General features: G+C 42.0%; 3 protein-coding genes and 1 non-coding gene across 11 annotated transcripts; all 4 read left to right on the plus strand.

Moving 5' to 3' along the window:
- Positions 1-4,358: 4,358 nt before the first annotated feature.
- On the plus strand, positions 4,359-4,477 carry LOC114115033 (5S ribosomal RNA). The gene has a single exon (XR_003589537.1). It is a non-coding gene; the product is annotated as a 5S ribosomal RNA (ribosomal RNA).
- A 10,715-nt stretch (positions 4,478-15,192) lies between these two features.
- Positions 15,193-29,845, plus strand: TXNDC15 (thioredoxin domain containing 15). Its single transcript, NM_001163056.1, is given in 5 exon segments — positions 15,193-15,259; positions 20,794-21,281; positions 23,698-23,861; positions 27,996-28,126; positions 29,649-29,845. Coding segments are annotated over 5 exon segments (1,047 nt in total).
- A 5,098-nt stretch (positions 29,846-34,943) lies between these two features.
- PCBD2 (pterin-4 alpha-carbinolamine dehydratase 2) lies at positions 34,944-78,295 on the plus strand. 7 transcript variants are annotated; one of them, XM_012178520.5, is made up of 5 exons: positions 34,944-35,126; positions 36,274-36,330; positions 38,397-38,528; positions 76,561-76,641; positions 78,046-78,295. In XM_012178520.5, exons 2-5 carry the CDS (start codon positions 36,319-36,321, stop codon positions 78,139-78,141), a joined length of 321 nt encoding a protein of 106 aa, XP_012033910.1. In that variant the 5' UTR covers positions 34,944-35,126; positions 36,274-36,318; the 3' UTR covers positions 78,142-78,295. The 7 variants fall into 7 exon arrangements, with proteins under 7 accessions (XP_012033910.1, XP_027826057.1, XP_027826058.1 ...); XM_027970257.3 differs by lacking the exon at positions 34,944-35,126 and adding an exon at positions 35,558-35,612; XM_027970256.2 differs by lacking the exons at positions 34,944-35,126; positions 36,274-36,330 and adding an exon at positions 35,390-35,612.
- Positions 78,296-78,403: 108 nt separating this feature from the next.
- On the plus strand, positions 78,404-113,160 carry CATSPER3 (cation channel sperm associated 3). 2 transcript variants are annotated; one of them, XM_042250533.1, is made up of 9 exons: positions 78,404-78,737; positions 81,262-81,376; positions 85,515-85,668; positions 107,424-107,631; positions 109,411-109,593; positions 110,314-110,454; positions 110,809-110,928; positions 111,982-112,139; positions 112,964-113,160. In XM_042250533.1, exons 3-9 carry the CDS (start codon positions 85,604-85,606, stop codon positions 113,067-113,069), a joined length of 981 nt encoding a protein of 326 aa, XP_042106467.1. In that variant the 5' UTR covers positions 78,404-78,737; positions 81,262-81,376; positions 85,515-85,603; the 3' UTR covers positions 113,070-113,160. The 2 variants fall into 2 exon arrangements, with proteins under 2 accessions (XP_042106467.1, XP_042106468.1); XM_042250534.2 differs by lacking the exons at positions 78,404-78,737; positions 81,262-81,376 and adding an exon at positions 81,399-83,569 and having other exon boundaries at positions 107,392-107,631.
- The last annotated feature ends 620 nt before the right edge of the window (positions 113,161-113,780 follow it).

Here is a 113,780-nt window from a genome sequence, read left to right on the forward strand (position 1 = left end):
TGGCAGGTGGGTTCTTTGCCACTGAGCCACCAGTACAGTAGTTAGACTATAGCCAAGCCAAGAACATGTGACAAATTAAGATGGCCTCTGCCTATGTCAGGCTGTTATATAGCTCAAGATCTATCCCTCTGTAGATGATAGAAAATACTGTTTTTATTGTTGGTGGAAGGTGTGGGGCCCAAAGGAACTGCTCTTTTTTTAAATTAAAGGATAGTTGATATATTAGTTTCAGGTATACAACATGATTTGATATTTGTATATATTGTGAAATGGTCATTATACTAAGTCTAGCTAACATCTGTCACCATACATAGCTGCAGAATTCATTTTTGATGCAGAATTCTCTTGTGATGAGAGCTTTTAAGATCTAGCAGCTTTCAAATACGCAATTGTTGTTTAGTCACTATGTTGCGTCCCACTCTGCCCACCTGGCTCCTCTGTCTGTGGGATTTTCCAGACAAGAATACTAGAGTGGGTTGCCATTTCCTTCTGCAGGGGATCTTCCTGACCCAGGGACTGAACCTGTGTCTCCTGCGTTGGCAGGCATATTCTTTACCATTGAGCCGCCAGTACAGTAATAATAGCTATAGTTGCCATGTTGCACATTGCATCTCCACGAATCACTTATTTTATAACCTGAAGTTTGTACCTTTTGACTGCACTTATCTATTTAGCGGACACCCTACCCCCTACCAATCTGCTGCATACCAATCTATTCTCTGTAAGCTTGGTTTTGGTTTTATAGATTCCACTTAAAGCTGAGATCATACAGTATTTGTCTGATGTATTTCACTTAGCATAATACCCCAGGGATCCATCCATGTTGTTGCAGATGGAAAGATATTCTTTTTTATGATTGAATATTTCTGTATATAGATAAACATATAGATATCTATTTCAGTATATCGTGTTTTCTGTATCTGTTCTGCTGATGAACTCTTAGCTTGTTTCCATATCTTGGCCATTGTAAATAATGCTACAAAGAACATGGGAGTGCTAGTGTTTTCATTTTCTTGGATAAATACCCAGCATGGATTTGTGAGATCACATGGTAGTTTCTATTTTTAATTTTTTTGAGGAACCTCTGCACTATTTTCCATAGTGGCTGCACCAATTTACATTCCTGCTGACAGTCTCCAAAGGTTCCCTTTTCTCCACATCCTCTCCAATGCTTATTTCTTGTCTTTTTGATAATAGCCATTCTAACAGGTGTGAGGACCACTTTTGAACATAAAGAATTTACTATATTTTAGGTTAAAATAAGCCATTTTAATTAGTCCTTTCCCCAGCTTTCAACTGGCCTAATAAATTCAACAACCTTAGTAACTTGAGCATCTCCCCTGCAGTGTATTAAGAGCAGCTCACATACTGAACAAGACACAAGTCCCTTTCCTCTAGGAACCCATACTAGAAAACAGATGCTTTAATATGTAGAACATAAACCATGTAATGCGATTTTTTTTTGTCCTGAATTGATATTTTAACATGCTTTATCTCTCAAATTAGCTACTTAATTTTAGCACAGAGCCAGTGAAACTCCAACCCATCTGCTTAGTCCTAAGCTCTTTAGGCTTGTTTTTAGAGGAATTTCAACAGAAAAATTGGTTATTGTGCTTATTCTCTATAAGCTCAGAAGTCTCAGATAATCCTGTAATAAGCCATAGTGGAAAAAAAAATATGAAAAAGTAGGTGTGTATAACTAAATCACTTTGTTGTACCCCAGCTATCAGCACAACATTGTTAATCTATTCTTCAATAGAAAGTAAATTAATAAAAAGAAGTATCAGATAAGAGGTCATTCATAAGTTGTGATGACTCTGGTTTTTAAGTCATGTTCAGGGCTACTTATATGGCTGTTGTGCTTCCTGTGTCACAATAAGAAACAAATGATAACTACGAAGTGTTATGCATCTTCAGTATGCCAGGTGCAGAATGGCTGATAGCTGAAACTGATGGTGGTTTTTTTTTTTTGGACTAGCTGTGGACCTATAACAAAAACAGTACACACACAAGAAGAGTGTGTAAAACTTCTGTTCATCTATTTATTTTTTAAAGTTTGTTGGGACTTGCCTGGTGGATCAGTGGTTAAGAATCCAGCTTCCCATGAAGAGGCTGTGGGCTTGATTCTTGGTTGGAGAAGTAAGATCCCATATGCCATAGGGCAGCTAAGCGCACCCGCCGCAACTACTGAGCCTGAGAATCACACCTGGCAAGCCTACACACCACAGTTAGAGAGAAGTCCTCGCTGCAGTGAAGTAGCCTATGTGCCACACCCAAGACCTAACGCAGCCGTAAATAATAATAATAATTTAAAAATTTTTTTTAAATTCGAACTTAGACAAAATTTAGTAAAAATAAGAGTATAATCACTGTCCATGTGGCTGTCAACAGGCTTTAGTAATTAAAAATTCGAGACCTTTTTTTTAAAAAATCTGTATCCCTACCACTCTCTTTCCCCCTCAATTATATTGAAGCAAGTTCTCCAAATCATGTCTTCCTGAAATATTTCAATACATTTATCTAAAACTGATATAAAACACATGATAGCATTATTATACTTTAATAATTCCTAGATATCACTAAATATCCAGTGTTAAAACTGTACTAATTTGGGAATTCTCTGTTGGTTCAGTGGGTGGGACTCTGCTTCCACTGCCTAGGGCCCAGGTTCAGTTCCTGGTTGGGAAACTAAGATCCAGCAAGCTGCATAGCACAGCCAAAAAAAAAATTTGTCCTAATTTCCCAGTAATTTTAAAAATTATTTAATTGCTCTCTTTACTGAAGTATAATTTACATATCAAAACATTTCACCCATTTTAAGTACACAGTTCACCCATTTTAAGTATACTTACAGAGAAATAAAGAGTGATTTTGATGCTATCTTTGAAGTTTTGCGCTGGATTTTTTAAAAGTTTTTATCTTATATTGGAGGGTAGCCAATTAACAATACTGTTATAGTTTCAGGTGGACAGCAAAGAGACTCAGCTGTACATATACATGTATCCATTGTCCCATCCAGGCTGCCACATGACATTGAGCAGAGTTCCTGTGCTATACAGAAGACCTTGTTGGTTATCCATTTTAAATATAGCAGTGTGTACATGTCAATCCCAAACTCCCTAACTATCGCTTCCCCTGATCCTTCCCCCACTGGCAACCGTAAGTTCATTATCTAAGTCTGTGAATCTGTTTCTATTCTGTAAAGAAATTGATTTGTACAATTTTTTTTTAGATTCTGCATATAAGCGATGTCATGATATTTTTCCTTCTCTCTCTGACTGACTTTATTCAGTATGACAATCTCTAAGTCCCTCCATGTTGCTGCAAATGGCATTATTTTGTTCTTTTTAATGGCTGAGTAATATTCTATTGTGTATAAGTACCACATCTTCATCCATTCCTCTGTTCATGGACATTTAGGTTGCTTCCATGTCTTGGGTGTTATAAACAGTGCTTCAGTGTACACTGGGACGCATGTATCCTTTCAGACCATGTTTTTCTCTGGATATATGCCCAGGAGTGGGCTTGCAGGGTTATATAGTAGCTCTATTTTTAGTTTTTATAGGGACTTCTATACTGTTCTCCATGGTGGCTATACCAATGTACATTCCCATCAATAGTGTAGGAGGGTTCCCTTTTCTCCACACCGTCTCCAGCATTTATTATTTGTAGATTTTTGGATGAGGACTATTCTAACCTGTGCGGTGCAGTACCTCATAGTTTTGATTTGCATTTCTCCAATATAATTAGTAATGTTGAGCATCTTTTCATGTGCTTCTTGGCTATCTATCTTCTTTGGAGAAATGTCTCTTTAGATCTTCTGCCCAGTTTTATATTGGGTTGTTTGTTTTCTGATATTGAACTGCATGAACTGTTTATATATTTTGGAGATTAATCCGTTTTTGGTCACTTTGCAGATATTTTCTCCCATTCTGTGGGTTGTCTTTCTGTTTTGTTTATGATTTCCTTTGCTGTGCAAAACCTTTTCAGTTTAATTAGGTCTCATTTGTTTATTTTTGGTTTTATTTTCATTACTCTAGGAGGTGGAGCAAGATATTGCTGTGGTTTATATCAAAGAGTGTTCTGCTTTTGTTTGTAATAACTTTGTTCTTAATTTAACTTAATGTTATTTAAATTTTTTGGCTGTGCCATGCAGCATGTGGGATCTTAGTTCCCTCACCAGGAATGAAACATGTGCCCCCTGCAGTGGAACCCCAGAGTCCTAACCACTGGACCTCCAGGCAAGTCCTGGAATAACTTTAAATGGACTAAAATCTGTGAAATATTGAATCACTATGTCGTGCACCTGAAACGAAGATAATGTTATAAATCAACTACACTTCAATTAAAAACAAGCAGTCTATGGTCATACCACCCTGAACGTGCCAGATCTCATCTGATCTCGGAAGCTAAGTAGGGTCGGGCCTGGTTAGTACTTGGATGGGAGACCGCTTGGGAATACCAGATACTGTAGACTAATAAAAAGAAAAACAAAGGAAACAAAGAAGCCATACTTATTTGCAGATCAGTACTGAAGTATGAACTCTTTAAAGGAGTCTATTAAAAGTTCCTAAAAGTCCCTTTATTCCATTTTAGCAACAGAGGGTGAGCACGCACTCTTCGTGGTCACTTGCTGAGGATTCTGGAGACTTCCGAGCCCTGCCTTCTCAGTATTGGTTGGCTGCTTTGACCTAAATGAGCCTCACTGTAGAGACAGCAGGACCTAACCTGGTTGATAGCATAGTAAGAACACCTAGTTCATGAAATGATAGGGAAACTAGTCAGTCATGATTTCTCTACTTCCAAATAGAAACAGAATCGTTGACATAATTTTGATCCATTAAAAGTTTAAAAAGCTTTTTTTAAAAACCAGTATGAATTCATGGATTCTAACGTGTATCATGCATCTCCTTCTATTGAAATTACTCATTTTTATGCTCAAATTGTTCCATCTTTGACTGGTAGGAGCTAATTTGACTCCTCAATCATTTTGGCATAACCCTAGTATTCTTCATCTATTTTCTTGCATTTTGATGTGACAAGATGTCCCAGACTCACAAAAAGAGATCTTTTGACTTAGCAAGGCAATTTAGGGAAGTGGTGTGTTGTACCTTGAATTTTACGAGGTATGGGTTTTGAAAATTTTTTCTTCACTTTCCAGAATTGCTATGTTACAAAATATTTAAATTGGAAGAATCCTTACAATGATACTATTACTTTAAAAAAATTTTTTTTATAAACAAAGGATATTTAAAGAAAGCTAGGTGGGATGAGCAAGGAAAACAAAACAGGACATTAGCTTGAAGTACAACATCTGGCTTGAGATCTGTTCCCAGCAAATTTTAGATTCTAGGGTATCCCTTTGAGCAGACTTCAGAAGTGTGAATGAAATATAGCTAAGCATATTACTCTTGTTTTCAAATTATAGTCCTCTGCACACAGATGTCTTACCGTACAATTGCCAGTTTCCTGTTCTTCCAAAGCATCCTCTAAATGTTTTTCTCTCTCCGCTTCACCTCTGCCACAGCACCCCACATCAGCTTCTTAGTGAGAAGTATTTGGATGCAGATTTGTTCTCTTCATGGCATTTGACAAAGTAATATTTTTAGTTGCAGTTTGCTTATATGAAGCTAGATATTGTTGATCTAGCCTTTGTGAAAAGTTTGAACCTTGATTTGGAATAGATATATTGACTACTGGTAAAGTGTTGTTCCAAGGCCCTCACTGCCTATTTCAGTAACTTATTTATTTCATCTTCCTAGTTTGGGATTTGTAATATGTTACTTTTCTCTTCCTTGCTATGTTTGTAGTAAAACACATTGGATTTAGAGATAGACCTGGGTTTGAGTCCCTGAACAGCCACTCATTAGTTTATGACCTTTCCCAAGTTGTGTCTTATTCTTTCTAAGCCTCAGAAATGGGTTTATAGTGAGAATTAAATGAGAATAATGCATTTGTGTAATTGGCATACTGACAGTTTAATTTGGGGTTCAAATTCAACCTCCGTCATTTACTCTGGGAACTTAGGCTATTTACTTACTCTTTTATTTTCGTTTAAAAAATGTATATCATGTCTATGTCAGGGATATTGCAAGAATAATATGGGATATATGACCAAACTAAAATATTTAACCCACCACCTGACACATTTTAGTATGAGAATTTTAACTTTTGTTACACATTCTGAAAGGCCTTTTAACATGAAAGTATCTTAATAAAATGAGAGGAGATGCTGGATATTTTAATTTTTAAAACATGCCCATTGATTTGGGTATTTTATTATTTGAATCAGCAGAACATCAGGCAATATCCTAAGACAGTCCTTTAACTTCCGCGTTATCTGAAGGTTATCTGGAGTGGTGAATGGATCAGAGAAAGAAAAAGAACATCAATTGATGCACAGTTGGTTTTTTTTTGTTGTTGTTGTTGTTTGTTTGTTTTGCCACACAGCTTTAGGGATCTTATTTTCCCTACCAGGGATCAAACCTGCAACCTCAGCCATGAAAGCACGGAGTCCTAACCACTGGACCACCAGGGAATTCCCTGCACAGTTATTCTTGCTTGGAGACTTGTCTGGATAGTCAAGGATACTTTCAAAACTTGAATGATTTTACCTTCCTTCTTAAGAATTGCATGTACTGTTTTTTTTGTTTGTTTTCTTTTAAAAAGATTGAAATATAGTAATTGATGTACAATACTACATAAGGTTCAAGTGTACAACATAGTAATTTACAATTTTTAAAGGTTATACACCATTTATAGTTATTATAAAATATTGGCTATCTTCCCTGTTTTGTACAGTAGGTCCCGTAGCTTATTTTATACTAGTTTGTACCTCATAAGCCCCTACCCCTCTGTGCCCTTCTCTCCTCCCCTCCCCACTGATAACCAGTAGTTTGTACTATTTGTGGCTCTCTTTCCATTTTGTTATATTCACCGGGTTTATTTTTTAGATTCCACATATAAGTGACAGCATATATTTGTTTTTCTTTGTCTGACATATTTCACTAAGCACAATACCCTTCAGATCCATCTATCTTGTTGCAAATGGCAGAATTTCATTCTTTTTGTGGCTTTTTTTTTTTAGTATTCCATTGTATACATATACACTGCATTTTCTTTATCCATTTGTATACTGATGGACACAGGTTGCTTCTTTATCTTGGCAACTCTAAATAATACTGCTAGGAACTTTGAGGGGCATGTGTCTTTTCAAATCAGTGTTTTTGTTTTTTTCAGATATATATCCAGGAGTGGAACTGCAGTGTCCTATGGTAGTTCTATTTCTGTTTTTTGAAAAACTTTCACACTGTTTTCCACAGTGGCTGCTCCACTTTACATTCCCATCAATGGTGTATGAGCATTCTCTCTTCTCCACATCCTTGCTAACATTTGTGGTCTTTGATGATAGCCATCCTGTCAGGTGTGAGGTGATATCTCATTGTGATTTCAATTTGCATTTCTCTGATGATTAAAGATGTTGAATATCTTTTCATGTGCCTGTTGGTCATCAGTATGTCTTTGGAGAAATATCTGTTCATGTCTTCTGTCCACTTTTTAATTGGGTTGTTTCTTGATGTTTTCTATGAACTGTTTTTATATTTGGGATATTAATCTCTTACCAGGCATATTATAAGCAAATATTTTCTCCCATTCAGTAGATTCTGATGTTTCCTTTATTGTGCAAAAGCTTTTAAGTCTAATTAGGTCCCATTTGTTTATTTTTTTTTTCTTTAAGAGACAGATCCAAAAAAAATTGGTATGATTTATGTCACAGAGTTTTTTGGCGTGTGCTATTTTTAAAACTTAGGACTTCCCTCGTGACTCAGACGGTAAAGCGTCTGCCTACAATGCAGAAGACCTGGGTTCGATCCCTGGGTCAGGAAGGTCCTCTGGAGAAGGAAATGGCAATCCACTCTAGTACTCTTGCCTGGAAAATCCCATGGATGGAGGAGCGTGGTAGGCTACAGTCCATGGGGTCACAAACAGCTGGACATGCCTGAGCGACTTCACTTCACTTAATTTTTTTTTTAAATTTTAAAATCTTTAATTCTTACATGCGTTCCCAAACATGAACCCCCCTCCCACCTCCCTCCCCATAACATCTCTCTGGGTCATCCCCATGCACCAGCCCCAAGCGTGCTGTATCCTGCGTCAGACATAGACTGGCGATTCGATTCTTACATGATAGTATACATGTTAGAATGCCATTCTCCCAAATCATCCCACCCTCTCCCTCTCCCTCTGAGTCCAAAAGTCCATTATACACATCTGTGTCTTTTTTGCTGTCTTGCATACAGGGTCGTCATTGCCATCTTTCTAAATTCCATATATATGCGTTAGTATACTGTATTGGTGTTTTTCTTTCTGGCTTACTTCACTCTTTATAATCGGCTCCAGTTTCATCCATCTCATCAGAACTGATTCAAATCAATTCTTTTTAACGGCTGAGTGATACTCCATTGTGTATATGTACCACAGCTTTCTTATCCATTCATCTGCTGATGGACATCTAGGTTGTTTCCATGTCCTGGCTATTATAAACAGTGCTGCGATGAACATTGGGGTACATGTGTCTCTTTCAATTCTGGTTTCCTCTGTGTGTATGCCCAGCAGTGGGATTGCTGGGTCATAAGGTAGTTCTATTTGCAATTTTTTAAGGAATCTCCACACTGTTCTCCATAGTGGCTGTACTAGTTTGCATTCCCACCAACAGTGTAGGAGGGTTCCCTTTTCTCCACACCCTCTCCAGCATTTATTGCTTGCAGATTTTTGGATCACAGCCATTCTGACTGGTGTACTTCACTTAATTTTTAAAACGAAAGATATATAACCTGTTGCTTTTTTTTTTTTTTTTTTTTAGTTGTGCCATGTGGCTTGTAGGATCTTAATTCCCAGGGATTGAACCAAGGCCACGGTACTAAAAACCCTGAGTCTTAACCCTTGGACTGCCAGGAAACTCCCTGTCCTTTTTTATAGTCACCATTTTGATGTCAGTTAATTTTGAAGATAGTATTAGTGAATCAGTATCTCCAAATGGTACATCGGGTATAGTATCAAACGCAGTAAGTTGAATCATAATTTATGGATTTCTTTTTTGCTTGAAGATTTGGCATTTCCTAAACAGAACTTCTCAAATGTGTTGTAAGCTTAAGTACATCTGAAAAAAATCAGATTCAATGAGTTGAAAGGGGAATGAAGAACATATTAGGTAAGTAGGTAATTGACCATTAGGTAATGGCTTAGATAGGTGTTTTGTATGTTATTTTATTATTATTTATAACATCATCAAGTATTAATATTATAGGAATTCACACCTTATTAGTTGTGATAAGCAAGCTTCCAAAATGGCTCCTAGTGATCCTTACCTTCTGGCATTTATGTCCTTGTGTAGTCCCATCCTACACGTACATGGTTAGATGTATAGCCAACAGGAATTACAGAAATGATGTGTGATTTCAGAGTCTAGGGCATAAAGGACTGCAGCTTTATAACTGTTCTTTTGGATCACTTGGTCTGGGGGAAGCCATCTGTCAAGTCATTAGAACATAGAAACTGTCCTATGGAGAGATCCACATGATTAAGAACTGAGCCTTCCTCCCAACAGTCATTGTCAAGTTGCCATCTTGGAAGCAGATCTTCCAGCCCCAGTCAAGCCCACAAATAACCGTAGCCCAAGTCATCATCCTGACTGCAACTGTATGACAGATCCTGAACCAGAATGGCCCAGCTAAGCCCCTTCTCAATTCCCGACCCACATAAATGGTATGATATGATAAATGGTTATTACTATGTTAAGACAAAGTTTTAGGGAATTTATTATGCAACATTAGATAATCAATACACTGATTATAAATGATTGTTAGATTATACTAAGTGATCATGTACATAAGGAATAGCCAACTCAAGATTTCCCTTTCCAATTAATATTAGGACTCAACTATACTGATAAGGCGGAGAAGGCAATGGCACCCCACTCCAGTACTCTTACCTGGAAAATCCCATGGATGGAGGAGCCTGGAAGGCTGCAGTCCATGGGGTCGCTGAGGGTCGGACACGACTGATGGACTTCACTTTCACTTTTCACTTTCATGCATTGGAGAAGGAAATGGCAACCCATTCCAGTGTTCTTGCCTGGAGAATCCCAGGGACAGAGGAGCCTGGTGGGCTGCCGTCTAAGGGGTCGCACAGAGTCGGACATGACTGAAGTGACTCAGCAGCAGCAGCATACTGATAAGGACATTAGCAACTATCATCATCTTCAACTAACTCTCCCCCACCCCCATCTTTCCATCACATAAGCCTGGCAAAACACTAACTCCAACCTAACTTTGGCTCCCTTTTACCTCAGGGCTGCTAAATGTTATTGGGAAAAAATACGCAACTGTGCCAGTTGCCATTATAAATTCCTGCTTTGCAACTGCAGCTGGATCCCCAACACTGTCCTGGTAGTATCCTTAGTCAGCTGTCATGGCATTTTATTTAGGTTATTTCAGATTTCCACTCTCCATTCTCCTTAGGTACTTAGGTATTACCACAGGCTCGCTCTCTCTCAGCAGATCACCTTTCTTCTTACTGAGAAAATAGCTTATCTGCATTCATCCTCTCCTCCAATTACAATAAAGGAGGTATTCCTCTTACTGTCTCTAGTTTATCCTTTGGATCCCACCTTACTTTCTTCTCAAAAATTACCCTCCTATACCTTAAACCTCTCTCAATAGGATCCTTCTTGTTAGCTTTGAAACAGTCAATTTAGTTAAATCTAATATTTATGTATATGAGCTCTTATGAAGTATTGGTTAACAGTGTAATAACATTTGAAATGGGTTCCTGATTATATAGCAATGTAAAAAGTTTTGAATTCCGATTAATATTCTGGCCTCAGCTCTGTGAGAAACTCCCTATATGACACCGAGCAGCTTTCTCTGTGCTTTAGTTTCCTAATGAGTCAAATAAGAATGATCTCTGGGAGAAAGCCTTCTGAGTAAAATCATAAATGCCAAGGGCTTAGTAGCCAGGTCAGAAATGTGAGGTCTTCTAGTTTTATAGTTGAGTTTATACTTGTGATCCTGCAGGCAGCATTTCATGTACAATAAAGTAAAGCATGATTTTGATTAGGAATGAAACTTAGGGTATGTGCCCTGAGTAGATAAATGGGGAAAAAGAAACTGTGATTAAAACAAATATATATATATATACACACACACACATACATATATATGTATGTATATAAATATATATTAAATAAATAAATATATATTGGACTGTGTTGGGTCTTTGTTCCTGCAAGAGGGATCTTTCAGTCACTGTATGAGGGATCTTTAGTTTTGAACTCTTAGTTGCAGCATGTAGGATCTATTTTCCTGACCAGGGATGGAACCTGGGTCTTCTGCCTTGGGACTGGGGAGTGTTAGCCACTGGAGCACCAGGCAAGTTCTTTTTTTCCCCCTCTTTTTAAAGAGTTTCCTTAACTAATATACATTGCCTAATCTAACCTGTGCTTCAGGACATAACTCTGGTATATCTTGGGAGGCTACTTAATTATTGAAGGAGCTCAGTTTAATCTCCTTTTGTTATAACTGCAAAGAATATCCAGTATTGATGAAATAATAATGAGTACATTGGGTCATCTTAAGTCCATCAAAATACAACATCAAAATGATAAAGTAGGAAAGGAGCTTGGAAGAATAACTATGTGAATACATGCCCAAAGTACTGATTTATTAATTAATTATTCTCATCAGATGAAAGGTATTACATTATAAAATAACATCCAATTATCTATCCTATTTTAAAAAATCACCCAGGAAATTCCCTGGTGGTTCCATGATTAGGGTTACCTGCTTCCATTGCAGGGGGTGCAGATTCCATGCCCAGTTAGGGAACTAAGATCCTGTATGCTGCACAGTGCGGCCAAAAAAAAAAAAAAATCACCAAAACTTAGTGACTTTGGCCAAAGCTGGAACAGAGTAGGGCTGGGATCAGCTGGTGGTGGTGGGCATCTCTCTTCATGAAGTGTCACGGCTTCTGTATGCAAGCTACCTTGAACTTCCTTAGAGCACAGCAGCCTCAGGACAGTCCGTCTACTTACTCAGTGGCTCAGGTTTGCCTGTGAAACCTTCCAGCTAAAAAGGATAAAGTTGTGTAGCCTCAGAAGTCATACAGGATCATTTCATAAACTGCCACATTCTCTTGGTTATATGTGAATCACAAGCCCACACAGATTCAAGGGGAGGGGAATTAGGTTCTACCTGTTGATGAGGTGGGTTTCCCTGGTGGCTTAGTGGTAAAGAACCCACCTACCAATACAGGAGATGTGGGTCCAATCTCTGGATCAGGAAGATCTCCTGCAGAAGGAAATGGCAAGCCACTCCAGTATTCTTGTCTGGGAAATCCCATGGACAGAGGATCCTGGTGGGCTTCAGTCTGTGAGGTTGCAAAAGAGTCAGACATGACTTAGCAACTAAACAACAGCAAAAATTGATGGGCAGTGACAAAATTGCTTTGCACAACAGCATGTGGGATGGGGAATATTTTTGTGGCAATCTTTAGAAAATTCATTTTGCCACAGTGATCTTGTTCAGTTGCTAACTCGTGTCCAACTCTTTGTGACCCCATGGACTGCAGCACACCAGGCTTTCCTGTCCTTCACTATCTGCTGGAGTTTGCTCAAACTCACGTCCATTGAATTGATGATGCCTTCCAACTGTCTGTCTGTCGCCCCTTCTCCTTCTGCCCTCAATCATTCCCAGCATCAGGGTCTTTTCCAGTAAGTTGGCTCTTCACATCAGATGGCCAAAATACTGGAGCTTCAACTTAAGCATCAGTCCTTTCCTTTAGGATTGACTGGTTTGATCTTGCAGTACAAGGGATTCTCAAGAGTCTTCTCCAGCACGACAGTTCGAAAGCATCAATTCTTTGGGGCTCAGTCTTCTTCCTGGTAATCTAAATGAAAGCAAATACTTGTCTGCTGATGAAAGAGGGGGTGGGGGTGGAGAGAGAAAGAGGTCCTCATGACTCACCAGACTAAAATGAGTTAGACAAACTCATCAAGGAGGACGGGCTTCCCTGGTGACTCAGATGGTAAAGAATCCGCCTGCAATGTGGGAGACCTGGGTTCAATCCCTGAGTTGTGAAGATCCCCTGGAGGTGGGCATGGCAATCCACTCCCGTATTCTTGCCTGGAGTACCCCCATGGACAGAGGAGCCTGGCGGGCTATCATCCAGGGGGTCGCAATGAGTTGGAAATGACTGAGTGACTAAGCACATATAAAGGGGTACAAAGTGAAGGAAAGTTACATGGCTCATAATAGCCTGGAGTTAAAACTCCACTCTAGGTCCTCCCCACCATTCTATGCAAAACAAAGAACTCTCTCACCCAAAGAAAAAAAATGGACATTAAGGTAGATTATACCCAGCTTCCAGCCCGTCCAGCCTCTGGCCATCTCCAGAATTCCTTGCCCTAGCTGTTTAAGAGATAACTACTCTGAACAACCTTGGAGACAAACAGGCCCCCTTAAGACAGTAGATTTCCACATATATGCCTATATATACTTACTCTTTTCTTGGGTTAGTGCAGCAGCTCACTAATCTGACTACTGCCCCTTCTCCCCTTATTAAAGGTGATCGGATCTGTTCCTGTAAAGTGCCGGTCTCGTTTTTTCCGAACCTCGCCTTCTCTAACTCCCTTACCCTACACAAAACACTGTGAGTGCAGGTGTGTAGCTGTGAGTAACAATTTCTCCTTTCTTTTAAAAATATTTATTTGGCTGCATCGGGTCTTAGTTGTGGCATGTAGGATGTAGTTCCCTGATGAGGGATTGAACCTGGGCTCCCTGCATCAGGAGCCTGGAGTTTTAGCCGGTGGACCACAAGGGAAGTCCCAACAATTCCAAATATTATCAGCCTCTTGTGTAAACAATCCCCAGGATGTATGGTGTTGGTGCATAGAGTTCAGCCAAAGAGGATGATGTCAACTTTTTTACCTCGTAGGAAATGAAAGTAAAACCTGTCTTAAACCTGAATGTTTTAAACTCTCACTAAGTGCATGTGCCACCTGGTGGAGAGACAGTCAAATATACATTCTGTTCTGTTGGCTGTATATATTGAGTTGTCATCAGAGATAGCATTTACTGTAAAACAAGTCTAACATCTGGAAGTGCATGTGTCCAAACAAACAGCCAAAACACAAACAAAGAGAGGGGAATAGGACATAATAAAGAGGAAAGAGTGTGTGGATGAGCCAAGTCAGCCTCCTTTTCATTAATCCTAAATTCTTTTAATCCTCTGTCCCAGTGGCTTGTCACGCCCCTTCAGATCCAGTAAGGACGGTATGTTGTTGTTAGTTGCTAAGTCTATCCTACTCTTTGCCACCCCATGACTATAGCCCTCCTGGCTCCTCTGTTTCATAGGCATTCGCAGTCAAGAATACTGGAGTGGGCTGCCATGCCTTTCTCCAGGGGATCTCCCTGAAGTGGGGATGGAACTGGAGTCTCCTGCATTGGCAGGTGGATTCTTTACCCCTGAGCCACCAGGGAAGCCCAAGGTTACGGGAGACAAGAAATTAAAGAAAATCTTTGCGACTACACTGTTGGGGGTAAGGTTGTTATTCCAAATGATGACTGTAGTGATCTAGTTTACAAATGTGGGCTCTTCCACCCATGGTGTCCATTGTCCCAGATCCTTCTGGTCCCACTAGAAAATGTACTATAGCAAAACTAGGGCAGCCTAGCATTGGTCGGTCTCTTACAGTGAGAAAAATCATTCGTTGTTTATGTGAAATTTTTAAATAGACATCCTGTGTTTTATCTGGCAACCTGGGAAGGATAGCTGGAGATCTGAAGCCCCATAAACGCTCCAACAGGAGGCTTCTGGGCCTTTCTGGCCCGAGAAGGAAGTGCTGGGCAGGGGCGCAGGGTGTGCCGCCAGCCGCCAGGCCGCACCAGGGTCAGGCAATTTGGAAAACAGCCGGGAGCCCCACGGCGCAAGCAAGAGCCCAGGAGCCAGAGCCGGCCGCCCGACTCCAAGATGGCGCCCTCGGTGGCTGCCAGCTGCCAAGATGGCGGCGCGGGATCGCGCCCGCGCTCCCGGCCTCTCCTCCCCCAGCCTTCCTCCGCCGGGGAGCGCGACTCGCGCCGCTGTGCGCCTGTTGCCCTTCGGCCTGGGTGTACGGGCCGGGGCCCGCCCCGCACCATGCGGCTCCTAGGCTGGTGGCAGGTTCTGCTGTGGGTGCTGGGGTCTCCTGCCCGCGCCGAGGAGAGTGAGTACAGGCTGGGGCCGTGAGCGGCGGCGCGGGAGGCTGTGCGTGAAATGACCGGCAAGGCGGTCTACCTGGGCGACGCTCTTTCATCTGCGCGAAGGCCCCGATCTGCGCGCCTCGCCTCTTCCTGGCGCCCTCTAGAGCGCCCCTCTCCGCGTTGTCCCGGCCTCTTTCCTCCGGTGGTCCCGGCTCGCGGTCCGGGGTGGGAGGCGCTGGGGCGGGATGCCCCGACCGTGTATTAGCGCTTACTGAGGCGTACCCGCATGTGCTGAGCACTTTATTATTAATGATAATCATAACGAGTAGCCGACCTGTACCGTGTCGCAAAGAGTCGGACACGACTTAGAGAGACTGATCAAGAACCGTGCCCTTAGTAGGAGCCAGGAACTGTGCATAGTACCTTCTATCATTTTCTCCTTTTGTCTTCCCACCAAGATATGTTCTGAGTATCCCTGTTTTACTGGTGAAGATGCTGAGCTCAGAGAGGCTAAATAATCTGCCTACATTTGTGCTTCTGGTAATTGGCAGAGCCTGTATCTCTCACTGCAAAGCCCACGATTCACTTTGCACCCTGCTGGACCACTTTCTTAAGAAGGTCATTCTTGCTCAGGTGCCTGTGTGAGGGATAGATGGGAACAACACAGCAGACACCCCGGGTAACCCGCTGCTTGCCAGATCATGCTCTTAGGCCCTCCTCTGTGGAGGAAGGCAGCCACCTGGAGGCGTGGCTGGGACTTACTCTCATTGTTCTTTCTCCCCACTCCTCACAGCTCTGTTAAAGTCCAGACCCTTTGACCTTGCTTGTTATTCAGAACTTAACCAGGAATACGCGGGCTTCCCAGGTAATGCTAGTGCTAAAGAACCCGCCTGCCGGTGCAGGAGACAGAAGAGATGCAGGTTCGATCCCTGGGTGGGGAAGATCCCCTGGAGGAGGGCATGGCAATCTACCCCAGTATTTTTGCCTGGAGAATCCCATGGACAGAGGAGCCTGGTGGGCTACAGTCCATGGGGTCGCAAAGAGTAGGCCACAACTGAAGCGACTTAGCGCTCATGGATCAGAAGTATGCAGGTCTTTCCTTTTGCAACAATGTCCTGGAAAGAGGCAAGGCAGCCGGCTTGCTGAGTTATGAAAAGTAATGAAAACACTCATTAAATGCCAGGCAGTATCCTTAGCGCTTTTTGAGCATCATTGGTTATTTTTATTCAAAAGAACTTGTTTTCCTATCACAAAAATTGTATAACCATACTGCCAGCAGCAGCAGAGTCTGTACAGTTACATCGATGGTAGAGAGTTCACTGGGTATTTCCAGTGTCCTGAAGGTCATAAAGGAGAAAAAAAGGAAAAGAAAAAGTATTCAAAACAAATCCAAAGTCCATGATGACTTTGGGGAGAGACATCGCACGACAGTTTCTGTCTTCTCTTATTCTGACTCAAAATTCTAACTCTTTGCATCACTCAGACTTCCTTTTGATGTTCTGTAAGGGAAATCTATCTAGTTGTACATGAAGGCGATCAGGAGCACCAGATTCTATTTTGTGCCCTGATTTTTTTCTCTGGAGATTCTTTCAGGATGTTGGCATTCTCCATTTGCTTTAGGGGACCTGGAATGTTGGTTAGGGTCAGAGAGCAGATCTCTACAGAGCTGGTGCATTTGAGAGTGGGGTTGGCTCCCCAGTCTGCCACCTTTTGTTCTCCAGACTTTTAGCCTCTCTGGCTTCATCTCCTGCTCTCATCTTAAGAACAATCCAGTAATCACGTTGAGTTTGACTTCTGATTATGCATGTAGTACACATTTATCAACCCAGGGCTACAGAAAGACTGCCATCCCCACCATCTTGGCAGAACTCCCTGTCCAGGCACCCAACCCCTTCCCTAGGTCATAGTCAAAATAGTGCTTGACCCACTTCTGTCAGGACCTGCCTTGCTTCCCAAACCCTGTACTCTGCTGTATCTAACCTGTCATCTCTCCCTGCTTACCTGTTTTCCCATCAGTTTTATGTCCTTGTGAAGTTGCACAGTCATGTCCGGCTCTCTGCAACCCCATGGACAGTAGCCTACCAGGCTCTGCTGTTCATGGGATTCTCCAGGCAAGAATACTGGAGTGGGCTGCCATTTCCTTCTCCAGGGGATCTTCCCAACCCAGGGATCGAACCTGGGTCTCCTGCATTGCAGACAGACGCTTTACCTTATGTCCTAACAACCAAATCCTGTCCCTTAGCCCCCTACCTGCCCGTAACAACTACCTGCTCTTTCTTTTCCTTTTCAGAGCTAGATTTTCAGAAACAATTGTGTATGTTTATACATTGATAGATTCCACATATAAGAAAGATCATACAGTATTTGTTTTTCTCTGGTTTATTTTACTTAGCATAATGCCCTCAAGGAGGTCCATCCATGTTATTGCAAATGGCAAGATTTCCTTTTTTTTAATGGCTGAACAATGTGATATATATACACACATATAATATCACATTAATATATTATTGATGTGATATTAACATATTCATGTTAGTATGTATGATGTATATATCACATTTTCTTTATCCATTGGTCCATTGATTGCTTTCCTGTCTTGGCTTTTGTAAATAACGCTGCAGTGAACATAGGGGTGGATGTATCTTCTTGAGTGTTTCTGTTTTCTTTGGATCAATACCCAGAAATGGAATTGCTGAATCACATGGTAGCTCTATGTTTTATTTTTTGAGGAAGCTCCATACTGTTTTCCATAGAGGCTGCACCAATTTACATTCCTATTGATAGTGCATAAGGGCTCCCCTTTGCCCACACCCTTGTCAACATTTGTCATTTCTTGTCTTTTTGATAATAGCCAGTCTAATATGTATGAGGTGATATTTCGTTGTGGTTTTGACTTACATTTTGATCTCTCTCTTTTTTTTTTTATATCTTGTGTTCTCTGCATCTACTTTTTAAACATGTAATGCAGTTGTTGCTGTTTTAATAGCCTTGTCTAATAATTCTGACAACCGTGCAAGTTCTTGGTCAGGTTTGATTATTCTCATTATGGATAATGAGGAGAATTTCCCTGCTTCTTTGCATGCCTGGTAATTTTCGACTGGATGCCAGATGTAAATTTTTAGTTTGTTGAGTGCTAGGTATTTTAGTATTCTTATAAATACTCTTGAGCTTTGTTCAGATATCCAGTTATTTGAACACAGTTTGATTCTTACTTTTCAGGTTTGCTAGATGAGAGCAGAGCTGTCTTTACTTTAGGGTTAATTGGACCCTGCTAATCCGCCTGCCAATGCAGGAGATGTGGGTTCGATCCCTGGGTCAGGAAGATCCCCTGAAGGAGGAAATGGCAACCACTCCAGTATGCTTGCCTGGAAAATTCCATGGATAGAGGAACCTGGTAGACTGCAGTCCGTGAAGTTGAAAAGAGTTGGCCACAACTTGACAACTCAGCATGCACGCACCAAAGCAAGTCCCTTTTGTGCACTCTTCGCAGGGCTCTGTGGCTTATGAGGTTTTCCAGTGTAGTGGTGGGGACAGGTCCTATTCCCAGCTCTCTGTGGATATTGGGTAATTGTTGTCTCTAATCCTTTTGAGTGGTTCTTTCCCTGGTTTTGGGTAGTTTACTTACATGCATATGCTGACCAGTACACTCTGGAGGCCCCTCCACAGATGACCGGAGTGCTCTTTCTGCAGCTCTCCCATCTCCAGGGTTCTGTTGTGCAGACTCTGGCTTTCTTAGTCTTTCTGGACCCTCCATCTCAACTGAGTCAAGGCAGGAACTCCCTCAGGCAGTAAGCTGCTGCTGTTTGTTGTAGGGCTCTTCTCGTCTGTTTGCTGTGTTTTCAGTGATCACTGTCCTTCCCTGTCTCAGTCTCCTGAAGCTGTTGTTAAACATATTTGGCTGTTTTGGGGGTTGTTTCAGGAGGGAGAGTAAATCTGGGTTCTGTTTTTCCACTTAGCCTGAAACGAATTCCCGGAGAGTGTTTTTGAATTGCCGAATGAGTCTGCAGACATCTGTGGAAATGTTCTTTGAGACATTATACAAGCGTGCATGCCTTAGGAAGCTCCCAGACCCCTCCCCAGCTTTGAAGCCAGTTGGTCACTCACACTCTGGTAGACAGAGTGTGTGCTCCTTTGCATGCAGGACTCCTTCCACAGCTGCTGGCTCCCCAGCCATATGGTGGACTCGTCCGGGTGCAGCTGCACTCCTTCCTTACCCAGAGTCTGGCGGCTGTTGTTGAGGTCATGAGAGGTGGAGGGCAGGAGCTATTATTACAGAGGTGAGTGGAGCCCCCTGTATGGATGTGTGAGACTGCCTCGGACTCCTCCCTTACCCAGACCTTTGGCTCAAGCCCCATCTCGTGGCTCTAGAGCGAGCGGAAAGCCTCCTCTCCTGGCTGTGCCAGCTCTGCTGGGTGCCTCCTTAAGCACTCCTGTGGGCTGCAGCCCAAGGGCAGCAGGCGGGAAAGCAGAGGCCAGTGGTGGAGGCCCCCCCAGGAGGAGCTGCTGCTAGAGGTAGCGGTGTTCCTCAGGTAGTGTGGCCTGGCAGCCCTCTGAGGTATCTTGCAGGGAGGTAAGGCCCGCTCTGGAGCAGTAGCCGCAAGACTCCGCTCCTGTTGCTTACTGCTTTGTGCCATTGCGCGTCACGCTGAACCTCTTGTACTGCAGGTCAGTCATCTATTAAGCTGACTTGGTAACCTTCATCCCATCCGTGTCTCAGAGCTGATGTAATGGGTGCAAAGATGCTTTGCCACAGTAGAATCTTCTGTATTCATTGCCCAGCTGTGTCTGACTCTTTGCGACCCCATGGACTGAAGCACATGAGGCCTCCCTGTCCCTCACTACCTCCTGGAGTTTGCTGAAGTTCACGTCCATTGCATCTGTGATGCTGTCCAGCCATCTCATCCTCTGACACCCTCTTCTCCTTATGCCCTCAATCTTGCCCAGCATCAGGGACTTTTCCAATGAGTCATCTGTGTGCATCAGATGACCAGAATACTGGAGCTTCAGCTTTAGCATCAGTCCTTCCAGTGAATATTCAGGGTTGATCTCTCTTAAGACTGACTGGTTTGATCTCCTTCCTGTCCAAGGGACTTTCAGGAGTCTTCTCCAGCACCACAATTCAAAGGCATCAATTCTTGGCATTCTGCCTTCTTACGGTCCAACTCTCACACCTGTACATGACCACTGCAGAATCTTCCCATAAAGCCATCATTATTTTCTGGGATAGTCTCATCAAACCAATTAAATTGTTAAAGTGTTTGTACTGTACTTTCCTAATTGGATGTCTGGAGCGGAATGTTTTTGCTTGTGATCCACATGGCAGGCTGCAGGTTTCATGGGAAGCTGTGCGTTTGTCCACTTCTGGGCATTCATTGATCTGGTACCCCCTTGTGATCTTCTTCATGACCTAGAGAATGATGGGTGGCTCTCTGATAGTTTAATGGGAATGTAACTTTTTACTCTGGAGGGGAAATTTTTCATATTTGAGGACTGTGATTCTTTGGAATTCACTTATTTTGAAGTCAGATATGACTGTGAACGTGCTGGCATGTTTTAGTTGCAGAGAAAAGAAGTCACTTATGGTCAGAGGAGCAGCCTGCTTACCCATTCCAGGTGGGGGCTGTGTACATGAGTGAGGAGGTGCCTTCCCCTGACCCAGTGGGCCAGGACCTGTCTGCAGAAGAGACGGAGGCAGTGCTGGGGCTGGATGCTGACGGCAACCACATGGTGATGTTGTCGGTGATTCCTGGGGAAGCCGAGGACAAGCTGAGCCCAGAGTCCAGCAGCGGCACCTGCGGGGCCAGAGGGGAGGAGGACTCGAGGTGCAACCTCCGGGAGAGCCTCTTCTCCCTGGACAGAGCTGGAGTAAGTTTCTCGGAGAGAGAAGAGGAATACTACACTGAGCCCGACGTGGCGGAATCCGACCCCGCCCCAACTGAGGATGCCAATGCCACCGAAAGTCTGAAATCCCCGAAGGTCAACTGTGAGGAGAGAAATGTGACAGGATTAGAAAATTTCACTCTGAAAATTTTGAATATGTCACAGGTAAGAAAAAATTATTCAGTACTTTCCTCCTTTTCTGCACATTGCTTTTATGATTTAATACTCTGTCATCTTTCACACGCAGAGTCATAATCTTCATCATATTGTAAGTGGGGTAGCATTTAGTGGCTGCATTGGTGAAAATTCACTTGACTTTTTGTGATATATGTAGGGAAAGGAGGAGATATAACTAGTGTTGACTATGCTTTTTAGGTGGCCTAAACCTAGTCATCCTTGGGGTAATCTCACCACCAAGACCCATGATAAAAATCCCAGTGGACAGGGAGGTGCTTGGTATCAGAATCATAGCACTTTTCTTCTCAGTGAGGTATTTGTTATGGAGACATAAAAATGAGATATCTGAATTACTAAAATTGTAATGTACCATTGCTTGGACCAGTCATGTCCCTGAGAAGTTTGTTATATTGCTGGAAAGTTTTTTTTTTCCCTCCAGAGAGTATGAACCTAGTGTTTACTCTGGACTGAGAGCCGACACACTTGTCTAGGCCAGCCGTGCTTTCCAGCTAGTTGGATAAATGGTGATTCTAAAGAGAATACCAGGATTCTGACTAATGTTTTCTGTCAGATTGTTAAAGCCAGAGAGCAGACTGAATTCAGGCTGCTTATATAAGAAAAGAATCCTAGCTGTGAGAACTGTGGTTGCTTATTTTATCATTATTTAAGAAATAGTTGCTTATTTGGCTGCGCTGGGCATTGGCTGTGGCACGAGGGGCCTTCAGACTTGGCTGTAGGGTTGTTCGTTGCAGCATATGAAGTCTTAGTTGTGGCATGTGGGATCTAGTTCCCTGACCTGGGACCGAACCTGTGCCCCCTGCACTGGGACTTCAGGGTCTTAGCCCCTGGACCACCAGGGAAGTTCCATGTGATTGCTGATTTTAAATTAGGGTACATACAGTACGTTGAGCTCCCTTCCAAGGCAGGTGTCACACCCTGCCCTCGGTGCCTGGTGAATGCTGGGGCTCAGCTGTGTGAACTGTCGTGTGGCTGTTCCATGTGTACACAGGAGAAAGCACTTTGAGTGGTCAGAGTTAGCGTGGTGGCGGGGATGATCCACCCTCAGACTGAAGTAACGTTTGGCCAAATACATGGAGCTGACTGCTTAGTATAGACTTGGATCTGCTGAGATTATAGTTTGGGCCTGAGACCACAGTGCTTTAATGATTCTGTTTGATTGTGTGAGATGCACAGTTCTAAGGTTGGGACATTAGCTTGTACCCTGTGAGTACTTAGTGTATGAATTGAAGAATTATGAAAAATATTAAAATTGCTCTATAGTAATATTAAGAAAGCTTAGAGGAAGAACCCTCCTCCACTGTTAGTGGGAATGTAAGTTGGTGCAGCCACTCTAGAAAACAGTATGGAGGTTCCTCATCAGATTAAAATTAGCGTTGCCATATGATCCAGCAACCCCACTCCTGGGCATATATTCAGACAGAACCACAACTCAAATAGACATATGCTGGGGCTTCCCTGGCGGTCCACTGGTTAAGACTCTGCTTCCACAGCAGGGGGTGGGTATTTGATCCCTGGTTGGGGAACTAAGGTCCCACTTGCCACACTGCGTGACCAAAAACAAAAGGGGACACGCACCTTTGTGTTTATAGCAGCACTGTTTACAATAGCCAGGATGTGGAAACAACCTAAATGTCCATTGACAGAGGAGCGGATGAAGAAGATGTGGCGTGCGCGCGCGCACACACACACACGAATATTAATCAGTCGTAAAAAGGAGAAAAATAGTGTCATTCGCAGCAACGTGGATGGGACTAGAGATTATCATACTAAGTGAAGGACAAAGACAAATACCATATGATATCACTTAAAAATGGACTCTAAAATGCAACACAAATGAACCTATCTACAAAACAGAAACAGACGCACAGACAGAGAACACACCTGTGGTTGCCAAGGGGAGGCGGTGGGGAGGGAGTGGATTGGGAGTGTGGGATTAATAGATATAGGATGGACAAGCCATTACATATAGGAGGGATAAACAACAAGGTCCTACTGTATAGCACAGGGAGTTATATTCAATATCCTGTGATAAACCATAACGGAAAAGAATATGGAAAAGAATATGTGTATATTTAACTGAATCACTTTGCTGTACAGCAGAAATTAACACAACATTCTAGATGAACTATCCTTTATTAATATGTATATTGAAAAAGGAAAACCTTGGAGGAAAGCTGGTGATGTGGCATTTGATGCTGCTTTTCTGCTGGTCCGTGGATCCATATGGGTCTACCCCAGAAGGTTCTTCGGGTGCTACACTACTGTCCCCGCCCCCACCTCCTCACCCTGGCATCAGTGGTGCTTCCTGCCCTTGAGTATCCTTCCAGCAGAAGTACCCATCCTTTACTGCTGACTTTAACACTTTCTGTTTCTTTTGCCACAGGACCTTATGGATTTTCTCAACCCAAACGGTAGTGACTGCACTCTAGTCCTGTTTTACACCCCTTGGTGCCGATTTTCTGCCAGTCTGGCCCCTCATTTTAATTCTCTGCCCCGCGCGTTTCCAGCTCTTCACTTTCTGGCACTGGATGCATCTCAGCACAGCAGGTATCTTCCCTCAGTGGGGTTTATGTCTCATCCCATTGGACGATGGTTACAGTTACTTGGGGGTCGTAATCAGTTAAGTTAGGAGCAGAGGAGGCCGTCTTGAGCCTGAGCTTTGAGATGGAATTGAGGGAAGGAGAGACAGTGTGAACAGTGAGGATTGGCACATTCCTGAGGGAGACTTTCTGGAGGCTCCTTAAGAACAAAGACAGTTCTTCCTCTGGTGGAATTTAAAGATGACTCTGCCTGATGGCAAGGGAGGGGGCAGAGGATATGTTAGGGTCCTGGCCAGATTGAATTAGCAAAATTAGCATCCTAAGTACGTTCTTCCTGTGTGACTTTCACCTGCAGCGTAGGTCCCCAACCTAACAGCCTAACTCTTGGCACCCCTGTTTTATGTCTGCTAAGGATTTCTTTCTTTTTTATTCTTTCTATTTGTTTTGGTTGCACTGAGTTTTTGTTGCTATGCATGGGCTTTCTCTAGCTGTGGTGAGCCTTCTCTAGCGGTGGTGAGCCTTGTCTAGTTGTGGTGAGCCTGGACTACTTTTCGTTGCCATGTGTGGGCTTCTCATTGCAGTGGTTTCCCTTATTTCAGAGCATTGCCTCAAGGCGCGCGGCTTTAGTAGTTGTGGTACTTGGCTCAGTAGTTGTGGCGCATGGGCTTTATTGCTTCAGTTCAGTTCAGTCGCTCAGTCGTGTCCGACTCTTGTGACCCCATGAATCGCAGCACGCCAGGCCTCCCTGTCCATCACCATCTCCTGGAGTTCACTCAGACTCACGTCCATCGAGTCCGTGATGCCAGCCAGCCATCTCATCCTCTGTCGTCCCCTTCTTCTCCTGCCCCCAATCCCTCCCAGCATCAGAGTCTTTTCCAATGAGTCAACTCTTCGCATGAGGTGGCCAAAGTACTGGAGTTTCAGCTTTAGCATCATTCCTTCCAAAGAAATCCCAGGGCTGATCTCCTTCAGAATGGACTGGTTGGATCTCCTTGCAGTCCAAGGGACTCTCAAGAGTCTTCTCCAACACCACAGTTCAAAAGCATCAATTCTTTGGCACTCAGCCTTCTTCACAGTCCAACTCTCACATCCATACATGACCACAGGAAAAACCATAGCCTTGACTAGACGGACCTTAGTCGGCAAAGTAATGTCTCTGCTTTTGAATATACTATCTAGGTTGGTCATAACTTTTCTTCCAAGGAGTAAGCGTCTTTTAATTTCATGACTGCAGTCACCATCTGCAGTGATTTTGGAGCCCCAAAAAATAAAGTCTGACACTGTTTCCACTGTTTCCCCATCTATTTCCCATGAAGTGATGGGACCGGATGCCATGATCTTCGTTTTCTGAACGTTGAACTTTAAACCAACTTTTTCACTCTCCACTTTCACTCTCATCAAGAGGCTTTGTAGTTCCTCTTCACTTTCTGCCATAAGGGTGGTGTCATCTGCATATCTGAGGTTATTGATATTTCTCCCAGCACTCTTGATTCCGGCTTGTGTTTCTTCCAGTCCAGCGTTTCTCATGATGTACTCTGCACGTAAGTTAAATAAGCAAGGTGACAGTATACAGCCTTGACGTACTCCTTTTCCTATTTGGAACCAGTCTGTTGTCCCATGTCCAGTTCTAACTGTTCCTTCCTGGCCTGCATACAGATTTCTCAAGAGGCAGGTTAGGTGGTCTGGTATTCCCATCTCTTTCAGAATTTTCCACAGTTTATTGTGATCCACACAGTCAAAGGCTTTGGCATAGTCAATAAAGCAGAAATAGATTTTCTGGAACTCTCTTGCTTTTTCCACAATCCAGCAGATGTTGGCAATTTGACTGGCTGTGATATCCTCCTGGACCAGGGATCGAACCTGTGTCCCCTGCATTGGCAGACAGATTCTAATCCTCTGTACCACCAGAGAAGTCCTTTTTTCAAAAAAAAATTCTTTTCTTTCCTTTTCTTTCCTTTTTGCCCTCATTCTTCTTGCTTATATTTATTCTTGAATGCATGTTCTTGGTAGACATTCAATAAATTTGATGAATTGTTTTAGGACTTTGATATACACTTACCTTTGTTTTGTAGTCTTTCACAGTGTTCAGTGGGGTTTTGTTTTTTCTGAATGTTCAGTAAGATAAGCTACAAATAACTTAGTGCAGATGTTAAATATTTTCCCTGTGATTCTGTCTGAGGTAATAAACCATGTCCTCCTCTCCTGCTGTAAGTCAGTTGCTACTTCTTAGGTCACATAGCGGTTGTGTATGAATAAATTTGTGGAGTTTGGAACATAGTCAAGTTGGTGATGAAAATGAGGCCCTGATTTCCAGTGTGGATAATGTTTACCTGAAATTGTTTATGAAGAAAGAAGCTGCCCCACAAATTAGTATTTCCCACAAAGGCTTCAGGGAAAGATCTCAGTGGCCTGGACCAAGGTTACAGACTGATTGGAAGAACATTTGAAGTCACTGTCCAGCTTTGACCGGGCCCTGCACTGGCCCCCTAGTCAGCAGGGCTAGCTCCTAGCACATGCTCAGCACTCTTTGCTTATGGATCTGACACCAGCCTCCACGCTATTCTCAATTCCCTGCAGGCTTTTATCATCCCTTTTGTTGCTTCTTCATCAGAAGGCAATGGCACCCCACTCCAGTATTCTCGCTTGGAAAATCCCATGGACGGAGGAGCCTGGTGGGCTGCAGTCCATGGGGTCACTAAGAGTCAGACACTACTGAGCGACTTCACTTTCTCTTTTCACCTTCATGCATTGGAGAAGGAAATCGCAGCCCACTCCAGTGTTCTTGCCTGGAGAATCCCAGGGACGGGGGAGCCTGGTGGGCTGCCGTCTAAGGGGTCGCACAGAGTCAGACACGACTGAAGCGACTTAGCAGCAGCAGCATCTCTGTGCATCCTTCTCAGTGCCTGGTATGGAGCCTCAGTTATGGAGAATAGGGGATACTCTGTCTTATTGTATTGTGGGACATGTATTTGCCTCATACGTTAATGTTCGGTAAAAGACGACCAGGTACACCAAAAGAATATCTAGCAGGCTTTAATGGCGAAGCGCTACCCGGTGGGGTTCCCGGACCCGAACGGGGCAGGTCGAGGAAGTCCGCGCGCGGCCCGTGTTAGAAGTTTGTGTATGTATGCACCCTGCGAGGGATGGCAGGGTTTGGTGGATGGGGGTTTGGATAGGTTGCCGGCTCGTCGCCGGCTGATAGGTCTTTCTGTGCGACTGGGGCGGGGTGGCTTTAGTGGTGAAGTGTGCTGTCATTGGTCCCTGGGATCTCTCCGTTAGGGACTTCCGCCGGCGGGGGAGAGGAGTGGCGGCTCGTCATGGCAACCTGCGAAGTGTGCTGTCATTGGTCCCCGGGATCTGGGAGGATCCTTCCGTTAGGGACCTTCTCGCCGGCGGGAGGGAGAGGAGGGGCGGCCCATCATGGCCCGCGGGGTCCGACCTTACAGTTAATATTTATGTTACAGCATGTTTGCAAAAGAAAAAAATCCTGATTATCCAGTATTACCATTTTATTAGTGGGGGTAACTGAGGCTTAGAAATGTTAAATAATTTGCCCTAAGGTCACACAGCTGATTCAGTGGCGGAACTGAGGCTTGAACCCAGAGCATTTTGACTTACACCACTGCTCGCTATTGAAACAGCACCGCTCAGGCCATGTTACTTCTGAACTGTCCCGCCTTAATTGTGAGCTTCCTGGTGTGTTTGTTAGATTGTAGATTCCTTTGCACCGACTCACCAACCTAACTGCTTATCCATAAGTTGAATCTTTTATGAGGGATGGAAATGGGCATTCTGGAGATTTGAAGTTTCTTCTGTCAAGTAAATTGACACAGTGTAATTTGTCCATGCATTAGAATTTCCTGGTCTGATCTGTTTTGGCTGTTAAAAACAAAAGTAGTGGAATAATTGTGTCAGGGGCAGCTCCACGTTGTAATAGAAAGCAAGTCAGAGAGCAGAACGGGAATGCCCCCAACCATGATCCATGAGGAAGGCAGTCAGAGACAACCACAGCCTATTTATTTCATTGTCAGAAGCCTCCACAGGTCACGGGAAACTGATCCTTTCTGATGTATTTCCATCCATTCTGAAATCGTAATTGTGTGAGGAAGCCCACTGTTAATTCAGGTTTTCTCTCTTGTAGCCTTTCTACAAGGTTTGGCACCGTGGCTGTTCCGAACATTTTGTTATTTCAAGGGGCTAAACCGATGGCTAGATTTAATCATACAGACCGAACACTGGAAACACTGAAAATCTTCATTTTTAACCAGACAGGTATGTGGAAATAATATGCTGTAGAAGACAACATTTTATTGCTGGAGGAATATGTCTTCTGTGACTTTTGATCAGCTATTACCCTTAAGTGAGGGATTCAAGATTGGCTTTGGAATGTAAAACTTCTTTTCTGATGAAATGTCGTGGTCCTGTTAAATGTGTGTCAATCAGTGGCAAGCTTAAGGTGATTAGGTAATAGTAATATGACTATAGATAGCTTTGAAAAATGTAACAGCTTTATTGAGATAACATTCACATGCCATACACCTATAGATACCTTTTTGTATACATTATTCATTTAAGTGTAATATTTACACAGAAATATGCATCAGTCACTAATGCCTGTGACTAGTGATGAATTTTCACAAAGCGAACACCTTGAGTAACCAGTACTCAGATTCAGAAAGAGAACCTTACCAGCCCCCTTTCTGCACTATCACTCCTGTTCTCCCCAAGGATAAGCACCATCTTCCCGCCTACTATCATAGTATAGCATTCCTTGTTTTTGAGCTTTGTATTAATGCAGACATGCAGTATGGATTCGTACGTGTCTGACTGGTTTTACTCACCATTATGTCTGTGGGAGTCATCTGCATTATTGTGTATGGTTGTGCTTTTTTCATTTTTGTTGTTGTACGGAGTTCTATTTATTAATTCATGTGTAGATGCTATTTTAATTCCTTAATATTTGCTGAAACACAGGCCCTTATTTTTATCCTGTACAAGTCTGAGTACTGAATACTGATAAAATTTCCTTCATTGGAAAAGTTCATTCCTCAAAAGCTTTAAGGCCTCAGTTATGAGCACCCACTTTTTCCTGAAATATATTCATTGGAAGTAAATAAAAATTATAGCATACCTTCCATGTATTCTTAGCTGTATGTAGTTACTTAGATCTAACACAGAAGAACAGAGAGCTGAATTACCTTATGGGAGTAACTACCTACCAGGTATTGAGTTATTCCAAGTCTTGTAAAGGATCCCTACTTGTCGTTTAGATTGATATGGAGAAGGGGAGCCAATTTGTTCAGGGCTCTCACGAAACTTAGAACACAAGTGGAATCTATGTAATCACTTTGGTAATCACTGCTCCCAGTGTTGGTTAGTTGCTCTAACAATTCTTTCAGTAAATTATTTTAAAACATTTTGAATTTAGCATTACTTACCCTGTGACAGCTTTCTGTAGACTGCTGAGAATAGCTTTACTAAGCTGTTGAACTTTGGTCTTAAAAGAGGACAAAAGACACCTCCGACAGTGCACTGACACAGACCCTCCTGGTGAGTTCACTGAAAGTCTAGGGTTTTAGCTTTGAACCACCGAATGGATTCCTGCTCCTTTGATGTGGTGGAGAGAAGGGCAAGTTACAAATTACACTGACAGGCAAGTGAAGCCCATCCCAGGTATGCTAGCTGTGCCGTTTAAGACTACATATCATTTTGCATGCCATGCAGAATACTTAAGAAAAATCTGTAGTGGGAATGTTTTCTATCTCATTTGAAACAAAACTGATTTCTCTTTCAGGTATAGAAGCCAAGAAAAATGTGGTGGTAACTCAAGCTGACCAAATAGGCCCTCTTCCCAGCACTCTGATAAAAAGTGTGGACTGGTTGCTTGTATTTTCCCTATTCTTTTTAATCAGTTTTATTATGTACGCTACCATTCGAACTGAGAGTATTCGGTGGCTGATTCCGGGACAAGAGCAGGAACATGCGGAGTAGTGATAGACTCAAAGGAGAGTTGGGAAGAATTTCAGTCCTTCAGTTCAAAGACTAATGCTGCAGTTTCGTGTATTTTCTCCAGTGAAGTGTTGGCTTACAACTTTAGTCAGATTGAAGGAATCATGTGTTTGCTAAACTGTTGAATGTGTAAAAAAAACTATAAACTGATGTTTTAACTAGTCCTATAATAAGCAAATGCAAACATATTCAGTAGAATTCACCATTCTTGTTTTTACTGCTTGAACATTTTAAGGGACTAATCCAGTTTGACATGTGAAGATGTATTCTGGTGGAGTAATCAACAGAGTGACAGTATGCTTGCTTAGGCAGAAAAAAAGACTTTCAGATTGTAGATATAGAAAACTGTTGATTTCTTGTATACATCTAAGAAAGTTGATTTTCTGTTCATTTGTCTTTTCTCTCCCAGAATCAGTCAGCAGGAAAATGTTCTTCTATGGGAAGAATAATTAGGATCAATAGCTGTGACCTTATAAGTAGCAGCTGATGGGAAAATAAAGAGTTGGATACTATGGTGTTTGTGACCTCTGATTTCACTGAAAGGATCTGAAAAGTGGTTTAAGAAGTTGTTTCTGGGTAAGGCAGATGTTAATAGCATGCATTAACTGACCTAAAATGTTCTTGGCCTTCTGCTAGGTTTAATGAAAGCTGAAAGAAATACAAAGTACTGTTGTTGCCCACAGTTGATTATGGTCTAGTTTAGGACACATGTAGAAAAGAGACAACATGTAATTTACATGAACTTTTCAAAAGGCTGTTTCTGAAAGATCCCTTAAATTCAGACATGACAGCTGACTACATAATAATAAACTACTATTATACTAATCATTTCCAGAGTTTAGATAGAACCTTAGATGAGCCTCCTTCCCATAGTGTAACATTTGATAGGGGTTTACAATGTATGTGTCACGCTATGGACAGCTGTGGCTGGGGTAGTCCCTGGCAGGAGGGGACCGTAGCTCAGAAAAGTACCATTATTATTTCCATTTCACACAGGAGCCTAAACTGCCATATTGAGGTTGAATAACTTAACTAGGTTATATACATAGTATGCTGATGAATCTAGGATTTGAACCTTCATATGTGTATCTGTATTAACAATATTTAAGGAAAAAAAGCCCTCTAATTATTCCATCTCTTATAATACTGTTTGAATATTACTATGTATGCCATGTATTGCTTTAAGTGCTTGACATACACCATTTCCTTTATCCTGTACAGTGGCCCTCTGAGGTTGACTCCACTGGAAAATGAGTAAGTGAGGCCCTAAATAACTTGCTGTTCGTTATATACTTCCAGTGGTGGAACCCAGCTTCGAACTTAAGCATTCTCCAGAGCCTCTATGTGGGCTGGAGCCCTGTCCTGCCTTGATTCTGTGGCCCAGGCAACCATCATATGCATAACACTCCAGTCTTTCTCTTACGTTTCCCATACTTGTAGCCATGATATTGCTTCTTTTTCTCTCTTCTTTTGCTTAACAAAGATAAATATTTCACTGTTTGTAATAGTGTCCCTAACCATGGCTATAATATAGGCCTTTGAATAGATTCAGCATTACTTACCTAACCTGTCCTCTTGATGGATTTATGGTTGTGTATATAATCTTCATTCCTGGAATGTGAAGTCAAGTGGGCCTTAGAAAGCATCACTACAAACAAAGCTAGTGGAGGTGATGGAATTCTAGTTGAGCTATTTCAAATCCTGAAAGGTGATGCTCTGAAAGTGCTGCACTCAATATACCAGCAAATTTGGAAAACTCAGCAGTGGCCACAGGACTGGAAAAGGTCAGTTTTCATTCCAATCCCAAAGAAAGGCAATGCCAAAGAATGCTCAAACTACCGCACAATTGCACTCATTTCACACACTAGTAAAGTAATACTCAAAATTCTCCAAGCCAGACTTAAGCAATACATGAACCATGAACTTCCTGATGTTCAAGCTGGTTTTAGGAAAGGCAGAAGAACCAGAGATCAAATTGCCAACATCCGCTGGATCATCAAAAAAGAAAGAAAAGAGTTCCAGAAAAACATCTTTCTGCTTTATTGACTATGCCAAAGCCTTTGACTGTGTGGATCACAATAAACTGTGGAAAATTCTTCAAGAGATGGGAGTACCAGACCACCTAACCTGCCTTTTGAGAAACCTACATGCAGGTCAGGAAGCAACAGTTAGAACTGGACATGGAACAACAGACTGGTTCCAAATAGGAAAAGGAGTACGTCAAGGCTGTATATTGTCACCCTGCTTATTTAACTTATATGCAGAGTACATCATGAGAAACGCTGGGCTGGAAGAGGCACAAGCTGGAATCAGGATTGCCGGGAGAAATATCAATCACCTCAGATATGCAGATGACACCACCCTTATGGCAGAAAGTGAAGAGGAAATAAAAGCCTCTTGATGAAAGAGGAGAGCGAAAAAGTTGGCTTAAAGCTCAACATTCAGAAAATGAAGATCATGGCATGCAGTCCCATTACTTCATGGGAAATAGATGGGGAAACAGTGGAAACAGTGTCAGATTTAATTTTTTTGGGCTCCAAAATCACTGCAGATGGTGACTGCAGCCATGAAATTAAAAGACACTTACTCCTTGGAAGGAAAGTTATGACTAACCTAGATAGCATATTAAAAAGCAGAGATATTACATTGCCAACAAAGGTCCATCTAGTCAAGACTATGGTTTTTCCAGTGGTCATGTATGGATGTGAGAGTTGGACTGTGAAGAAAGCTGAGTGCCGAAGAATTGATGCTTTTTAACTGTGGTGTTGGAGGAGACTCTTGAGAGTCCTTTGGACTGCAAGGAGATCCAACCAGTCCATCTTAAAGGAGACCAGTCCTGGGTGTTCATTGGAAGGACTGATGCTGAGGCTGTAACTCCAATACTTTGGCCACCTCATGTGAAGAGTTGACTCATTGGAAAGGACTCTGATGCTGGGAGGGATTGAGGGCAGGAGGAGAAGGGGACGACCAAGAATGAGATGGCTGAATGGCATCGCTGACTCGATGGACATGAGTTTGAGTGAACTCCGGGAGCTGGTGACGGACAGGGAGGCCTGGTGTGCTGCGATTCATGGGGTCGCAAAGAGTCAGAGACGACTGAGCGACTGAACTGTACTGAACTGATATAATCTCTTGGTTGCAGATTCCCAGAGTGGGAGTTATCCTATCAAAGGGACAGGAGTTTTCCTATGGTTTCATATATAGTGGGGCCCAATACTAGTCTGGAGGGTGAGGAAAGGCTCCCAGGATGACCAGCAGATCCACGGCTTTGCTTCTGACACTTAGCTGAGGCAGGCTACAGAGGTTCCCCTGGAGGGAAACATGGAACAGAGGTGGTTCCTGGAAGGACAAGTGTAGAGGGTCAGCTGGGAAGCACTGGTGTTGAGGGAAAGAGAACTAGAGGGGAAGGAAGTGGTCCAAGACCAGTCAAACTTGTCTGTTGAGAACACTGTATACCAGGAACCCCTACCAGGAGGGGGCTGCAGCTCCATGGAGGAGAGCAAGAATCATCACAATGCCAGCTGCCAGGGATGTAAGCCCAACTCTTTTGTCCCTGACTTCTTGGTATTAGAGTTACCTAGGAAAACAACATGGTCAAGCACTGGATAGAACAGCGTTTTTATTCTCATGAGAAAAGACAGCAAGGTCAGTCCCAGTAGTGTGCATAGGTCCCTCATGGCTCAAGGATGTCCCTCACCCCCAGCCTATGGCCAAAGAGCACCCATCTAGTGCCACCCTCTCCCCCACCGAATGTGACATTCTGAAATGGTGTGTGCCCCAGGGTCACTGACATCCATACTTCAGCAGAATAAAGGAGCACACATTCAGTCTGAAACAAGGAAGGGTACTCTCACAGGCCGATCAGCCTGGCACAGGCTGTGTGGGCTCTTTTTTGGTAAGGAAGCATTCCAGGCCCAAGGCCTAGTCCATTTGGCCAAGCAGGACATGAAAGACTGTGAGCAGGAGGCTGTTTTTCTCAACAGTGTCCATTACAGAGGACGTGCCCAGTAAATCTTTGCTAAGGGACTTAGATCCTAGTAAGAGAGCTCTCTGTTGGGGCAGGGCATTCACAGCCCCTGTCAGTGGACATCACTCTCCCTGGACCATAACCAGCTAACTGCTGCTAGTGCTTTCACGACAAGAGCTGACGTGTCACAGTCACGTCCAGCGGCATTAGGGAAGGAAAGCGATGAGTGGTCTCCAACTTGTTACTTCACAACTACCAGTTAATTTCTGTTCTCACTTCAATGAGCAAGACAGTAGAACATTTTTCATGATCCCAAATGCCCAAAGTAAATTTTGGAAATACAATCTACAGTTCCAGCTCTTGTATATATCCATGTTATGGCATCAGGCAAAGGAAACCAGGATATCTCAGATAAATGCCTTGAGACCAGAGATGTTTGATGAAGGTCTACAGCAGGATTCCTCTGCTGAGTTTTCATCAGGTGGGCAAGAGTGAAGAAGATGGGTTGGGCCATAAGTCTGAATTTTAGACTATTCTAGGTGAAAAGGCTTTATTTTTTTCCAAGTCCACATGGGAAATAAAACCAAATGCTAGCAGCTGCTAAGCTGAACTTAAATGGACTCTCATAGTTTCAGAAGTATATTCCTGAGTGTATTGTTATGTTCTCTGCAAAACATTATTAATTTGCTTGAACTATTTAGTAAAAAAAAAAAAAAGAATATACTGAAACCCACTAAATTGTACCCTTTAAAGGGATGAATTTTATGGTATGTGAATTATATCTCAAAAAAAAAAGCGATAATAAAATACTAAAACAAATATATATAAGAAAGACTACCCCTTTTGTCCACATATCTATATCTATATATATATCTATATCTATATATAAAATTTATCTAAATCTGTCCACATGTTATATCCGGGATGCCTACTATATATTGAGTGCTACCTTTTAGAAAGCACTGTGAGCTAGGTTTTCCAAATTATTTATCTAGACAGAGAGAGATGAGTTAGTCTGCCCAGGACACTGGCAGCTAAGTAATAACAAAGCAGAGCTTAGACTCTACCGGTGGCTCCCCTACTTAGAAGGCCCTGTTTGCATCGCTGTAGTTCACTGTCCCACAACCGCTAGTAGAGCGCAGTGGTCTCTAGTCACCCCCGACCCCCTGCAGCTCATCTCTTCCTGTCGCCGTCCGCGACATCCTCCAGCCCGCAGGTGCTGTTTGCCCCAGCGAGGTCAGACAGTGGGCGAGGCAGCGACAACCCGAGCGTCGGACACCGAAAAGCGAACTGCAGGTCCATCCTCAGAGCCGCGCCAGCCCCGCTACCCGCTCCGCACCAGGCGGGAAACCTGGCACCCGAGCGGCGATGACGCCGAAGGCCCTTCAAGCCGGGGCTGACAGCGCCCGGGCCTGCGGGGGCCTGCGGGGGCCTGCGGGGGCCTGCGGGGGCCTGCGGGGGCCTGCGGGGGCCTGCGGGGGCCTGCGGGGGCCTGCGGGGGCCTGCGGGGGCGCCCGCCATCGAAGCTCTTGGAGACCTTCCGGGGCCGGTCCGCGTCTGGGCCTGCGCGGCCTGCGCGGCGGGGCAGGGCGTTGCGGGACGGTCTGGGCTGCAGCTGGGAGCTTCCCGCACGGCCCCTGGCTCCGGGGCGGCGGGCGGCGGGCAGGCAGCGCTCCGGGCAGCCCTGGGCGCGAGGCTATGGCGGCGGCGCTGGGGACGCGGGGGGCGACGCGGCGCTGGTTCGCGGCGCTGAGAGGCAGGAGCCAGAGCCTCGCGGCCATGGTGAGTGCCGAGGGCCCGCGGTGCGGGAGGACGGCGAGGCCCAGCCATGCCGGCCGAGGGGTGAAGGGACCGCGGCAGGCCCCGAAGTGGGCCCGGACTTCGGGTAGCCACGTTTGGGCACCCGGCACCTGCCGACGCGCTGGTCTGAGACAGGGGTGGCCGTAGCATCTTCCAGTTTTTTCTTGGCTTAGAATTTCGTCGTAGTCTCCGAAATTGCCAACCGGAAAACAAACCACCACGACTGAGGTGTAAAAAAAAAAAGTATGCAAAGCAGTTGTGAAAACTCTTCACTCGTGATGTGACTAAAGCTGCTTGTCGGGTCGTTTAGATTGTCCGGTCGGTGAGAGCAGGCACCGTCTCTCCCTCTCTGTAAACGGGGCCCTGAGTGTTGAATTAACTCCTTTGTCTTGGTGTTAATTTTTTGGAGTATTTGCTAAATAATTATCTTTCGAGTTGCACACTGATTTTTTTTTTTTTTTTAATACCTAGAGGCGCCGGGTGCGTTTCCCCGTTTTATAGATTAACATATTGGGGGTAAATTGACTTGAAAGTTTTAACATGCAGCACCACCTAGTGGGAATATGTTGTATTCAACTCACCGTTTCATTTTCTTAAATTGCTTGTTAGAGCCCATTTGGCAGTTTGAATTTTTTTTTAATAGAAAAAAAATGTGACTCGATGATGGAGAAGATAAGCATTCTGCTTCATGGCCTTTAAGGTGAGAACACAAGTTGAGTGCTTACTGTCACCTAGGCGTGTCCTAAGGCATACTTCTATCTGGGGCGCTGGTGATCGAGTACAGTTGTGGCATTGGGGAGGAGTGAATAAACAGGTGCCTTTGGAGTGGCTGCCACGTGCCAGGCTCTATGCTGGGTGCCTCCACACTTAAGACCTCTTTAAGCCTTGTAAAAATCTTGGCAGGTGTATGTTGTAACATCCGCACTCTAAAACATTGCAATTCAGAGAGGCTAAGATTTACTCAGCATCCACAGCTGAAAGTAACAAAGCTAGGCTTGGATTGAAGATTGCTCTCCAAATCCTGTGCTTTCCCTGTCTCTCTGCATAGCTCTCACAGAAAGAAAATTAAGTCCACCACAAAGGGTTCTGTGGAGTGTGTGTCCTTAAGGGGACTGTTTATGTTATACGGGTGAAGTGACTCCATTTTACAGTTCTGAACTTGGTTCCTGTTCCTAGGTAGGCACCAGTAGTGAGCACAGTTCATGGACCTCACTGGAGATGTGGAGGTTTAGGGAGGAGGGAAACAGCTCAGAGTGCGCTCCGCAGACTCCCAGTGACTGCTGCATAACCTACAGCATAGTTAATAGTTTTCTTTGCAGCTATTCAATGATAATTCTGTTTCCTTGGGAAAATAGCCTTAGTTGAATTAAAATATTTAAATGTTTAAAAATTTTAGGTAATTTCCTGTAATAGGTCTTCTGTGAACTTTTTCATAGCTGTCATTAAAAAGCTAATGAAAGTATGTGGTTTTTGATAACAAGCCTTTAAACATTTTTATTTAATTAAGAGGCATTCTCATTATCTCCTGTTAATTGTAGGGAAGGGTAGCTGACTAAGCAAGGAAGAGAAACTAGAAGGTTGGCTCCTTAGCATCCTTTTTCCCTTTTGGCAAATTTTCTATAAGTTTACTTACTTTGCCTTCTTCATTACACTGATAAAGGGTTTTAGGATTTCTGAAGTGGGAATGAGTTGAAGTTTCACGGCAGCATATCCAGCTCAGCCTCTGCTTGCCCTTTGATAAAGAACCCTTAAGTTAGTTCATTCTTTCTGGGGCCAGTCCCTCCCTCACCTGAGAAGGTAGTAGCCCAGCGTACAGGTAAGACAGGAGGTACTGGTGGGCAGTTATGCCAGAATGAGAACATACCTCTTCTGACTTCTCCTAGGGTGCTCTTTTCTTCTGTCTGTCATGCTGCTTGGAGTTCTTTCAGTTAAAAAACTATCAGCACGGCAGGTGTGGGCTTGTCAGCTAAGAGAACTCTGGGTTTGGGAGTGTCCTCAGCAGGATGAATAGGAACAGGGTGGACAGCTGTGCACAAGTGCTTCCAAGTGGGCAGTGCTGTGACCAGATGGTTGAGGGCGTTTGTCTTACTGACGCTTCTGAGAAAACTCACTCCATTGAAGCAAGGGCTTTTTAACCTATAGCCCAGAGGGTGTGTGAGCGCCCAGAAGTTATTTTACAAAATCCCCTGTAAATGTGCATTTGTTTTTTCCTCTCTGAGGATTGATCGGTCTTAATTAGAATTGAAAGGGGATGATGAGCTCAGATAGTTGAGACCCTTGTGAGTAAGGACTGAAGGCTGCTGAGGTGATATGGGGCCATCCAAAGAGAGTGGCCCAGGAGTTGAGAGTCCTGAGTTCTAATCCTGGTTCTGCTGCTGGACTTGCAGTGTTTCCTTGGGTGAGTGTGTTACCTCAGTTTCCTAAGTCCTGGAATGTTGGCCATTGGTTATGATCTTTGGTAAGATGTCCAAATGGTCAATCTCAACTTTATCTGTAAGAAACCAGGAAAGCTGAATTGTAAAGTTAGAGGCGTTTGTAAGGGGTGATAAGCCCACATACCGTGGAGGCAACTTATTTTGTACAGAGCTAGTCTTGTTTTTATCTCTTTTGAGAACTTTGTATTTTGAGAACAAAAGAATGGGAAATGATTAGAAATCGTTGTCCTTAACGCTTTTTTCTGTATCTCTACATAAGTAAAGAGCTGTACATGTATTTGAATTTAACCAAACCTCTATATTTCAGGTATTAAATATGTTCTTTTCATAGTCAGCAGGTACCCACCAGTTGACTGCAGAGGAGAGGAGCCAGGTGATACTTGACCTTAAAGCAGCAGGATGGTTGGAATTAAGTGAGAGAGATGCCATCTACAAAGAGTTCTCTTTCAAAAATTTTAATCAGGTAATTAGTACATATTTTTGCTTGTGCCATTTTTTTTTTTTTTTTGTCACCTTAGGCTGTAACTCTATTTAGTACTGGTGTCTGGTGCCCTGTGGATCCAGGATCTAAATCTTTTCTTCCTAAATAATTCATTGATAATTACTCTTTCCTTGTTGACAGTTACTGCCACCCAACTCGGTGATTCTCAGCTTTAGGGGAAGGGGATGATTTATGTGATTTGGAAAAGTCAAATTCTGAAACCACTGTTGCTCTGATTTGGTGTTGGTTAGGATATTTAATTCCTTTTCAAATTTTCAATAACATTAATGGGGTGTCAGCTTTTAATATTTATCACAAGGGGGCATGAGGAAAATGGTTGAGAAACATACCCCTGCTTGACTGATTTCCCCGAGTTTTCTTGTTTGGTTGTCAGGTTTTCTTTCTCCTGATAGTTGCATTTCTGTCTCTAAATCATTCCCCAGGCTGCACCCTCTTCTCTGATTGGTTCATTTTCTCCAAGTCCAATAGCCAGCCCTTGTAACTTTTCTTGAAAGCTGGCCCCCACCTTGAAGATTGAGCCTTAACAGGGGAACTGTTCCGTAGGGCCCCACCCTGTTTAGAGAGTCGTCTCCCATGACTTACCCTTCAGCTCTCACTCCACTGCATTTATATAAGGTCCATGCTTTAGACTGCTCCGTGTTTGTTCGGTTAGTTTGGTAAGCCTCTGGACAGATTTATTGTTTTTATTTATATTAGGTGTCAGCATCTAGAAGGCAGAGACCATGTTTGCTCAAATAACTGTCTATTGTACCTAACACAGTTCTGGGTACAAACAAGCATTGGATAAATGCAGACATTGATTACAGTGTTTGCTAGTTTCTGGAAGGGTGTGTGAGGACCAGATTTCCACCAAAGAAACTTTCGACATGTTTTCCTAGCAAATGCCGTTGGCTCCACTGTGCTGCACGCCCATTCTGCTCTCCATCCATCTGGCTGCCAGCCTTCTGCTGTGTCTCCCACTCCTGAGGAAGCCTGGACCAAGCTGGCTCCTTGTCCCTGCTGCCCCACGTGCTCGACGGCTCTTGTCAGGGGCTTAGCACTCTGTGGCTGGTGGCAGGGAATCCCATTGGTACAGTAAGCTTGTGCATAAGCTCTAGGTAGCATTTTCCAAGCTTATTAAAATTCTTACATGTGTACAGCCTGACTTCTTTAAGCCTGGGCTAATTTATTGGGCTTGAACATGTGGCTTAAAGTACTTGAGTAGTGTTGCCTAAGGCTCTGCCCATGAGTCAGTCATCCAGCCCCACTCTTAACCTTGTGCTCAGGGTACCTTTGGAAGCTGTGCAGGGCATCCTTGATTAACAGTAATATTATTCACCAGGACATTTAATTAACTTGACTCTCTTTTTTACCCTACCTCACTCACCTTTCAGGAGAAAGAGGCAGGTGTTAAGAAGATCAGCTGATATCAGGGCACATACTCAGAGAACCAGCCCTGAGATTATGTCCTGGGGTCAGTTTTCCAGCCAGACTTCTGTGACTTCAGCAGTAAGGCCTGTAATGGCAACCGATGTCATGACAAGTGCCAGCGCCCACCACCCAGAGCCCACCGGGAACATGGCTGTAGCTGAACGAGTTGCGCTGTTGCTTGTTGCGGTGAGGGAGAGCACTTACCCTCTACGGGGTGCTGTGGGGCATCTCAGGAGGATGGTGTAGGGAAAAATTTATCACAGAGTTTGGGCTGGTGCTAGTGATCTTGGAGTCTTTAAGGATCAGGGCTCAGATCTGGGTTGGATGCTGTCAGAAAATGGGTTCTTCTATGACTCACTATTTTAATAAGTGTTATCTGTAGGGAGAATGGCCTATAGTGGGGCCAAAGCTGAAACTGGTAAAGAAGCAGCAGCCTCTCATTAGCCTGGGGGGCGGGCGGGTGTGTGGTATTTTGTGATTTGGACAGTGTTTATGTTTTGTCTGTGTTGAGATACTGTGGCGTGGTGTCCGTGATTCTCTGTATTACACTCTGTTATTGTCACGATTACAGTCACTGTTACAGGAATGGTTTTATTTTTGTTCTCATCTTTCATGGTCACAGGGCAACCCTGTCTGGATGTTGATTTTCAACACCATGGCCTAGATGTGAGTGCCAGGAAGGCTTCTAGCAACTTAGAGGCTTAGGCGATCGTAGTCCAGGCAGCTGCCAGGCTGATTTTGTCTTTTTCACAACTAACGTTTAGGGTGGTGACCCTCTGGCCCTGTTAGATCCTCACTTATCTTTCACTTATTTTTCAATACAGAAAAGGTACATTTTAAACTATAAAGCAATGCTATAAAACATTAAAATAGGGTTGTACAAATAAAAAAAAATTTTCCCATTGCAACTATTTCCATCTTTTTTTCTATCCTCTTGTAGTCTTTCTCCACATGTGTAGTTGACTCATACTGTGACAATTGTACACGCATTTAAATTCTAAAAAGTAGTTTAATTTTTATTGTAAAGGTAATACTCATTAACGGATATTTATTAAGCACCTCCCCTGTGCCAGACACTATTCTAAGTGCATGTAGCTCCCATTCTAGTGGACAAGTTAGGCAATAAACAAATGAATAGATAGTGTGATTTTAGGTAGTGATAAGTCAAGAGGGAGAGTAAAGCAGGATATTGGGATGGAGAGGGGTGAAGAGGTGAGCTCACTGTTTATGATGGAGGGGCCTGGGAGGGGACTCTGAGGCCTGAGTAATACAAGGGAGTTCAGCACGTGAGGAGCTGGAGAACTGCGGGTAAAGAGACAGCAGGGACCAGATTCCTAGAGCAGCAGGGATCTTGGCATGATTGTGGAAGAGCCAGGAGGCCAGCGTTCTGGAGGGGACAGAAGGGAGAAGGGGTTAAAGAGAGGGAGGGGCCAAGCACAGGAACTTTGTGATCTTGACAAGGAGTTTGAGTTTAACCCTGTGAAAGACAGCTCCTGGAGAATTGCAGGCAGAGAAGTGCCATGGTTTGGGTTATGTTCTAAAGAGCTCACCCTGGCTGTTCCGCTGTGAGCAGATGGTGGAAGGGCAAGAGGGCAGCAGGCACAGTGTGGGAGTTGCTATGTAATAGGCTAGGCGAGAGAAGGTGGGAGACCGTGGCAGTGGCAGTGGAATGTGGAGAGAAATGAAGGATTTCTCATTTATTTTGAAGGTAGGACAATCCAGACTATCAGATTGGATGTGGGGAGAGGGAGAGGGTCAAGGATGATCCCAAGGCTCTGGCTCTAGCTGTAGGGTAAAGGGTGGTGTCATTTTCTTGGCTGAGGAAAGTGGGGCAGAGATCAGGATAGGGAATTAAGAATCCCTGTGTTGGACATGTCAGGTTTGAGATACTAGTCACCTAAGTGTCGATGTCAGTCAGCAGCTGGAGATACGAGGTCAGAGTTCAGGCTGGAGATAACAGGGAGCCTCCAGAAAGGGTAATTGTGAGCGCACCATCATGGCTGGGATGGGCTGGCGCGAGCAGGTGGAGGTGCAGGCGCGCGTGTCCCTTGTGATAGGAAGGGATGCTGAGTGCACGTGCGCAGGTGCAGGTAGGTTGCTGCGCTTGTCCTGGGAAGAGGAGGTGGTGTTCTCTCTTGATGGCTTCTGTTTTTTTAAAGTGAAGTCATCAACTGAGAATGAGTCAGGGTGGGAGGGAGGGGTGTTGGAGATCTGGGGAAATAGGGAAATAGGCAAGAAACAGTCCTCTTAGAGACTAAGACAGTGAAGGAACTAGTGAAATGTGGTTGGTTGCTGAGCAGTCTCAGTGTCTCTGGAGATTTATGGGCAAACATTTAAGGTGAAGATCCTGTGTGTTTTTTCACAGGCTTGGAGAAGGTGCTGGGTTGGGCTTAATGAAGGCTGAAGTTTTTTTTTTTTTAATTAATTTCTTTTATTGAAGTACAGTTGATTTACAATGTTGTATTAATTATTACTGTTCAGTGATTCAGTTTTATTTATCTATATACACATTATTTTTCATATTCTTTTCTACTATGGTTTATCATGGTATAATTTCTTGTGCTGTATAGTAGGACCTTGTTGTTTATCCAGCCTCTATATAATAGTTCGTGCCTACTAATTTCAAACTCCTAGTCCATCCCTACCCGTGAGCAAATCTGTTCTTTATGTCTGTGAGTCTGTTTCTGTTTTGTGGGTAGATTTGTGTCGTATTTTAGATCCCACATATAAGTGACAGCATATGATATTTCTCTCTCTCTTCCTGATGTACTTCACTTAGTATGATCTCTAGGTCCACCCATGTTGCTGCACAGGTGTTATTCCGTCCTTTCTATGGCTGAGCAGTATTCCGTTTTTATATACACTGCGTCTTCCTATTCCTGCGTCTGTTGATGGGCATTTAGGTCATGCCCGTGTCTTGGCTATTGTGAATAGTGCTGCGATGAAAGTAGGGTGCGTGTATCTTTTTGTCCAGATAGATGCTTAAGGAGGGGGATTGTTGGATCGTATGGCAACTCTGTTTTTAGTTTTTTTAAGGGACCTCCAAACTGTTTTTCACAGTGGCTTTGCCAGTTTACATCCCCCCGCAGGGCTCCCGTTTCTGCACACCCTCTTCTGCATTTCTTTGTGGCTGTTCTCGAGGCAGCCATGCTGGCTGCTGTGAGGCGGCACCTCATCGTAGTTTACGTTCGCATTTCTCCAGTGATCAGTGACGCTGTGCATCTTTTCCTGTACCTCTTGGCCATCTCTTTGTCTTTTTTGGAGAAATGTCTATTTGGATCTTCTGCCCATTTTTTGAATAGGTTGTTTGTTTTTTGTCGTTGGGTTGCATGAACTTCTAAGAAGCGCTGAACTTTTGCTAGAAGAGTGCACTGGCGGAATAGGGGGCAAGGAAACTAAGGACATGTGCAGATAAGGGGTCAAAATATTGGACCTTGGAGTCTAAGCTGGTGAGGAGGGAAGTGCAGCTGTGATGTGAGAGATGGAGAGTGAAGAGATCAGAGTGTCAACTAATGCATCCTCTTTGCAGGGCAGTTAAGTGATGTTTATCAACTTTTAAAATACACTTACCCGTTGTCTGAGTCTACACATTTATTTTCTAGGTACAGCTCCCTGTGTATGCCAGATGGATATGACAAGATGTCCACTCTAGCCCCTTGGGCTTGTAATTTCTTTATTGTGAGCAGGCATTTCCACACGCATGTGTACCCCTTGCTAAGCCCATGTCTCCCTCACTGCAGCCCTGCCCTTGGCAGAGTTATGGGAGGCCCGCTGTGCCCCATGTGACAGCACCTCTCCAGGCCTTGACTTTATACCCTGCAGGGACTTGTGGGCAGAGCTGACGACCTGCGTCTCCCTTAAAAGGCTTCACTCCACACTGGGTATTAGCATATATATATATTTGGCCTTTGCTGAATATATAGGTAAAAAATGTTCTGTTTTGTTCGCTAAGTAGGGTGTGAACATTTTTCAGTTCTTTACATAGTCTTGTCATTTTACTTATAATAAATCTTTCAGAAGTGAGATTACCTTTGTTGGGTGTTACAGTTTTTAAATGCTTTGTTTATGTGGTGGGTATACATGAGACGGTATCCTAAGTTTGCTTTAGAATTCATTTATTTTATTCCTGTAGAATTTGAACCACACATTTTAGAAAGATTTTCATTTACCCTGGATGAAAAACTACTTCTCAATGCTTTGGGTTATACTAGGTTTTACTATAAAGAAGATTTTTTTTTTCTTTTCAGACATTTTATTCCAAGATATGGTTAGTTCCAAATACTTCACGTGCATTTGGTAGCTCAGATCAGTGGAGATACTTAGTGTGATTATACGTGTGAAAATTCCCAAGGGATCCTCATGGCATAGGTGGAGGAAGTGGCTGTGGGTTTCAGTTGCCATCAGCCCACTGTCTTTCCTCAGTGGCGATGCAAAGGCAATGGTGAGACTCCATGAGTTTTCTGAGCACAGCAGTGCCAAGGCTGAGGCAGGAAGTTTCGACATTCGGAGTGCTTAGACTCAGGGTGGGGTCAGCATTTGTAAAGGAGTTTTGCTTTTCTTTCTCTTCGTGTAGACATAAGGAGGGAGAGGTCTCTAAGTGGCATGTAAAGGTATTCTGAGGTGTTTGGCAACTGCAGGGTGACTGCATTGAAAGAACAAAATGTCAGTTAGAAATGTGGGTGTGAGCCTTCCATAAAGATACATTTTATTAGGCACTGTCATGTGGGGACAAGTGGGAAGCTTACAAAATCAGAGGAGGAAATTTAATGCTTTGGAAGCAGGTGCTGAAGGTGAAGCTTTGGAACCCAGGCACTGGCTACCCAAGATGCCAGCAGGTGGAGCCCTCCAGGGCAGGAGCCAGGTGGTTCCGGCAGCATCAGAGGCCTCCCCCGCCATGGGGGAAGGCTATCCGATTTCTCACTCTTGGATACTGGACCTCTGTTGTTCAGCGCAGAAACAAACTTGTATCAGGAATAGATAAAGAGTGGGGGTGGGGCAGCTGACCTAGTTTGGTACCTTTTGAGTGAATGAAGAGTTCTGGGTGCAGGAGATACAGAGTTTCCACTTGGTGATGGAGCGCACTTTTGATTCATGAGCTTTGTGAGAAAAACCTATAGTTCTCTGCATTCCTGGAGGAGCTTCTATACCTTGTCCAGGCTTTATTAGGTGGGCCTGCCTGCAGGGCATTCGATTTTGTTAGAGGGACTCTTAGGAACTGGCTGATGCTCAGCCAGGTTTAACCTATAAAAATGGCTCTTTTGTTAGTACATGGTTCAGTCCAATAGCTGGTCCAAGTAGAGTATCTCTTGCAGGGCAGGGTCCAAGCTCTATTCGTGCTGTTATCTTGTCCATCACATTTTGGTTAATGTAACTGTTGCCATTAAAAGATTTCAGGCACTGGGGTGGTGAGAGGCCTTCAGAATGGCCGCGGCTGTGGCAGCTGTGCCAGTGGGGGGAGGTTTCCGTGTGTCTAGCTGCAGTAGCACCATATGTGAGTTTGGGGTTTGTAAAATGGTTTCTATTCCTGTGCCCGGAGCTCCTGCTGTAAAACAGTTGAAAGTTACTGTCGCTGACTTACTTTGTAAAGATGTTTTATTGAGGAATTTGATAATAGGCTTGTGGTTAACATTTTGAAACAGTTAGTGAAGTCAAAGGCTTGTTGATACCAGAAGGCAGACGACTGTTAATGAAAATCTTAACGGTCCTCAAAGGACGTGGGTGGAGGTCTCAGGGCTGTCCTTGTGAAGTAATTAGTTCAGGTCTTATTGTTCATTGTTGTGTGCTACATCTTGGTGCGCGTCAAAGCTATGAGTCAATAATGCTGTAATATAAACGTCACATCTGAGCACTCTGGAAAGTGGTTGTTCACTGCCTGGAGAAGGCAGAGAAACACTCCAGTGAGAACGTTCCTGAGGCTTCAGCACCATGGAGGTTAGAAGGTATCATTTTGCTTTTAAAGTTTAGGCTAGTATCTGTGTGTCCAGGAGCCAGGTAAAGTGAAAACTTGTCTGAGTATCACACCAGTAGCTTGCTCATAACATGTGCCCACAGGTGGGCTTTGTTAGCCAGCTAGAACCCTGAGAAAGTGTTCATAGTTATCACTGGAGTAGAGAGTAGAGATGCACACATTTATGTAACCTTTTTTGGTAAGCATTTTTGTAAACTTACCTAAAATTTAAGAAGCTCATAAGAATGTCTGTATGGTGCATTCATGTTGGTTTTCACTTTGAAGTTGTTCCTGGAGCCCTGGGGAGTCCTGGGAAGGACATGCTGATGTTGTCGGGTGGTGGCTGGGATGTTGGTTTGATGTCCATCGAGATAGGGAAATTAGAGCCTAAAATGTCATTCAGAGTCTTGCTTCTGCTGTTTATGTCATAGAATAGGTTCAGGCCTGATGTATATCTGTAAAAACACATGTGATAGTTAGACGAGGGGAAATGTAAAACAGGTGTAAAAAATGCAAATATGACACCACACTGCAATGTGAAAATGCTGTGGTCATTACACCGTCCTTTAATAAAAAGGGACTTTTAACTGCATCGTTTTTTCTTAGTCGTATAGTAAATCTTCTGTTTACACAACTTTGCCTGAGTATTTTGTAGAAGTCAAACAGCCAAGAAATATAATTTCCTCAAAAGTCTTTGTCTTGCCCTTTTACAGATGGTGTAAAATCAGGTGTGTAAAAAATAAAAAGCAGTCTGAGCTGACGTGAAAGGCATTTCAGATTTATGCTTTGCAGATGATATTGGTATGATTAATGCATTCATTGCTTTTTTATTGCTTTTCACAGATAATGTACATGATGCATGGAGAATGTTGTGGGTTTAAATCTTTGCCAGGTTTAGACTGTGAATATCAACAGATGTTATCATATAAGTACTATAATTATTATAAAATAAAAAATTTGTCATGAAATGCATTGACATAAATTTCATTTATGTAAATTGCTTTCATTAGTATAAAACCTTAGTGTAGCTGTTAGGGTTTGAGAAGCACTTTAGATGAGATTAACTTGGTATAATGTGGTCACAAATGGGCTGCTTTAAATTTAACTGACAAGAAAATAACACTCGAAAGTTAGGAAATTACCGAGGCATTTGATTTCAGCCTGCGTTGCTGGTACCGCTTAAATAGGCTGTATATGAATTAATAACAATGGACTGCTGGCTCGATAATTACGGAAAATAATTTAAAGGAGACCTTAAGTAATCACTTAAAAATATTTTGGTCTTATTCTTTTCTGTTTTTCTTTGGTATGCCAGCCCATTGCTTCAGTGCAGCCATTATCAATAGTGTTTAGGTTTGTACAGCAAGAGTTTGGTCGGTAGAGTTTTGGTGCATTAGAGCCATGGCACAGAAACGTGCCTCCAGCTGTTCTGAAATACGGACCTTGGGTGCCTGATGCAGTTCCGCACTCAGGTTTCTGTGGCCAGGTGCTGTCCAGCGCTGCTCCGGCCTCAGGAGGCACGTGGCTCCCCTGAGCTCACCCTGGCTCTGAGCTCTCTGTGTTGTGCTCTTTTCTGTTTAACTTTTATAAAACAAAGTAATACACCCTCTCCCCTGTCTCGAAGGTAATTTATTGCTATCACACTGCCCTTCTGATCCAGGCTGGATTGAGCTATTCTGACTAACTCACTAGAATTAGTCTCCTGAATTTTACAGGACACTGACCCAGACTGAGATCGTGGCCTGGCCATGGTCACTTAGGGTTGCGTCACAGTTACCAGGGACTCATCTCTGGTTCCCTTAGCAATGTTTTTAGATCCTACTCTGGTACAGAAAGGTGTTTTGTTTTTATTTTTTTATTTCTTCTGTGTTTTCCTTGTTTTCCAAGGATTGCCTGTTGGATTACTTTTCTGCCTAAAATGGGTTTGACAATACTTCCCTGAGAAAGGGACTGTTCACCAGCTAGAACAAACAAAGCTGTACTTGTGTGGGAGCAACCCAGATATCACTGTTGAGCAATCGGAGGTTATGGAAAATGATTTAAAGGAGACCTTTACATTTATTTGCATAGTTTAATTGTATTGTTAAAATCAGTTTTATCAAAATAGCAAATGCTACTAATGAATCACTTTGCTCCTGTGCTCTCAGCTAGTAGGGCAGGATTGTGGCCTTCTGCTATATCATTCATCAAACTGGCTTGAAATGCCTTGTCTTTGCCTCTGCAACCCTGGCCATGGATGTGCACCATGTGCCTGGAGCAGGCCCAGTCGGGGCTGGACACCATGTGGTCTCCCCACTGGGAGCCAGAGGGCCTGTCTATGGCAGGATCAGTGAGTGTAGCGAGATCTCTGGGACTCACTACAGCCAGACCACTGAAGGACTGGCACTGCCTAGGTCCAAGGCCGGGAAGGAGGAAGATGCAGAATAGCTGATTTCGTCCCTGCCCAGGAGAGTTGCCAGTTTTGTTGCGGAGGTGGAACATCTGACTTGTATAAGATATGGATAGTTGATCTTTTAAATTGCCATGCTAACCAGGCACTAAAATATGAAATACTAAGATGCTGAAAGAGGTGTAATCCAGGAAGCCCGCCTGGAGTGGGGGCAGGGGTTTGATAAATCTGAGAGGTTTTATAGAGGGCGGGAGTTATGGGGGAGGGGTCAGCAGGTGGCATAGGTCAGGGACGAGGAGCAAGAGGGCACATCTTACTGTGACATGTGGGGCGGTGAGAGCCCTAAGATTGGTTCAGTGAGCTGGGCTGAAGGCTGGTGAGGAGGGTCCTTGTGGCACTCTCTCCTTCTTTGAGCATTGCCTCAGGTTTAGTGTCTCTGTAAGCAAACTCTTATCTTTCTGTCTTTCCTACAAGGAAATTTCCTACAAGAAACCTGTTTGTTTGTCTCAGCTGGACCACCATTCTCTCAAGCCCCCAGGCGTGAAACTGAAGAGTTGCCTTGGCAATCAGTCACCAGGGACGGACCTGACTGTGCTTCCCGTCTGGGTGCACCTCCCCTCCACCTTACTCTCCTGGAGGCCATGGCTTTTTGTTTCTAGGCCCTCTGCGTTCATTGGCTTTCGTGCTGCTTCATTGTAGCCAAGTTGGTCTCTGCTCAGAAAATGCCAGTTCCTTCCTGTTATGTTTTCTAGGACATCGTCTTCTCAGAGGACTTCAAAGCCGCCTGCCGTCTCTAGCCTTACCTCTTGAGTCTGTTAGAGATTAGAATGTCGAGGTGCTTGAGTCGTGCTGTTCATCCCCTTCACTGAAGAAGTGGGGAAAGCAGGGATGGGGGAGTAGGGGCAGCAGTGGAGGAACATGGTAGCAGGAACACAGTGGAGGTAGAGCTCCCTCTCCGAGTGCTTCGGTTCATTTCTTTCCTGCAGTTTCAAGCTGTTCTTCCCCCTCCGACACTACGTCTCACCTACGCCTATCCTGTCCCCAGCTCATCACATGCTACACGTTTTGAGAAAGGTTTTTTTTTTTTTGTTTTAATCTTATGCGTTCAACACTAATAAACAGTTACTGTGGCCTTACTGTAGGCCAGGCACTGTACTAGACACAGATGTTTGGTGAGCAAAGCAGGTCTTTCCCCCATTTCCATGGTGCTTACAGTATAGTAGGGGAGAGAGAGCATAATCAAAGAAACTAGTGCATGTAGAATTGCCCATTGTGATAAGTGCCATGAAGGAACATCCTAATAGTTAATGCTTAATGAACACTCAAACTCTGGGCCAGGCACTATGTGCTGAGGACTTCACGTGTATTCATTTAATCCTCACAAATCCCTGTCTTCGCAGAGAATATTTGACTCATTTTACAGAGAAGGATATGAAAGTTTAGATTAAGGAACTAATGGAGTTGGGGTTTGAGCTCGGCAATCCCTGAATCAGTTTGTTGGTGTGGATACCACCTCTCCTGCAGAAAAGAGAGAGAAAAATGTGGGAGAGAAAAATGGGAAACCCGAATTCAGCTGGAGGAGAGCTGTCAGAGAAGACCTCTTTAAGGAACCAATAAGATGATGCATTTTCTTTTTTTAATTCCTTTGTCCATTTGGTATTTTATTTGCACATGTATATTGCATCCCTAGGAAAAGAATGTCAGAACTTTCTTTCCTTTGTTTTTGTTTTGCTTCTTATGATGCCAGCTGAGGTTGTCAGCGTAAGGAAACCAGATGGGCAGTCTGCCATATTTTTAGGTCTTTGAGCTTCACATCAAATCTGGGACTGATGACTCTACACTTGTTTAAACTGTCCATGAGGTTAACAACGATTTCCCCAGCTCTGTGATCATCAGTGATTCCAAATTCGCCAGTGTAACCATTCTTCCTTACTACTGTTAGGAACGGGGTGATGACTTTGGAGCACAGTCTGGTAAGAACCTGGTGTTTGCATCTCTTTGGCATCATCAACGTTCTTAGAGCGTCAGCCAAGCATTCATGTACATAGGACACCATGGCCACACAGAAAGGTGACAGGAAGAAGACAGGAAGGGTGCAGCGTAATGGAAAGTGGGCAGACTGTGTGAGGATGAAGTGGAGGCAGAAGGTGGCAAGAGTCACACCAGGGGAACAGTAAGGAGGCTGTTGCATTCGTCCAGGTGGGACATCGTCACTAGGTGGACACAGCAGGAGATTGTGGACTGGGAGTGATGGAGGGAAGCAGAAAGGTTTGGAGGCTGGAGCTGCTTTCAGTTCTTTACATGAACAGGGACCAGTGATGCCACACATAACTCTTGCAGGGCATAAAAATATCAGGAGAAAACCCAAGTTTCCCTGAGTAGGGAGGAATGGTGATGGGTGGTGAGGAAGAAGAGCAGGGGATGTTAAGAACGACTTTCAGGTTCAGGACCTCAGGAAGTGAGTGGTCAGAAGTGACATATACTGAGTTGGGTAGGTGTGGCAAAGGAACAGGATTTGGGTGCGGCGATCAAGGGTTCTGGTTTGGATATTGTTGAGTGTGAGTTGCTGTGAGACACTCCTCCATCACCTCCAACAAGGTAGCGTTATGTCTGCGTTGTAGGTAACCGGGGAGACATAGATGTGTGTGGAGCCAAGCGAATGTAATAGATGAGGTCGCCCAGGCAGAAGCTGCAGTGTGAGGAGCTCAGTCCATTAAGGGGCTAGATAGAAGAGGAGGTGCGGGCAGACCACCGAGAAAGACTTTACAGTGAGACAGGAAGACAGGCCAGTGTTGTGCACAGAATCCAAAGGAAGACGGTGTTTTATTTTTTATTTATTTATTTTATTTTATTTGTTTTTGGAAGACGGTGTTTTAAAAGGGAGAGTGGAATCAGCTCTGCCAACACTCCAGGTAAGGTGAGTTCTAAAAGATGATCACAGATGAAGCAGCCTGGAGTCATCCATGGCCATCGGAAGGATGATTCAGGTAGGGTGGGGGGTGCAGGCCAGCCTGGAGAGGAAGTGGAGCTCACGTGCCTTAGATAAGTCTTTGTAGCCACAAAAGTTAGTCTCTTCTCTGTTCTTTCTGTTTGTAATTCAGCCCTTGCATGATCTTATTTGTTTGTGGTTCTCTTTCAGCCTTGTTTTATAGTCAGCCTGTGAACATTAGCGCTGGAAGGGATGAAGCAAATGAGGCCTAGGGGTGCAGCTGCCAGAGAACCAGTGGCAGAATTAGGATGTAAGTGCAGCTTAGATCATGTAACAGAGGACTGCGACGACTTAGCTTTGTCTCTGTGCGTCTAACGTGTGAGTACCTTGAGGGCCAAGGCTTGGGTTGGGCTTGTGAACCCCTCCCACAGTGCCCTCCCCGTATCGTCTAGGTATTTTGAATCCACAAAGCCCCTTGATTGGGCTCATATAGGTGACCCTGGTCAGTGCCCTTAGCCTCAGGGGAACATAGTGTTTTTTATCTTTTTGTCTCCTGCAGGTTATTACCTAAAACTCTCACCAGGGACTTCTCCTTCTCATTCCTTACTCCTAGACGCAGATGTTTCTGAACGGTGACCAACTTACCGGCCCCAAAGTTGCTGTGTATGATGGGATGCGCTTTAGGGCCATGGCGCCCTTCCCAGCAGAATAGCGCTGATTTGTGCCTTTGTTCTGCAGGCAGTTTAAAAGTGTTGGAGAAAGAAACAGGCCGCTTGTGGCATCTCTAGTAAATCACCTCCAATAAGGAATGGCTGGGGTTGGCACTTACTTGATATTTTGGCTCCACAGTTCAGCCACGCACACCCAGACTTTTATAAATCTTGGTGCCCTGAGGGACCATGGCAGGTTCTTCCAAGACTCTACAGATGTCATACTGCTGCAGGCCTTTTGCCTGTTATCAATTAGGCACTCATTTCTGTTTCCAGACAGTTCTTTTAATCTCAGATCCCTTTCCTTTTCTATAGCCACTGGTTCAGCCCTCTTGGCCGATTTTCTTTTCTTTCTTTCTTTTTTTTTATTTTAAATCATAACTTGGTGGTCTTCCAGATAGAAAAGTTTTAAAAATTTGATACATTTTTAATGTAAACATTTTTTGATATAAAAATGTTACTTTGAGGTCATTCTTAATATTGATAGGTAATTCTAAAAGCATTATTTACCTGAAATGCAGCCAAGTCAGTTTACTTTCTGACAGTTTGGAGAGTCACAAAGTATTTTACAAACCAGTGAGTGTTTTCTAGGCATTAGTAGCTCATTGTTGGGTGACCTGGGAAATAATGTAGGTGGTTTCATTGAAGCTTCCCAGCAGTCTTGTGAGTTTGGGTGTTAGGAAGCCCAGTTTAGGAGTGGTAGGAAGGAAGCTGCTCAGACTCACAGAGGAAGCAGCAATGAGCCATGCTTCCAAGGCCCGGCTTCCTACTTACTCTAAGGCCACGGCTCTTTTCTAACCCAAGTCTGTGTTTTGAAGGATTGTGGAATAATTCAAGATACGGATGCTGTTCTATTTAGGAACATCCTAGACCTTCGAATGAACAACTCAGCTGTTCAAAATGGAGTCTGTTTCTTTGCTGTATTTAAGAAATGGTGTTAATTTTGGAGGGCTTCAAAGAGGCGATATGTTCCATGCATATTTTAAAGGAAAGGGTAAGCAGCTACTGATAGGAATTTGACCTGTAAATTGCCACATGGTTCTGCATGCCCTGTCCTGAAAGCATTAGTTGATTGACCAGTTATTTGTCCTAAGTCAGTTGTAGATTGGGGGTCATCTTCTACCTGGAGGAGAAAGTCACGTCCAGATAGAAGGTCTGCAGAGAGCCTCTAAAAACTTAACTTTGCAAATTAGAACTCTGCATGGATAAGATACACTTGTGCATTGAGAGATGCCAGCTTTCTGACCATTCAGCTATGGATACAGATGTGTAGAAGAGAGGGCCACTGTAATTCTAAATGTCTTCATCTATGATTCTGTTATGTAAGCTTGAAAATGAGTCTCTTCCATCTTATTTGTTTAAAACTGTAAGCTTTAAATAGAAAGGTTTAACATTTATGGATTACTCATACCCCACAGAGATTAACCAGGCCACTCTCTCTTACGGGAATGATAGCACCCTGTTAGGTTTGTGTGGTCTGTTTAGCTTGTTAATAAATACATTTTTTTTTTCCTGATTGCATAGTATGTTTTGTAGCTTTGAAAACACAGTAAAGTATCAAGAAGAAAAATGTATCTTTCGCCCACTTACGAAGCAATATGTGTGGATGCGTATTCTGTGAGTACATATGTATGTACGCGGTGGTGGTGTAGTCACTAAGTTGTGGCCGACTCTTATGACCACATGGACTGTAGCCCACCAGGCTCCTCTGTCCATGGGATTCTCCAGGAGTGGGTTGCCATTTCCTTCTCCAGGGGATCTTTCCTACCCAGGAATTGAACCTGGGTCTCCTGTATTGCAGACAGATTCTTTACCAACTGAGCTACGAGGGAATTTCCTATGTATATACATATGGTTATATATATGTATTTTGAGTCATATTGAGGACGCTCTTCTCAGTCACATTTTTTCTACTTCATACATGATGAACATTTTTCCTGTCAGTAAAATATTTTGCTTCATGATTTTTAATGGTGGGATATATAGAGTATTCCATTGAACAGGAAGGCCCTGTTTAATTTAACCAGTGCCTTTCTATCATAACTAACCTCATAGCACCGATGAGGCTTGGTGAGCCTACCTTTTCTAAATGCTCCGTATATTAATAAATGCTGTCCATTTATCACAAGAGCATCAGGGTGTCATACCAGGTTCTTCTTGCTGATGATACGCAGGATCTTCATGCCCACTGAAATCAGGCATAGATCCATTTATTTGTTTAATGGAAGTCATCATCTAGATTGCATTGATCTGTTGAAGCTAAAAAATCAAGCCCTTCAAGTTACTTGAGAAGGTCAGAAGGAAAATGTTTTGTTACAGGGCTTTATAGCTAAGATTCTCACAGCTTAGGGCAATGGGGTAGGGAATATTTTCATAGAAATGTTTCTCTTTTAGAGATTTTTTTTTTTTCAGATAAAGAAGGCTTGTTTAATTCGGGAAGAGTTATTTCATAGGAAATTAAATCTTTGTAAATCCTCTATCACATTTCCACACTTGCCAGTTCTCTGGCAAATGATGGCTTTTGAGTGGTTCAGAAAGGGTTTCTTAAAAGGGAACAATTGTATATTTTATACATATTCTTTCTATTTTTGAATTGGGTAGGTAAGAGAAATTTATGTTTTCTCTTTGTATTTGTCTGTAGTGATATTGCTGGTTCTCAGACTTGAAATAGTGATTACTTGTAATGATTTTTTAAAAATCTCACCTGATGAGAATGTTTTCTTGGACATTATGAATGGCTCCAAAGAACTTTAAAAACCCAGCCAATGATGTTGGCCAGGCGCTTAGGGATCAGTAGTTGTTGCCTCTTGGTTTGGTGTGCCTAGTGGTGTCTAGTCGAGTTGTGTGCTTGGGAACCATGGAAGAGTCTTCTTTTCAAGTCTTCGTGCATCATTTTTCCCAACATTGATCAAAGGATGGAACACTAGTATTGTATACGTAGCCAGGGCATTCATAACTGTCTTACATTCTTAATCTTTTGGCTATTTGGTTGAAATATATCTACGCCTCTTAAATATTGAAAGCATAATATCTTTTAACCTACAACTGCAGAGTTAAAATGAATTTTATGTGAAATATTTAGTTGTGGACCACATCTTCAGCTTTTTATATGCCACAGTGGTCTTGTTTTTTTCCCTTCCATTGTCTGATAGTGAGGTCATTTTCAGTCCTCTGAGAAATTCTATTCCCAGCCAGATGCGGCTCATATATTAAAAGTAGCACCTGTGGCTAATATCACAGCAGCTTACCATAAATTTACATGGTAACTAGGATTATATCTGTCAAGACTGTTAAAAAACATCTAGATTTAATTTGATTTCCAGTATTGTAGAAGCTATCCAACATTTTGCTTCATAACTATATTTTAAAAGTTAAAAATCACTCCATTGTTAAGTTTTATAGCACTCCTAGTGCCCATTAAGTTGATTTGTTCAATGGAGGTCAGAGTAAAGCAACTCGGCTACATTAAGATCGGAAACCAACCCATTTGTGACAAATTTAGTCCTTTCGTGTGAATCTTCTCAGCGTCTCTGCACTGATTGGATTCAGGTGTAGCTTATGTCAGTAGCATTTAACCTCAAAAGAATGAGCAATGTGATTGGGTTGTTGTAAATTATGGAGCATTTTGCCTTTGCTTGTTTAAGTGTAACTGTTGACTCTCCTGCCCGTGCAGACTCTGCTCCACTGCATCTGCCTCTAAACGGGTAGTTGGGTCTTGAAGACATCTTGGAAAATTGCGGTACATGTCCTCGCTTCTTTCCCTTCTTTATGTGACCCTTCCTAAACTGTTTTATTCCCCATTATCCTTTGAGTCATCTCCCACGTTATGATTTGCACACCTGCAGTTATAAAATTATTTTGGGGTGTCATTATATCATGTTGTTCACCAACTTTCCAGCATTTATAAATACAGTAATGATTCACTGTAAATCAAAATAATTTACAGGTTACAGAGAATCTGCTCCTACAAATAAGAATTGAATGATGAATTTCTTTAGTATCCTCCCGTTTGAACATGGGTCCTTAAAAAGAAACTGGTAACAACATATTTCTTTGTATTTGTGAAAACTGAGCTCACAGAGCAAAACTGAATTAAAGTGTAAGTTCAACTTTCTGGACATTTGTTTTTAAGACATGTAAACAAACATAAGCCAATTAAGAAATAAGCAACATCTCTTTCGGAATCAGTAGTTGTAATTGCCTTAGTACTAATCTTGCTCCTGAGTGAGAGAATCCTAAGCATGGACTGCAGGTGCAGTGAATGCACCTGGGCACACGGTCCCTGAGTGGGCGTGTCCGTTTTAAGTTGAAGCTCAGAGCAGGGGCAGTTTCTGCTCTGTTGGTAACCTTTCTGGAGGGAAGTCCATGAGCTTCTTTGAGCCTGAGCCTCACCAAGGAAGTAGAATGGTGGCCAAGAATTATTATGCTGAAAAGGTTGTGGTGATGGAAGAAATGATTAGGAGTGAAGATAAAATTATATATATTTAGTGTGTTACCAGGTGTAGTCAATCACATAACAGTATAAGAAAATACCTTAATGAACAATTCGGAAATATTTTTTTATGTGTGAATTACACATCTCTCTTTAAAGTTTTGCACTTGGGGTAAATTTAGCTCCTGTGGTAACTTAGGAGCTCTTCGTATGAATCCGGATTGCTGTTCTGTCTGTGGAGAAAAGGGGTAAAAGTGTAAGATGAATATGTTCAGCACCGCCCACTCACACAGCCTCTCTTGATTGCTTCCTCCCTACCTCCTTTACTTCCTGCCAGGTCTTTACGGTTGACTATCTGCCCTCTTCCACCAAACTGTAAGGTCCTTGAAGGGCTAGAATCTAGGAAGGTGGTTGGTAAATGTGCACAGTCCATACTTTCAGAAACACAGTATTAGGGAGATTCTGAATCTTCTAAATATGTTGAAGGTTTTGTTTTCAGATCCAGTATGGAAAGCAGAAACATAAGAATTTGGTAACTTGTTTTGCTGACCATGTTCTCAGCCTTCCATTGCAGTTAGTAGCACAGGTATGATTTTGTTTCTGAAGGTGTCTGTGGACATTCTCAAGGGGATAGGAATGGTGAGATTGCTGGCAATGAGGCTACCCTTGCCATGTAGCCATCTTCAAGATTTCTGTATTTAGTCTGCAGAGGGTCCAGGAGCTGCATCTGTCCAAAGGCCAGAGATGTAGCTTTAGAAGGCTGATTTTGAGAATAGAAATAAAACTTATTGTAGAAGACCTACTTTTTTTCATTGAGAAGTGTTGTTTCTCCTCAACTCAGAAATGTATTAAATCCTAAAATAATCAAGGAAGTGCACAGTGTCGACTTTTCTCACTCATTAATGCCATATTACCTTTAAGTGGTTTATATATGAGAGAAATGGCTAATTTAAAGCCAAATGAACCAATTTTATAGCATTAAATATATATAAAGTACTTTCATATGCATTGGTTTATAAGGCAGTATTTAGCTTGGTTCTTTCATATGTAACAGCTCATTGGAAAATGAAAACTTTTATTAACTGCTTTTTTATTCAGAATTTTTTTAAGCCATGCAAAATAGTATCATGTAATTGGTTTTTCAGATTATAATATGTGAGTAAATTATCCATTTCTTATAATGAAATCCTCATTTGGCAAATTTTGGCTTTTATAATATAGTTGCTATTGGTGAACAGATATATTCATTTTACATGAAAAAAGTTTTCATTCATCAAACATTAAAAAAATGCATGTAACTTTTCCTTCACTAAATTATTAAAAATAAGTTTCATTTCACAAACAAGGACTTTGTTATAATGAGACCATGCTATAAATCTAATTTTGTAATATTCTGAGTCTGTAATTAAGAGTGAGTTCTGCTGGTAAATGTTGGGAAGGGCAAAGAAGAAAGTTATAATACATTGCCTATTTACAAATTAACCATTACCTGCCAAAAGCACATCAGACCCACATAGCGGACATCCGCTAATCCAGTGGTTAGCCGTTCCGGGCTCTAATGCACACTGTTTTACACGTTAACGGTTTTGAAGTTCCAGGCCCAAGCTGACCTTTCACATGTGCTCCGTTCACAGTAGGAATCTCCACTCACTGCTTCCTGTCAGAATGGATTATGGTGACACAGCGCAGGGCTAACTTTGGCTGCAATTAAGTTTTTGATCAGAATTATTTCGTTCACAAACAATCACATTTGTTAAAATGTTACATCTGCCCTGAAAACCACTGGCAGCCTCTCAGTTTATCAGTGTGATGTGAGTGTAATTCTTCATTTGTTTTTCATAAAATGGCAAGCCATCTTATGTATTTTTTTTTCCTTTTGCTGGTTTCTGCCTTTCATTTCATTGGGTTTGGAAGGAAACTGTGTCTTGAAATTAGTATGAATCTGCTCGTAGACTTTGGGAATTTGAACGGTTTTGGTGCGGAACAAAATTATCCAGTTGAGCCAAGACTCAAATATTATTTCCAAAGATTGTTAGTGGTGGTTCTCTCCCTCACATGAGGAAACGTTTTAGCTCTGTGAGTGTAGGGTTCGAGGTTTTGATTCTGGTCTGCAGTTCCTGGAGTGCTCGTGCCTATGATGTCGCTGCCTTTTAGTGCTGATCGCCATAAATGTCTCGAGGTCCATCACTACTGCCGTAGCTGCTGGGTGCCAGAGTGAAGTCAGCGGTGGCTGTCAGCCTTGCCGCTCATGGTTCTTTGACTAGCTTTCAAAAGTCATTTTCTCACTAAGAAATGGCAGTAGAGAGATACAGAAGTAGGTTTTCCCCTGAACTGACCATTTTATGTCTAGTAGGGTGTGGGTATCAGTGGGATTTTTGAGTTTTATAGCTGATTTTCACTCTTTGTCAAGTGTTTGTCACCCTGTCGTGAACCTCCTACTTTGGAGAAGACTGTTTGCATGGTAGTTTTGTGTGTTGGGTGGGGTACTTTGGGAACACATTGGATTAGAATTTGACTTAGAATGGAAATTAACCTTTGACTCACTTCTGTGTGAGGGTAGAGGCAGAAAAGTGCTGATCGGAGGTACTGTGGGGCGGAGGGGGAAGAAATAGGGTTAGGAGGCTGTGAACTCAAGGATATTTAAATGCTGTCTGAAATTCAAACATTTTGTTTGGAAGTTTTAATTACTTTAATATGTATATACATACACACACACATATATTTAGAGTGCTTTTAAAGGAACCTATTACCAACTTTTAAAAATTGCAAACCCAAACTATTTCCCATTTGTTTTGATGTAAACAAAGCCATTTCTTACTAACTCATAAAGTTACAAGTGGCCAAAGAAGAAAGGTGTTGCAATAAAAAGAAAAAAATATCTTTATTTAGTTTTAATTTTTAAAATTTTAAAAATAGAGCCTACCTATACTTCTTATAATAATTTGACCTTTATTTTCTCTCTTATCAGATTTGTGAGCAGATTTTTCTTAAATTCATTATTATGTTTTTAGTCTTTCTAAAAAGTCTTATTTGGATTATACCTGATCATATTTTCTGCTTAAAGGAAATATAGTGGAAGAAAATACTCAATAGTATTGAATTTTGAGAGAAAACACCAACCTTGAACCTTCTAAAAAAGGCACGTATGTGTCTTTTCATTGTCATTAATCAGTATGGCCCTGCCTTCTTAGACACTGGTACACAGTAAGAAGCTGGCCAGATGATTTTCTTATATTCAGGTTTTGCTTTTTGTTTCTTCTTCTTTTTTGAGATTCTGAAATTTTTAGAACCTTGTATCCATAACTTGTAATGCCTAAATATGTGAGGGTCATCTTCTGGGTCACAGGAACCTTTATCATTTTTGAAAAGAGTTTTACCCACATCTGAGGCAGTCAGGAGAAAGAGTGATGCAGAGTGCCCCAGTCTGCCAAAACACAGAGACGACTTAAATCCTGTGCAGCATCTACCATGCGTCAGCACAGCCTCTAGGCCTAAAACTTTCGATGCATCTAAGGAAGGAAACAGAAACTCATAAGAAAAACAAACACACAAGAAGGTTCAAAATTCTCTGTGAAAGGCTGAGACAGGTTTTTGTAACTTGGTGTCTGCTCTCACAATGTATGAAACTGAAAGATAAATTGAACACTTAACTACCTTAAAGTTTTACTGGAGCTTGTAAAAACACTTCTGCCTTCCCAAATAGGTCGTTTATGCCACACAGAGAACTCTAGGTTCTTTCCTGACTACCATGAAGAAACAAACTCTCACTTCCTAAACAATATGGTTGCTGGCCTAGGAAAACCCCAGTCTGTGCAATGAGAAGAATCTTTTCTATGTTTTGTTAATCATCAGGGAACATAGCACTTACCTCCTTATGCTGGTTGTCAAGTCACAAAGTGGGAGGAGCCCTGCCGTCACCGGTCCACCCTCTTCCTCCTGCAAGAGGAATCCAAGGCTGAGAGGGAGGAGGAGTGTACATTTTCCTTTCTGGGTCTTTCTGTATCACAGGACTTTTCAGGCTCTTTTCCATAACATACTGTGTGAGTCCAGATAAGATTTGAAGTTAAAGCAGCACACCTTTTTTTCGTAAAGAAAATGAATTCAGGCTAAAAATTGTAAGGCATGCTTTTCTGCACCTTGGGGATTCAGGTCCTAGCAACTCTGACCCTGTTGGTCTCATGGAGGATGGCTGTTGCCATTGCTCATTTCTCTCAGAACCACCCCTAGTTTATTTCTGGTCTCATTCCCACCCCCCAAATTTACAGATCAGTGTATTTTTTTTTTGTTTTACTGTAACTCTGGATTTGCAACTGGCCATAATTCTCAAGATTTCCATGAAGAATACAACTCAGACCACCAGGGTAGGCATGGCCCCAGGTTTTCACTGGGTACTTGAAGGAGATTAGGCAAACCAAGAGGGTAATGGAGACTTTAACTTCATTATGAAACTCTACCAATATTAAGATGCAGATCATTTCAGAGCAGTACTCTGTTTTTTAAGCACTAAAAACAAAAACAGAGAGAGCTCTTTTGTATCCTGACTCCTGGGCCTTCTCTCTACCCCTCAGTGAGCCCTCTCCTGGGCAGATTGGGAGCTATGTGAAAGTTGGGTAGTGGGAATTTTCCTGGTGGCCCAGTGGTTTGTGCTCTCACTGCCAAGGGGCTTTGGGAAACTAAGATCTCACAAGTCATACGGTGTGGCCAAAAAAAGAAGAAGGTTGGGTGCTGTGCCCACAGTCACGTGTGTGGCTGGGAGAAATATTTGAGGGTAAGACCTCAGGTCCCAGAGAAGTCTGCTCTGGGGATTGATCCTTCCACAGGGCACACTGCCTGCATGTGGGAAGATTTGATGACAGTGCCCCTGACATTTCCAGTTCGGTGGGTGGAGTGTCTGTTCTAACACGTGCAGTTGTCACGGTTTTAACACTGCAGGTGGTGAATACCAGAACTAATCAGTAGCTTTAACAAATACTCAGCTAAAGAAAAATCGGTTATACAAGCTAATGTTTTCACTGGACTTTGGGGGGAAAAGGGGTTCAAAAAAAAAGACTTCTCATTTGTTGCATAAACCTCCAATTATACAGTTCCTCAATTTTGCCTCCTCTGAAACTTCACAATGTGTATTGGTAAAGCATTCAAAGAATCTTTTCAATATCTTGTGATAACCTATAATGGAAAAGAATTATGTGTGGACACACACACACATATATATATACACAACTGAATCACTTTGTGTGCAACTGAAACAAATTTACTTCAGTAAAAAAAGAATATGTTCAGAAGGCTTTGGTTAGAAAGATATATTTTTATACGTGTCTCTGATTGAACCATTTACATGAAATAGTTTTATAAGAGGAAATTATCCATTCTATTTGGAATTATCCATTCTATACAGCTTCTAACAATAAGAAGACCATGGAGCCACATGGGAAATGAGTAGGATGCTTCAGTGTTATAAGATGGTTCAGGATCCACAATAAAAGAATACTATCATGACAGTTGTGGGGAAGAGGGCATGAGGGAAAAAATGAAAACAAAATATAGTGATTTCTTCTTTTTCTAAACCTTCTATAATGCTTTAGTTTTCTCTTATAGTTAAGTTTTTAGAATAAAAATTACAGGAAACTTGGTTTTGCTATCATTAGTTTTTAGGTAAAAGCAAGAAATGGAATATAATCTGACACTAGAGATTGGTCCTCAATACACATGGAGCGCTCGGAGCTGGGCATCCTCGTGTCTGAGGCCCAGCCTCACTTTTTGTTAGGTGCCTGCCTCCTCCTGGGGCCTCAGTTCTCTTCTCTGTGAAATAGGAAGGGTCAGTCTGTTTGTGGAGTTGTGTAAATGTCTGGCCTGGAGTGGTGGTTTTTTTAAGTGCCCTTTGGGTTTTCCCCTTTCCTTCTTTATGCAGATTGAAACAGTGAGAATCAGTGGTATCTCAGCCCCTGAGATACACTGGGATTCCTAGACAGTGAGAAGTAATTATGTTCAGAGGGTGCTGCTTAATCAGAAAGGAGTATATTCAGATGTATTCAAGTAACTGATAAAGCAATTTATGGTTAATGCTGAAATCATCAGAAAGTAATCAGAGATAAACTGTTTCTCGTGTCTATTAAGTGCTGCGGCTGTTATTATTATTTTAAAATCTATTTTTTGGTTGTGTAATTGTTTATAGTGTTGTGTCTGTTTTTCCTGTATAGCACAGGGACTCAGTTATACATATGTACGCTTTCTTTTCCATAAAGATTCCCTTATCGTTTGTCACAGGATAGTGAATGCAGTTCCCTAGGCTATACAGGAGGGCCTTGTTGTTTATCCATTCTCCATGTAATAGTTTCCATCTATTTAGTTTGCATAATCCCAAACTCCCAATCCATCCCTCCCCCACCCTCTTCTTCCTTGGCAAGCACAGGTCTGTTCTCTATGACTGTGACTCTTTTTCTGCTCTGTAGATAAGTTCTCATTTTATTTTTTTCATGGAAAAACTTTATTTTAAATATGGCAGCACTTGTGTCATATTTTAGAGATCACATTTAAGTGATACTATATTTATCTTTCTCTTTCGTACTTCACTTGGTGTGATAATCTCTAGGTCTGTCCATACTGCTGCAAAAGGCATTATTTAATTCTTTCTATGGCTGAGTAGTATTCCATCGCATGCTGCTATTATAATTAGCTAGTAGTCTTTTTTGTTGAACTTCACTTTGTGTGTGAGGGCACTGTGCTGTGTGATTGGTACATCATCTCCCTGTATCCAGATGGGGGAATCTCAGCCTAGGCAGGGCATGTAGCTTGCTCCAGGTCTGGGTCTAGAACACAGGTTTTGAATTCTCGGATTGATATTCTTTCCATCTCATTGTATGCTTCTGTTACAGTAGATGTGTTTTTAAAATGTTCATTTCCTCTGCAAAACAATTTTAAAATGTAAATAAGTTAACCACACTTGATGTGTTTCCCTGTTGATGGACATTTGTTTTTTCTGATGTTCATTACTACAGTGAGTTTTGTTAACAGGCATCCTTTTATTTCCCTGTGGACAGGTGTGAGAGTGTCCTTAAGGTATAGATCTAAAAATGAAATTGCTGGGACAACCTTCTGGTATACAGATTAATAAAAAATTAAGGTTCAGGATTGCGTGAAGGACAGGACTTGGAGACATTCGCACAGAAGCCCGATGACAAGGCTGTTTGTCATTAAGAACCCCACCCATACATGAAGCCAGTGAAATCTGTGGTGACCTAAGCCCTTAAGACTTCAGAGCAGTCGGAGCTGATTGTGAAGTGGCTCTGGAAATCTGGGGACGGTGTGCGTAAGGTGCCAAGATAGAGCACAAGTGGGGCCTCAGCCCACATGCTGAGTACTTCGGGGCGGAAGAGATCCACTTTTAACCGAAAGTCACTGTTGAGATCGCTGACTTGGAATGTCATCCATGATACTGCAGATTTGTAACTTGCTACCTTACATGTTTATAAATGTGCAAAGGTTAGGTTTAAACTCGTTATTTTATAAATGTCTATTGCCTGAAAAACGATATTCCAAAAGGATATTTTCCCTTTAATTTCTCAAATCAAAAAGCTCCAGATTGTGACAGAAATGTAACTACTTGCTGTCTCCTTTCCTCTACAGATATGTGTAGGTGAGACTGAAAAGTGGTGCTAGTCAGGTCGGTTAGCTTCTGCACATTCGGTTACGGAAGGACTTGAACTGGGATGTAGTGTGGACTTGAACTGGGATGTAGTGGAGCTGGGGTTGGGCTACAGATGCTGAGTGTCTGCTAGTGCTGTCTTACCCAGCTGTGTTTAAGTAATCTCATTGCTTTCAGTGGAAGAATCCTATTTTACTCTGGTCTTCATGGGCAAAGATAATTATATATATTTGCCTGGGTAAGCAAATCGATCAACTTGTAATAAAGTGTATCAGACCATTTCTTTGGCAGGACCAACCAGAACAGTTTGTGAAGCAGAGCTGTTTCCAATGGAGCATGGAAAGCTTTGAAAATTCTCAGTAATAGCAGAAAGCAATATTGGAAACCACCCTTAAACAATTGTTTGTTTTCTTCTTTCCTAACCAAGTTTATAAAAATTTGGTCAGACAGGCGTTTTGTTTTGATTTAAAATATTTTCAGTGAATTGTTATCTGCCGAATGCACATGTGTTCCTGCACTTTTTCTTTCATGACTGAAATTTAAACCCTTCCCTGAAATCCCCCTGAAAACCTTCCTCTGCCCAGTAAGGTTTGCGTATGGGAGGAGGGTGAAGGGATTGGGACCCTGGAGAAAGCTTGCCATTTGAAACCTGCCCGTGCAGCTGTGTACTAGAAGTGCCTGTGGCCCGTGCTGTAAGGGCTCTGCGTCCTTCTCCTCTACCAAGACTCCTCACCCCCGAAAGACGTTGGTTAATGTGGGCATCTTACTTTGGTTAATCAGATCATGAGTGCCTGTGAAGCATTCGTAAAAAGTTGGCTCATAGTAAGCCACATAACTTGTTTTAAAGAATTACCTCTTCAGTGACATTATATATATTAAAAAAAAAAAAAGCCCAAAGATTGTGGTTTATAACACCACACCTGGTCCACATTGTACTGGATGAATCCATATTTGCTTCGCTGTAAATGATTTTGAGGGTGGAATTCTTGGATTGTTTTGTGTCTTGTAAGCCCTTGACATTGTACTGGTACCTGTGTGCACACAAACCTCCTGACATGGGAAAGGCCAGCTCAGCCTTCCACTGAAATGCAGGTTGGCTGCATTTATTCTGCATGTTCCTAGAATGAGGAAATGATATGACAATAAACAGAAATGCCCTTGCTGAAGAGAGAAGGGAAGCTGGTGTTTATCTGGTCAGGTGGTTTAGATTAGCCATGATGCGGCTCTGTATTATGTTACTTTAAATCATTGTGTCCCAACAGGACATAAATTATGAAGATTGTTACAGTATGTTTCATCCTATGTAAGATCAACAAATTGGAATAATTTTTTTATAGGAAAATCACAGTGCTTTTTGGCAAGGCTATTGAAGCCTTTAATTTGACTTGAGTATTTCTGAAATATTATTGCCTAATATATAAAGTATGATTTGCATAAGGTATGAAATAATAAACTTTTAAAAACAAAAGGGAAGAAATTCTCTTTAGCAGTTGCATCAAATGGCAAAGTGCTCTCACTCTGTCAGGATCCGTATGCTTTCTTTGTGCTTGTCTTAAAGCCACTTCGTGGTCCTTTCCTCTGATGCGATTGTGAGTGGGATCGTGAGTGCAGGTCTTGGTGCAGAGATGAAGCTTTGCTGTGTGCTGTCTGCCCGTCAGCCTTCACCTACACAGAGAAGGCAACTGCTCTGGGGTGGAACTGTATGGGAGCCTGCTCTAAGGTGGAGAAAAACTTTCCCGTTTACATACGTCCAGGAAAACAAACCTTTTTTTTTTTTTCTCCTTTCAGGACTTTGTGAATTAGTAAAAAAAAAAAAAAAAGGCAAAAAAACAACCTAAACCCTAAAACTGTACTTGATCAACAACTAAAGTTAAGATAATTTATGTAAGAATATTACAAAAAGAGTTGATTTAAGTAAGCATTTATTCTTTTAAATAATTCTTCTCTTCATTACTGGTTTTCTGAGTTAGTTGCCTTATTATGAATTTTAAACACAGAGACGATTTTTCATTTGTATTTAGGATGCATCTAAATTTATTTGGCTACACAGAACAAATTTTCTAGACTAAAAAAAAGGCATGAAATTACTTGGTGTGGGATTTAAGCAAATTGGAGCTTTTTCAGTGTCCCACAGTAGCACATTTTCTACGTGTTCTTATCAGACCTCCTTACACTTAGAGTGAGCTTAAGAAGTAGTAGAGCCTCTGGTTTTCCGAGATGGGGAGAGGTGAGACAGATTCAGGATTTGCTCAAGGCCATAGAATGAGACAGGGCTGGGGTTAGAACTTTTTGGAATATGATGACACCTGCCCCCTCCCATCCGCCCGCTGATGCCCGGCTCCCCAACAGACCTTGTGATCTTTTGATAGCAAAAATAGGGTAAGTGCTAAGTTTTTTCTACTCTTGTACCTTAGACCTTGATATTTTTCTTTTAATTCTTTAGTAATACTGTTTAGAACATAAAACCAAAAAAGTCCCTAGTTTCATCAGTAAGGGTAGGAATAGAGCTCTCCTTAAGCCTCATCATAACAGATTGAGGATAATAAACTCGGAATATACTTGTGGTTTGCTTCAGCTCAGTGTCTGAAGACTGACAAGTTCATGGACCTTTCCAAGTTCATAACCTGTGTGTGCACTTTGAAACAAATAAATACAGACGACTTATGGAATGGTCTCTATCTGCACCGGGCTTCTTCAGGATTGGCATCGTTTTCTGAGATGTGGGTCTGGCAGACTGTTTTCTCCCAGTGATTCATTGCAGCCGTCTATCACTGGATGTCCTCTGTGGAATGATCAGGATGTCTGATGGGGCTTGAATAGTTGGGTGATATATTTTTCCTACAGAAAATATTGGCAAGTGTTGCTGAAACTGTACTTAAAAACTCTCACAAGGAGACTTGATTCTGTTTAAAAATAGTGAAAGAAAGGATAAGTATGAATTCACTGATGCTGTACAGACCTTTTTATACCATCGGATATTTTATGATGTGAAGTGGAATGAGACTGTTTTACAAAATGTATACTTCTTGTAGAAAATGTATTTACTGTACCATTAAGCCAAATTAGATACTACTTTGTTTCTTTAAAACACTTTTTGAGTGCCCCCACCCCCAGATGGTGGGGGATCGGTGTTCTTTTTGCCCTGAGCCCTTATTTTCTTCCTCTACCCTTTTGGTTATTGTTACTGGATCTTGACTTTCAGATTAATTTAACACATCCAGTTTGGGCAGAAAGAAACCTTTTTGCCTTTTCTCCTTTTAAAATTAAGTGCATATATATAAAAAATAAGGCAAGGCAGTTTCCCATCAGATATAAACTGGAATTATATCGTGTAAATACTAGTTGCATCTATTAAGAGGAAACAGTTGATTATAAAGAAGAAAACATAGGGAATAAACTGCTATTTTGCATATTATTCCATTAAAAAATGTATTTGGCCAGATAATCCCCATATATGGTTTGGATGCACGACATTGAAGCCTAGGGATATTTTTTCTATATAAATTTGAATTTTTATAAATTTTATGATGATCACAGTATAAAGGAGTGTAAATTGTAATTCTTAAAGGGTTGCTAAAACAAAACAAAAAACTTTGGTAGTTCTTGCCATACTCGCCCTTTGTAAGACTCCTGAAAGCCAACAAATATGGATTATCAGCAGATTAGGGAAGAAAACCTCCAAAAGAACTTTTCTGAGGCAACTGATTGGCAATAATGAATAGCAGCAGTGAACAGCAAGGCATCAGAAGTTATTTTGACGTTGGTGAACTTAGTGTAAATGACTTTTACCGTTGTTTCTGTCTGCTTTAGGGGGAAAGGATGGATAGAAAACTGGTGAAAAGTGCTGATTCCAGGAGAGCAAAACTAACGGATTGTAAGAAATTCTAGAGGGGACTAATCAGACTGAGCTGTTCGTCTGCCCAGTAGTAGCTACTGATGACATGGGGACATATAATTTAAATATACGTGCAGAGGAATTCGGAAATGAATGGTGTCTTTTCAGGGAAAAGGTATTCTCAGTGAGTGATCGTCTTGGTCAGAATGTCTTTCTGGCACAGAGAGCTGTGTGAGGCCTAACTACTGTAGTTAGAGAACGTTCACTGAAAATAGAACAGAAATGGAGGGCTCTTGGATAAAATTGTGTGTACAGGTGTTTATGTTGCTTGTCTCCGCTGCCTTGAGAAGAGTGGATTCATGCTAGTGGACCTCTGTCAAACAGTCATCTCCCTAGCCTGGGAATTCAGGAGGTGTTTACTAATGTAATTATAAATCCTAATTCTGCAAAGAAAACTGTTTTGCACCTTGTGTTTTCATTTAACAGTATGTATTGAAGGTAGTACTGTGTAATTAGCTAAAAGCTGCCTATTTTTTCCAAATGGCTGTTTAAGATATTATGATTATTGCAAAAAAAAAAGGTGACTGAGGAACTTATTTTTAAGGCTCTAAAAATATTATGGTTCTGTGAGTACAGCTTTCGAAGGTAGTATTTAGAAGTATGTGCTATCTCACAGGTGGTGTACTTATTGCCAACAGCTGAAAGGGCACTGATTCAGCCAAGGGCACTAATTCAGGCTAGGGCACAGCAGAGCGTCTGCTCATTCAGTAGCTCGTGGACGTTGTCTTAAGAGCCTGGGGAAGCCAGTTTAATTTTGGAGTTGGATACTCTTGGCCTGGGTTATTGGAAATATTGGGCTCTGCAGTGGCTCATGTAAAAGACAAGTAGACTAGAGGCCCTGTGTTGGTGGGGGTTGTCTGCCCCAGACACACACATGCTGGACTGCCTAGGGCATGGTCCTCAGGTAAGGCCTTTCGTTTGGCTTCTCAGGGAGATGTGAGTCACCTGCTTGGCTAAGATGCTTACTGACAGATTGTCAGTTCCACTGGAAATCTTCTTTTGAGGGTACCCACATAGAGAAACAGTTTTAAATATGTTGCTGGTTTTCTCAGCCTTGCAAAGGTGAATTTCTTTGGTCTTTCTGTTGTTCTTGTACTGAGTTTTAAAAGAAATTCTTCCCTTCCAGAGTGTAGGCACTATAATGTTGAAGTGTTGGTGGTGATGATAATTAATAGTAGCATTAACTGAGCACCTAGTAGAATGCCCGTCTTACTGTAAAGTGTGCCACATGAGTTATTGCCTTTTTACATATGGGGAAACTAAGGCTCATTTCACATGTTAAGTAATTTCTCTGAGGTCAAATAACTAGTGAACAAAAGAGCTAGACTTGAACCTAGGTCTCTGACCCTGAAGTCTCTGCAGTTGACCACTGTGTCAACATACCAGTGACAGTTTGGAGAAAAAAAACATGATCAAATACATCTTTGGTTGGATCTGCTCTGCACATTTCTTGTGTTGTTAATTGAGAATATTCTTCTGTTGCCTGCAGATTAAGATCTGATGTTCTCTTTGCAGCAACTACAATAGTTGCCCGTGGTTTTCAGAGAAAGTCATTATGAGACATGAAGTCATATTCTAGGGCAAAGAATGCCTTTCCAAGCAATGTTTATGTGATTGATCAGTCATCAACACCAAGAGAAGGTCCTGTCCTGTGACATGTGCGTGCTTGGCAATGATCTTGCTCTGCATTTTGCTTAATAATTTTCATTATTTTTAATTAAAGTTGAAGAAGTGCAGACTCTAGCTGAAATTAAGGTAGGTTGTGTTGCCGGAATCTGGTAATTACTTTAATTGATCACAAGATAGTTTCCTTGATCACCAATTAGACTAAATTGCCGATCATGTTTCAAGACGTGAAGAAATGCCCGAACTGATTTATGTAATAGTGTTTTCATTTCTAATCAGACATAAATATCATTTCCTTCCATAGCAATTGTATTTTATAAAAAAAAAGGGGGGGTTATAGGCCTACAAACATGAAGGTGATTCATAAACAATAGAGTTCTAATTCATTGAATTAGTAAAGGAAGTATTTAGAGGCTTAATGGAGATTGTACTGGGGAAATTACTTTGGAGTTGCTGGTGCTCATTTTCTTAGTGGGAGATGTGTTCTTTTTTAGTGTGTAATTAAAATAGTCTATAATCAAAATATAAAAGGCAGCTGACTTAAAGAACATATCAAAGAGAATTGCTCTGAGTAATGACAGATTCATATTGTAAATATGTGCTAGAAGTTAAGTCTTAGAATTTTAATAAATCATACATGTTATCTGGACTGAAGCTGTGTTCTAAATTCAGGGTGCTGGTAAACATTTCACAGATCAGTACAGGGTTCTGTTTCAGTTTTGTGCATCTGACAGTCTTTCATATTTTCGTGAGTAAACTGAAACAAAAGGACATTTAAGAAAAATTAAGGTTCTCAAAGAATACTTGATTTGGGGGTTCATGGAAAAATCTTTTAATTGCTGATGGTTTGGAGATTTCCAAATGACAAACTTCATTGGCCCGATTTACTGTGATTGTAATGCTTACATTCCTTAAAATGGCAGAGTGACTTAAAAAGTCATACTTCATCATGCATTCATGGACTTGTTCATAAAATGTTTGTAATTTGCAATAGAGGAAAGGCTGAAACCATTATCAGCCATTATATGCTATTTGTTGGACATATGTTTGTTTGAAATGGCCGTGGCTCAACAGAATATGGCTCATAGACAAACTATGCTGTAAATTGGCACTAAAAACCCACCTAAACAGGTAGGCATATGTTAAGAAGTTAATGTGAGCCAAAATATTTTAATATGAACCAGGTTACATACATTGCAGGATCCCAGTTCCCTTCACAGTGAGACCTTCATTTGCATGGTTTCCTCATTTTTTCCCTAGCCAGCTTTAAAAATAGGTCATGTATATATTGGTTCAAAAATTAAAAGGTACCAAAGAGTATAGTAAGCCTCTTCCTCTTTCTGATTCTTAACCATCCAATTCTCCCTCTCCCCAACTCCCATCACTCACTGTTACCAGATCCTTATGTGTATCATTCCAGAGATATTAATTCACGTGGTTTCTTTTCTTTGCTTTTTATGCAACTTACAGACTCTTGCTATCCATTTTTTTCTTATTTAGTAATATATCTTGGAGGTATTTCTAGTCAGAGGATAAATAGTTTTCTCCTTCTTAATGGCCACATAGTATTCCAGTGAATAAATATACCATAAAATATAGTTTAATCAGTTCTTTATTGATGGACATTTGGCTCCTTCAAGCCTGTCACTGTTAAAGGCTGTGCTGCAGTGACCGTTCTTGTAATTTGTGTATGGGTATGTCTGCAGGAAAAATTCCTAGAAGTAGAATTGCTTGGCTGAAAGGCGTAATCATATTTTCCTAAGGGCATAGGCATTTTTAATTTTGATCTTGTCATGTTCTCTTCCATAGTGATTATTATATTATTTTCACCAAAAATATATGGAAGTGCCTTTTCTTCTGTACCTTCACTAGCAGAATATTATCAAAGTTTTTGATCTTTGCCAAACAATAGATTTAACTTAGTTCCCCAAACCCTGACTTGTTGAGATAAAATTGACAAATAACTTAGTTTTAATTTGTGTTTCCATATATGAGATTAGGCAATTTTTATGTTTAAAAACTATTTGATTTCTTTTCTGTTAGCTATTATGTCCTTACCCATTAAAAAAAAATTGCATGTTTGGTCTTTTTCTTATTCATCAGATCTCTTTACATGCTGAGGAAATGTGTACTGCAAATAAAGTTTGTTGTTTGTCTTTTAATTTGTTTGTTGATTTTTATTGTCATACAGAAAAAGGTTTAATGTAGTAATCTTTTTTTAAGTAGTGGTTTAAAAGTTTTCTGCATGTAGAATTTATACATTTCTTGTTAAGCTTTACTCCTAGATAATTTTTGGTGCCATTTTAGGTGGGAACTTTTCTTACAGTATATTTTCTAATTCATTGTTTTTATAAAAAGACTATTGACTTTTGTGGGGGTGGGAGCTTGTTTATTTTCTACTTCAATGGGAATTCTTCCAGTGTTTCCCTGTTAAGAAAGATGTTGCCTTTTGAACTGAGAATATATTCTCTCATTTAACGAGGAGCCCATATGTTTTTGTTTCATTAAGAGTTTTCATGCATAAAAAGTATTGAATGTATCAAATAGCTTTTTAGAATTTATAGAAGTCATATATAATTTTTCTCTTGATTTATTAGTATGGTAAATTATATTAACAAGTCCCCAATATTGAACTATCCTTGCATTCTTGGAAAAAATCCTGTTTGCTCATGGTGTTTTGTTCCAGTATACTCAAAGGTTTATTTATTAGGATTTCAATTAATATGAAATCTATAGTTTCATTATTATATACTATCTATGTGAGAATTTGGAGACAATGTTGTTATAGTTTAAGGAAGTAATTTGGAAATACCCTTCTTTTCTTCGCTCTGAAATAGTTTAATCAGTATTAGAGCTAACTGTTCCATATAGGGTTGGTAGAATTCCTCTGTGAAACGATTGGGAAGTGTTACTTTCGCGTGTCACTCTTAAACACATTTCTCTTTTACAGTTTTTTAACTATTTAATTTTTTTCTCTTCTAAAGTCACTTTTGATCATTTTTATCTCTCAGAGAACTATCTTGTTTATGTTTTAAAGTTTATTTGTATCAACTTTGTTCAAAAATCGTTTTGTATGTTTTAAAATTTTTCTCGTAATTGTAGTTACTTCCCCATTCTCATCCCTTTACTGTACAGTTTTAGTACATATTGTTTTTTAGCTCTAGTGCTTAGGTTTTACACCTTTAAATATACATGTATCTTTAACATTTGATATTTCAGCTTTTAACGATTTTTTAAACTTTCATTTACCTTCCCTAGTTCTGTTTCTTTCGGCTCTTTTAAATATTTATTTGCTTATTTGGCTATGCGGGGTCTTAGCTGTGGCTTGCGGGGTCTTAGCTGTGGTGCATGTTCTCTCTGGTTGTGGTGCATGGGCTCCAGCGTGTGTGGGCTTAGTTGCTCCATGACATGTGGGGTCTTAGTTCCCAGACCAGGGGTTGAATCAGTGTCCCCTACATTGCAAGGCAGATTCTTAACCACTGGACCGCCAGGGAAGTCCTTTTACTCTTTTAATAGTTTATAACATTTATATTTTATTCTGTAAGTATAAACTCCCACAATTGTTTTAAATGTTATTTCTAGAGCTGAGTGAATTTATTACTCATTGCCAATACTTTTGGTATAGTTTCTCCATTAAACTCTTAGTTACATATATTTCATCCTTTAATAAAAATTTCCTTAAGAAGGGTGAATGGAAATTATTCCCTGAGTTACTGCATTTAAAAAATACATGTCCTCTGCATTAATTTCAAGCAACGGTTTAGCTGGGTATAAAATTCTTCACACTTTGGTTTCCTAAAGTCGTTATAGGCATTGCTCCTCTGGCTTGTATGTTGAATGTTGATATGTGGGAGTTTAAAGTCAGTAAGATTCTTTTCATCATTATAGGTGAATTGATCTTTTTGACTAGATGCCAAAAGGATTTTTTAAATCTTCATAGTTCATTAACTTTACTAGAATGTGTGGAAATGGATGAATTCTTAGTCTATAGATTTAAATTTTTTTCTTTCTGGAAGTTTTTCTTGAATTAAATCTGCAGGGTTTTTTTCCTTTCTTTCTTCCCCTTTTTTTTTTAAGTTGTTCTTTTATTGACAACAATTATCTATAAGTTAAATATACTTCATTTTCTGTACTTACTTACTATTTTCTAGTTCTTATAGACTTTTGTTGATTTCTACTTCATTTGTCCATTTTCTCAGTCCTGTTCGCTAAACTTCTTATTAGTTGCTGGTGTCTGTTCTGCCTTGGGCTGTTAGCAACTTTCTTTGATGGAATGGTTTTAGAAAGCCTGTGCATTTAGCTAGCTCAAGGCCTTTAGATTCCAAGTGGCATCCTGGTAACAAGTAGCTAGGGCTATAAAAATAAATCTTTGAAAGAAGGGACAGATGCTTTTCACGATTTGCCAAGTTTGCTGTTTAGTCATATTCCTTCTTAATTATATTCCAGATAATCAGAATTCCCCTTTGAAGTTTTGCTTTTTCCCTCTCCTTGCATACTCATCTAACTTCCTTGCAGAAATTATTTTTCTTTAATTTGAATGTGTACTGATATAGATGTTTTTAATTTATAGATTTAAAAATAAATATTTGGAGGATTATTTGGTTCTGTTATAAGGAAGAAAGATTGTGGAATTATCTTTTTGCTCCCAGAGCAGATTGAATATTCTTTTCCTAAGGAAGAATTAGGAGCAAATCCTGTGTAAATAGTTTATTAGGCTTTGTGATGTTTTATTGAATATAAATATTAGGTGACAGTTGAAGGGAAATATGTAAAAGCAAGGAAAATACAAATTTGGAGAATCTTTGGATGTGCTTTTTTTCTGTTAAGCATTGTATGTAGATAGGGTAGATGCTTTTTCTTTGATCAGTGTACCTCTAATGATATGGCTGTTCTCTTGTAAGTCCTATTTTTGATGGAATAGATTTTGCTACTATGCTGATAGCATGCTGGTTGGTCAAAGATTTGAGGATCACTTCTGACCATGTTCAGATCAGACACTCATTCAGTCCATTTGGCTCTTGGGCAATGTTAAAGTATTCTAAGCATCACTTTGGACCTTTCTGGATTCAAAGAAATTGAGGCCATAGGGCTTAAAAACTTGGACAGGGACCCACTGTGCCCACCTGATTTCTTGTTATTCACTTGTTTTCCCCAGTCAGTGTGCCTCAGAATGTTATCCCACAGTGTATTATTCATCTGATATATGTGTGTCCGTTTCTGCTTAAGGCCCATGGGAAAATGAGAGGGCCATTCTTCCTAGAGACAGCAACTAGAATCTTAGATTCTCAAGACCGTAGGAGGGCTTTTCACTTTTCGTTATGTCTTGTAAGGTTTGTGGTATGCAGTTTGGCCAGAAGCTGTAGTAGTAGCATTGAGTCCATTAGTAATCTTTCACTCTGTGCCAGGTGCTGTGCTGAGTGCTTTATATCCCCATCTCTTTTTTAAAAACTAAAATAAGTATGTGAGCTTTTTATTATTATTCCCATTTTACTGAAGAAAATTGAGTCTCAGGGTTAAATCACATGACAGTTGAGTAATAGAATTGGGATTTGAATCCCTGGCTCCCTGGCTCAAAAATCCATGTCCCTAATGTCTGTATTACTGTCTCTCGGGGGTGGTGATATGATTGTAAATCTTCTAAAGCTAAATGAGAATAAGGCATTAGAAGCAAGCAGAGTAAAAATTCTCATAATAATTTAGTACAGGTTTACTCTGTTTTAATAGTTAAAACAAACTTTCTCATTCGACTTGCCCCTTCCCCCTCACATAATATGGAGAATCAGATTGAAATAAGAAGGGGTGGGAGAGTGAATATTGTTTGCCCACTGATAAGTCCATGCATGGTTAAGTGGATTTTTCTTGAACTTCCTTCCTTTTCTTAGTAGGGAAAACCTTCAGGCATTTAGTGTCAAAATGGAAATCTTCATCCTGAATGAAGTCTGTTGTGAGATAAGAACCGTCATGAGTGACAGAACTGTTTGAAATGACATCTTCCATATTTCTGTTAACTTGGAAATGTGCTCCTATGTCCTTTAGTGATTCAAAACCATAGCCCAGCTAACATCAGATTGGTTTTTCTGGCAGGGGCAAAGAAGTTAAATACTTATATGGCTGTAATGGGTACTGCCCTGTGAATTCCACTGTAACTTTATAATTAATGTGCCATTACCTTAGAGTCTTACCAAGTATTTCTGCCTTCTGGACACGAAAGAGACAAATTCTTCTATTGTTTGCAATTACCCTCATAAAAATTTGAAAGCAAGCAAAGCAAGCAAAAAAGAAAATGTTTTTCTTTCCTCTCAGGACAAGTTTGCCTTCTGCTTAACAAAATTAGGTTTGCACTTTCCCAGTGGTATGAAGTCAGGTCCCCACTCAGGCCTGTGGCTGACTCTGCAGCCCCAAGCGGAGTGTTTTCTCTTTGAAATGGCAGTGCTAGGCAGTAGCGAGAAGATCCCAAGCCCTTCTTTTCTGTTCCACTCTGGGTGTCAGTGAAAATAGTCTCTCATCCCCTTCTGTCCTGCCTGGGGGGTGGGATGGTGGTTCACTTCTACCAGAGCTTTTGCTTAGGACACACACTCACATTTTCCCATAGTCTTTGTGGTCAATACCTTAGCAACTCAGTCACTAAAAACAAAAGGAGCAGTGCTGCAGGAAAAGAGACTGCTAAGATTTGGGGCCAGGTACACTGGCCCCATTTGAGAGCCAGGACACTGAGTTGAAGGGAAATTATTCCCTGTTTTATAGTCTCATCCCGAGGACAATTAAACAGTCCAGACAGGTCACTGGGTGAGACCAATTTCCCGGTTTGTTTATTTGAGCCTGAGTGGTTTTCACCATACAGCAGCAGGTCACAGTCCTGCTACACTGCTATCCCACCTCTGTGGAGAGCACTCCCTTTTATTATTGATTCTCCAGGCTTTCCTAACCATGCCTTTATCGGGTCGCTCTGGGGTCCCTCTCAGGTCCAGGGCACGGGCAGTGTCAGTCATCACTTTTGACTTCGTCTTATGCAGGCCTTTGGCTTTATGTCCCGAGTTGCCCTACAAGCAGAGAAGATGAATCATCACCCGGAATGGTTCAATGTGTACAACAAGGTAACTGAATTGCCTTATTTTGGGATCACTTTAATTTTGGAGTTAAGAAACTTCTTTCTTCCTCGCTTGTCATCCTGTGCAGCTAAGTGTCATTGTGCTTAGGAAAATACTTTCTTATTCTTTCTCTCAGAATCCCTGTGTTTTATTGCAACTTAGTAACAAATTCAGATCTACTCAAAATAACAATGATTAAGTTCCTTATTTTCATGCTTGTCTCCTGCTGAAACTATGAAAGTGAAAGTGAAGTTGCTCAGTCATGTCCGACTCTTTGTGACCCCGTGGACTGTAGCCCACCAGGCTCCTCTGTCCATGGGATTCTCCAGGCAAGAATACTGGAGTGGGTTGCCATTTCCTTCTCCAGGGGATCTTCCTGACCCAGGGATCGAACCCAGGTCTCCTGCATTGCAGGCAGACACTTTAACCTCTGAGCCACCAGGAAAGCCCTGAAACTATGAAAAACAGGCCAAATTAGACTCCTGAATTAAGCTTGAATATCAGTCATGTAGATAACATTTTTTAAACCCTCTTAAGATAAATTATTGAAAGAAATGGTAGCAAATCAGAAAGATATGGGTTTTTTAAATCTCATTGAAATCAATTTGTTCAAGTAAATTCTCTATTCTCAATGGGAACTGACCTTCTTAACAGCAGGGGGCACAGTGAGAAGAATCAGGCTTGCCCCCAAAGTGTCCTTACCAAAAAACAAACAAACAAACAAAAAAAACCCCACAAAGTGTCCTTACCTTCATGGTCATGCCATGTGGAATTTTCTTATCTACTTTCTGTGAGGTTCTATTGTCTCTTGAAAGTCCTCTTTGAAAACATAAAATTTCATATTTTTGTGATTTATTGCAATAATACAGAGGATGCAGGTACCAGCATAAGCTTTTATTTCCTAGTTGCCTCTCTTTACCCATAATTTTGCTTTTGCTTATTAATTGGTTTGTCAAGAGGCAACAGTCTGTTCCTCCACTGCCCTCCCCAACTTTTCTAATTTGGAAATGGACTTTTTTAAACATGGTTGCTAAGGTATTACATTTGATAGCTTAGTTTTTCTCAGTGGCCTGAAAAGAGTGTAATTAAAGTAATGGGAGTTAAAATGGAACTTCAATCTCCCTCTCTCTCTCTTTTTTTTCTCCCAAGAGTCAAGATTTAAGATTCTGGCAGCTCATTTGCCCTTCTTATGAGAGAACCTTTTTATCCCTGGGTGGCTGCTGAGCTCAGCCTGGAGTTTACTGGGTTTTGGAAATGCATTGCTTATTCATAATGTAGTATTTTCTAAATCATTTAATCTCCCCAATTCTCAAAGATAAATATTGAGTAATAGATTGATTTCTGAACCATCAAAGGAGAGTACCATGAATTGCAGCTCAGGGTTTTAAAAACTGTTTCTCTTTTTCTTAGGTCCAGATAACACTCACATCGCATGACTCTGGCGGAGTGACCAAAAGAGATGTGAAACTGGCCAAGTTCATTGAAAAAGCAGCTGCTTCTGTGTGACTCCTAAAATGCATGTAGAATCTTACGTACACATCTGGCTGCAATGGACATTGAAGGCAATTTACATGAATAAATTAAGTTATAAATTTAGTTCACCTTTTGAACTATCGCATTTTGTAAAATCAGTGCTTAAATAAAAATGATTTAAACTTGAGGCTGAGGTATTTTTCATTATATCTAATCACATATATAAGGTAAATCAACCCAGGTAATTCTATTAATATTTAAAAAGACAAATAGCATTCTTAGAGATTAGAAATGGATATGCAGGAGCATTCTCATATCTGGAGGATTCTCATATGGGTGAGCATTTTATATCCCAGAAATTCAAGTGATTATGGTGACTTTTCAAATGCATTGTATTGGAAAGCAGTGGTAAGGTAGAAAAAGAACGATGAACTCGGTAGGTAAAGGGTTTAACTGTATGTGAGGATTCGCATGACACTAAAGTTGATTAGGAGTTTACCTGTTGTTGCTTCGTAAGTAGTTAATTAAGTTATAGAGATTACATAAATTGGTTGAGCTGTCTGTGTTTTATCCTTCCTTTTCAGACAGGGAGAAAGAAGACAAGTGTCTTGTTCATAGCTTCCAGCAAGGTGAGGCAATAAAAGGATTCACTGTCATAGTGACCAGCTTGCCACGTCATTAGCTGACATACTAAGGGAAGAGGAACCAAGGGTCATTTTTTTCCCATCATTTGCGTGTTGTGACCCCTGACCTGAGAGTCTGTAGCCACTGAGCTTGAAGCTACTGGGGTATTATCCAGTTTCAAGCTCTATTTATTCCATGTGTCACTGATGGGAGTAAAATGGAATATAAAGTAAGCGATTGCTTAAAAATTGCGGTAACTATTCTTTGAAGGAACTCAGGAATGTAGTTATTGATGAGATTAAAATGTAGATTAAAAGAGTGTGTACATATCCATCCAAGGAACATGCCTTATAGTAGTAGGATTTAACAAGGATCATCTTTATACTCTGCCTCACATCAGAGGCCAGAAAAAAATCACTTTATGTTACAAGCAAAGCTTCACCCCTGACCCCCGACAGCCCTCACCCCTAGTCTGAGAAGCCATTTGGGAACATGACAAAGAGGCTGAGCTCTCTGAAGTCAATTTTTGGCTGATTCTGTTGGCCTAGGAGAGGCAGGTATGTTCATTTTGCTCTGTAGGTATGGAGTGTACATGGGCGAGGGGCGTGGAAGTGGAAGAGCCACTCAGGCTCTGTGGCTGCTGGGAGATCCAGAGCCTGGATCTTGTGCTTATTTGAAAATTTTAAGAGTAAAAGGCAAAGTCTCATGTTTTTATAAACTATTCCCGGCACTGTAGATTTGGGAGCTCTTGTACATTACCAAAGATTTCTAGATCAGTGCGTCAAATTTCTTTACATAAATTTTTATACATGAAAAACTTTAAATGTATTTTAAAATAAATAGTCCATTCAAACCTTATGTACTGATCACCCTGATTTAACAATTACCAAGATCTTGCCAGTTACTTCATATAGTCTCCCATTTCTTTTTTCTTTGCCTAAGTATTTAAAAGCAAATCCCAGATAGCATGTCATTTTATCTCTACATCCTCTAGTAAACATCCCTAGAAAATATGGTCATTTTAAAAATAAAAACCAAATTGCACTTGTCACACCTGAAAAAATTAACCGTAATTTCTTAGTATCCCCTAATAGCTGGGCAAAATCAAATTGTCTTGAAGGTCAAGAATGTCTTTGGACAGTAATTTTGTCCTGATCAAGATCTACATGATGTCTGCCTATCACATCTGGTTGTTGAGTCTCTTTAAGCTTTCAGTCTAGAGCTAGGAAGCCCCCTGCCCTTAGTTCCCTCTTTCTGTGTCATTGACCTACTGTGAAACCTGGGTCCTGTAGAATATTCAACCTTCTGGATTTGTTTCTTTGCTCCTTTGTGGTGTCACTTCACTTGTTTCACCATTCCTTGAATGGAAACCTTTCACCATATTTTGAATGTAAGTCTGAGAGGCTAAACTATTAACCTATACAGTGCATATGGCACAGTGGAGAGAGCTGCTGCTAAGCTACTAAGTCACTGCAGTCGTGTCTGACTCTGTGTGACCCCATAGACGGCAGCCCACCAGGCTCCCCCACCCCTGGGATTCTCCAGGCAAGAACACTGGAGTGGGTTGCCATTTCCTTCTCCAATGCATGAAAGTGAAAAGTGAAAGTGAAGTCACTCAGTCGTGTCTGACTCTTAGCAACCCCATGGACCACAGCCTACCAGGCTCCTCCATCCATGGGATTTTCCAGGCAAGAGTACGGGAGTGGGGTGCCATCGCCTTTTCCAGTGGAGAGGGCAGGTATAGCTAATAACCGCTATGGTCAGGACCTGAGAATGTAGCTAGTAATTGGCATCTACGTGAGGGTTTGACATCGGGTCCATGTTAAGGGATGTCACATCTGCTGGAACTCATGAACTTTAGAGAATCAAAGATCTCATATCACAAGTCTATGAGAATACTCCCTGGGGTAAATTTCAACAGAACAAATCCCCAGATTTTCTCAAAGTACTGACATTTTAACTTAAAGGAGACATTGTCAAAGTTGGAGGCCCCCAAGTTTTCTGTTCCAAATCTTTGTGATAACAGTGGTTTCTCTGATATGTCAAGCTTTGGTTTCCCTCATTTTTTTTTTTTTAAATGATCACTGGAGTAAAGGGTGGGGGTGGGGGTTAAGTAGACATGACCTATGACCCTTTGTGTGACTTCCATAGATAATAAATCAGGGCTGGGACGTTTGACAGTATTCTTTTCTAAAATGAAGTTAGTGAAAGTTTTGAAAATTGTGATTACTGATATTGATAGGATTTAGGAAATCTTTAGATAAATAGGATAAGCATGATTCTTTTATGTTTTTGCTTGAGCCAAAAAAGCAGTAGCATGTATGTTGTATATGGACACATTCCTAACTTCCATCAGTGTACTGAAGTACTGGACTACTAATGTGGAGCAGTCTGTATAATTTCTAATCCAGTGTTCAAAAATATGCTAGTTGGACTCTCTAACTTTCAGTTTTGTAAAGTTTCCTGTAAAACAGCAGAAACTGTAATAGGGTTTGGATATAATATGTGAGTTTTGTGCTTCAATTCCAGTTACGTGGAATTAGGAATGACTTGGCTAGAAGACTTTGAGTCAACAAGCTGCTGTGCCTTCTGACCGTCCCTGGCTGTGTGCAGCTGAGGTGGTGCTGCGCAAGTCAGGCAGAGGGTGAGTTGCTGCTAACGGCAGAACAGATGGCCCTTTAGCTTCTCATCCCAAGATATTTATCCTGCCCGCCTATCCATGAAGGTGATTTCAGTAGGCCTAGAGAAGCGGGTCACCTTTGGCTCCACTCATCAGCTGGAGTTCCAGTCCCAGACCAGTCTTCATCATCAGTGACTCCAGAAACCACATTGCTGGCTGCACTGATGTCATATACCAAGATCTACTGGTCTCTTCTTGAATGCTCCCAGCCTGCCATCTTTCCTTACCCCTCTAAGCATCATGGAAGAATTTTTTATATTCTTTTTAAAAAAATATTATTTGGGGGGGGCAGTGTCATGTTGTTGGGTCACACGGGCTCTTTCATTGTGGCACATAGAATCTCTAGTAGTGTCCGCTCAGTAGCTGCAGCCAGCAGGCCTAGCTCCCCCATGACGTGGGATCTTAGTTCCCCGACCAAGGATCAAACTCACATTCCCTGTATTGCAAGATGGATTCTTAACCACTGGACCACCAGGCAAGTCCCAAGAATCTTTTACATTCTTAGTCTCCTCTTCATTTCTCCCTAAAGTGTGCTTTGGTGCTTAAAGAGGGGACACATAGGAGTATATTCTCAGGGTTCCTGAAAATAAAATTCCTCTATGCTCAGCTACTTGAGTGAGCATAAGACTCCCTGAGGACACTCATGCATTCACATAGCATACATTACCGAGGGCCTCCTGTATGCCTGGACAGAATTAGACACACTGATGTATTGAGGCACGTGGAAACAGACGGAGAACTGATGGAGCAGCTCTTCCAGGAGACCACTGTGGGTGTAGGCAGAAGCCCGGAAGGTCTTGGGGGCATATGATCAAAGGAGGCAGTAGGAGGCATCAGAGAAACTTGACTCCTGAGGAAGAGAATGTAGAATAAGAAGGTGAGGCCAAAGTGTGAATCCTGAGAACATAAATCAGTGTTGCTTAAAGCTTTGCTGTTGCTGATTTTAAGTGGAGAGACTGAGTAGATAAGATGTTATTTCCCAGTCCAGTATTCTGCTTGCCTGCAAGAGTATTTTTCTACGAGAAATAGTTGAAAACACTTGTTCCAGAATACTTAGGATGTTGGAGGTGGTGAGGTGTTTACCTCCTATTATGGTCCAAGAAATAAAAGTTTCCAGGAATTTGACCAATTTGGCTAACTAACCATTTAATTCAACACAGGACTACCCAGAAGCCTACATATTGATTTGCCTTGGAAGTCAAAGGAGCTAGGAGTAGGAGAATAAGAATATATTCATCCCAAGAATTGAACAGAGGAATAGTGCCTGTTGCTCTTGAACCTAAAACATTTCTACCCTAAGACTCGTCTCTTACACTCTTTAGGTGGTTCATATGTGTACATTCTGGGTCCCCAGTTAGCCCGTGTGGGGCATGGATAACCTCTGTACCTCCTGTCTCTTGTGTTCTAGCCCCAAACCCATCAGAATCTTTCCTTGTGTCTTTCCTGGTGTCTCCAGTGCTGTGCCCTGGCTGTGCACTCTTGCTCTTAGAAGCCCAGAGGGTTTTGCTTTCCCCTCTTCTATGACCCTTGACCTATTCTAACACATTATTAAGGGCAGATGAGGGTACTTCCTGAAGAAGGAAGGCTCTTGTCTGGCCTGTTTCTGCTGTCTTCTAGTTTTATCCCAGAGCTTCCCAATTGCAGGGTGCTCTTGACTCTATTCCCTGGAGAAGGGAATGGCAGCCTGCTCCAGTATTCTTGCCTGGAGAATCCCATGGACGGGAGAGCCTGGTGGGCTGCAGTCCATGAGGTCACAAAGAATCAGACACGACTGAGCGAGTTTCACTCACTCATTCACTCATGACTCTTCTGCTGAGCAGAGGTGCTTGGTCTCCTTGGGAAGAGAGGATCTGTGGTTAAAACAGTGGGGAGTTCTTCCCTACAGGGGCCTGCTGGCTGGTAACATACTGGGCTGTGAAGAGTGACCTCATAAAGCAAGGATTCCCTCTGTGGACCCTTCTCCGTGGCCTTGTGGAATATAGATGCGAGGAGATTCCTAAGCAGAGATTTTCTGTTGGATGGTTAAAGCAAGGAATAAAGATTGAAAATTTGGAAAATGTCTCAGCACTTTTATCACCAGGACCACGCAAGAGTCCTTTCTGACTCACTGTTCGAGAATGCGTCACATATGTTCTATGAGAAATTATGGAAATTTCAGTAAATATTCTTTATTTCTCTTGCTTAACAAGTATGCAGATGGCAGTGTTGGGGGCTCATAGCCTCTTTTCATAGGCACTCTTCCACTTCCCAAACTGAGGGATTCATCCTGGATAATCTGATTTCTCTGACTGGTGAGGTTGTTGAAGTCTCAGCCAAACAATTTTCTGAGCTTTACTGTCACAGTTGGCTGGTTAATCAGATATTCAGTCACACTCTTATTTGACCTGTAGACCAAATGACTACTTTGTTCCATCTTTTCATTTTTTGTTCAATACTGTGTTGGATAATTTGAAGGCTTTTTTTTGGTAATAGACATGATCTCAAATCAGATAATGGAAATTATATATTTTATTTTTATAGGTTATAGAAGTATATACACTCTATATTTTTTTTTACTGTGTGAAACTGTTCATTTCTTACATGAAAAAAATTGGAACAACACAATATAAACAGGAAAAAAGAATTACCTATAACTTTACCATCAATAGGCAGATACTGGCAACATTTTGGCATATTTCATGTTGAATTTTTTTCTACCTGCTTTGCACAGTTGAGATAATTTTAAGTAGAGAATTTTTATATTGTGTTGTTTCTATGTTTTGCTATCCAGTGGGTCATAAGCATTTTTCTTAAATCATGAAAAATACGTAGACATGTTGTGATATCTATGCAATATTCCATTAGCTGGATGTGCCATAGTTTACTCAACCTGTCTTCTTTTGGTTAGACTTCTAAATTGTATCCAAGTTCTTATTACAGCAAATAATGGTGAGATAATCACATTAGGCTAAAGTCACTGTTTGCATTTCCAATTGTATTCTCTTGGGGTAGATTCCTTAGGTCTGAGGATATGAACACAACTAATGTTTTCAGAAAAATTGGTCAGTTTACATTCCCCTGGAAGTTTATGAGAATGTTCCATCATTTTGTGCTCTTGCCAGCATTAAATATTACCAAGTTTAAGTCTTCACTAATTTCATAAGCAAAATTAATGGTTTTACTTAATTTGCACCTCCTCGATTAGTAGTGCCACTGAACATTCTAGGGAGGGGGACTTCATTACCATTGTTTTTCGTTCATGAATTGATTATGTGTTTGCCCCTTTTTTCTTAGAGTGGTCAGTTTTTTAAATCATTGATTTGTAAGTGCTTGTATGGTTGATTATTTGATAAGCAGTTTTCCCTACTAGACTGACTGTATATAGTTTTACTTCACCTTATATCTCAAGGGCCTACTGTATTGCCTGGCATATAGTAATCATTCAGTAAAAACTTGTTGAGTGAATAAATGAGTGAGTTGAATAGTAGTTACTGAAAATTTTGAGCCACCATAGCTCAGTTGGTAAAGAATCCACCTGCAATGCAGGAGACCCCAGTTCAATTCCTGGGTCAGGAAAATCCCCTGGAGAAGGGATAGGCTATCCACTCCAGTATTTTTGGGCTTCCCTGGTGGCTCAGCTGGTAAAGAATCCACCTGCAATGCAGGAGACCTGGGTTCAATCCCTGGGTTGGGAAGATCCCCTGGAGAAGGGAAAGGCTACCCACTCCAGTATTCTGGCCTGGAGAATTCCATGGACTCTATAGTCCATGGGGTTGCAAAGAGTCGGACACAACTGAGCAACTTTCGCTTTCACTGAAAATTTGTTGCATGAGTAAAGGAAGATTATGCTTTGTTTGAGAAGGAGTGGTAATCATTTTTTTCCCATAAGTCTAGAGAGAATGAACTGAGTTAACTGAGTGGGGGCAGACCCTCCCATTGATTGTCATACATATTTCAGTGGTCATCTAGTCAGTATTTCATTGCAAATCTGAAGTATAGATATAGTTTAGATTTATAGTCACAGAAGGGGGAAAGCAGACCCTAGTTCCTAAAAACGTGAGCATCATTTGGGGATCTAGCTCTGTTGCGAGATAATCACACCTCTTATTCAACTTTTTGACAGGAGGAAAGATACTCAGTTTCAGGCATTTGTGAAGAAAGTCATAATGAGTCATCTCTTTAAGATAATTATGATTAGCGCCATCTCAATGAATGCCTTTTTTATGGTCTTGTGGACTGATTATAAAACAAGATACAACTTGTTCAGACTTTTTGAGGTAAGCAGACAAAATGGGTCCATTTCCTTCTGTTTTCTTTCTGAAACTATTCTAAGATTCTTTTTTTTTTATTCTAAGATTCTTAAGACATTTTGTTCAAAAATTTTCTATAGAAAAATTCTAAGGACTATTAAAATATACCTTAAAATCTGAGAGGATGGTGGCAGCAGTAGTAGCAGCATTTACATCAAAACTAGTTAACAAGAGGGACCTCCCTCACTGTCCAGTGTTTAAGACTGCACACTTCCTGTGCAAGGAATGTGGGTTTGATCCCTGGTCAAGGAACTAAGATCTCACATGGTACGCAATGTGACCAAAAAAACAAAACAAAAACAACAGCAGCAACAAAACCTAGTTGCAAGAGATCCTTACCAAGAACTGCACTGCACAGTATTAGCATCTGTAGCAGAGGAAGCAGAGGGAAGTCAATAAGTATTGAATAGAGGTTGATATCAGAGAGTGTGTTGCCTAATCTATTACTTGTGGGGTAACACAAGAGGTTCCTGCTATTTATATGAAGGGGCTAGAATGGTTCAGACCCTGTAGCTTTTAAAACTGACCATCCAAGGCTACTTTCAAGGTTAGAGTTCCATACTTATGGGAAATATTGGAAGTGGAGTGAAAATTGAGTAGGTAAAAGACCCAGAGAAAGGAAGAGAGGTTCAGATAAAATTGGAAAAGGGAAACAGAACCAGGAAACCTCAAAAATCAAGCTATCATGTGTTAAATCAAGAATAGATATTTTAAGTTAGAATCACACTTTCTCCTTAAAGTTCAGGAAAATTAATTTCATATAAAAAAGTATAACAGAAAAATATTGTGGTAAAATCCCATACAAAATTATAAGAACAAAAGAACAAAGTGGAGAATAATATCACTACAGATAATGAAAGCCCACAACAAAAGCATGTTCACAAAACAGATAAAACCTGTACTGTTTCAGAACAAGGTAAATTTTTACAAAAGTGATATTAGGAAAGAAAAGAGTGAAGTGATAGAACTCAGAAAAGAATTAGAAATAAAATCATTTAAAAAATAGAGACCAAATTAGACTAAGAGCAATTAAATACAGCAGATAAGGACTTAGACATACAGGATTAAGTGGGAGAAATAAAATTTTTATTTTATTTTTTAAATAAAATCAGTAATTTTAAATTAAAAGTAATAAATGAAGAGATTAAAAAGAATTCAAGAGAAAATGATGAACATTGAAGATTGGGGGAAAACGATCCCACTTAAGGATAATAGGAATCTCTGAATGTGAAATAGAAACAGAAGCAAAGTAATGAAACAGAATAAACACTCAAATGTAAAAATCTAAGAAAAGTTATCTGAAATAAAAGAATTGAAACTATATATTGAAAGAGTACTCATTGTATATTGATAATATAGACTTAACAAACACCAGAACATATTCTAGTAAAAGAATATGAAGGAATCCCTTTGGCTTCCCTGGTAGCTCAGCTAGTAAAGAATATGCCTGCAAATGCTGGAGACTCCAGTTCAATTCCTCGGTTGGGAAGATTCCCTGGAAGAGGGATAGGCTATCCACTCCAGTATTCTTGGGCTTCCCTGGTGGCTCAGCTGGTGAAGACTCTGTCTGCAATGTAAGAGACCTGGGTTGGATCCCTGGGTTGGGAAGATCCCCTGGAGAAAGGAACAGCTACCCACTCCAGTATTCTGGCCTGGAGAATTCCATGGACTCTATAGTCCATGGGGTCACAAAGAGTCGGACACGACTGAGCAGCTTTCACTTTTGCTTTGAAGGAAAGAGGTGTGGGGGAAATTGTTAGCATGTTAGCTAAGAGGCTTATAAAGAAAAGAAAATTATTATTAAACTCTGCTGTGGTAATGCTTTATGCTGAACGAAAATGGGGCTTCCCCAGTGGCTCAGTGGTAAAGAATCTGCATGGCAATGCAGGAGACATGGATCTGACCCCTGGTATGAGAACATCCTGCATGCTGTGGGGTAACTAAGCCCGTGCACGTGTTCTAGAGCCCAGGAATCACAATTACTGAGCCCATGCTCCTCAACTACTGAAGCCCTCCTGTGGCTCCACAACAAGAGAGGCCACCGCAATGAGAAAACTGTGCACTGTAATGAAGAATAGTGCCTGCTCTCCACTACCAGAGAAAGGCCTGCACAGCAGTGAACACCCCGCACAGCCAAAAATAAAGAAAAGAAAAAGGAGCAAAACATTTAAGATATCTTAGGGAAGAAAATGTGAGCCAAGAATCCTAGCTCCAGCAGAACTGACTTTCACGTTTAAAGGGCATAGACAAACTATCATCAACATGAAAAAATCTTGACTAATACTGCTCCCATGAGCCCTTTCTTAGGAACCTATTTAATAAGGAATAAGTTTCAGCCAACTAAAATTATTAAAGAAGTATCAACATTGGAAAGGCAATGAATAGTAAAATATGTTTTTATTTATAGAACTAATCATAATTATGGGTTAACAAGGAGAGAATATATTACAAATGAATATATACTCTGACAAGATATAGTATTGATTAAAATGGGGAAGAATGGGAGAGTCAATGCAAAATTTTAAACCATTTGTCAGAGATCAACTTTCTGGTGATGCTCTTAGTATTACTCTGAGACTGTTGTGTGTGTAACACAGGATAAAGCAGATGAGTAATTGTTGGACAGTTTAATTCTGTTATCCTCAGTATTCTTGAGAACCAGTTACTCATGGAAGAAAGGAAATATGATTATAATATAGACAATGTAAAACCCTGTAGTTTTGCATTTAAATTCTAAGTATCAATATAAATTCCTAAGATATTTTATAATTATCCATTGAGAAACCTAGAACACTGACCAACTTAACAATTATGCATCCTTAGTGCCCATAATGTGGTGTTGAAATACTGTTTATCACTAGAAGGAGCTAGGGATTCTTTGAGACATGGTTGATTGCAGGTTTAGGCCTGAAACTATACCAAATGAGCTCAGAATATCTTGTACACATAGCAAGGAAGCTATCAAAGATTACTGTGAGTAAAGGTCACTCAGTTGTGTCTGACTCTGCAACCCCATAGACTGTACAGTTCATGGAATTCTCCAGGCCAGAATACTGGAGTGGGTAGCCTTTCCCTTCTCCAGGGAATCTTCCCAACCCAGGGATAGAACCCAGGTCTCCTGCATTGCAGGCAGATTCTTTACCAGCTGAGCCACAAGGTAAGCCCAAGAATGCTGGAGTGGATAGCCTATCCCTTCTCCAAGAGATCTTTCTGACCCAGGAATCAAACTGGGGTCTCCTGCATTGCAGGTGGATTCTTTACCAACTGAGCTATCAGGGAAGCCCAAAGATTACTGGGGTCATGTCAAAAGGATTCAGGAGACAACTTGATGAGACTCCTGCTAGCTAAAGATGGGACTCTTTGAGCTTCAATAAGGATAATAATTACAGTGGATTTTTAAACTCACCAAATAATCTGTAAGTTTACAATGATACCAGAAAAGCTGATGGGTCACTTTTGGAAGGTGATACCTGGTGGCTCAGCAGTAAAGGATTCGCCTGCAGTACAGGAGACATAAGAGATGCAGGTTCGATCCATGGGTCAGGAAGATCCCTGAGGGCATGGCAACCTACTCCAGTATTATTGCCTGGGAAATCCCATGGACAGAGGAGCCTTTCCATGGGGTTGCAAGGAGTTGGACATAACTGAAGTGACTGAGAACAGCAGCACAGGGAACTAATACTTTATGTCAGAAACTGTTAAATTAGGGGAAGGAATCAAGCTTTCCTGACCTTATATGAGTTGTATTATTGCATAACAACATAGTAGATAAGGGAAACATCTCTTTATAGAAATGTCCCAGTTAATAAAAATAAATGATAGAATTAAAATATCAGTTTTTCAACCGTGAGTGAATTACAGGATTTAGGCATTTTGAGCATTAGTGATCGCTTCCCTCATAAAAAAGACAGCCAGACATTTTTTTGCCTCCTATAAAAGAACAGAACCTGTCATCTTACCAAAAAGATCAAACCTGGGACTTCTTTGGTGGCCCAGTGGCTAAGTCTCTGCACTCCCAGTGCAAGAGACATGGGATTGATCCCTGGTCAGGGAACTAAATCCCACCTGCTGTAACTAAAGACCCTGCATGCCACAACGAGGATCAAAGATCCCACATGCTGCAACTAAGACTTGGCACAGCCAGATAAATAAATAATAAAAATAAACGTTAAAAGATGAGATCTGAATCTGATCAAGTCGTTTCAGCTAGCATCCTATTTCTGGGAAATAGAGGACAGAAGAATATAAGTGTGCAGTCAGCACAATTCCAGATGATGAAATTCTACAAGTCAAGTTGCCTGGTTTCTTCAACAAATAAATTTAAGGAAAGGAAGAAAAAAATGAATAGGAGACTTAAAAGGCATATCAAATTTTGAGAAAGCTTTTAATAAAAAAAGTATTCTAGGAATGCACACGTGAGTTTCTATCTATGGAGACATGCAGGAAAGCGATCTCTATAAATACATGGACAATGGTTGATTTGGGGGAAAGGGAGGGAGTTGTGGTTGGGATGGAGCATGTGGAGAGGCTTCTGGGATAGCTGGCAAGGTTCTAACTCTGGACTTAGGTGGTAGTTACAGGCGTGTTAGCTTTGGAACAATCCATTAGGCTATGTATTTGTATGGTCCTATATGTGTATTTTATTCTACAATAAAAAAAGATTGAAGAGGTACTTTCATCTTCATTTATGGTCAATAGCAAATTTCATTCTAGGTGATGAAAAGGTTTAACATCAACAGAATGTGGTGTCAGAGGTGGTGGAGGTGATGGAATATCCTAATCAGTGTCTTAAGTGTGCAGTGTCCACTTGGCACAACTTCTGTGAATGTGTTGGTATGGCAGTACATTCCACACCAGCATCCCACAGAGTTTGGTCACAGATTGTAGAGCATCATGTCAAGTATAGGGCTCGGGTAAGGATCGGGGAAGAGATGAGTTGAGGGATCTGAATCCTCTGATTGTTCTCCAGAAGCCACAATGATTATTAAACATGCTTCGGTAGTGATCTTTGTTTGTAAGCCTAAGGGAGTTCTGTGCTGTGGAAAGGATGCAGACTTACACAGATTTGGGTTCAAGCCCTAGCTTTACTACTGTCTCACTAGATGTGAGAATTTGGGCAAGTTGGTTAACCTCTATGTGGTTCAGCTACATTTGTAAAATAGTATTAACACACACCTTCCAGGGTGGCTACTGAGATCACTGGAAATAATATGTATGAAAGCCCCTGGTTATCTATAAAACTGAGAAATTATTAACAGTCTTAGGGATCCCAGTGAAGATATGAGGAAAGCACGGAGAAGGCCCTGATCTGTTACCTCGAACTAATCTTGAGATTCTGTGCAAGCAGCAAATAAATGTTAAGGCAGGGTTGTAAACTTCTGAGGCATTAAATACATGCCCCAACATACAGAGCCCCTTGGCAAGGCTGGGAGACTTAGGGATTTCAGGAATTTAAGGAATACTCTGTTCATTTATTAGCAGACCATTAAGATAACTGAGCAGAGAATTTGGTGGCCACACATGACAAAGTCATGTAGAATTAGCGCAGGAAAGTCTCTTAAAAAAAAAAAAAAAAAACAGCAACAACAGCAAAGCCCTAGGAAGAGGGGGAATACCTGATTTCCACAGTTTCCAATATTATATGGTTAAGAATGTTCAATTTCCAACCAAAAAAAGAAACAAAATTGTGATACATGCAGAGAACAAGAAAGTATGGTCCCTACACAAGAAAAAAAGTAAACAATAGAAACTCACCCCAAGGAAGCCCATCTGTTGGACTTACTAGACAAAGATTTTAATTGGCTGCTATGTTCAAAGAGCTAGGGAAAAAACCCACATCTAAAGAACTAAATGAAAGTATGAGCAATGTCTCACCAAAAAGAGAATATGAGTAAAGAGAAATTATTTAAAAGAGCCAAATAGAAATCCTGTAGTTGAAAAGTACAATAATCGAAATGAAAATTCCCTGGAGGAATTCAACAGCAAGTCTGAGGTAGTGAAAGAAAGAACTAAAGAGCAGAAAAACAGGTCAATTGAGATTTCCAGTATGAGGAACAGAAAGGAAAATGAATGCATAAAAATGAGCAGAAACCCATGATACACCATCAGACATGCAAACATGCATGCAATTGGTGTCACAGAAGGAGAGGAGAGAAAGGATAGAATATGTGAAGACGTAATGGCCCCAAACTCCCCAGATTTCATGAAAAACAATCTGAACATCAAAGACAACCAACAAACTCCAATGGGATAAACTCAGAGATCCACCTAGACACATTGTAAACAAATTATTGAAAGACAAGGACAAAGGGAGAATTTGAGACCATCATGGAGGAGTGATTCATTGCATACAAAGTATCCTCAATAAAAGGAGTAGTTGACTTTTCATCCACAACTACAGTTGCCAGAACGCAAAGGATGTCATATTCAGAGTGCTTTAAAAAAGACAATCAAACTAGAATTCAAAATCTAGCAAAAACTGTTCTTCAAAAATGTAGATGCGTGATGCCAGCGAAAAGGCGGAGTAGGTAGCTTCAAAAATCCATCTGTTCACAGAAACCATTAAGAAGGAGACAAAACTGTCAGGACTCTGGAAAATAGCTAAAAGTTTACAGAAACTGAGTGAACATTGAGTCAAGAAGAGGTGAAGTGAAGTGAAGTCACTCAGTCGTGTCTGACTCTTTGCGACCCTGTGGACTGTAGCCCGCCAGGCTCCTCTGTCCATGAGATTCTCCAGGCAAGAATACTGGACTGGGTTGCCATTTCCTTCTCCAGGGAATCTTCCCAACCAAGGGATTGAACCTGGGTCTCCCACATTGCAGGCAGACGCTTTATCCTCTGAGCCAAAAGGGAAGCTAAATAGAAAGAAAGTCAAGAAAGGGGAACTCTAAAAAGATAGTAGGAAAACTTTGCAGCATTTTTACTTGCCTTTGGCCCTATCCCTCTTCATCAAGGTGATGGTCCTGAAGATGGCAGCCGGTGTTCCCAGAGTGGGACCTTGGCCCCCCTGGGTCTAGAAAGAACAGAGAAGATTTTTGTTCATTAAGAATTGTGTTTGTCTATTTTGGCCTATCAGAGGGCTCTCTGAAGGACTGGTCCGAAGCTATGTTCTTTGTTTTGCTTAACCTGGAATTTTTTTAGGGCAGAAAGTGGCTATGCATTGGGCATTTCTCAAAACCATTGAAAAGCAAGTGACTGATCCACTGCTCCCTGGAGCTAAAATATAGCACCTGAAGCAAACAATAGGCATGTTGAAAGCCTGAGAGGAAAATCCAGGGAGAGAGATGCTTTGGAATAAGAGAGCATTGTCTGCCATACATGTCCAGGGCAGGACACATGCTTAGGAAAGACCTGAGAAGATACCAGGCTTGCACTGTAACTGAGCTTTGGGCTCAGCACAAACTCAAAATTAACACTCAGTTTCAGTTGTAAGTGGGCTGGCTCAACATGGAAGGAGCTTCTCAACAAAGAGGCCATTTGCAAAGACGAGCAGAGTTTTTCTTCTCCCTCTTTCTCTTAGTCCTTTTCTCTTCCTTCTTTCATTCCTTCCTTTCTCTTTCTTTCCTTCTCTCTTTTTTTGTCCCTTTCCCCCTCTTTTTTTCCCTGAGTCATCTAAGAAAACCTCTGTTTAAATACTAATTGACCAGAAACTAAAGAAGAAGAGACTTCAGAAGTCATGCATTACAAAGAATATGGTCTTTACAAAAGTCACTAAACAGACAACTACTATCCATGGAAAGCAACAAACCCAACAATAAGGAGAAGAAAGAATTTGATTTCCAGAGTTACCACATTGTAAATTTTTAAACGTCCAGTTTTCAAAAAGATATCCTGTTACACAGGAGAAGTAAACAGAAGCTGTCCCTGAGGACACACCAGACAAAGATTTTAAGTCAACTTTGTAAATTATGCTCAGAGAGCTAAAGGAATTCACAGGCAAAAAGCTGAATGTAATTAGGAGGACAATGTTTCAGCAAATAGAATATGTCAATAAAGAGAAATTATAAAAAGAAATGAAACACAAATTTTGGAACTGTAAAGTATAATAATAAAAAAATTCACTAGGAAGATCAAGGGCAGATTTGAGCAGCCAAAAGAAATAATCAGTGAACTTGAAGTCAAATCAGCTGGACTTAGCCAGCCTAGGGAACAGAAAGAGAAAAGAATGATGAAAAATGAACAGTCTTAAGAGACATGTGGGACACCATAAAGCATATTAGCATTCACACAGTAGGAGTTCCAGAAGGAGAGGAGAGAAAGAGGAAGAAGTAATAGTTTATGAAATAGTGGCCCCAACGTTTACAAATTTGATAAAGAGTATGTCAAGAATCTTAGTGAACTCTGAGGAGAAACAAAGAGATCCACACTGAGACACACTGTAATCAACTATCAAAAGTCAAAGACAAAGAGAAATCTGAAAGCAGCAAGACAGAAGCACCTTGTTGCATACAAAGAGTCCTCAATAAGATTAGCAGCTGATCTCTCCTCAGAAACTGTGAGGAGAGAAGGCAGTGAAATGACATGTTTAAAGTACTGAAAGAAGAATATTGTCAACCAATAATTCTATATCCAGCAAAACTATCCTCCAAAAAAAATGAAGAAGAAATTAAGATTTTTCCAGGTAAACAAAACCTGAGAGAATTTGCTTCTGGTAGACCTGCTCTACAAGAATTGCTAAAGATAGTCCTTTAGGTGAAAATGAAATTAGACAGTAACAACACATTATTGACCAGGGGATTTCTGCAGAAACATAAGGTTCGTCTAGTCAAGGCTATGGTTTTTCCAGTGGTCATGTATGGATGTGAGAGTTGGACTGTGAAGAAGGGTGAGCGCCGAAGAATTGATGCTTTTGAACTGTGGTGTTGGAGAAGACTCTTGAGAGTCCCTTGGACTGCAAGGAGATCCAACCAGTCCATTCTGAAGATCAACCCTGGGATTTCTTTGGAGGGAATGATGCTAAAGCTGAAACTCCAGTACTTTGGCCACCTCATGTGAAGAGTTGACTCATTGGAAAATACTTTGATGCTGGGAGGGATTGGGGGCAGGAGAAGAAGGTGACGACCGAGGATGAGATGGCTGGATGGCATCACTGACTCGATGGACGCGAGTCTGAGCAAACTCCAGGAGATGGTGATGGACAAGGAGGCCTGGCGTGCTGCGATTCATGGGGTCACAAAGAGTCAGACACGACTGAGCTACTGAACTGAACTGAACTGAATGCCTACGGTGTTAATATGTCTCTGGTCAATGTGTTAAGCCATATGATGAAATAAAGGGCAGTGATAAATGTAACTGCATAGGTAAATATGAAAGCCAGTATTGTATTTTGGGTTTGAAAACAAACTCCTCCCTTTTTCTATATGGTTCAAAATAATTATAGATAGATAATGGGCATGCACTATATTTAGGTGTGTTTTGTCATGAAGTGGAGGAGGGATGGAATTTATAGGAACAAAATGGTTAATGTACTATTGAAGCTAAGGTTGTATTAATTCAAGATGGATTGTTGGGACTTCCCTGGTGGTCCAGTGGCTAAGACTCCATGCTCCCAGTGCAGACGACCTGGGTTCTATTCCTGCTTAGAAAACTAGATCCTACATGCTGCAACTAAGAGCTGGCATGTGAAAAGTAAAAAATCCTGCATGCTGCAGCAAAGATAGAAGATTAAGACCTGGTGCAGCCAAGTGAATGAATGAATAAATAAATGGATTGTTTTAAGTTTAAGAGGTCAGTTGTAATCTCGAGGGTAACCACCAAAAAACTAACTTTTAAAATGCAGAGAAAGAAGTGAGAAAAGAACCAAAATTACATACTACACAAAAATCAAACACCAGAGAGAGCAGTAGTGGAGGAACTGAAGGACAAAAAAGATGTGACTTATGTAAAACAAATAGCAAAATGGAGAAATATTTTCTTTCTTATCAGTACTTTAAATAAGTGAAGCTCTCCAATTAAGATAGAATTGATTCTAGAAAAAAAAATCCAAATATATGCTGTCACTTGAGATTCAAAGATACAAATAGATCGAAAATGAAAAATGAAAGAAGTTACTCCATGCAAATAGAAACCAAAGGAGAGTTAGGTTGGATATACTCATATCACACAAAAAAAGACATTAAAGAAAGCTGTTACAAGAGACAAAGGGGGGTATTATATATTGACAATAGAGTCAGTTCGTCAAGAAGATATAATAGTTTTCTCAAGTACACATGAAACATTTACCAGGATAGACCACATATTAGGCAACAAAACAAGTCTCAATAAATTAAAAAATATTGAAATCATATACATTATCTTTCCTGACAGTTATGGAATGAAACTAAAAATCAACAAAAGCAGGAAAACTGAAAATCTCCAAATATATGAAAATTAAACCACAAACTATTAAATAATAGTCAAAGAAGAAATTACAAAGCCATTTAGAAAATACTTTAAGACAAATGAACATGAAAATAAAGCATAGTGAAACTTATAGGTTGCAACAGAAGCAGTACTCAGAACAATATTTATACCTGTAAATGTCTGCATTATAACAAAAGAAAGATCTCAAATTACTAACCTAATTTTACATCCTAAGGAACTGGAAAAAGAACAAACTAAACTCAAAGCTATCTGAAGAAAAGAAGTGAAAAAGGTTAGAATGGACTTCCCTGGTGGCTCAGTGGTAAACAGTTCACCTGCCAGTGCAGGAGACATGGGTCTCCTGATCTGGGAAGATCCCACATGCCACAGGACAACTAAGCCCACTGAGCCTGTGCTTGGGAGCTGCAGCTAGTGAGCCCATGCTCCGCAGCTTCTGAAGCCTGCATGCCTTAGAGCCTGTGCTTTGCAACAAGAGAAGCCAGTGCAGTGAGCAACTCACCCTGCAGCTACAGAGTAGCCCCCACAACTGGAGAAAAGCCCACACAGCAACAAAGACCCAGTGCAGCCACACACACACAAGAAAAGACTGGCAAGACTCAAGTCCAGGGAGGCCGCATGCATTCTTTAATAATAATAAGATTACAGTGTGAAACAAAATAGAGAATAGAGAGATAACAGAGAAAAGTCAATAACATAAAAGATTAAAGTTCAGTTCTCTGAAGAGATCCACAAAACTGATAAGCTTTTAGCTAGACTGACTAAAAATAAGAAGACTCAAATTAATAATGAGAGAAATGAAAAGCTGGGACATTACTACTGACGTTATAGAAATAAAACGTTTAATATGAGAATACTGTGAACACTTTGTACACCAATGAATTAGATAATCTAGATGAAATGGAAAAAATCCTAGAAACATATCACCTACCAAACTGATTTAAGAAGAAATAGAAAACAGACATACTGAAACAGACCTATAAATAAAGAGGTTGGATCACTAATCAAAAGCCTCGCAGCAAAGAAATGCCCAGAACTGGATGGCTTTGGTGGTTAATTTTACTCTGCATTTAAAAAACAACAAGCACCAATCCTTCTCAGACTCTTCCAAAAGTAAGAGAAGAGGGAATATTTCTGAATTCATTCCATGAGGCCAGCATTACCCTGAGACCAAAGCCAAAAACATCACAAGAAATAAAGAGACCAACATCCCTACAAATATAGATGCATTAATCCTCAAGATATATCTGAGCCCAGAAGTGTACTTAAAAAGGTTATATGCCACGACTAAGTGGAATTTATCCCAGGAGTGGAACGGTGGTTCAGCTCGGGAAAAGCAATGCATGTAATACATCAGTAGAGTGAAGGAAACAAAATTCCCTCAGTAGATAACTGAAGAAGCATTTGACAAAATTCAACACCCTTTCATGGTTAAAAAAACAAACAAACTAGAAATGGAAAGGAAATTTCTTAATTTGATAATGGGTAATTATGAAGAAATCCCACAGCTAACATAATACTCAATGGTAAAAGACTGAAAATCTTTCCTTTGAGATTAAGAACAAGACAAATGCCTGTTTTCACCGTTATTCAACATTGCACTGAAAGTTCTAGCCAGAGCAGTTAGGCAAGAAAAAGAACTGAAAGTTATCCAGATTGGAAAGGAAGAACCAAAATTACCTAAATTTGACTTGATCTTATATATAGAAAATTCTAAAGAATACATCCATACACAAACTCAACTATTAGAGCTATTAAATGAATTCAGTAAAGTTGCAGGATACAAGATTAACAACCAAAATTTGTTGTATTTCTGTACACTAATAGGAACATTATGAAAAGGAAATTAAGAAAATTCCATTTACAATAGCATTCAAAATAATAAAATACCTAGGAGTAAATTTAGCCAAGGAGATGAGAGATGTATAAATTGAAAATTATAAAACATTGCTAAAAGAAATTAAAACCTAAATAAAAAATGTAACGGCATCCTATATTCATGGATTAAAAAACTTATTAAGAGGACTATCCAAAGTGAACTACAAATTCAGTTCAATTCCTATCAAAATTTCAATGGCCTTTTAAAAAAAGAGATTTAAAACCAGATTCTTAAATCCATATGCCTGTGAATAGCCAAGAAAACATTGAAAATCAAGAACAAAAGTTGGAGAACTTGCATTTTCTGACTTCAGAAACTTTCTGTGTTGGCCTATTTTCTAAGTTGTGTCTGACTCTTGCAACCCCATGGACTGTAGCCCACCACGCTCCTATATCCATGGGATTTTCCAAGCAGGAATACTGGAGTAGGTTGCCATTTCCCTCTCTAGGAGATCTTCCGGACCCAATAATAGAACTGAGTCTCCTGCATTGCAGGAGGATTCTTTACTGAATGAGCTATGAGGGAAGCCCCTAAAAAACTTACAGAGATATAATAATGAAAAGAGTATGGTACTCACAGGACAGATACAGACCTATAGAATAGAGTTGACATTCTAGAAATAAATCCAAATACCTATGGCCAATTGACTCTTGACAAGGGTGCCACAACCTTTCAGGGGGAGAAAAATAATCTCTTCATCAAATGATGGGGGGGACAACTTGCTATCTACATGCAAAAGCTGTGAGCTGTCATTCACGGTGCTGGTCGTCGGGTTGGAAATAAGCAGCACAATGATGTAGGTAATGTAACTGTCCCCAGACTGCTCTGGGCGTCATTTACCAGATAAAGAATCCTTCTGAATACATTTTCTGGAAAGATAAGCTGCTGGTTCTATTGCTGAAACAGAAATGCCATTCCCATATTTTCTGTCATGTTGAAAGCAATGAAACATTTTTATCATGATTAGCATCAAATTTATGAAATAAAATGATATGGAAATAGAAAGCATCTATTTAAGAAGAAGCTATGAGCCATGCCGTGTAGGGCCACTCAAGACGGATGGGTCATGGTAGACAGTTCTGACAAGGTCTGCTGGAGAAGGGAATGGCAAACTACTGCAGTATTCTTGCCTTGAGAACCCCAAACAGTATGGAAAGGCAAAAGATAGGACACTGAAAGATGAACTCCCCAGATCGGTAAGTGCCCTATATGCTACTGGAGATCAGTGGAGAGATAACAGAAAGAATGAAGAGACGGAGCCAAAGTGAAAACAACGCCTAGTTATGGATGTGCTGGTGATGGAAGTAAAGTCCAATGCTGTAAAGAACAATATTGCCTAGGAACCTGGAATGTTAGGTCCATAAATCAAGGTAAATTGGAGGTGGTGAAACAGGAGGTGGCAAGAGTGAACATCGACATTTTAGGAATCAACAAACTATAATGGACTGGAATGGGCGAATTTAACTCAGATGACCATTATATCTACTACCGTGGGCAAGAATCCCTTAGAAGAAATGGAGTCGCCATCATAGTCAACAAAAGAGTCCAAAATGCAGTACTTGGGTGCAATCTCAAAAATGACAGAATGATCTCTGTTCATTTCTAAGGAAAACCATTCAATATCATGGTAATGCAAGTCTATGCCCCAACTGGTAATGCTGAAGAAGCTGAAGTTGAATGGTTCTGTGAAGACCTATAAGACCTTCTAGAACTAACACCCCCAAAATGATGTCCTTTTCATTATGGGGGACTGGAATGCAAAAGTAGGAAGTCAAGAGAGACCTGGAGTAACAGGCAAATTTGGCCTTGGAGTACAAAAATGAAGCAGGGCAAAGGGTAACAGAATTTTGCCAAGAATACCAAAATCAGATTGATTATATACTTTGCAGCCAAAGATGGAGAAGCTCTGTATAGTCAGCAAAAACAAGGCTGGGAGCTGACTGTAGCTCAGATCACGAACTTCTTGTTGCCAAATTCAGACTTAAATTGACGAAAGAAGGGAAGACCATTAGACCATTCAGGTATGACCTAAATCAAATCCCTTAAGATTATACAGTGGAAGTGACAAATAGATTCAAGGAATTAGATCTGATAGACAGTGCCTGAAGGACTATGGATGGGAGGTTTGTGACATTGTACAGGAGGCAGTGATCAAGACTATCCCCAAGAAAAAGAAATGCAAAAAGGCAAAATGGTTGTCTGAGGAGGCCTTACAAACAGGTGAGAAAAGAAGAGAATCAAAAGGGAAAGGAGAAAAGGAAAGATACCCATCTGAATGCAACTGTATAGGCCATGGGGTCACAAAGAGTCAGACACGACTGAGCAAACTTCACTTCAAAGAATAGCAAGGAGACATAGGAAAGCCTTCCTCAGTGATCAATGCAAAGAAATAGAGGAAAACAATAGAGTGGGAAAGATTAAAGATCTCTTCAAGAAAATTAGTGATACCAAGGGACCATTTCATGCAAAGATGGGCACAAAAAAGGATAGAAATGGATGGTATGGACCTAACAGAAGCAGAAGAGGTGGCAAGAATACACAGAAGAACTATAAGAAAAAAATTTTAACGATCCAGATAACTACAGTGGTGTGATCACTCACCTAGAGCCAGACATCCTGGAATGTGAAGTCAAGTGGGCCTTAGGAAGCATCACTACAAACACAGCTAGTGGAGGTGATGGAATTCCAGTTGAGCTATTTCAAATCCTAAAAGATGATGCTGTTAAAATGCTTCACTCAATATGAAAGCAAATTTGCAAAACTCAGCTGTGGCCACAGGACTGGAAAAGATCAGTTTTCATTCCAGTCCCAAAGAAAAGCAATGCCAAAGAGTGCTCAAACTACCGCACAATTGTACACCTCTTCAGTTCAGTTCAGTTCAGTTGCTCAGTTGTGTCTGACTCTTTGCGACCCCATGAATCACAGCATGCCAGGCCTCCTTGTCCATCACCATCTCCCAAAGTGTACCCAAACTCATGTCCATCAAGTCGGTGATGCCATCCAGCCATCTCATCCTCTGTCGTCCCCTTCTCCTCCTGCCCACAATCCCTCCCAGCATCAGGGTCTTTTCCAATGAATCAACTCTTCACATGAGGTGGCCAAAGTACTGGAGTTTCAGCTTCAGCTTCAGTCCTTCTACTGAACACCCAGGACTCATCTCTTTTAGGATGGACTGGTTGGATCTCCTTGCAGTCCAAGGGACTCTCAAGAGTCTTCTCCAACACCATAGTTCAAAAGCATCAATTCTTTGGCACTCAGCTTTCTTCACAGTCCAACTCTCACATCCATATATGACCACTGGAAAAACCATAGATCAGTGGAGAAATAACTCCAGAAAGAATAAAGGGATGGAGCCAAAGCAAAAACAATACCCAGATGTGGATGTGACTGGTGATAGAAGCAAGGTCCAATGCTATAAAGAGCAATATTGCATAGGAACCTGGAATGTCAGGTCCATGAATCAAGGCAAACTGGAAGTGGTCAAACAGGAGATGGCAAGAGTGAACATCGACATTCTAGGAATCAGAGAACTAAAATGGACTGGAATGGGTGAATTTAACTCAGATGACCATTATATCTACTACTGTGTACTCCTCTTTCACGCTAGCAAAGTAATGGTCAAAATTCTCTAAGCCAGACTTCAGCAGTATATGAACTGTGAACTTCCAGATGTTCAAGCTGGATTTAGAAAAGGCAGAGGAACCAGAGATCAAATTGCCAACATCCACTGGATCATGGAAAAAGCAAGAGAGTTCCAGAAAAACATCTATTTCTGCTTTATTGACATCAGAGCTTTGACTGTGTGTATCACAACAAACTGTGGAAAATTCTTCAAGAAAAGAAAATGCAAAACCACCTGACCTGCCTCCTGAGAAATCTGTATGCAGGTCAAGAAGCAACAGTTAGAACTGGACATGGAACAACAGACTGGTTTTTCCAAATTGGGAAAGGAGTACATCAAAGCTGTATATTGTCACCCTGCTTATTTAACTTATATGCAGAATACATCATGGCAAATGCCAGGCTGGATGATGCACGAACTGGAATTAAGATTGCCTGGAAAAATATCAATAACCTCAGATACACAGATGACACCACCCTTATGGCAGAAAGCGAAGAACTAAAGAGTCTCTTGATGAAAGTGAAAAAGGAGAGTGAACAAGTTGGCTTAAAACTCAACATTCAAAACTAAGATCATGACATCTGGTCATATCACTTCATGGCAAATAGATGGGGAGACAATGGAAGCAGTGAGAGACTTTATGTTGGGGGGTTCCAAAATCACTGCAGATGGTGGCTGCAGCCATAAAATTATGACACTTGTTCCTTGGAAGAAAAGCTATGACCAACCTAGACAGCATATTAAAAAGCAGAGACATTACTTTGCCAACAAAGGTCCATCTCATCAAAGTTATGGTTTTTCCAGTAGTCGGGTATGGATGTGAGAGTTGGACTATAAAGAAAGGTGAGTGCCAAAAAATTGATGCTTTTGAACTGTGGTGTTGGAGAAGACTCTTGAGAGTCCCTTGGACTGCAAGGAGATCTAACCAGTCTATCCTAAAGAAAATCAGTCCTGAATATTCATTGGAAGGACTGATGCTGAAGCTGAAGCTCCAATATTTTGGCCACTTGGTATGAAGAACTGACTCATTGGAAAAGACCCTGATGCTGGGAAAGATTGAAGGCAAGAGGAGAAGGGGATGACAGGGGATGAAATGGTTGGATGGCATCATTGACTTGATGGACATGTGTTTGAGCAAGCTCCGGGAGTTGGTGATGGACAGGGAAGCTTGGTGTGCTGCAGTCCATGGCGTTGCAAAGAGTCAGACACGACTGAGCCACTGAACTGTACTGTTCCTTGGAAGGAAAGCTATGACAAACCTAGACAATGTATTCAAAAGCAGAGATAGCATTTTGCTGACAAAATTCCAGGTATGGTTTTTCCAGTAGTCACGTACAGATGTGAGAGTTGGAACATAATGAAGGCTGAGTGCCGAAGAATTGTTGCTTTTGAACTGTGGTGCTGGAGAAGACTCTTGAGAGACCCTTGGACTGCAGAAAGATCAAACCAGTTAATCCCTAGTCAACCCTGAATATTCAGTGGAAGGACTGATGCTGAAGCTGAAGCTCTAATACTTTTGCCACCTGCTGGGAAGAGCCGACTCACTTGAAAAGACTCTGATGCCGGGAAATATTGCAGGCAAAAGGAGAAGGGGCAACAGAGGATGAGATGGTTGGATAGGATCACTGACTTAATGGACATGAGTTTGAGCAGACTCTGAAAAGTGAAGGACAGGGAAGCCTGGAGTGCTGCAGTCCATAGGGTAGCAGAGTCAGACACAACGTAGTGACTGAACAACATTGTAAGTAATCTAAAAATGTTTTAAAGTATGTGGGGAGAATATGTGTAGCTTGTATGCAGATACCATGCCATACTTTATAAGGGACTTGAGCATCCTTGGATTTTTTTATCCGTGGGATAGTCCTGGAACCAGTCCCCTGGGATTACTAAGGGACGACTTAGTATAACCTTCATGCCAAAACTACACAATGACAAAATGAAAAAGGAAAATTATGCCCAATATCATGAACTTGGACATTATAATCCCAAACAGAATATTAGGAAACTGAAGTTTTAAAAATATATGAAGAAGGTAATATATAACATTGCCAAGTTGGGCTTTTCCAGGAATGCAAGTATTAGAAAAATCTAGGTATTTTATTAACTAGCTTAAAATACTAAAGGAGAAAAAAGTCCAATAAAATCACTTTAAGAGATGCATAAAACAGTTTATCTTGAGTATCTTTCATGATAAAAATTTATCAAACTAGGGATAGAAAGGATTTGTTTTAAAGTAATTAAGAGTACCTATGAAAAACCTATATCAAAGTTCACACTCAATGGTGAAATTATAACAGCATTTTTTTAAAAGCTGTAGTCCAATTATTCTTGACAAGATTTGTATCAGTGTCTTAGCCAATGTATAATACAAGGAAAAGGAATTAAAAAAATTAAGAATTAGAAAGAAAGTTTTAAAAGACTAATTATTCACAGGTGTTACGATTTCTGCATAGAAATCCCCAAAGAATCTGGAATAAATATAAAGTTAATACAATTAATAAGTTAATAAAAAATAAAGCCCAGAAAATTTGGTAGATATATGATTAAGAAATAAAATATATTTAATATATCAGCAACAAAAGACTTAGCACTTCTTATAAGATACAGAAAGTGTTAGAGGCAAATCTAATAAAAGTATTGTGAGGTTTTTAAAGAGAAAGAAATGTATAAAGGTTATTAAAGAAGATGTAGGGAAATGGAAGGATATATTAGATCATGCATAGAAAGACTCAGTTTCTTCAAGATGCAGTCTCCCCCGGTTAAACTATATAATATCAGTGCAATTCCAATAAGAAATCTGGCAGGATTTTTTATGGGTTTCCAAAAGCCAATGCTAAAATTGAGATGGAAGAATGAAAGAAAGGAAAACCAAGATGGTTTTTAAAGTGAAAAGGGGAGAAGTCTTTCTGTAAGGCTTTCTATAAGTCTTTCTGTAAGGCCTGTTAGTAACTAAGCAGGATGAAATGCATGAATAGACAGCACAGATAGACAAACAGACCAGTGGAACAGGACAGAGTACTCAGAGTCAGACCTGGCTTGGATGAAAACCTGGCCCCTGACAGATGGCCCTGCAGATGACTGGTGGAAGACAGTTTCTTCATTAAACAGTACCTATGGAGGAAAACACTCCAGTTGAATCTCTACCTTCCAGCATACCCAGCTAAAGACCTAACTTGAAAAGTGAAACTTCAAAATGTTTAGAAGAAAATGTAGAAGATTTATATGATCTCAGGAGGGAAAGGAATTTTAAGGTATGAAATATATAAGCAATGAAGGAAAAGTTTGGTTAATTTGATTCCCTTAAAACTTTAAACTTGTGTTCATCAGAAGATCATTGAAGAGGTGAAAAGATAAGTCAGTGTAGGAGAAGCTATTTGAAACACATGTAGCAGGTCCAGCAAAAAATCTGGGGACAAATTAGGAACAACGGGTGATCAGGCAGAGGGTGACTACTATGAGGGTCTGGGAGAAATCACTCCAAGGCCAGTTGGTAATCTACATCTCGATGTACAGGTGATACACATAGATGGTAAATAAGATAGTAGTAAACATCATTTGATCACCGAGGCAGATCAGAATCACCAGGCACAGCAGAATCTTAGCAAACAGGAGAATTCCCTTTTGGGTGCTCCAGCAGCTGGGAGCCCGGGGGGTGCTCAGAACTGGTGTGCTCTGGGCAGGAGTCCCTGGGGACACGGAGGATCTATTCATAGGTTCAAGGACACTGTACTCCCAACCATCTTGCCTATGCACTGGCTGAGAGGAGGGCCCAGGGGCATAGGACCTCAAGTCTGCTTTTTAAGTGGCCCTGTATTTTTGCTCAAACTTTTTGTGCTTTTATAGGTAAAAAATTACAAAGAAGCTGAATATCACCCAATGGGTAACTAGATTAAAAAAATTATAATATTTTCATAAGTGGAATTGCTAAATAGTGGGTAGACTCTAAACTAGGTTTACATATGTCAACATGGATGAATCTTATAATTTTAAATAAAAAAATTTCCCAAAGGATACTTTAGTATATATGCAATTTATGTAGTATATGAAAGATGCAGAACCATACCATACACTTTTAGGGATACATATGTGGTAAAAGTATAAAATATATGAGCAAGGCATACTCCAAATTTGAAATAGGCTTGCTTTTGTGGAAAGGGAAGGGGATTTGATCAATGTTCTGCCTGTAGTGGTAATATTTTATTTCTTAAGCTAAATGGTAGTATATGGTTGTTCATTATATTATTCTTTTACATCTTTTTGTATATCTAAATGTTTCATTGTAGTTAACAAACATAAAAGTGTATGTAAATGGTTGCCATGTGGAGACCACAAATATAAGTGTACAGGACAAATAACACCACCAGAGGCCCTAATGTAATCCAAATGGATAGTTGTGGCTTGAGCTATAATTTCCAGTGATAGCATCTGACATATTTAAAAGGTGGTGTATCTCAAAACCTTTTCTATTTCCCCCTAGAAACTCTTTCTAGCCCCCCCCTTCAACCCACCCCAAACTCATCTCAGTTAAAGGCATCAGCATTTACCCTGTTGCTCTGTGTGAGGAATCTTCCGTGCCTTCTGTACATCCCTGAGTCCATCAGAAAGCCCTGTCCTCACTGCTTACAGAACCCATCTGGAATCTGTCCTCTTCTCTTCAGCCCCACACTGTCCCCCAGTCCAGTGCAATCTAACCCAGTCTCTTGCCTGAGTGATGCTAGAATTCTTCTACTGTCCATCATCTCCATCCTAACTTGCCTCCCAGTCGCTATTCCCACCAGCTTCCCCACACTGTCATTTCCATGGAGATCTCTTAAAACTGTAAATCAGTTCCCATCACTTCCTTGCTCAAGCTCCAAGGCTGAGGTTGAAGTTCACAGCCTTCCCCAGGCCTGCCAGGCCCTCCGTACACAGTTGGCCTCTCCACCTTCATCTCCTGCTCTGCTTGCCCCTTTCTGTTCCAGCCACTCTGGCGCTGCCGTTCCTTTCTCACTTTAGGACGCTTGTGCACACCCCTGGGAAGTATTCTAGATTTTGTTATGGCTGCATTCCTGGCTTTAGCAAGGCCTCCACTCTGCACCTTTTCTGAGTAGCTGTCATGACCGCCCCTCCCCACCTGACCAGTCCCTTTCTCCCTTGTGGCCATTTCACTTTCCTTCCTGTGTGATGGTGTATATATGTATTTGTCTAAACCTTCATTTCTGTCTCTCCTACTAGACTGTCAGTTTCATAGGGGCTGGACATTTTCTGTCTCATTCATTGTTGTGTTTCTTTACGATAAGAAAAAGATGCCTCAAAAAGTGCGTTTTGGTAAAATAAAATCCCCTGGAATTGTTCATACATAAGAAGAATTTGAATAAGGTTGTTTCATAAGGTGTAACAGTTGAAAATAAGCAGAATATTCTTCAGAAGCAGATTAGTTAACTGATTTTAAGTAGGTGTGATAATAGAGTAAATATAAGTAGATGTGTGAGTAGTTCATCTCTGTTCATCTGGGTATTAAAGTTGGCCAGAAGGCTGTTGGAATCTTCTCTTTGGGAGCCTTCCTTCCGTGTTGCCTGATGTATACTTCCCACTGGGCCTCGATAGTCATTCTGACTGTCAATCATTCCCAAGCTCTCTGGGTTGAGGCCACAGGGTAGGGAAGACTCAGAAGGAGAAGGGAATCAGGCACGCTGTGTCCACTGTGTGTCCGGGACTCTGCCTGGGTTTCTCTGTCCTGTGGCTGACTTAGGAGCATCCTGCCCCTGCCAACACGTGCCCCTCGTTGGGTGGCCCAGGCGGGGGAAGGTGTGCAGCTTGGTCTGACCCTGCCACCCTTGCCACCCTGCAGGTCTCAGAGCTCATCTTTGTGTCCATCTATAGCTCTGAGTTCTGCATGAAACTCTACGTGGACCCCGTCAACTACTGGAAGGATGGCTACAACCTGCTCGATGTGGTCATTATCATCATCATCTTCATCCCCTACAGTCTCCGCAAGATCAAGGGCAAGCACTACCCCTACCTCAACATCGCCGACGGTGTGCAGTCCCTGCGCATCCTCAAGCTTATCACCTACAGCCGCGGCATCCGGGTGAGTGGCCTGGAGTGCTACGGCTCTGCGAGTGCGGGCGATAGGGCCCCGATGAAATGGTACTTCCGTTTCTCTCCTACGGTGGTTGAGTCCTCTTGTGTGGGAGGTTGATCTTTACCTGTTTTATCTCATTTCCCCCTCAGACGATTCTAGGAAAGGTGTTAGCCATGTTTTACAGAGGAGGAAACTGAGACCCACAGTCACTCAGCAGTTAGACACTGGAGCTGAGCTTTGAAAGCTCTTCTGACTCGAGCCCATCTCCTCTTTCCCTCTCTCCCATGCTGCAGAGTGACTGCTTTTCTTATGGTCCAGACCCTTTGGAGTATGTGCCCAGGAGCCTCCAGCTCTTTGATGGCTCTGGCCGCTCACGTCTTCCCCCAGAAAACTAAAAGTCTGCAGCTTCTCTTGAGGGGAGGGTCTCATGACTTGTTCAGGAAGCTCTGGAAGTCCTGCTCCTGCTGGTGGCTGGTCTTTACTTGGCTCAGTGGTGTCAGAGCGCACTTCAGAGGTGGCCCAAGCACGCCCTCAGGCGCTCGTCCTGGGCCCAGTGTGTTTGCCCAGGCTCTGCTCAGGCCCACGCTTCTCCGGGAAGGGGCTTTTTTGGACCTATTGACTGTGCAGACCTCACCTACACGCTGCATACCATTGGCGCGTTCTTTGTGACTTCTTACCTCTTTAATCTTGGCAATCTTGGGAAAGAAGTTCTTTTTCTCTTGCAGGAGTGGAGGCAGCATTTTTTTTTTAAACATCTCATTTTTTAAACATCTCAGTTCTTTTGGAATGAATCCCCAAACACTGGTTTTCTTTCTCCGAGGAGAGGAGGGAGGTGTGGGGTGGGCATTTATTCCTGCAGGCAGCTGCCAGACTGGTCTGCATGCAGGGCAGCCCTGGTGCTCCTTGGCTGTCTCTCTGCTTCACACTTCACCTCGAACTGTCAGAACTTCACTGTCTTGGGTCCCAGCTCTACCAGTGCCTCCTGTTCTATGTTAATAGTTTATTGGCTTAGAAAAAAAGAATTTTTGCAGTTGACAATGGTGGCACAATGCAAGGGGCTGGAGAGTGGGTTCCAGCCCTGCCGGTGTATCACAATGTGACTGTGGATGAGACGTTTTGTTTCTCTGAGCTTCTGATCCTGCATCTTGAAATAGGAACATCTCCCTACCTTGACAAGGTATCAGGGACAGATCTAGGTAGCTGAACATGTATAGGCAAGACTCCAGGGCAGGGAGAACGAACGATGAGGCGTGGGAGATAAGACCAACACCCATGTCATGGACGAAGACTGAGATCACAAGATGAAGACCTGCCTGTGAGATGGGGCCCAGAAAACCTGGGAAGCCCCACTCCTCTGAGCCCTCTTCATTCCTGTTTCCAAGGTGGCTCCCCTGCTCCTCCTGGACCTGGAAGAGCATTCAGGGCTGGCCCTCAGCTGAGGAGCAGGAGCAGGACACCCTGGGATGAACAGAGGCAGGCTGGGTTCCAGTAGAGTGCTCAGGGGTGCTGATGGGGCGACTACCCGGGCCCTGGGGCAACACAGGCGATCCCCCCATGGGTGACTGAGCGTGGAGGCCGTGCCCTGGTGAACCACTGTTAGATTGCTCCCGCCCTCAATCTGGACACTGTTCCCACTCGTTCATTCAACCATTAATGGAGCATCTACCATGTGCTAGGCAAGGCATCAGGTACTGGGGCAGCTATGGTTGGGACAGGCTGAACCGCTGTCCTCTGAGCCCAGCCCGGCCGGCAGCCTGACCTAGCCCTTGTGTCTCTGCCTTGTAGACGCTCATCACTGCCATGGGGCAGACAGCCTACACCGTGGCCTCTGTGCTCATCCTGTTCTTCATCCTAATGTACATCTTCGCCATCCTGGGCTTCTGCCTGTTTGGACTTCCAGAGGGGGGTGACATGAGTAACTGGGGGAACCTGGCTTTGGCCTTCTTCACCCTCTTCAGCTTGGCCACGGTACCATGTTTGGGAATAGTGGCGGGGGTCGGGGGCAGGCAGGGGCCTTGAAAGGGGACTGGCAGCTGGTGCGAGCGTGTGGACATGCTGGGCCTCACTTGGGGTCTTTCCCACACTCAGACACTTAGCTGGGGTTGGGGGGAAGCTGAGGAATGGCCTCCCAGGACTAGGCACAGGCCAGCACCCTAGCCAAGAGTCCATCACTGACTGTAATCTTGTGACTCCCTACCGCATTCTTATTTGCCCCATGGGGTGGTAGAACTTTTTAAAAGTTCTCAAAAGATAATTCATCCTAATTGAAGTGTAATTTAGAAGGAAAACCCACATCACGAAGCCTTTTGGGGAATAGGCTGTCACAAATCCATGCAGAATAAGTCTGCAAAACCTGAGTCTCAAAGTCTAGATTCTATTCGGTTCTGGCAAGACTGAGGTCTTTTCCAAAGGAGGGCCTGGCAGAGGGGCAGTGTCTCTTGGGGAAGGCTGGAAGGCCTTTTGGAGAAGAGCCCTTAGGGCACATTGGCCAGAAGTGCCCACACCCAGTGGTGCCCTGCATCTCCAGGCCAGCCTGTATGCACTGCAGTTGGTGGATTAGGGGGTGTGATGTGGAGGGGCTGACGTGGAAGAAGAGCCAGCCTGCTCCTCAGTAGGGCCAGGGCTCCCCTAGGGCAGGTGAGCAGGAGCCCTGCCCCCTGAGCCTTGGCACTTGCCCTGCCTGCACAGGTCGATGGCTGGACAGACCTGCAGGAGCAGCTGGATGCCCGGAATTTGATTCTGAGCCGTTCGTTCACCATCATCTTCATCTTGCTTGCCTCCTTTGTCTTCCTCAGCATGTTTGTGGGTGTGATGATCATCCACACGGAGGTGAGGTGGCGCTTGTAAGGACTGGCGGGGCGGCGGGGTGGTTGTTGGTTAAGTGTGGCAGGTGGATCATCTCTGAGCCGTCTTGCTCCGGAAGTGGAAGGGAGGGGGCCAGGTGGGCCCATCTCTATGCTGGCGCAACCCTTCTCCCTGAGCCCTCCCTCATGATGGTGGCCAGCAGGACAGGTACTTGGGAGGTCATTGCAGCTGCAGCGGGCAGCTTGAGTTGGGGGCTGGCCCTGTGAGGGGGTCCTCCTGCTGAGGGGCCTGAGTGGCAGTGGGAGACTGGGGAAGAGGGAGGTGGGGACAGTGCACAGGAATAGCCCTGCATCTTACCTCCATCCTCCTGCCCTCTAGGACTCCATCAAAAAGTTTGAGCAGGAGCTGATGCTGGAGAGACGCATGAACCTCATGGAAGAGAAGCAAGTGATTTTGAAGCGGCAGCAGGAAGAGGTTGGCAAGCTGATGCAGGCCCAGGTAGGCTGTCTCCATGGGCAGGCAGACAAGCAGAGGGACAGTCAGTGCTGAAGGAATGGTCAGGAAGACGGGCCTGGGGGCTGGGGTGGCAGGCGGGTGGCCGTAGGCATCTGTGCATTTGGAGAGTCGGCTGCCCACCCCTCTCTAGTTCTCAGAGTCAGACTGTGTTCTCTACCTGTTTGTATTTTCTCTGGACCTCTTCAAGTGTTGAGTGTTGTGATCATACTATTTCCCTCCTTCATGGGCAACACTCCATTGTGGGCCATTGACTATAGCCCACTAGGCTCCTCTGTCCATGCGATTTCCCAGGCAAGCAAACTGGAGTGGGTTGTCATTTCCTTCTCCAGGGAATCTTCCTGACCCAGGGATTGAACCCAGGTCTCCTGAATTGCAGGCAGATTCTTTACCATCTTAGCCACGAGGGAAGCGCTAACATTTCCCTCCTTCATGGACAACACTCCATTGCTGGGCCACTGGCCTGGAGCAGTCTTGTTCCCAAGGATTCACTAGGTGCCAGGCAGGCTCCATTCCCATTCGCTGAGCGGGGGAGGTCACAGAGGCCCTGACAGGTGGTACTAACCTCAGTTTTTCTAAACTGGAACAAGAATGAGCTCAATGGGCTGGAGATGTTCTGTCAAGCATGATACAGCTGTGAGGGCTGAAGTCCTCTGAGCTGCCTGGAGTGCCCAGCCAGGTCCTGAACCACTACCCCTTTCTCCCCACGAGGCCAGTGCCTCTCTCCTCAGCCTCCTCTCCGAGGTGGAGACATCCCCCTGGTTTGTGTGCCTGAGACTTGTCCACAACAGGGTGAAATGCTGAGCCGTGCTCAGGCTATCCCAGTTCCTTCCATGTCACCTGTCCTCATAGTGGCTCACCAGGTGACCCCAGGCAGTGGGGTCCAGGCCCAGAAGGGGTTGGGGTGACCTGTGCTTGTACTCAGGACTCATCTTGGGGCCAGGGTCAGGCCTCTGCCTGCGTTCCTCGTGGAGGGTCCCCGGGTCTTCGTGTAGCAAGACTCTCATCGTCTTGCTCTGTTTATGCTCCTCTCTCTAGAAAGATCTTGACCACAAGAGTTTCACTGAGCTGGTGGAGAAGTTTAAGAAGACTTTACGGCACACTGACCCCATGGTCTTGGATGATTTTGGCACTAGCCTGCCCTTCATTGACATCTACTTGTCCACCCTGGACAACCAGGATGCTACCATCTACAAGTCAGTCCCAGCTCCGCTGACCCTGGCCCATGGGCCCTGGTGGGGTGCTGGCTGATGTACAGGGAAGGCAGAGCCAGGTCTTTCTTGGGGGGTGTGCAGGGGCTGGGCTGCTGTATGGGCAGGTCTGTTGCTGGTGGGGGGAGCACGGCCCATTGGTCCTCCTCAGTTTAAAAAACTGACCTGTTTTAAAACATTGTTTCCTTTGATTCTCCAAGAGCACCTCACCAAGCCCTTCTCAGTGGGGCAGAGGAAAGACCTCTGGCTGCAAGTCAGAAGCTGAAGCTCCTGACGTGCTTGTTACTGCTTCCTGTGTGACTCTGGCCAAATCTTTGTCCCTTTCCCACCTGTCACAGGAAGGACTGACACTAGGAAAGCAGTGTGTGTGAAGCCCGGGGCTGTGCTCAGTGTGAGTTAGCTGGGGTCACACTGGCCATTACTGCAGGAAGAAGAGGGGCACAGTTAGCCTGATGTCTCAACAGAAGCCCCCTGGAGGGCTTTGTAGACTGAGGGGGTCTAGGAGTGCCTGGTGTTGGCCCAAGAGTAGATCTGGCAGTGTCCAGGCAACCCTCAGGCAGTCACTTCACTCAGAGCCCAGGAGTCTGCTATCTCCAACCTAACATGGGCAGTAAGATAACTTCCTCCCGAAGCCCAGGGACCCTGGCCAACCTGGCCTTCCCACCCAGCCCAGTCTGGTTCTCAGGTCCCTGCTCTTTCTTTACCCACACCTGCCAGGTATGGTGGACATGCAGGTGCAAGCGTGCAGTGGGCAGGGCCAGGTGGAGTGGAGCCCACTGTGAGCTAAGGCCCTTCTCCTCGATTCCCAGGCTTCAGGAGCTGTACTACGAGATCGTGCACGTGCTGAGCCTCATGCTTGAAGACTTGCCCCAGAAGAAGCAGTCCCAGTCCTCGGAGAAGGTCGATGAGAAGTAGCTGGATGTGGGCACCCGGCCACCATGGGCCTCGCAGGCTGTGACCCGCCTCCCCCCACCGCCCCCCATTAAACACATGTTTTCTGAGTTGACCTCTGTGTGGCTGCTGCTGTGATCGTGACATCTGTCCACCTTTGGGAGCTGACCCGAGTCGGTGCCCATGAAGTCTGATTCCTCCTCACATGACACAGCGAGGCCTTGGGAATGAGGAGTGGGGAGAGAGGAGCTCAAGGCTCACCCTGCCAGGGGCCACACCTGGGGGCCACGCTGGCTCTCCCTTCCCTCGGCCCCGCAGCCAGGTCCCACTGGGCTCCTGGGAAAGCCACCTGGACCCTGGACTGAGAAGGGCCTCCCACAGCCCCATGAGAGCGCATGGCTCCTGTGACCTGGTGAGGCCCCACTGGCCCAGGAAGCTCTGCTGGCTCGCCCGTGTGGGCACCCCGTGCTTACAGGGTTACAGCTCTCTCTCTGCATGCAGTGCCATGGAGGTCTCTCTCTGGAATTCTGCTCTGCTCTTCCTGAGGCTCACGGTGATAGTGGCAGCATCAGGCATTTGGGCTGCTCCCTTCCCTTAGTTAGAACCCTTTACTCAAAAGGCAGCCCTTTCCGTGTCATCCCTGGCCAGATGAGTCCCGCAGTCGGCAAGGCCCTGGCCCACCAGTGTTGGAGCCATCTGAAGGCCCAGGTGGTGGGGGTGGGGTGGGATGGTGGC

Source organism: Ovis aries, chromosome 5, assembly GCF_016772045.2.
Source record: "Ovis aries strain OAR_USU_Benz2616 breed Rambouillet chromosome 5, ARS-UI_Ramb_v3.0, whole genome shotgun sequence".
NCBI classification, from domain to species: Eukaryota; Metazoa; Chordata; class Mammalia; order Artiodactyla; family Bovidae; genus Ovis; species Ovis aries.

What these genes read in the sequence shown, in the direction of transcription:
- PCBD2 (XM_027970256.2), top strand. Translation starts at nt 35,529, where the DNA reads ATGGCGGCGGCGCTGGGGACGCGGGGGGCGACGCGGCGCTGGTTCGCG. An exon ending in CTTTCAAAAATTTTAATCAG is followed by an intron (nt 38,529 to 76,560) that starts GTAATTAGTACA and finishes CGTCTTATGCAG; the next exon opens with GCCTTTGGCTTTATGTCCCG. An exon ending in GGTTCAATGTGTACAACAAG is followed by an intron (nt 76,642 to 78,045) that starts GTAACTGAATTG and finishes TCTTTTTCTTAG; the next exon opens with GTCCAGATAACACTCACATC.
- CATSPER3 (XM_042250534.2), top strand. Translation starts at nt 83,469, where the DNA reads ATGTCTCAGCACTTTTATCACCAGGACCACGCAAGAGTCCTTTCTGAC. An exon ending in GAGAAATTATGGAAATTTCA is followed by an intron (nt 83,570 to 85,514) that starts GTAAATATTCTT and finishes ACTTTTTGACAG; the next exon opens with GAGGAAAGATACTCAGTTTC. An exon ending in CCCTCTTCAGCTTGGCCACG is followed by an intron (nt 109,594 to 110,313) that starts GTACCATGTTTG and finishes CTGCCTGCACAG; the next exon opens with GTCGATGGCTGGACAGACCT.